Here is a 144179-nt window from a genome sequence, read left to right as displayed (position 1 = left end):
TTGGTGCTGGGGGGGGGTGTGTGTTTTTTAAACAGCAGTTGGTTTGAACGCTTACATCCTGCTTTAAGTCTGAAGTAGCTAGAAACATTCCTTTAAACTCTACCACCGTTTAGACGACAGTTCAGAAAATGATTTTTGTGGGTAGTTTAAATACTTATTTGTTAAGTAGGTGTGATAAAAAAGCTTTAAAAATGGGATTATAAATGAAAACATCAACAAGAGCAGCCTAACAGAAAATTCCTCTCTACCTTTTGAGTTGGCTATCTCTGGGAAGGAACTTTCAGACCACTGATGTAGGAAAGGCTGAACTCTACAGAGGCAGCATGGGGGAGGTGTGCAGTTCCCCTCCCATTGTTGCTGTTTAGCGGCCGATGTACTACATCCTCAGCTTGAGGAAAATGTGCTGTGATAGATTCGCGCTTTTGCCTTGATACGAGTACGTGGCACGAATAATACAGATTTGTATTCCACAGCCCCGTGGGCCAAAGGTACGAATGCTACCTGTTGACATTCAGTGGGATTATAAATTAGAAACTCCACCATCTCCTAAATTACCAATACATCCTGGCAAGAGGGAGCAGAGACTCAAGATTAAAAAAAAAAAAAAAAAACCAAACCAAAACAGTTCAAATTCTGAACAGTACAAAAGTAGCCTGCTACCCAAATAGAAACGTACAGAATTGCAGCCACTGCTTCATAAATATCACTCAAAACAATCGCTTTTACCAAAAAACCCCACTGGTTTACACTTTTTTTCCAATGCAAATATTACCTGTTGAGATTCTGAAAGCAAGAATTGTGGAATGAAACCAATGTAATAGTTTTTCATTAGGCAGACTGGAATAAAGCACTGAAGGAAAACAACTGGGATGAAGAAGAAGTAAATGAGATACCAAATATTCTTCAGGCTTAGTCATTTAAAACATTACCACTTTACTAAACACTTGTTTTATTCACAAATTCTGCAAAATTAGTCTCAAGATAGAGAAACTAGTCTCTCTGCAACACAGTTTCTACTGATTTTGACAGATTTTCAAATGCTTTTCACTTTCCTTGAAACTTACAGCTTTTCCAGATGGGGAGTCTTCCTCTCTAGCTATTTTCATTAACTTCAGGGACAGACACCCTGTGCTGGAATAAAACTGCCTAAAGTGCAGTCAGTAACTGGTAATTTAACTAAAAACAAGACACTCTAATAAAAAATAACTGCTTCATTTCACTCTTTGCCTACCTGTGAAAATGTGAATAACTTTAAACCTTCTGAAAGCAGGAATGAGATTTTTCCATCATTTTACCCTTGTTATTTGGATATTGCTTCCTTACACATACAGGCTCTCTAGCAGAGGCCCTCACATTTCCTCATTTTGGATGCTGCTGAAAAATCAGAATTCTGCATGTTGACTGCACCAATCTCAGAAGCCAGAACAGCTTTATGACTTTTCCTATGATCTGACAACTAGGGGTATTCCCGGATTTTCAAACCTCCACCGTTTTCCTTTCCTTTCCTACAAAATATATAACCTCTCTTGGCTGCAACCCAGAGCTTTCAGGACCAGTGGTGCCCCTCAAAGGAAACAGATTTCAGTTCTACTCTGACCGAATTAGAACTCTGTGTACTTCTAAAAACATGGGAAGGAGAGGTTCTAAGCACTATCTGCATGCAGGACAGAATCTGCTTGTATTTCTTGACTTTGATTTCAGCACTGCTGCATTGCTCCATGTCATGGAACTCTGCAAGAAATGGATATGATAAAAATCTCAGGGCAGATACATAACAGACTAAAATACCAGCCTGGATACTACATCAAACCAAGTTCTTATATTCTTGCCTTTCATCTCAAAGAAAATATATAAACATAACTAAATAATAATGAAAGTTACAGCCACATCCTGAAGATCTGGCTCAAACTGCCACAGCGGCACTGATTCCAGGGAAGTGAGGACATTTTATATCAGCTGCAGCCTTGGCCTGACCCAGGTGAAGGCGCTCAGCAGCACGCCATGTTCAGTGCGTGTGCGTTTAAGCTCATTTTACTCACCGCTGAAACCATCTATGTGTGCTTTAAAATGCAACTTTGAGAAACAGTACAGAGCTGTAACTCTTGCAGAAATGCAGACCCTTAATTTCTCATCCGGCTGAGAAAGCAATACAGAACTCAAATACCCAAACCTGTATTCCTTCAACTTTTGGAGAACTTTCTGCTAACTTCTGAGATCCCTTCATTAGTCAAAATACCATGACTATTTATTTGGCAGACCTGACACCCGTTCCCAACAGCAGAAAATCAGCCATGGCACAGCCTGAAACAACTCAGTTGAATTACCAAATGCAAAAAGTAGTCAGCTTTTATAAAGCAGTATCATTACAGAACTAGGGAAAGACTTTTTCTGTTCGGTGGCTGTAAATTTTTGTAACCTTAAACTTCTTAGGGTAAAAAAAAAAAAAAAAAAAAAAATAATAAGGAGAGGGGAAGCATTGGGATGATGTTTTACTCCTGTTCCTGTAGAAATGGTCTCTGCCACTCAGGGGGGAGTATCTACATTCAAGCAAGTGATGTGATACACGTAAAAAAAAGACCCAAATGTGGAAACTGGCAAATAGTTCATCTCTGGGTTTAAGATGGACCGGAGGAAGCATACCTGCACACACTGTGGTAAAGAGAGGCCTGAGTCTGCAGGGACAGTCTGTATTCATTGTGCTTTCCCATCCATTAGTGTTTGTGTAAGAGCTCCCTGGGAATGGGCAATCCCTCCCATCTGCTCTCCAGGAATTTGATGGGCCAGTTCCTCTACGGTTGCCATGATCTTTAACCACCAGAACTTCCACACAAACACTACTGATGCACCAGTGATGGAGGAGATCTGCAGATCACACCTTTCCCCATCAGCAGCAGTTTGCATTGTTTTAAGCCATATGAATTTTCCCATACTTTCCCACAGCTTTGTAAATTGTTGTGAGATGAGCCCTGGAGCTTAGACACACTTATTTTTGGATCTTACAGATGAACCTAATGTATCTGTGTTAGCCTTCCCATCAGGTATGCTTGGTCTCTCTTGAGAGATCCCTTAACCCGAATAAACCCAGGGAGCCGCGGGTGGTACCTGACAGGAGTGAACCGGCTCTGTGGTAGAGATGAAAGGCACCAAGCGGCTGGGCGTCGGGAGCACTGTCACCTCCCGCGAGGGGCCTGAAGCCGCGCACCCGCCCAGGCCCGTCCTGGCCCAACCCACACCCCGCCCCGAGCAGGCTGGCGTGGCCTGGCCTGGCTTCTCCGCTGCCTGGGGGACTGCCGGGGCGGGCCGCGGAGCAGCGCCTGGGCCGCGCGGGGCCGGGGCCCAGCACGAGGGTGGCATCCCCCACCGCCGGCTCCCCGCCCTGTTTCCGCCCCTCGCCAAAGGGAGGCCCCGGAATCCACCACGCCGGCGGAAGGCAGGGCGTTTTGGATTAGTTGGGGCCTCGGCCTGGCACAGGTGAAGGCGCTGAGCAGCACACCACGTTCAGTGCGTGTGTGTTTAAGCTCATTTTACTCACCGCTGAAGCCGTCTGTGTGTGCTTTAAAATGCACCTTTGAGAAAGAGTACAGAGCTGTAACTCTTGCAGAAATGCAGACCCTTAATTTCTCATCCGGCTGAGAAGGCAATACAAAACTCAGATACCCAAACCTGTATTCCTTCAACTTTTGGGGAATTTTCTGCTAACTTCTGAGATCCCTTCATCAGTCAAGATACCATGACTGTTTGTTTGGGAGACCAGAGGCCCGTTCCCAACAGCAGAGAAAAAGCCATGGCACAGCCTGAAGTAACTGTTAGATATTCAGCTTCTCAGGCCATAAGCTAAGATCCTTATTTCTGGACTAAGAATGATTTGATCCATGGTCACAAGTGGTCAAATCTTTTTTAGGCCTCAAGACAAGGGGAGGAGTCAACACAAGGAGATGTTCCAGATTGTGAAATACGAGCTCACTCCTCTAATGGAGATAACAGGGTTTTATTGGGGGACAGAGTCAATAAAGCAAAAGCAACCGCGCTGGGCACCTTAGCCCGGGGTGCACTGATTAGCATTTGTTACAGGTCTATATACTTTCATTATTGCATTAGCCATGTACATATTCATAATGCCCGCGTATAGGTGGGGAATATTCTAACAAGCTCCAGGAACTTCTTACCATAAGTCCCCTCCCTTTCGGCCCTTGCGCACTGCTCTCCGGTGAGCATGGGCTGGGGTCTTGAGGATGAAGTAAGCAGTCGTCCTCATGCGGGCAGGGGTCTTCAAGATGAAGTAAGCAGTCTTCCTCACGGTGTACTTCTCACCTTTGGCACAGTTGGATGCCCCAGTAATCACAAAACTAGCTGAAACCAGCCATATCTGTAATTTTTCTGACAGCTGGCAAAGATTTAGAACAGTGTGACCTTCGTACAAAATTTATTGCAAGCAAAACAAGGCGGGCAGACAAGGAGTATCCGAAGCTAGCAGATGTTCGGGAGGCACTGTCTTCAAACTAACTGAGAAGTAGAAGGATGGTGTGAAATAATTCACTCATGTTTAGCGGGGCCACTAAATCCTGTTATCTCACCACAGACTTACAACACATTGTTCTTTATCGTCGACCCAAGTTAAGCTAAAATTACTTTAACCCTGTGTTTTCCAGGCACTCGCTTACCTCATATCAAGTCGTGTCCCCCCCCCCTTTTCTTTTACCTTCACAAAATCTTTTGCTATGTGACTCCATTTTGCTCAAGAGTTCTGGCCATTTTCAACTTGTTGTCTAATCTTGTGTCTTTAGAGAGCTTAGTTGCTGTTACTGCGAACTCATACAGTTCTATCCACATAGCAACACCTGTGATTTGCGAAAGCCGATACATTTATGTGTTTATCACACAGATGATCCAGGCAGACATTAGCTAAACCTCTGTATCAGTCCCCCCTTTTCTATAAAGTGAGTAAATTCCTTTACTCTTCAGGCAAGTTCCTTGCGGAAGGTATTTCTTAGCGCCTTACCCTGTGTGTTTAACAGAGAGGTCAAAACCATTATGCATTGTAACATTCGCCAGTTCCAAATAAATAATCCAATAAACAACACAAAACTAATACTAACTAATATTAGAAGAACAACAATGGGGTGACAAAACGTATTTCGAATACCAGTTGCAGTTGGTGACCATCCAAAAAGTACATCCCACCAATGGTGGCTTGTATCTTGTCCTACCCTTAATAAAACTCTGCTTATTTCTTCCGTGTCATGATGAACGGTAACGAAAGTTTTCTTTCCGTTTTCCCGGACTTCTTTTATTATGTTTATCAGGCCAGGATGTTTTATTAATTGTCTCACCAACGTAAGGTCCATTCCAATGGAGGTAGGTGATAGTTCGTGGTACATTGTGTAATTGGATTTTATCAGTTGGTGGGATACAACTGGTGCTGAATACGTGAAGTCACGCCCCACAATCTTAACAAAGTTACAAATGCACAAACTAGAATGGTTCTTAGCAGTAACGATTTCATTATCATTATCTATCCTCACAGAAGCACAAGCAGTTCTTAAGCACAGGCAGTCTTGGCCAATATATACAAATACAGTGCTTTGAGTATTGTCTGGATGGACTTCAAAATGACAGATGCCTTGTTGTGTATCGAGGCATATGTTCTTAGTATTGATTGTGTTACTTCTCGAGCTTTCACGGTTCTAGTTGGAAAGACTTCTGGCCAACCTGAAAAGGTATTCATTAATATCAACAAATATCTATACCCCTCTTTTCTTGGGAGTTCTATAAAGTCGATCTGCCACTGTTGTCCTGGTCCGTTGCCCCTCCCAATTTGACCCATTTTGGGTTCATGATTATTTTTGGGGTTTGTTTGGAGGCAGAGATCACATTGATGGGTTACCTTTTGGACAGTAGCACACAAATTTCTAGCCATAATTTTGCTTATCAAATATTTATGTAAGGCATCTGCCCCCCCAGTGCGTTTCTTGATGTTCGTTCCGTATTAGTGACCGTAACAGAGAGGAGGGGACAATTATTTTTCCCTGTGCTGTGCTGGCCCACCTCTCCTCATTGAATATTTCTTCTTGGTCTGCGATTAATTTTTGGTTTTCCTTGTTGTAATTCGGCTTACCTTCCAGGGAAATTTTCCCATCAGGAATTAAGGCTCCCTCAATTGTTGTCTTACCCCTTGAGGCTTCTCTTGCCTCTCTGTCCGCCAGCTCATTTCCTTTCTCCAGTTCCGTGCACACCTTCTGGTGTGCCTTAATGCGCGTGATTGCTACCTTCTCAGGCAGTTGGTCCGCTTCTAACAGTCTCACTATTTCTTGTGCATGTTTGATGTTTTTCCCTTGCGAGTTCAACAGTCCTCGTTCTTTCCAAATGGTTCCATGTGCATGTACGATCCTGAATGCGTATCTTGAGTCTGTATAGGTGTTTATATTCTTCCCTTTCGCTATTTCTAGGGCTCTAGTCAGAGCAATCAGCTCTGCTGCAAAGGTCCAGAGTCTGTTACCTTTCTGCAGGTGGTAACTGCATATCCAGCGTGTCGTTTTCCACTGACGACATAGCTGCTCCCATCAGTAAACCAGGTTTCTGCGTCGCCTAAAGGGGTATCCTTCAGATCCGGATGACTGGAGTACGTGGCCTCAATGGTTTCCAGGCAGTCATGGTGTACAGGTTCTCCTTTATTTTCACTGAGGAAAGAGAGTGGGTTGATAATGTTAGTTATCACTATCTCTACATCGTCTTGTTTCACCATGACGGCTTGATATTTCAGGAACCTCTGTGGGGAAAGCCAGTGCACACCTTTCACCTCCAGCACTGCGGACACTGTGTGAGACACTAGCACAGTCATTTTCTGACCCAAGGTGAATTTGCATGTTTCTTGAATGTTTTGCCGCGATGACCCTGAGGCAGCTAGGCCATCCTTTGGCTGCAGAGTCCAGTTGCTTAGAGAAATAAGCAACTGCTCACCGGTACGGGCCCAAGTTCTGTGCTAGTATCCCTAAGGCAACCCCTTGTTTCTCATGAGAGAAAAGAAAGAACGGTTTACTCACGTCTGGGAGTCCTAAGGCTGGTGCCGACATCAAAGCGTTTTTTAATTGGTGGAAGGCTCGAGTGCCTTCCTTTGTCCACTGAAGATCTCTGCTGTTATTGGTGATGTCATTGCATATAGAGGTTTAAGAATTAACTCGCAAGTGTAGATCCACAATCTACACCATTCCGTCATGCCTAGAAAGGTCTGCAACCCGTTCACCGTCTGGGGTTTTGGCATTTGACATATTGCCTCTTTTCGGTCTTGTCGCAGTGTTCACTGTCCAGCACTAATCTCATAGCCCAGGTAAATCACTTTCTGTTTCGCCACCTGAGCCCCTTTCTTAGACACCTTATGTCCCTGGAGTCCCAGAAAATTTAAGAAGCTTACCGTTCAGGCCACGTGGGCCTCTTCTGTCTGGGTGGCTAATAGGATGTCATCCGCGTACTGCAGTAGCTTCCCTTCTTCCGGTGGAGCTTCCCAGGACTCTTAAGTCTTTTGAAAGCTGTTCTCCAAAGAGGGTGGGACTGTTCTTAAATCTCTGAGGCAACACCGTCCACGTGAGCTGGGTTTTGCGCCCGCTTTGGGGGTTCTCTCATTCAAATGCAAAAATTTTCTGGCTGCGTTCGTGGGGAGGGAGGCAAAAGAAGGCATCTTTCAGATCTAAACCAGTGAACCAAGTTAACTCCGGTGTCAAGCATGTTAATAGGGTGTATGGATTTGCTGCCACAGACAGGGTAAAGATCCTCAGTTACTTTGTTAACAGCTCATAGGAAATCTTCAATTATTGGGCAAATTCCTTCCCTATCTTCCTTCTTCAGGGGATTAATCCTGACTGGCTGCTTTCCCTCCTTGAGCTTAATCTGTATTGCGGGTGCATTTTTGTCCCTTCCGGGTATGTTTGTGGCCCATACCCCTGGGAATACCTGATCCAATACATCTTCCCTGGCTTCTCCCTTGACGTGGTTAGTGATCAAACTAAGTTTAACATCTCTATATACTGTTGGTCATTTATTTCTAAAGTGATTTTGCCTCCTTTAAAAGTAATAGTCGCTCCCAAATGTTCTAACAAATCACTTTCCAAAAGAGTTTTTGGGGAGTTACGCATATACAAAAACTTACGGATGCCCCACCGTTTTCCAATTGATATTTTAATAGTTTACAACAGTAAGCCTTTTCACTTTGGTCAGTTGCCCTTTTTTTTTTTTTTTACCATAATGTAATCATCTCCTACAGGTATTAGGGCTTGATTTAAAACAGAGTACGTTGCTCCTGTGTCTATTAAAAACTCAGTCTTTTCTTGTTCATTCCCTACCTCCATTATAACCAGTGGATCCACTAGGTTATATTCCCCAGGTTCCTATCAGTCTAGTTCCAATTCAGTCACTGGAGCCACCCCATGGCACTTCCCCCCAGGGCAGTCTCACTTCCAGCGTCCAAACTCCCCACAGCACGCACACCGATCCGTTTCACAGAGGAGATCCCACTCCCCCACGCTCAAACACAGGAGCTGCGCGAGCTCCCCTCCTTTCCCCCTTGGTTTTCTTGCAATAGCGCTTCTGTTTTAACCCCTTCTTAACTCTGAATGTGAATCTGCCGCTTGTTGCCAGCGTCTTAACTTTCCGTTTTTGCCTGTCCTTTTCCAAAGCCAAATTTAAGGGATCTGGCGGAGCTATATTAATTTTGCATTGCTCTGTCACTCTGGGTGGTTTCTTAATGTGAAAAACATATCTGCATACCTTATTTCATCCCATTTTCCTTATCTTACGTCGCCTAACACACTCAGAACAGTACCTTGCCCACTGAAACTGTGAATGACTATAAAAATCGGCTTCACACAGTGGACACAGCCACAATATCTATGCAAAGTGCCACCCGTAATATACTGTTATATTCCCACAGGGCACACACAGCATTCCTTCTGGATATCTAAGGGTCCGTTCTGCGTGTCGCATCAAGAATTCAGGGTGCGCTATTTGGCATAAGGCTAACCACTGTGGGAGAGGTAGCCGTACCCTCCCCCAGTTCTTAAACTTTTTAATGATTATACACAGACAAGGCACACAAGACATAAAACATAAACGCTTCATCCATCTCCGGCCGCTCTCCTCGCGGAGACACGGAACCGCAGATCAGGACTGCACACTTGCTTCGTAGCTACGCTTACGTCTCAGTCACACAAAACAAACACAGGATCCCACACACACACCGTGGTTCCGCTTACCCTTCTCCTGCTTCCACTACAGTCATTAGCAGGTCCGTCCTGGCTCCCAAAACCTGGGATGCAGCGGAAACCTGGAACTCATCTGGTTTGCGGCCGCTCTATCGGCCACCGAGTTCCTGGACTCACCCGATCCACCCTCAGGATCGCTAGCAGCCGCTCTATCGGTCTACGAGTCCCCAGATTGCTTGCAAGCCCTACCTACAAAGGGGAACTATGATGTGCGCCAGACGTCTCTGCGCGCCTTACCAGCAGCCCTGGATCAAGCGTACGTCTTATAGGCCTCTTAGATTCCGACCTATAGGCCCCTCCAAATTACAAACATAAATTCCAAGCATACCATTTTCCGCAGCAGGCACAGGTTGTTGTCTGCCCCTGCAGTGAGCGGACGAGAAGCGGAGCTCCTCCAGGCAAGTGGCCTGGGACACCAAGGATGTCTGCCCCTCAGCCGATCCTGCAGCCGAACAGAGGTCTCCTGCCTGGCTCGCCAAATCAATACGCGGGTAGACTCCACAACTCGCTGAAGTTGCAAAGTAGGTATGCTTTATTCAGCGCTGGGCGCATGAGGGATCGCTCCTCCAAAAGCATGCGCACCTCAGTGTTGTTTCCCTCTACAATTATCCTCTAGAGTTATACATATCAGTAGCTTATGTTCCGGTACTGCATGGTGAGCATGATAGGTATTTGCTGAATGAGTATGAGCAGGCAGGACTTTTGTTAATTCTTTTAACCCCCCTGTACAACCCTCCTGTACATTAGCTAAACGTCTGTATCAAGACACCTTCAGCGTTTCGGTGTTTTTTAAATAGCGAGAGCGGTCAGTGCTAAAAGGTAATATCCTAACAATGTCCATAGAACTCTGCTCCCTGGAGCAGGCTCTGCAGTCCATGAGCAGTCTTCCCAAATGTCACTGTGCCAGCTTTACTTACCCCTAGCTGTGGGAGCTTCATGACTAGTTTTCTGACTTACTGAAGTGAAATAGTGCAGAAAAATGGCTTGTGGGTCCTCCAAGTGATGTGCATTTGGTATTACCTGTGCTGTTTGTAAAGGAGGCAAAGTTAAGGTGAGCAAGAAGGGCTGTCCTTCAGACAAACAGAGAGAAGGTGCAGAAGTATAGCTGGTTGGTTTTGGCAGTTGCTTCTGCAGAAGAGATGGGCTGAGAAAACTGCCTTTCCCGCCATTTCCAGACCAGCACAGCAGACACCAGATGTCTGTAGCTTTCCTTTTAGGGATGTTTGTGGTTTGAAGTTCTTGACAGCACTGAAAAAGATGGCACTGTACTGGCAGACTAAGCAAGGCATTTTAAAACTCAGCTATGAGAGCATGAGGGGTGTCCTGGGTTCAGCAGTAGCAGTCATCTTTTCTCCTTCTTGGTAGCTGGTGCAGTGCTGTGGTTTTGCCTTTCGGCCTGGGAACAGCGCTGATAACACCAATGTTTTTAGTTACTGCTCAAATGTTTAGTCTGACCAAGGACTTTCTGAGTCTCATGCTCTGCCAGGGAGGAAGCAGAGACGGTACACCTGACCCAAACTAGCCAAAGAGGTATTCCATACCACAGCATGTCATGCCCAGGATGTAAACTGAGAGTTACCCGGAAGGGCTAGTTCGCTGCTTGGTTGGGCTGGGTATCAGCAGGTGGTATTGTATTCTCTTTGCTTGTTATTTCCCTTATCGTTGTTATTCTTGGTGGTAGCAGTAGTGGTTTGTGTTATACCTTAGTTACTGGACTGTTCTTATCTCAACCCGCGGGAGTTACATTCTTTCAGTTCTCCTTCCCATCCCTTCGGAAGCGGGGGGAAAAAAGGGCGGGGGGAGTAGAATGCATGGTTCTGATTTATGGCCTGGGCTTAAACCACGACAGGGGGCATCAAATCAGAGAGACAAATGGCTGAGGCAGCAAGAGCTGAAACTGGAGCCTTGGGAGGCAGAGGCAAGATGGGAGAGAGGTGAACTCAAGTTTAAGCCTGGCTGGCAAAGCAGGCTCCCTACAATCTACTTTTCCCACTTGTTCCCTCTGACAGCTCTCCCAGAAATGCAGCATCCAGTGAGTGTGGTAACTGCATTGCATTATCCCCATCTGTGTAGGAAGTACTTTAGGGATTGAAATCCATCATTTTTCCCTTCTATCCTAGAGCACTTTAGCTTTTTCCAGGACTGACCCATGACATCAAAGGCTTTGCTTCAACACCCTGGCCCACTGATCTTCTCAGATTGTTGTCCTGGGCTGTGTTTTGTCACCCGGGATGAAAGGATGACATCCAAGTTCAGAAATGTGAAAACGCCACAAGTCAAACCATGGGTTTTCCACAGTGGATCTACTGCTCAAAGCAACTGCTTTGTGATGCTCCAAAGAGACCATCCCACCTCTGCTGGGAGGATGTGGCCTGCGGTGGGAGTACTGACTCAGACCAAAATCTCGGTGTGGCTGGACTTTGTCGGGCCCCTTGCACTCCTATGCAAGATAGCGTTTAGCCAGCCAGATGTCCTGATCTTCCTTTCGGCCTGAGGCTCTGAAGAGCTAGAGCCAGCCAGCAGGAAGGTCTGCTCACTGGGCCACGGGGGAGATAGAAGTTGCCTAAATGTGGCTGTGGGTTTAGGGCGTAGCTGTGAATGCTGGTCACTGCCTGACAAAGGCTGATCATTATACAACTATCTATGCCTTTTCTGTCCCTGGTAGAAATCATTTACTTGATTACAAAAACACAGCCCAAGAACAAGTCCACCTCCCCATTTTAAGGTTGTTTTACCACTATAAAGCAGCTTTTATCCCAGAAGGAACAGAAATACTGGCATGAATCTATACAGATCAACTGTGTTTAAGCCAGCAGAGGATAAGAACAGAGCTCAGTGAGCCAGATAAGATTAGTTGATTAGACCAGCGCCAAATCCATGAATGTCAGCAGGTAGTATTTTTTATTATGCCATCTACCTAAATTGCAGCTGACAGCTGAATGTGTCTTGGCAAGTAGTGTAGCCTGCAATTTACTGCAGAACTTAAAGTGGTAGAAACACTGGGGGCATTAATGCAGACAGTTCTGCTCTGCAAAAAATACCAAGGATTAGGGGGACTAATACCTGGTATGTTGATGCAGTCACGTAGTGTCTGCTTTTCATTTATTTCCTAGAGGGAGGGGAGAGGTTGTGCTTGATTCATTAAAATTAAAATTAAAAGAAAAAAAAAAAAAAGAAAGTGGCTTTCAGACTGGTTAAACAATAAAAGATGTTACGAGTGATACGTGGGTAGGCTCCACAACTCATGAAAGTTGTAAAGTAGGTATGCTTTATTCAGCGCTGAGACGCATGGGGGATCACTCCTCCAAAGGCATGCGTGCCTCAGCATTGTTCTCCTTCATATGTTTGTTTGTTTCCTGTTTTTAACTCACGTAATGGGCTTCAGAACTGAGGGCAAGGAGGAGCTCAGGCTTGAGCCATCCTCCAGGCTCTGGTGGAGACCCTGTTTGCTGCGCGCAGGGTAGGGACTGCGCCGGCCTGGGGTATGGTACAGCACAGGCACGGAAGGGGTGTCCCCTCTGAGCCTCCTGCAGGTTTAGCACCCACAGCCCAAATGTGAAGGTGCCTTGTGCTGTGTGTAGTCATGCACTTGCTCAGACACCTTGAAAATGAGTTTGCGTTAGCAGAACTTAACAAGGGGAAAGTAAGAATTTGCCAGGCTGATTCATGACGCACAGAGGGCTGCTTTTCCTCCTTCCCCCCTCCTTTTGGTATGGAGTTTTTGCTCTGCTGCGGAGCATGAGAGCTGAAACCCAGGAGCCCCCAGCTGATGGGAATAAACACCCAGCAAGTGCCTACCCCAGTGAGTCTGGTGACAGAGCAGTGGAAGCTAGCAACAGGTTTTACAGAGTCTAAGTAGCAAGCCAGCTGACAAAGCAGCTTGTTCCCAAGAAAGGTTACGGTGACAGACCCTAAAAATGAATATCTGCAATAAGAGTGCTTGTAATCCGATAACTCTGTCTTTGCCCTTGTTTAGGAAAGGACAAGTGGTGGTGTACTCTCAATATGGCAATATGAAATTCCTAGTTCACAGATAGATTGTATTTATCCTGAAGGAAACTGAGTAAGGTTGTATTGTTTTGGTTTGTATCCCTAGGAAAAAAGCAGGAGGCAGCTTAAATTCAGTGTAATCATTCTTCTTGGCTTTGCTGTTGTAACATGAAAGGCAGTTGACAGTTGTCATGAAAGTCGTGGCAAAGGCAACTGCCATAGTTCAGGGACTCGGTGTGACTTTGGCAGTGACTTGAGGAGTCTCCCCTAGTGCTGAAGTGACTTGTGAATGGCAGGTCATCTGTGTGAGAGGTCTGAGGGGAAGAGGGACTGTGCTAAGAGGTAGAATAAGCAGCTGTGCTGGGTAAACTCCAACCCTTAGTATTGTGTGAAGAGGAGGGGAAAAAAACAACCCAACAGAGTAATGGCTGTGAGGCCAGGAGGGGAAAATGCCATGATGGGGACGATGGGGACAATGGGGAAGAGATGCAAACACTCAAAACCATTTTACATTTATTAACTTGCTGTAGAAATCATTCGCTGCACCAGAAGAGAACAATTTCATGAAGAAGCAGTTGTAAAACTTGTGTATAATCTCAGATGCCCAGCTAGCCGCAGCAGAAATCATTAAACTGCAAGCTCAGAAAAGAGCACAAAATATTACAGAGCAGTAGCAGGTTGGTGTGCATGGCTGAAACACTGGGATGGTTTTTGCTTTCCTGCCGTTTACCTTTAGCTCTCAACAAGCTCATTGCACTCTTGCAGCGTGCAACTGGACTATACGGAGCTCATGATAAGCTGCTGCAACTCGATGGGTAACGCAGGTGAGACTGGTTTACATGGACAACCCTTTCTAGCCCCACTGTTGTTGAAACACAGAAGCCACCCTCATAAAAAACTGCACGAATTTAAAGAAGATGCACGCCAGTAATGCTGGCGGTGTTAAAACCAGTCCATGACCTTGTTACTGGATGTGATGTTGAAAATGAAAACAATGCTGAAGGAAGGGTGTAGCTGAAGGGTTACACCTACAGGGCATTCAGCTGAAACGTGGTGTTTCAAGTTCTCAAGGGGGCAAGGAAGATGAGTTGGGGGAGCTGGAAGAAGTTCCAACAGTAAAAGTGATGAAGTTGAACAGAGCAACGGAGATGGTGTGAGGTGTTAAACAAAACCCCCAACCTGACATGCAGTAAGAAAGTCTAAGGTAAGAACATAGATTAACTCCAGGCAAATACCAGTGGAAAAACGTTTAATACTTAGGTATACAGATTGCAGGAAAGCAATTAAAAACACCTTTTTCATATGCAATGTAATGGAAAGTAAACTATGGAAACGCATTATCTTTACCCTCTCAAAAAAGACCTAAACTGGCATTCCTGAACTATGTGGACTAGGAGCTACATGTTGGTACTTGTAAATAGAAGTGGTAAATCTTATCGTAGTGCAAACCTACGCTAACATACACTGTACTAATAATATAAATAAACTATACTAATTGTAGTGTGAAAACATGCTAAGTGTACCCTCTTACGGAATTGTAACATACATTACTAATACTAATGTAACTCTAAGACTTTTCAATAACGGCTGCTTATGATCTATGTCTTGCCTATGGCTTTGAAAAAGAAAATCTCTTTAACTATCCTACCCTATCCTATCCTATCCTACCCTATCCTATCCTATCCTATTGAAACAAAGGGGGCCATAAAATCATAAAATGGAATATATAAACTTTTAGAATTAGTTTTAAGTAATGCTAAGTTTATTGGCTTTGTAACAGTAGCAGTGGAAAATTACTGAGGGGCATGATATGCAGAGGGAAAAATACAGTACAGCTAGAGAAAACACTGAGAATTCTTGTGCAAGATAAGTCGTTATAGTTGACATAGTTTTAAGAAGAATAGTCTAGAATAACGAGACATAGGGATAAGGAGTATCCGGGAATGGCAGGTGTCCAGGATGGGCTACAGTTAAACTAACTGATAAGTAGGAAGCTAGAAGGATTATTAGGTCTTTGGTGTTAACGATCCAATTAAGCTGGTATGAGCATCTACTGCGCATGCGTCAAAGGCAGCCAGAAGTGATGAAGACTGCTGGAAGAAGTAAACGACCCTCACAGACCCCTACCACAATTTTGTATGCATGCGGGGAACTTTCTGGAAAAATTACGTAATCCATACGTAACCTCATGAATATGTATGTATGCCCAACATCTATATAAGGCAGGGTATGGAGCAATAGAGGGAGATACACGCTAGGTGGAGCTATCCCCCGTGTCTCCCGGAGCCGGAATAAAGAATACCTGCTTGTCAACTTTGAAAACTCTGTTGGAGAGTTTATTCTTGGAGTCTTCTCCGAATCACTATCCTATCCTATCCTATCCTATCCTATCCTATCCTATCCTATCCTATCCTATCCTCTCCTCTTCTCTCCTCTCCTATCCATTATAATCTTCAAGTGCAGTATTGGTTGAGGAGTCCTTTTCTTTCGAGATGGTCACAGCTGGGGTGGCAATTCCAGATATTCCCTTCAAGTGAACGCATCCACAGAATAGTCGAACGGAGGATTCAGAGAGCTACACAACAGAAAGAAAGCAACAGAGAAGGAAAGAAAGAAAGAAAAACAATGTCACAAACTGCACATTTGAAATGTCCAAAACTAACTCCATCGCTTAGATTTAAAACAGGAGGGAAATCTGCAGAAAGCAATCTTCTGACGTGAGAATCCCAAAACAAAGTCTGGCATTTCTGAGCGTGGTGCATAAACACAACACTCTTAACCTCCAAGAGGTCATTAAAGTAACAGGGATAAATTTATTATAGATCCTTGTATTACTATCATAGTTGATCTTATTTGTTCTTTGGGTTTCTGGGTTTTGCTTTTTCTTTTTATTCTAAATGACCCATATTAAACTTGCAGACGATGTCCCCGTTTATTGTGGGACGTACTTCAAACGACTCAGAAATTCCTAGACCTCATGTCGAGCAGCCTGCTGAACGCCAGTCACATAGGAGAGGTCTTCTGGATGCAGAAGACTGTGGAACACCGTGGACAGATTTCTCAGCCAGATCTAAAACAAATTCTTGCATACTGGGATGGGCAGGTGGGCACTCTGTGAGATTCTCTGGTCCCAGATCACAACACTGTTAAGCCAAGCCAACAAAGGCTTCCCGCTAGCGTAAAACGACATAGGTTTCAGTTCAGCTCAGAGCAAAGACATGAAAAACAATCTCATTTTCCAGTTGCCTTGGGCTACTGACTTTGGTTTCAGCACTGCTGCGCTGCTCCAAGTCATGGAACTTCACAAGAAACGGATATGAGAAAAATCTCAGGGCACTTAAATAACAGTTTAAAATACCAACCTGGATACTACATCAAACCAAGTTCTTGCCTTTGGTCTCAAAGAAATTATATAAACATTAACTAAATAATAATGAAAGTTACAGCCGCTTCCTGAAGGCCTGGCTCAAACGGCCACAGCGGCACCCACTCCAAAGAAGTGAGGACATTTTATATCAGTTGGGGACTTGGCCTACGAAGGTGAAGGCGCTGACCAGCACGCCACATTGAGCGCAAGTGCGCTTAAGCTTGTTTTACCTACCGCTAAAGCCGTCTGCATGTGCTCTAAAATACAACTTTGAGAAACAGTACAGAGCTGTAACTCTTGCAGAAATGCAGACCCTTAATTTCTCATCCGGCTGAGAAAGCAATACAAAACTCAAATACCAAACCTGTACTCATTCAGATTTTGAGGAACTTTCGGCAAACTTTTGAGACCCCTTCATCACTCAAAATACCATGACTGTTTGTTTGGGAGACCTGAGACAGGTTCCCAACAGCAGAAAATAAACCATGGCACAGCCTGAAATAACTGTTAGATATTCAGCTTCTCAGGCCATAAGCTAAGATCCTTATTTCTGGACTCAGAGTCATCTGATCCATGGCCACAACTGGTGAAATCCTATTTACCCATGAAGAAAAGAGGAGGAGTCAACACAAGGAGAGAGTTATTTCAGATGATCCAGGCAGACAACTTCAGCGTTTTGGTGGTTTTTAAATAGCGAGAGCTGTCAGTGCTAAAAGTTAATAGGCTGACAACGCACGTGACATTCAGCTCCCTGGAGCAGGCTCCCAAGACCATGAACAGCCTTCCAAAGGCCACTGCGCCAGCTGCACTTACCCCTAGCGATGGTGTTTCTTCTTTGGAAGCGTTCTCAATCTGCACACTTCCCAGGCTGACACTTGAAAGAGCGCCTTCTTCACCCTCCTCTGGAATAGTGCTCTGCCAGGAGAAGAGGAAAGAAAGAAAAATAAGAGAAAGGAACATTTCCCCTCTTCGGCTAACCACAGTCTGTCCCAAAGATATTATAGAAACGTAACAATATTGAGAGTTATAGCCACCTCCTGTAGATCTGCCTCAAACTTCCACAGCAGCACTGATCCCGGGGAAGAGACGACAGAAACACCAAACGATCAAGGCTGAAATGACCTGAAAATCATCTAGTTCCAAGACCCCCTGCAACAGGCAGGGATGCCACATGCTAGACCGTATCGTCCAAGGCTCTGTACAGCCTGACCTTGAGCACTGCCAGGGATGGAGCATTTACTCTTCTTTGGGCAACCTCTTCCAGTGCCTCAGCACCCTCACAGTAAAGGACTTCTTCCTTATATCTAACCTGATCTTCCACTGCTCAAGTTTAAAACCATTGCCCCTTGTCCTATCGCTACAGTCGCTGCTGAAATGAGTAGCTTCATATGCAACAAGATTTACCCAAGAATGTTTTTAAAATTTATTCTGCAGTTGATATTTTTCTCTAGGATGAAATTTAAAAAGAAAATGTTTGCAACGACTTGCATTGACTTTCAAGGGATAAAAGTGTAACATTCAGCTACCCAAATCCTCCTAATCTCCATACACACACATCTATGTTGATTTAACTACCTACACTGTCAAAAACTTCATACCCTCACTTCAATTGAAGATTACCTGGTCAGGCTACGAATCAGCATGCTGCGACAGGTAATATTGGTTGGGACAACCGAAAACCACTCTCTGTCTCTGACATTAGGGGCCCTTGCACTTTTTCATGACTGGTATCAATGATACAATGCAGTGCTTCCCTCCCTCCCTGCTCCAAAATGTAGAAAACTTCCAACAACTCAGTTGAATTACCAAATACAAAAATTAGTCAGCTTTTATAAAGCAGTATCATTACAGTGCTAGGGAAAGACTTTTTCTGTTCAGTGGCTGTAATTTTTTCTGACATTAAAATTCTTAGGATAGAAAAAGGAAAATAATAAAGGGCGGGGGAAGAGCTACAACAATGTCTCATTGCTGTTTACTCCTGGAGCAGGCTCCGAAGCCCATAAGCAGCTTTCCAAAATGCCACTCTGCCAGCTGCACTCCACCCCTCACAATGGTGTTTCTTTGTCAGCAGCGTCACGAATCAGCGCTCTTACCAAGGTGAAGAAGGAAAGAGCGCTGTCTTCCTCCTCACTGGTGCTCTGGCAGGAAAAGAGGAAAGAAAGAAAAGTAAGAGAAAGGAACGTTTCCCCTCTTCTGCTAACCACAGTCCATACCAGGTGCTCTACTGCTTCATGCAGAGCTGAGGGCAGAAAATGGCCTGCACAAAGTAAATAGAACAATCAAAGCCATACTTTTAGATTGAGGGAACACTGCAGGTATTCTTGGCAAGCTGTCCTTTCCATACCAAAATCATCATGTCACAAACTGAATGAAAAATGGTGGGAACAGAGATCTCCAGAAGCTTCCGAGGTTGAAGAGCACAATGGCTCCCAAGCAGTTCTCCCAGGACACGGTCAAATGGAGCTGGCCCTGGCATACAGCAAAGCTCCAGGACAAGCTGGTGACTTCAGCCAGACGGAGACTTGGATCCTTGAGGCAGACCCTGCACCAGCACGGCCCGCATCTTGCTCAGCTGGTAGTTTAGCATGAAGTTAGACCTGAACTGCCTACCAGTTGCATGAGGTTACTAGCCTTTCATGATAATTCAAACATATCACAAAAAAAGGAAAGGAAAAAAAACAGCAAAAGAAGAAGAAAAGGTATCTACAATCTCACAAGGCAATGTTATTCAGTAATTTGTTTCTATAAAGATGATACAAAACAGCTAGAACAGGTTAACAAGAAGCAGTGTCCAAAGCACTCAGATACTGCACAGTGCTTGAAACAAAGACTGTGTTAGGGGATAGCGGGGTATTAACAAAGTGAAAGTTGCTTCTCCTGTTCAGTTTGCTCTGTTTGTAAACAATGGGACTGTGTTCCTTTATCTTATGACTTCTTCACAGAGGAATAGGCAAGCGTGCATAGGAAGGAAAAGACAGGGTGATGGAGCTTACCGATTTTTTCAGTGAAGGGACTGATTTTCCCATCTTTTACACACATATACACACTTCCATTTACTATCATCGCTATTGTAACCACCAAGTTTTCTGCTGCAGCTTCTAGACTGCATCAGAAATTAGGTCCAAAAGGCATGAGAAAAAAAGTCTTATGGACATGGTGATGTAAATGGGTCATTTTGTTTGCATCAGCTGAATTAAGGAAAAGAAACCCCTCTTCCTGATTTGCGAATCAAGCGGCTGTCACATAAAAGTGTCACTCAAAAGATTGACTTTTCTTAGTTGCAGACCTTCCTTTTCTTTTTTTCCTGCACCTAAGGAAGGTGTAATCATTAGATTGGTCGTGGCACAAACACATATTGGGTTGATATAGCAAAATTCTTGTTTTGCCTGATTGTTCTCCGTTCCCCATAAACAGGCTGATCCTCCATAAGAAGCTTTTTACTTTCAATACATTTACAAGTTTGTTATTTTTGGTTTGGCTAGTCGCTGCTCAATCCTTCTCCTCATTCCCAAATTCCTTGCCATTGTTCATGTTCTTGTCAAGCAAGCTTCAGGTTCCATAACAAGACAATTAACTACTTGATTAAATAGCTCTCAAAACTTTCCATTTATAACCATAACTTTCTTTTTCCCTTCTGCTCTGTTCCGGTTTGCTTTGGTTACAGATACATTGCACGTCTGCCTTTGCTGGCCCTGCTACAGCATGCTTAAGCAGTATAAATCTCTGTTGACTATGAGGATTTTCATCTCTTTAGTTTTGATTCTAGGCTCTTTTTCAATATTGGTTTGAAAAAGAAATTGGTTTTTTCCTCCCCTAGGAGTCTGTAACACTCGCGTGATCTTTCAGCCAAGCACTCCCCAGAGGACTCTGGCCTCAATAATTATCTCGCCCTGTCTATTGGTTGGGATACTGGGAGTATCCCACTCTACCTGGGGCCTCCTGTTCCTCGGAGCAGAGTTGTGCCAGCTAGCTCTGCATTTGTATCTAAGTAGTTCAAAGCCTAACGACTGTGTCCCTCCCACCCACTGAGTTATAATCAGATGGCATGGCTTAAGTTTGACTCGTTCACTTCATGCATACATAGTTTCCAGACAGAGGAAATGAACTTTCAATTTAAATGCTGTTCCTACAACTAGTCCTAGGAATCACATTTTCACCAGCGTTATGTATCTTCCAGATCACAATTAAAATGTCCAAAACTAACTCCATCGCTTAGATTTAAAACAGGAGGGAAATCTGCAGAAAGCAATCTTCTGACGTGAGAATCCCAAAACAGAGTCTGGCGTTTCTGAGCGTGGTGAATAAACACAACACTCTTAACCTCCAAGTCATGGAACTTCACAAGAAACGGATATGAGAAAAATCTCAGGGCCCTTAAATAACGGTTTAAAATACCAACCTGGATACTACATCAAACCAAGTTCTTGCCTTTGGTCCCAAAGAAATTACATAAACATTAACATCCCAACAGCAGAAAATAAACCATGGCACAGCCTGAAATAACTGTTAGATATTCAGCTTCTCAGACCATAAGCTAAGATCCTTATTTCTGGACTCAGAGTCATCTGATCCATGGCCACAACTGGTGAAATCCTATTTACCCATGAAGAAAAGAGGAGGAGTCAACACAAGGAGAGAGTTATTTCAGATGATCCAGGCAGACAACTTCAGCGTTTTGGTGGTTTTTAAATAGCGAGAGCTGTCAGTGCTAAAAGTTAATAGGCTGACAACGCACGTGACATTCAGCTCCCTGGAGCAGGCTCCCAAGACCATGAACAGCCTTCCAAAGGCCACTGCGCCAGCTGCACTTACCCCTAGCGATGGTGTTTCTTCTTTGGAAGCGTTCTCAATCTGCACACTTCCCAGGCTGACACTTGAAAGAGCGCCTTCTTCACCCTCCTCTGGAATAGTGCTCTGCCAGGAGAAGAGGAAAGAAAGAAAAATAAGAGAAAGGAACATTTCCCCTCTTCGGCTAACCACAGTCTGTCCCAAAGATATTATAGAAACGTAACAATATTGAGAGTTATAGCCACCTCCTGTAGATCTGCCTCAAACTTCCACAGCAGCACTGATCCCGGGGAAGAGACGACAGAAACACCAAACGATCAAGGCTGAAATGACCTGAAAATCATCTAGTTCCAAGACCCCCTGCAACAGGCAGGGATGCCACATGCTAGACCGTATCGTCCAAGGCTCTGTACAGCCTGACCTTGAGCACTGCCAGGGATGGAGCATTTACTCTTCTTTGGGCAACCTCTTCCAGTGCCTCAGCACCCTCACAGTAAAGGACTTCTTCCTTATATCTAACCTGATCTTCCACTGCTCAAGTTTAAAACCATTGCCCCTTGTCCTATCGCTACAGTCGCTGCTGAAATGAGTAGCTTCGTATGCAACAAGATTTACCCAAGAATGTTTTTAAAATTTATTCTGCAGTTGATATTTTTCTCTAGGATGAAATTTAAAAAGAAAATGTTTGCAACGACTTGCATTGACTTTCAAGGGATAAAAGTATAACATTCAGCTACCCAAATCCTCCTAATCTCCATACACACACATCTATGTTGATTTAACTACCTACACTGTCAAAAACTTCATACCCTCACTTCAATTGAAGATTACCTGGTCAGGCTACGAATCAGCATGCTGCGACAGGTAATATTGGTTGGGACAACCGAAAACCACTCTCTGTCTCTGACATTAGGGGCCCTTGCACTTTTTCATGACTGGTATCAATGATACAATGCAGTGCTTCCCTCCCTCCCTGCTCCAAAATGTAGAAAACTTCCAACAACTCAGTTGAATTACCAAATACAAAAATTAGTCAGCTTTTATAAAGCAGTATCATTACAGTGCTAGGGAAAGACTTTTTCTGTTCAGTGGCTGTAATTTTTTCTGACATTAAAATTCTTAGGATAGAAAAAGGAAAATAATAAAGGGCGGGGGAAGAGCTACAACAATGTCTCATTGCTGTTTACTCCTGGAGCAGGCTCCGAAGCCCATAAGCAGCTTTCCAAAATGCCACTCTGCCAGCTGCACTCCACCCCTCACAATGGTGTTTCTTTGTCAGCAGCGTCACGAATCAGCGCTCTTACCAAGGTGAAGAAGGAAAGAGCGCTGTCTTCCTCCTCACTGGTGCTCTGGCAGGAAAAGAGGAAAGAAAGAAAAGTAAGAGAAAGGAACGTTTCCCCTCTTCTGCTAACCACAGTCCATACCAGGTGCTCTACTGCTTCATGCAGAGCTGAGGGCAGAAAATGGCCTGCACAAAGTAAATAGAACAATCAAAGCCATACTTTTAGATTGAGGGAACACTGCAGGTATTCTTGGCAAGCTGTCCTTTCCATACCAAAATCATCATGTCACAAACTGAATGAAAAATGGTGGGAACAGAGATCTCCAGAAGCTTCCGAGGTTGAAGAGCACAATGGCTCCCAAGCAGTTCTCCCAGGACACGGTCAAATGGAGCTGGCCCTGGCATACAGCAAAGCTCCAGGACAAGCTGGTGACTTCAGCCAGACGGAGACTTGGATCCTTGAGGCAGACCCTGCACCAGCACGGCCCGCATCTTGCTCAGCTGGTAGTTTAGCATGAAGTTAGACCTGAACTGCCTACCAGTTGCATGAGGTTACTAGCCTTTCATGATAATTCAAACATATCACAAAAAAAGGAAAGGAAAAAAAACAGCAAAAGAAGAAGAAAAGGTATCTACAATCTCACAAGGCAATGTTATTCAGTAATTTGTTTCTATAAAGATGATACAAAACAGCTAGAACAGGTTAACAAGAAGCAGTGTCCAAAGCACTCAGATACTGCACAGTGCTTGAAACAAAGACTGTGTTAGGGGATAGCGGGGTATTAACAAAGTGAAAGTTGCTTCTCCTGTTCAGTTTGCTCTGTTTGTAAACAATGGGACTGTGTTCCTTTATCTTATGACTTCTTCACAGAGGAATAGGCAAGCGTGCATAGGAAGGAAAAGACAGGGTGATGGAGCTTACCGATTTTTTCAGTGAAGGGACTGATTTTCCCATCTTTTACACACATATACACACTTCCATTTACTATCATCGCTATTGTAACCACCAAGTTTTCTGCTGCAGCTTCTAGACTGCATCAGAAATTAGGTCCAAAAGGCATGAGAAAAAAAGTCTTATGGACATGGTGATGTAAATGGGTCATTTTGTTTGCATCAGCTGAATTAAGGAAAAGAAACCCCTCTTCCTGATTTGCGAATCAAGCGGCTGTCACATAAAAGTGTCACTCAAAAGATTGACTTTTCTTAGTTGCAGACCTTCCTTTTCTTTTTTTCCTGCACCTAAGGAAGGTGTAATCATTAGATTGGTCGTGGCACAAACACATATTGGGTTGATATAGCAAAATTCTTGTTTTGCCTGATTGTTCTCCGTTCCCCATAAACAGGCTGATCCTCCATAAGAAGCTTTTTACTTTCAATACATTTACAAGTTTGTTATTTTTGGTTTGGCTAGTCGCTGCTCAATCCTTCTCCTCATTCCCAAATTCCTTGCCATTGTTCATGTTCTTGTCAAGCAAGCTTCAGGTTCCATAACAAGACAATTAACTACTTGATTAAATAGCTCTCAAAACTTTCCATTTATAACCATAACTTTCTTTTTCCCTTCTGCTCTGTTCCGGTTTGCTTTGGTTACAGATACATTGCACGTCTGCCTTTGCTGGCCCTGCTACAGCATGCTTAAGCAGTATAAATCTCTGTTGACTATGAGGATTTTCATCTCTTTAGTTTTGATTCTAGGCTCTTTTTCAATATTGGTTTGAAAAAGAAATTGGTTTTTTCCTCCCCTAGGAGTCTGTAACACTCGCGTGATCTTTCAGCCAAGCACTCCCCAGAGGACTCTGGCCTCAATAATTATCTCGCCCTGTCTATTGGTTGGGATACTGGGAGTATCCCACTCTACCTGGGGCCTCCTGTTCCTCGGAGCAGAGTTGTGCCAGCTAGCTCTGCATTTGTATCTAAGTAGTTCAAAGCCTAACGACTGTGTCCCTCCCACCCACTGAGTTATAATCAGATGGCATGGCTTAAGTTTGACTCGTTCACTTCATGCATACATAGTTTCCAGACAGAGGAAATGAACTTTCAATTTAAATGCTGTTCCTACAACTAGTCCTAGGAATCACATTTTCACCAGCGTTATGTATCTTCCAGATCACAATTAAAATGTCCAAAACTAACTCCATCGCTTAGATTTAAAACAGGAGGGAAATCTGCAGAAAGCAATCTTCTGACGTGAGAATCCCAAAACAGAGTCTGGCGTTTCTGAGCGTGGTGAATAAACACAACACTCTTAACCTCCAAGTCATGGAACTTCACAAGAAACGGATATGAGAAAAATCTCAGGGCCCTTAAATAACGGTTTAAAATACCAACCTGGATACTACATCAAACCAAGTTCTTGCCTTTGGTCCCAAAGAAATTACATAAACATTAACATCCCAACAGCAGAAAATAAACCATGGCACAGCCTGAAATAACTGTTAGATATTCAGCTTCTCAGACCATAAGCTAAGATCCTTATTTCTGGACTCAGAGTCATCTGATCCATGGCCACAACTGGTGAAATCCTATTTACCCATGAAGAAAAGAGGAGGAGTCAACACAAGGAGAGAGTTATTTCAGATGATCCAGGCAGACAACTTCAGCGTTTTGGTGGTTTTTAAATAGCGAGAGCTGTCAGTGCTAAAAGTTAATAGGCTGACAACGCACGTGACATTCAGCTCCCTGGAGCAGGCTCCCAAGACCATGAACAGCCTTCCAAAGGCCACTGCGCCAGCTGCACTTACCCCTAGCGATGGTGTTTCTTCTTTGGAAGCGTTCTCAATCTGCACACTTCCCAGGCTGACACTTGACAGAGCGCCTTCTTCACCCTCCTCCTGAGTAGTGCTCTGCCAGGAGAAGAGGAAAGAAAGAAAAATAAGAGAAAGGAACATTTCCCCTCTTCGGCTAACCACAGTCTATCTCAAAGGTATTATAGAAACGTAACAATATTGAGAGTTATAGCCACCTCCTGTAGATCGGCCTCAAACTTCCACAGCAGCACTGATTCCGGGGAAGAGACGACAGAAACACCAAACGATCAAGGTTGAAATGACCTGAAGATCATCTGGTTCCAAGCCCCTCTGCCACAGGCAGGGACGCCACATGCTAGACCATATCGTCCAAGGCTCTGTACAGCCTGACCTTGAGCACTGCCAGGGATGGAGCATTTACTCTTCTTTGGGCAACCTCTTCCAGTGCCTCACCACCCTCACAGTAAAGAACTTCTTCCTTATATGTATTCGCTGTGGTTAGAGTTTTATTGCATGTATGCATTTTCCGGCCATGCCACAGTATGCTTAAACAGCAGTAATCTGTGTTCACTATACGGACAGGAGAAGAAAGAACGGAGAGGAAGGAAAGGAAAGGAAGGAAAGAAGAGAGGAAGTGAGGAAGGAAGCAAAGAAAGAGCGGGGGGAGGAGGTAGGGGCGGGAGGGGAGGAAGGAAAGAAAGGAAAAGAAGGAAAGGAAGGAAAAGAAGGAAAGGAAGGAAAAGAAGGAAAGGAAGGAAAGGAAGGAAGGAAGGAGAAACAAATATTTCCTTCTTCTGCTAGCCACCATCTATTCTAGAATCTCAATTTCCAGGTGCCTTGGGCTACTGACTCTACCTTTTTCCCAGTGCTGAAGTAATAGTAAGGCAGATTTGTCTTATTTTTTGTTTGTCCACTTCCTGAGATCTAAAGGGAAATAACTGAAGTGAAGCCGGAATTCAGCTTATCTATGGGCCTCTCGTTTTCTTTAATGCTACATTCTTTCTATCTGATTCCACACAATCCTACAAGGATTTTATTACCCTTTTCTTGCTCTGCTACAGTGGTAGGCACCATTAATTCAGACTCCTACTTCACAGCTTGCTTTTGAGCACTCTTTAGATTTACAAGAATTGTAAAGAAATATCCCTCTGCAACCACGTGATGGGTTTTCATCCTACATATCACTCAAACAATTAAAATGCGGGGGTTTTACTAGTACCACAGCCTTGAACACAGAAATCTCTAATTTAGAAAAGGTATCTTTCAAGTGCAGTGCCATAAAATCCAGGCTTGGGGAGGCTGGGGCTTGGTTTTTTGAATTGCTTTTCTGTTTGTTTTTATCTCTTCCATCACTAAAATATCCCATAGTCAAATACAACAGCCTGTACACCAGTGACTTGCCTTCTGCTGGCATCTCTCTGGTGAGGCGTTACTGTTTCTTCCACAACATCCTTGAAGACACATGCATTTCAAGGTGAAATCCAGGAACTGTTTGAAGAAAACAGAAAGGCAATTTGGAAATGTGGATAGCAATACACTTGTTTTCAATGTCCATTATATTTCTCTCCCTTTTGTGAAACACAACAATTGGATACGATCATTACACAGATAAGGAAGATGCTCAGTGATGTTTGATGGATGCAGTGCCAGCCACTCACAACCAGTGGCATGGTTACATACGCCAAATCTCTCTTCCTAGCTCCCTTAAATTTCTGCTTTCTCTGACATTAGAGGAAGTACTGCTATCGCAGTGGCCTAAACCAGTAAGCTAGAAAGCATATCAACTTCTCCCTCTTGACGGTACTGCATATGTAAGCACAGTGCTAAGACTTCCTCAATCAGCACAGTTCTACATTAAGAAAATGGGTGTTAAACATCTTTCTGGAAATAACCTGTTTTGCTAGGGGAGCCACAAATGCTTTTAGCAGCCTAAGTCATCTCCAGTCTTTTCCCCTTCATGTTTTTATATAACTCTTGTCTTCCACCTACTGCAAAATTTGAGCATTCCAAAGCCCATATTCCTCCACTCCAGACCAGTCCAAGTGCCGCATCTTGATGGACGGACGGGAAGAAGGAAGGAAGAGAAGGGGAGGGCGGGGAGGGAGGGGAGGGGAGGGGAGGGGAGGGAAGGGGAGAGGAGGGAAGAGGAGGGCGGGGAGGGGAGGGGAGGGGAGGGGAGGGCAGGGGAGGGACAGGGTGGGGAGGGAAGGGAAGGGAAGGGAAGGGAAGGGAAGGGAAGGGAAGGGAAGGGAAGGGAAGGGAAGGGAAGGGAAGGGAAGGGAAGGGAAGGGAAGGAAGGCTGGCTTTCTTTCATTCAGGTATTTAATATTCACTTTGAAGATCCCTCAGAACTTCCTCTCCCACCATCTGATTCCTTTATAATAGGTGGAATTATGGACACAAAGATACGTGTGCGTTTGTGTATGTACTTTTCCCCAAGGGCTGTTGCCCTAAAGCAACCTCACAAAGCGATGTAACTTTCTAATAGTAACAAATATCTAACAGGATAATGTGGATAGCACAGGTCTGCACAGCCCGAGCGTAACTTGAAGCAGCAAAATATGTTCCTATCATTTTGAGTGGTGTTTTCACTTTGTGATTCAATATATGTTATTATACTACAGATCATAAAGAATGGATCAACTGAAGTCAAGAACATGTCGCTCCCCACAGGAAACAGGGGTTCCTTCCCACGTAACATCAATCATGAATACACACAATGGTTAATTTTGTAGAAGCCAGTGTTTCTGTTACATTTTTACTCTTTTTGTGGTCACACCTATTATGTATCTGAGTAAAAAAAGAGGGGCTGCTTCCCAGTGTGATTTGAAACACACTTCACTTCAGCAGAGCTAATCCCACTTGGAAACTCAAACATTCTTCTGAGGATCTTACAATGTAAGAGACGTAGAACTGTTCTGGAATCCACTGCTGGCAACCTAGAATCCATCTAGGTGAACAACAAATATGGTGCTCTTTTAGAAAATCTTCCTTAAAATGAGACCTTACTCGTTCTGCCCTTTCTGATAAATCATAGAATCCTAGAATGGTGCGGGTTGGAAGGGACCTTAAATCTTACCTAGTTCCAACCCCCTGCCACAGGCAGAGACACCTTCCACTAGACCAGATTGCTCCAAGCCCCATCCAACCTGGCCTTGAACACTGCCAGGGATGGGGCATCCATAGCTTCTCTGGGCAACCTGTGCTAGTGCCTCACCACTCTCACAGTGAAGAATTTCTTTGTAATATTTCATCTAAATCTGCCATCTTACAGTTTAAAACCACTCCCCCCTTGTCCTATCAGTACATGCCCTTGTCAAAAGCCCCTCTCCAGATTTCTAGGTCTCCTTAGGCACTGGAAGCTGCCATAAGGTCTCCCCTGAGCCTTCTCTTCTCCAGGCTGAACAATCTGAACTCTCTCAGCCTGTTTCCTTAGAAGAGTTGCTCCAGCATCATCTTTGTGGCCTCCTCTGGACTTGCTCAAGCAGGTCCACGTCCCTTTTGTGTTGGGGGCCCCAGAGCTGAATGCACTACTGCAGGTGGGGTATCAGGAGAGCAGAGTAGAGGGAGAGAATCCCCTTCCTTGACCTGCGGGTCATGCTCCTTTTGATATAGCCCAGCACACGGCTGGCTTTCTGGCTGCAGTCTGCAAGCGCACACTGCCGACTCATGTGGAGCTTCTCGGCAACCAACACCCACCCCCCTCCTCCCCCAAGTCCTGCTCCTCGAGCTGCTCTCAATACAGCCTCTGCCCAGCCTGTAGTTGTGCTTGGGAGCCTGTATCTGTTCTTGGGATGGATGTTAAATGTCAACTAACACCATCACAAGAAGCCACCTGTGCTATAAGAGCAGGGTGATTACTGTCTTCTGACCAGAAACATCAAGCCAACGCTATTTGCTTTTTACATCTCATAGCAACCCATCAGCCACGGAGCACACGCTGTGTTGGCCCTGCGTTGTGCCACCCCCGTTTCGTGCCTCCCCGCCGTGGCTGTGCGAGGGTGTCGGGGTCCTATTTGGATCGTACCCGCCTGAAAGCACGACGGCAGTTAGGGAACCTGCTCCTCCGTGACATGTTCCACCGCGGGCCCGCAGGGACCGGAGGCACCTGGACCGCGTCGAAGGGGGACTGAGTCTGTTGACAGCCGCGGCGGTGATACCTGCATCCGTCACCACGGCAACAGAACGCGCCCTCAGGGCAGCCGAACAATGACAGATTGCCTCACACGCCGCCCCGCCCACCGCCTCACGCGTGCCCTCGCGCTGCGGGCAGAAAGCCTCTGCCTCAGCGTGACTGCGCCGGGATCGCGTCCCCGGCTCGCGCCTTGGCCACGGCGAAGCAGACTGTGTCGTCGGTGCGGTTCCGCCGGGTGGATGTGCACGAGCACGACGAGAAGAATCAGAACAGTCAGGGCTGGAAAGGACCTTAGGATCACGTAGTTCCAACCCCCCTGCCATGGGCAGGGACACCTCACACTAAACCATGTCACCCACAGCTCTGTCCAACCGGCCCTCGAACACCGCCAGCGATGGAGCATTCACAACTTCCCTGAGCAACCCACTCCAGTGCCTCACCATCCTCACAGTAAAGAACTTCCTCCTTATAGCTAATCTAACCTTCCCGTTGAAGTTTTAACCCATCACCCCTTGTCCCACCAGTACAGTCCCTAATGAAGAGTCCCTCCCCAGCACCCTTATAGACCCCCTTCAGATACTGGAAGGCTGCTATGAGGTCTCCACGCAGCCTTCTCTTCTCCAGGCTGAACAACCCCAACTTCCTCAGCCTGTCTTCATACGGCAGGTGCTCCAGCCCCCTGATCATCCTCATAGCCCTCCTCTGGACTTGGTCCAACAGTTCCATGTCCTTTTTATGTTCAGGACACCAGAACTCTACACAACACTCCAAGTGAGGGCACATGAGAGCAGAGTAGAGGGGCAGGATCACCTCCTTCCACCTGCTGGTCACGCTCCTTTTGATGCAGCCCAGGATACGGTTGGCTTTCTGGGCTGCGAGCACACACTGCAGCCAGCTCATGCTCAGTTTCTCATCGACCAACACCCCCGACTCCTTCTCCGCAGGGCTGCTCTGAATCTCTTCTCTGCCCAACCTGTAGGTGTGCCTGAGATTGCACCGACCCAGGTGTAGGACCTTGCACTTGGCTTGGCTGAACTTCGTAAGGTTGGCATCAGCCCACCTCACAAGCATGTCAAGGTCCCTCTGGATGGCATTCCTTCCCTCCAGCACATCAACCGAACCACACAGCTTGGTGTCATCGGCAAACTCGCCATTGATTTCATCAGGTCCCATGCACTTGTGCATGTTCAGGGTCTTAAGATGGTCTTGAACCTGATCCTCTTCTACAGTGGGCCTAAGGTCTTCATTCTCACAGTCCCTGCATCTGCCTTCCAAGACTTGGGTAGTGTGGCCAGAGCATCTGGAAGTGAAGACTGAGGGAAAGAAGTCATTAAGAACCTCAGCCTTCTCCAAATCCAGGGTAGCCAGTTCTCCCGATAGCTTCCGGAGAGGGCCCACGTTGTCCCTCGTCCGTCTTTTATTTGCTACGTACCTATAGAATCCCTTCCGGTTATCTTTCACATCCCTTGCCAAATTTAATTCTAACTGGGCCTTAGCTTTCCTCACCTGGTCCCTAGCTTCCCGGACAACATCCCTGTATGCTTCCCAGGCTGCCTGTCCTTGCTTCCGCCTTTTACAAGCCTCTTTTTCCCCTCAAAGTTTCCTCAGCAGCTCCTTATCCATCCAAGGAGGTCTCCTGGCCCTCCTGCCGCACTTCCTTCTAGTCGGGACGCAACACTCCTGAGCTTGTAGCAGGTGATCCTTGAATATCAACCAACAGCCTTGGGCCCCCCTGCCCTCTAGGGCTACACCCCGGGGAACCGTACTAAACAAGTTCCTGAAGAGGCCAAATTCTGCTCTGCTGAAGTCCAGGGCAGTGAGCACGCTGCGTGCCCTTTCTCACTGTCCCGATGATCTCAAACTCGACCACCTCATGATCGCTACAGCCAAGGCAAACCTGGCGCATCGCATTCCCAACCAGCCCCTCCCTGTTGCTGAGCACGAGGTCAAGCATGGCACCTCTCCTTGTCGGCTCCTCTGTTACTTGCAGGAGGAAGTTGTCTTCCACACAAGAGAGGAACCTCCTGGATTGCTTGTGCTGGGCTGTACTGTCCCTCCAAAAGATATCAGGATGGTTGAAATCCCCCATGAGGTCAAGGGCCTGCGAGCGTGAGGCTGTTCCTATCTGTCTATAGAGCGTTTCATCCACAGAGTCCTCTTGATCAGGAGGTCTGTAACAGATCCCCACAGTGATGTCCCCCGTTGCTGTTCTCCCTTTGACCGTGACCCACAAACTCTCTGTTGACTGATCACCTGTCCCCAGACAGAATTCCACACTCTCCAGCCTATCACTGACATAAATAGCAACTGACACAAATAGCAACTCGCCTGCCCGTCTGCCGGGCCTGTCTTTTCTAAAGAGCCTGTAACCTTCCATTCCAACACTCCAGCCATAGGAGCCATGCCACCATGTTTCTGTGATACCAATTATAACATGTCCCCGTCAATGTGCACACATGCATGGCAGGGCTTTTTTAAGCTCACAAACCTTTCGGGGGTGTTCTGAGCCTACTCATAACTCTAAGGTCCAAACTGTGTGCATTTGTAAAGTTACAAAATTACAGTTCCTTGCTTTAAGCTGTGTACTACTGAATGCAGTTTTAAAGAAAAGGACAATAACAATAAAAAGCCCAAAAGACATTTTAGATTATATGTAATTAAACCTGATCCCTGATGAAAAATACCTTTCTTTTTTTGACCACCCCGGAGGCCCAAAACTGACAGGAATGATCCATAAGTGAACAGAAGAAAATCACCTTGGCAGACCGGATCCTTTGACGGCATAATGCCGAACACAGCTGAAATGATCTCGGGTCAGTAACAACTATTATGTCACTGCAACAAGTGGGAGAAGTAACTGCTGGCTTGGACCCCAAATTCGGAAACATCAGGCCAGGTTTATAGCTCCCACGAGTCTCTCAAATGAGACTGTGCCATAAGTGTCCTCAAGCCCTAGTGTAGGACTTGCTACGTGAGCTACATGAGCACAAGGTGGAACACTGATTAATGAAGAAAGGAAAAAAAATCCAAACCAAAACCTTACATCAGGCATTTTCCTTTTCGAAATAACAACAATCTTGGAAAAATAATCAGCTGTGCTGACGCTATTAATGAAATCTACATCAGATAGACTCATCAGACATGGTGCTACCACAGGAATAAGACCACATCCTCCTCTAATATTGAATCCTGACTACAGCTCGCAGGGCAAAACTACACTTAGGTGTGGACAACTGCTTCCCTTTCACAGGAACTCCCACTGTCAAGTTGTTCAAGGGTTTGAGTATCCAGGCATCCGTATCTGAAAAAACAGACAGTAGAGGGTCTTCACGGTGGGGTCTGTTGCAAAAAAGTCCTAGGCATGTTTGGACAGTGAGTTTTAAAATGAAGTCGCATTCCTGGGTGGGACATTTGTTTGCATTACTGAGGTAATTGCAAATTACTGAGGTACCTCAGTAAGAGAGAAATAAGAATGGAAACTACTAAAAGTCAAAACTATGTTGGCCATGTTAGGGAATGCACATAAATATGCTTTCTGGGAATCTGAAGTGGAGATGTGAATGTACTTTAAGACAGAATTAGTTGTCTTAAGACTACTTGTTGTATACCATCCTGTTCAAAGCCACCTTTGACTGACTGATTCACATTCCTTGAGCTCTTTGCAAGTTCTCACTGATTACAGGAAGAAAATTTCCCCAGGTACATGTCAATTAACACGTAAGAACCACAAATGAGCAGTCTGGCAACCCACCAATACAGAGCAAGAAAAACTGCACTGTTAGGGGAATGATATTTAAAATAGCCGTTTGGGACAAAGCACCCTTGCAAAGGATGCAAATTTTAGTAATTCAAAATTTTTCATTTAAAAACGTATTTTAATGAAAGTAAATAAAAGAAATCATACATGAAAGATTACTGGCTGAAAGTCACAATGCATATGCATACAGCTCTTGGATTCTCTTTGGCAATCAACATGCTTAGGCAGCAAGAGATCTCACGACACACTGTCACTTGGCAAGTCAGCTCCTCTCTAAAGTTATTAGAATCCACACAAACTTGATGTCCTTTCCTATTTTATTCTTCAAAGATACGTATGCCAAAAATATAGAATCAAAGCTGAAGGCATAGAAAGAATTACCCACTCAAAAGAAGGAATTCCTCAGCATTTTTATATTCTTTCATATATGCAATTTTCATTGCTCCTCATGTTCTGCATCTGAATTGGTATGGACTGAGAGGTAAAGCTGACAGTAGGAAACCTCACTGCACAGTCTGCTCACCAGGATGGCTGCTCTTTCCTCATCTGACTTCTTCCCTGACCGTGAAGTTGCTACACTTGAGCAACCACAGCTATTACTACAATCGCAGCAGGCCTGGCAGCCTGCTATAGCAGCTATAGCAACACTGCTATGAACTGAGCCACAAAACATTCATTTATCCTGCTTTTCAGATACAAAAGAAGAGCACAGATAACTTATCTACGCCTTGGTTCCTTATCTGCCTAGTGGGGAAAGCCAGACTTAAAACCTATGAGTTCTTATGCTGCTCTTCTGTACTAATGAACATTAAGCAGTTCCTTGTGCCGTCTTCAAAAAATTATGATCGCATGTTCATGTGAAGTAATAGGAGGGTACAGTGAAATCTTGCTTATGGCTGTACAATCCTTGTTTCAAATCAGCACCCCCCAAAAAGCAGAATTAGGTCTGGAAGTACAGTATCCAGAAAAACATAAGCATCTTTTCTAGATTCTTATGGGCTTCGCAGCCCATGCATTCTGGGCTTTTTGGGGGGGAACAATGTTAATTGTCTTGTGTCAGTCCCAGTTTGGTTTCTTAACAACCAGACACAGCACACTTTCTTTGACTATGCTTTAATGAGACTTGGGATGTGGGCAGCATACCTTCACACGTTTCATGATTACGTGGAAATTGCGGATTTTGCAGTATTATTGACATCTGCCCATCGGGTTATTAAGTTCATGTGCACTAAACCTAATGGAAGGAATTCCTGACAACATCCCCCTATCATGTAAACAACGGCTTAGTTTTCATTACACTGGCTCTTACCTGTCAAGGAGAAGCTCCAGTACTTCCTCAGGGGAAGCAAAAGCCCTGTATCTTGATAGAAACGTATCGATGGAAGTAAAATCATTATCCTCAAAAGATGCTAGAAGGTTTTCTACGAGCTTCTCAAGCGTTCCAGTTGTTATCTTCCTGGTGTTGCTGACAGTATGTTCTTTTATCCGGTCTTCTTCAACCTACAAAGTTGAAAGAAACACAAAGCAAAACAATCAGATGCAAGTCAGATCCCTGACAAGGCTTTCACAATGAAACACAGATTAAATTCCATCTTTTCACAGGAATAGCACATCTTTAATTACTACATTATTTTGGCTCTCCAAACACCAAATCCTCTATCAAATAACGGAGGCTTTTGGGAAGTTTAAGATACTTCTCTGACATGCTCCACATAAGATTTTATAGCCTGACTGCTATCAAGTTATCTTACAATCCTATCGTATATTAGTATCTAAAAGAATATCCATTATCCCACAAAGAATAACACTACTGGAGGGAACAACAGTGGTAATCCGGTGTCTCACTTAACTTCTGAAGAAACATGAAAACTGATCACAACTTCAGCATCAGCACTTGTGATTCCCTTGCTGAAAATACCAACTTTGGCTCACCACACAGAACGTAAGGTCATGAACACATCTGGATCCAAAACATTTCATGATACTTTTGCAAGGAGTTTGTCAAAGTCATCTTGCAAATGTGCCATTATAACATTTCAATGTTCTCTTACAGTTTCCAGAAGGTAGAATATTTGCCAACAAATCTAGGGTTTGGTGCTGGGGGGGGGGGTGTGTGTTTTTTAAACAGCAGTTGGTTTGAACGCTTACATCCTGCTTTAAGTCTGAAGTAGCTAGAAACATTCCTTTAAACTCTACCACCGTTTAGACGACAGTTCAGAAAATGATTTTTGTGGGTAGTTTAAATACTTATTTGTTAAGTAGGTGTGATAAAAAAGCTTTAAAAATGGGATTATAAATGAAAACATCAACAAGAGCAGCCTAACAGAAAATTCCTCTCTACCTTTTGAGTTGGCTATCTCTGGGAAGGAACTTTCAGACCACTGATGTAGGAAAGGCTGAACTCTACAGAGGCAGCACGGGGGAGGTGTGCAGTTCCCCTCCCATTGTTGCTGTTTAGCGGCCGATGTACTACATCCTCAGCTTGAGGAAAATGTGCTGTGATAGATTCGCGCTTTTGCCTTGATACGAGTACGTGGCACGAATAATACAGATTTGTATTCCACAGCCCCGTGGGCCAAAGGTACGAATGCTACCTGTTGACATTCAGTGGGATTATAAATTAGAAACTCCACCATCTCCTAAATTACCAATACATCCTGGCAAGAGGGAGCAGAGACTCAAGATTAAAAAAAAAAAAAAAAAACCAAACCAAAACAGTTCAAATTCTGAACAGTACAAAAGTAGCCTGCTACCCAAATAGAAACGTACAGAATTGCAGCCACTGCTTCATAAATATCACTCAAAACAATCGCTTTTACCAAAAAACCCCACTGGTTTACACTTTTTTTCCAATGCAAATATTACCTGTTGAGATTCTGAAAGCAAGAATTGTGGAATGAAACCAATGTAATAGTTTTTCGTTAGGCAGACTGGAATAAAGCACTGAAGGAAAACAACTGGGATGAAGAAGAAGTAAATGAGATACCAAATATTCTTCAGGCTTAGTCATTTAAAACATTACCACTTTACTAAACACTTGTTTTATTCACAAATTCTGCAAAATTAGTCTCAAGATAGAGAAACTAGTCTCTCTGCAACACAGTTTCTACTGATTTTGACAGATTTTCAAATGCTTTTCACTTTCCTTGAAACTTACAGCTTTTCCAGATGGGGAGTCTTCCTCTCTAGCTATTTTCATTAACTTCAGGGACAGACACCCTGTGCTGGAATAAAACTGCCTAGAGTGCAGTCAGTAACTGGTAATTTAACTAAAAACAAGACACTCTAATAAAAAATAACTGCTTCATTTCACTCTTTGCCTACCTGTGAAAATGTGAATAACTTTAAACCTTCTGAAAGCAGGAATGAGATTTTTCCATCATTTTACCCTTGTTATTTGGATATTGCTTCCTTACACATACAGGCTCTCTAGCAGAGGCCCTCACATTTCCTCATTTTGGATGCTGCTGAAAAATCAGAATTCTGCATGTTGACTGCACCAATCTCAGAAGCCAGAACAGCTTTATGACTTTTCCTATGATCTGACAACTAGGGGTATTCCCGGATTTTCAAACCTCCACCGTTTTCCTTTCCTTTCCTACAAAATATATAACCTCTCTTGGCTGCAACCCAGAGCTTTCAGGACCAGTGGTGCCCCTCAAAGGAAACAGATTTCAGTTCTACTCTGACCGAATTAGAACTCTGTGTACTTCTAAAAACATGGGAAGGAGAGGTTCTAAGCACTATCTGCATGCAGGACAGAATCTGCTTGTATTTCTTGACTTTGATTTCAGCACTGCTGCATTGCTCCATGTCATGGAACTCTGCAAGAAATGGATATGATAAAAATCTCAGGGCAGATACATAACAGACTAAAATACCAGCCTGGATACTACATCAAACCAAGTTCTTATATTCTTGCCTTTCATCTCAAAGAAAATATATAAACATAACTAAATAATAATGAAAGTTACAGCCACATCCTGAAGATCTGGCTCAAACTGCCACAGCGGCACTGATTCCAGGGAAGTGAGGACATTTTATATCAGCTGCAGCCTTGGCCTGACCCAGGTGAAGGCGCTCAGCAGCACGCCATGTTCAGTGCGTGTGCGTTTAAGCTCATTTTACTCACCGCTGAAACCATCTATGTGTGCTTTAAAATGCAACTTTGAGAAACAGTACAGAGCTGTAACTCTTGCAGAAATGCAGACCCTTAATTTCTCATCCGGCTGAGAAAGCAATACAGAACTCAAATACCCAAACCTGTATTCCTTCAACTTTTGGAGAACTTTCTGCTAACTTCTGAGATCCCTTCATTAGTCAAAATACCATGACTATTTATTTGGCAGACCTGACACCCGTTCCCAACAGCAGAAAATCAGCCATGGCACAGCCTGAAACAACTCAGTTGAATTACCAAATGCAAAAAGTAGTCAGCTTTTATAAAGCAGTATCATTACAGAACTAGGGAAAGACTTTTTCTGTTCGGTGGCTGTAAATTTTTGTAACCTTAAACTTCTTAGGGTAAAAAAAAAAAAAAAAAAAAAAATAATAAGGAGAGGGGAAGCATTGGGATGATGTTTTACTCCTGTTCCTGTAGAAATGGTCTCTGCCACTCAGGGGGGAGTATCTACATTCAAGCAAGTGATGTGATACACGTAAAAAAAAGACCCAAATGTGGAAACTGGCAAATAGTTCATCTCTGGGTTTAAGATGGACCGGAGGAAGCATACCTGCACACACTGTGGTAAAGAGAGGCCTGAGTCTGCAGGGACAGTCTGTATTCATTGTGCTTTCCCATCCATTAGTGTTTGTGTAAGAGCTCCCTGGGAATGGGCAATCCCTCCCATCTGCTCTCCAGGAATTTGATGGGCCAGTTCCTCTACGGTTGCCATGATCTTTAACCACCAGAACTTCCACACAAACACTACTGATGCACCAGTGATGGAGGAGATCTGCAGATCACACCTTTCCCCATCAGCAGCAGTTTGCATTGTTTTAAGCCATATGAATTTTCCCATACTTTCCCACAGCTTTGTAAATTGTTGTGAGATGAGCCCTGGAGCTTAGACACACTTATTTTTGGATCTTACAGATGAACCTAATGTATCTGTGTTAGCCTTCCCATCAGGTATGCTTGGTCTCTCTTGAGAGATCCCTTAACCCGAATAAACCCAGGGAGCCGCGGGTGGTACCTGAGAGGAGTGAACCGGCTCTGTGGTAGAGATGAAAGGCACCAAGCGGCTGGGGGTCGGGAGCACTGTCACCTCCCGCGAGGGGCCTGAAGCCGCGCACCCGCCCAGGCCCGTCCTGGCCCAACCCACACCCCGCCCCGAGCAGGCTGGCGTGGCCTGGCCTGGCTTCTCCGCTGCCTGGGGGACTGCCGGGGCGGGCCGCGGAGCAGCGCCTGGGCCGCGCGGGGCCGGGGCCCAGCACGAGGGTGGCATCCCCCACCGCCGGCTCCCCGCCCTGTTTCCGCCCCTCGCCAAAGGGAGGCCCCGGAATCCACCACGCCGGCGGAAGGCAGGGCGTTTTGGATTAGTTGGGGCCTCGGCCTGGCACAGGTGAAGGCGCTGAGCAGCACACCACGTTCAGTGCGTGTGTGTTTAAGCTCATTTTACTCACCGCTGAAGCCGTCTGTGTGTGCTTTAAAATGCACCTTTGAGAAAGAGTACAGAGCTGTAACTCTTGCAGAAATGCAGACCCTTAATTTCTCATCCGGCTGAGAAGGCAATACAAAACTCAGATACCCAAACCTGTATTCCTTCAACTTTTGGGGAATTTTCTGCTAACTTCTGAGATCCCTTCATCAGTCAAGATACCATGACTGTTTGTTTGGGAGACCAGAGGCCCGTTCCCAACAGCAGAGAAAAAGCCATGGCACAGCCTGAAGTAACTGTTAGATATTCAGCTTCTCAGGCCATAAGCTAAGATCCTTATTTCTGGACTAAGAATGATTTGATCCATGGTCACAAGTGGTCAAATCTTTTTTAGGCCTCAAGACAAGGGGAGGAGTCAACACAAGGAGATGTTCCAGATTGTGAAATACGAGCTCACTCCTCTAATGGAGATAACAGGGTTTTATTGGGGGACAGAGTCAATAAAGCAAAAGCAACCGCGCTGGGCACCTTAGCCCGGGGTGCACTGATTAGCATTTGTTACAGGTCTATATACTTTCATTATTGCATTAGCCATGTACATATTCATAATGCCCGCGTATAGGTGGGGAATATTCTAACAAGCTCCAGGAACTTCTTACCATAAGTCCCCTCCCTTTCGGCCCTTGCGCACTGCTCTCCGGTGAGCATGGGCTGGGGTCTTGAGGATGAAGTAAGCAGTCGTCCTCATGCGGGCAGGGGTCTTCAAGATGAAGTAAGCAGTCTTCCTCACGGTGTACTTCTCACCTTTGGCACAGTTGGATGCCCCAGTAATCACAAAACTAGCTGAAACCAGCCATATCTGTAATTTTTCTGACAGCTGGCAAAGATTTAGAACAGTGTGACCTTCGTACAAAATTTATTGCAAGCAAAACAAGGCGGGCAGACAAGGAGTATCCGAAGCTAGCAGATGTTCGGGAGGCACTGTCTTCAAACTAACTGAGAAGTAGAAGGATGGTGTGAAATAATTCACTCATGTTTAGCGGGGCCACTAAATCCTGTTATCTCACCACAGACTTACAACACATTGTTCTTTATCGTCGACCCAAGTTAAGCTAAAATTACTTTAACCCTGTGTTTTCCAGGCACTCGCTTACCTCATATCAAGTCGTGTCCCCCCCCCCTTTTCTTTTACCTTCACAAAATCTTTTGCTATGTGACTCCATTTTGCTCAAGAGTTCTGGCCATTTTCAACTTGTTGTCTAATCTTGTGTCTTTAGAGAGCTTAGTTGCTGTTACTGCGAACTCATACAGTTCTATCCACATAGCAACACCTGTGATTTGCGAAAGCCGATACATTTATGTGTTTATCACACAGATGATCCAGGCAGACATTAGCTAAACCTCTGTATCAGTCCCCCCTTTTCTATAAAGTGAGTAAATTCCTTTACTCTTCAGGCAAGTTCCTTGCGGAAGGTATTTCTTAGCGCCTTACCCTGTGTGTTTAACAGAGAGGTCAAAACCATTATGCATTGTAACATTTGCCAGTTCCAAATAAATAATCCAATAAACAACACAAAACTAATACTAACTAATATTAGAAGAACAACAATGGGGTGACAAAACGTATTTCGAATACCAGTTGCAGTTGGTGACCATCCAAAAAGTACATCCCACCAATGGTGGCTTGTATCTTGTCCTACCCTTAATAAAACTCTGCTTATTTCTTCCGTGTCATGATGAACGGTAACGAAAGTTTTCTTTCCGTTTTCCCGGACTTCTTTTATTATGTTTATCAGGCCAGGATGTTTTATTAATTGTCTCACCAACGTAAGGTCCATTCCAATGGAGGTAGGTGATAGTTCGTGGTACATTGTGTAATTGGATTTTATCAGTTGGTGGGATACAACTGGTGCTGAATACGTGAAGTCACGCCCCACAATCTTAACAAAGTTACAAATGCACAAACTAGAATGGTTCTTAGCAGTAACGATTTCATTATCATTATCTATCCTCACAGAAGCACAAGCAGTTCTTAAGCACAGGCAGTCTTGGCCAATATATACAAATACAGTGCTTTGAGTATTGTCTGGATGGACTTCAAAATGACAGATGCCTTGTTGTGTATCGAGGCATATGTTCTTAGTATTGATTGTGTTACTTCTCGAGGTTTCACGGTTCTAGTTGGAAAGACTTCTGGCCAACCTGAAAAGGTATTCATTAATATCAACAAATATCTATACCCCTCTTTTCTTGGGAGTTCTATAAAGTCGATCTGCCACTGTTGTCCTGGTCCGTTGCCCCTCCCAATTTGACCCATTTTGGGTTCATGATTATTTTTGGGGTTTGTTTGGAGGCAGAGATCACATTGATGGGTTACCTTTTGGACAGTAGCACACAAATTTCTAGCCATAATTTTGCTTATCAAATATTTATGTAAGGCATCTGCCCCCCCAGTGCGTTTCTTGATGTTCGTTCCGTATTAGTGACCGTAACAGAGAGGAGGGGACAATTATTTTTCCCTGTGCTGTGCTGGCCCACCTCTCCTCATTGAATATTTCTTCTTGGTCTGCGATTAATTTTTGGTTTTCCTTGTTGTAATTTGGCTTACCTTCCAGGGAAATTTTCCCATCAGGAGTTAAGGCTCCCTCAATTGTTGTCTTACCCCTTGAGGCTTCTCTTGCCTCTCTGTCCGCCAGCTCATTTCCTTTCTCCAGTTCCGTGCACACCTTCTGGTGTGCCTTAATGCGCGTGATTGCTACCTTCTCAGGCAGTTGGTCCGCTTCTAACAGTCTCACTATTTCTTGTGCATGTTTGATGTTTTTCCCTTGCGAGTTCAACAGTCCTCGTTCTTTCCAAATGGTTCCATGTGCATGTACGATCCTGAATGCGTATCTTGAGTCTGTATAGGTGTTTATATTCTTCCCTTTCGCTATTTCTAGGGCTCTAGTCAGAGCAATCAGCTCTGCTGCAAAGGTCCAGAGTCTGTTACCTTTCTGCAGGTGGTAACTGCATATCCAGCGTGTCGTTTTCCACTGACGACATAGCTGCTCCCATCAGTAAACCAGGTTTCTGCGTCGCCTAAAGGGGTATCCTTCAGATCCGGATGACTGGAGTACGTGGCCTCAATGGTTTCCAGGCAGTCATGGTGTACAGGTTCTCCTTTATTTTCACTGAGGAAAGAGAGTGGGTTGATAATGTTAGTTATCACTATCTCTACATCGTCTTGTTTCACCATGACGGCTTGATATTTCAGGAACCTCTGTGGGGAAAGCCAGTGCACACCTTTCACCTCCAGCACTGCGGACACTGTGTGAGACACTAGCACAGTCATTTTCTGACCCAAGGTGAATTTGCATGTTTCTTGAATGTTTTGCCGCGATGACCCTGAGGCAGCTAGGCCATCCTTTGGCTGCAGAGTCCAGTTGCTTAGAGAAATAAGCAACTGCTCACCGGTACGGGCCCAAGTTCTGTGCTAGTATCCCTAAGGCAACCCCTTGTTTCTCATGAGAGAAAAGAAAGAACGGTTTACTCACGTCTGGGAGTCCTAAGGCTGGTGCCGACATCAAAGCGTTTTTTAATTGGTGGAAGGCTCGAGTGCCTTCCTTTGTCCACTGAAGATCTCTGCTGTTATTGGTGATGTCATTGCATATAGAGGTTTAAGAATTAACTCGCAAGTGTAGATCCACAATCTACACCATTCCGTCATGCCTAGAAAGGTCTGCAACCCGTTCACCGTCTGGGGTTTTGGCATTTGACATATTGCCTCTTTTCGGTCTTGTCGCAGTGTTCACTGTCCAGCACTAATCTCATAGCCCAGGTAAATCACTTTCTGTTTCGCCACCTGAGCCCCTTTCTTAGACACCTTATGTCCCTGGAGTCCCAGAAAATTTAAGAAGCTTACCGTTCAGGCCACGTGGGCCTCTTCTGTCTGGGTGGCTAATAGGATGTCATCCGCGTACTGCAGTAGCTTCCCTTCTTCCGGTGGAGCTTCCCAGGACTCTTAAGTCTTTTGAAAGCTGTTCTCCAAAGAGGGTGGGACTGTTCTTAAATCTCTGAGGCAACACCGTCCACGTGAGCTGGGTTTTGCGCCCGCTTTGGGGGTTCTCTCATTCAAATGCAAAAATTTTCTGGCTGCGTTCGTGGGGAGGGAGGCAAAAGAAGGCATCTTTCAGATCTAAACCAGTGAACCAAGTTAACTCCGGTGTCAAGCATGTTAATAGGGTGTATGGATTTGCTGCCACAGACAGGGTAAAGATCCTCAGTTACTTTGTTAACAGCTCATAGGAAATCTTCAATTATTGGGCAAATTCCTTCCCTATCTTCCTTCTTCAGGGGATTAATCCTGACTGGCTGCTTTCCCTCCTTGAGCTTAATCTGTATTGCGGGTGCATTTTTGTCCCTTCCGGGTATGTTTGTGGCCCATACCCCTGGGAATACCTGATCCAATACATCTTCCCTGGCTTCTCCCTTGACGTGGTTAGTGATCAAACTAAGTTTAACATCTCTATATACTGTTGGTCATTTATTTCTAAAGTGATTTTGCCTCCTTTAAAAGTAATAGTCGCTCCCAAATGTTCTAACAAATCACTTTCCAAAAGAGTTTTTGGGGAGTTACGCATATACAAAAACTTACGGATGCCCCACCGTTTTCCAATTGATATTTTAATAGTTTACAACAGTAAGCCTTTTCACTTTGGTCAGTTGCCCTTTTTTTTTTTTTTTACCATAATGTAATCATCTCCTACAGGTATTAGGGCTTGATTTAAAACAGAGTACGTTGCTCCTGTGTCTATTAAAAACTCAGTCTTTTCTTGTTCATTCCCTACCTCCATTATAACCAGTGGATCCACTAGGTTATATTCCCCAGGTTCCTATCAGTCTAGTTCCAATTCAGTCACTGGAGCCACCCCATGGCACTTCCCCCCAGGGCAGTCTCACTTCCAGCGTCCAAACTCCCCACAGCACGCACACCGATCCGTTTCACAGAGGAGATCCCACTCCCCCACGCTCAAACACAGGAGCTGCGCGAGCTCCCCTCCTTTCCCCCTTGGTTTTCTTGCAATAGCGCTTCTGTTTTAACCCCTTCTTAACTCTGAATGTGAATCTGCCGCTTGTTGCCAGCGTCTTAACTTTCCGTTTTTGCCTGTCCTTTTCCAAAGCCAAATTTAAGGGATCTGGCGGAGCTATATTAATTTTGCATTGCTCTGTCACTCTGGGTGGTTTCTTAATGTGAAAAACATATCTGCATACCTTATTTCATCCCATTTTCCTTATCTTACGTCGCCTAACACACTCAGAACAGTACCTTGCCCACTGAAACTGTGAATGACTATAAAAATCGGCTTCACACAGTGGACACAGCCACAATATCTATGCAAAGTGCCACCCGTAATATACTGTTATATTCCCACAGGGCACACACAGCATTCCTTCTGGATATCTAAGGGTCCGTTCTGCGTGTCGCATCAAGAATTCAGGGTGCGCTATTTGGCATAAGGCTAACCACTGTGGGAGAGGTAGCCGTACCCTCCCCCAGTTCTTAAACTTTTTAATGATTATACACAGACAAGGCACACAAGACATAAAACATAAACGCTTCATCCATCTCCGGCCGCTCTCCTCGCGGAGACACGGAACCGCAGATCAGGACTGCACACTTGCTTCGTAGCTACGCTTACGTCTCAGTCACACAAAACAAACACAGGATCCCACACACACACCGTGGTTCCGCTTACCCTTCTCCTGCTTCCACTACAGTCATTAGCAGGTCCGTCCTGGCTCCCAAAACCTGGGATGCAGCGGAAACCTGGAACTCATCTGGTTTGCGGCCGCTCTATCGGCCACCGAGTTCCTGGACTCACCCGATCCACCCTCAGGATCGCTAGCAGCCGCTCTATCGGTCTACGAGTCCCCAGATTGCTTGCAAGCCCTACCTACAAAGGGGAACTATGATGTGCGCCAGACGTCTCTGCGCGCCTTACCAGCAGCCCTGGATCAAGCGTACGTCTTATAGGCCTCTTAGATTCCGACCTATAGGCCCCTCCAAATTACAAACATAAATTCCAAGCATACCATTTTCCGCAGCAGGCACAGGTTGTTGTCTGCCCCTGCAGTGAGCGGACGAGAAGCGGAGCTCCTCCAGGCAAGTGGCCTGGGACACCAAGGATGTCTGCCCCTCAGCCGATCCTGCAGCCGAACAGAGGTCTCCTGCCTGGCTCGCCAAATCAATACGCGGGTAGACTCCACAACTCGCTGAAGTTGCAAAGTAGGTATGCTTTATTCAGCGCTGGGCGCATGAGGGATCGCTCCTCCAAAAGCATGCGCACCTCAGTGTTGTTTCCCTCTACAATTATCCTCTAGAGTTATACATATCAGTAGCTTATGTTCCGGTACTGCATGGTGAGCATGATAGGTATTTGCTGAACGAGTATGAGCAGGCAGGACTTTTGTTAATTCTTTTAACCCCCCTGTACAACCCTCCTGTACATTAGCTAAACGTCTGTATCAAGACACCTTCAGCGTTTCGGTGTTTTTTAAATAGCGAGAGCGGTCAGTGCTAAAAGGTAATATCCTAACAATGTCCATAGAACTCTGCTCCCTGGAGCAGGCTCTGCAGTCCATGAGCAGTCTTCCCAAATGTCACTGTGCCAGCTTTACTTACCCCTAGCTGTGGGAGCTTCATGACTAGTTTTCTGACTTACTGAAGTGAAATAGTGCAGAAAAATGGCTTGTGGGTCCTCCAAGTGATGTGCATTTGGTATTACCTGTGCTGTTTGTAAAGGAGGCAAAGTTAAGGTGAGCAAGAAGGGCTGTCCTTCAGACAAACAGAGAGAAGGTGCAGAAGTATAGCTGGTTGGTTTTGGCAGTTGCTTCTGCAGAAGAGATGGGCTGAGAAAACTGCCTTTCCCGCCATTTCCAGACCAGCACAGCAGACACCAGATGTCTGTAGCTTTCCTTTTAGGGATGTTTGTGGTTTGAAGTTCTTGACAGCACTGAAAAAGATGGCACTGTACTGGCAGACTAAGCAAGGCATTTTAAAACTCAGCTATGAGAGCATGAGGGGTGTCCTGGGTTCAGCAGTAGCAGTCGTCTTTTCTCCTTCTTGGTAGCTGGTGCAGTGCTGTGGTTTTGCCTTTCGGCCTGGGAACAGCGCTGATAACACCAATGTTTTTAGTTACTGCTCAAATGTTTAGTCTGACCAAGGACTTTCTGAGTCTCATGCTCTGCCAGGGAGGAAGCAGAGACGGTACACCTGACCCAAACTAGCCAAAGAGGTATTCCATACCACAGCATGTCATGCCCAGGATGTAAACTGAGAGTTACCCGGAAGGGCTAGTTCGCTGCTTGGTTGGGCTGGGTATCAGCAGGTGGTATTGTATTCTCTTTGCTTGTTATTTCCCTTATCGTTGTTATTCTTGGTGGTAGCAGTAGTGGTTTGTGTTATACCTTAGTTACTGGACTGTTCTTATCTCAACCCGCGGGAGTTACATTCTTTCAGTTCTCCTTCCCATCCCTTCGGAAGCGGGGGGAAAAAAGGGCGGGGGGAGTAGAATGCATGGTTCTGATTTATGGCCTGGGCTTAAACCACGACAGGGGGCATCAAATCAGAGAGACAAATGGCTGAGGCAGCAAGAGCTGAAACTGGAGCCTTGGGAGGCAGAGGCAAGATGGGAGAGAGGTGAACTCAAGTTTAAGCCTGGCTGGCAAAGCAGGCTCCCTACAATCTACTTTTCCCACTTGTTCCCTCTGACAGCTCTCCCAGAAATGCAGCATCCAGTGAGTGTGGTAACTGCATTGCATTATCCCCATCTGTGTAGGAAGTACTTTAGGGATTGAAATCCATCATTTTTCCCTTCTATCCTAGAGCACTTTAGCTTTTTCCAGGACTGACCCATGACATCAAAGGCTTTGCTTCAACACCCTGGCCCACTGATCTTCTCAGATTGTTGTCCTGGGCTGTGTTTTGTCACCCGGGATGAAAGGATGACATCCAAGTTCAGAAATGTGAAAACGCCACAAGTCAAACCATGGGTTTTCCACAGTGGATCTACTGCTCAAAGCAACTGCTTTGTGATGCTCCAAAGAGACCATCCCACCTCTGCTGGGAGGATGTGGCCTGCGGTGGGAGTACTGACTCAGACCAAAATCTCGGTGTGGCTGGACTTTGTCGGGCCCCTTGCACTCCTATGCAAGATAGCGTTTAGCCAGCCAGATGTCCTGATCTTCCTTTCGGCCTGAGGCTCTGAAGAGCTAGAGCCAGCCAGCAGGAAGGTCTGCTCACTGGGCCACGGGGGAGATAGAAGTTGCCTAAATGTGGCTGTGGGTTTAGGGCGTAGCTGTGAATGCTGGTCACTGCCTGACAAAGGCTGATCATTATACAACTATCTATGCCTTTTCTGTCCCTGGTAGAAATCATTTACTTGATTACAAAAACACAGCCCAAGAACAAGTCCACCTCCCCATTTTAAGGTTGTTTTACCACTATAAAGCAGCTTTTATCCCAGAAGGAACAGAAATACTGGCATGAATCTATACAGATCAACTGTGTTTAAGCCAGCAGAGGATAAGAACAGAGCTCAGTGAGCCAGATAAGATTAGTTGATTAGACCAGCGCCAAATCCATGAATGTCAGCAGGTAGTATTTTTTATTATGCCATCTACCTAAATTGCAGCTGACAGCTGAATGTGTCTTGGCAAGTAGTGTAGCCTGCAATTTACTGCAGAACTTAAAGTGGTAGAAACACTGGGGGCATTAATGCAGACAGTTCTGCTCTGCTAAAAATACCAAGGATTAGGGAGACTAATACCTGGTATGTTGATGCAGTCACGTAGTGTCTGCTTTTCATTTATTTCCTAGAGGGAGGGGAGAGGTTGTGCTTGATTCATTAAAATTAAAATTAAAATTAAAAGAAAAAAAAAAAAAAGAAAGTGGCTTTCAGACTGGTTAAACAATAAAAGATGTTACGAGTGATACGTGGGTAGACTCCACAACTCATGAAAGTTGTAAAGTAGGTATGCTTTATTCAGCGCTGAGACGCATGGGGGATCACTCCTCCAAAGGCATGCGTGCCTCAGCATTGTTCTCCTTCATATATATACATGTTCATGAGGTTACAGAACACTTATACGTATTCATGACCTATCCCCTCTCCTATTATGATAAGGTAAAAGGTCCTTGCTTGCGTAGTGTCTCCTGGTGGTCATGGGCAAGGGTCTGAAGATGAAGTAAAGAATCTTCCTTGAACTTTTCACCTCTAGTCGTCTCACATGTTCCCTGGTGATGTAGTCACTGTCCAAACCACAAAGCTGATTTCAGCCAGTTTAGGGGTCCAGAGAACAGGATCCGAGTTACTGTTCCTTCCTCATATCAATAGCTTTGGTCCTCCCACCCTGTTCCGGTAAGCACGATGAGTGTTGAGCACACATTTGTTGAATAGGCATGAGTAAGCAGTAACATGTTAAGCGAGCGGCTTAACCCTAACCTCCCCCCCATACATCGGTTAACCCTTCACATCACGAGAGTTCAGTGAAAAACAACGAAATATTTTCCCTTGGCTTCTCTGGATGTAGGTTTTGAGTGTGCTGCCTGATATGACATCAGGCCCAGTGATGCTACAGTTATAGCTGATCATGAGCAAACCCTCTGTCAGTGCAGGGGGAACAGTGTTTTGCTGACCACAGGTTCCTGGGACATTGCCAGTGAACAAGCTCAGCAGTGGGTGGGTCTCTCTTGCAAAGGTGTCTGCTCCGAAGAAAGACTTTCCATCTTCTCTCTGTTTTCTCACCTTCAGATTCAGCTCCTTGAACAAGCAGCTGCTAAAGCTTTTGAGTGGAAGGATGTTATATTATGACCTCTTTTTGAAAGCATCTTTTCTCCTTGCTGGTGTCTTTCTTTGGGATTATCCTGTAATGTTCAGGGCACAGTACAAACTAGTCCTGGGAAGGAAAGGGCGGTGTTTGGTGGCAGCTTGGTGCTTCCAAGATGGCCATCATATATATTCCTCAAAGTCTTTTGCCAGCACAGGTGAAAACATATTGTCTTATTTTGTAGCCAAAGCAAACAGAAGCAGGAAGATGTTTGACTGCAAAACTCGGCCTAATATCCCTTGCTAGGCTAGGAACAGATGCTGCAGCTATCCTGATGCCTTGGGCCTTGCAACTCCATCCCATGTGGTCCCAGGGGAGCTGAGTGCCTGGGCCTGCATTTGACCTACTGTGCGCTGTTGGAGCTGGGCATCAGACTTGGCTTCTCCACCCTGGAAGAGTCATTCCATACTTACTGCAACCTGACTGAGACAAGGAGGCACAAAAGCACAAAATGTAACCAGTTCTAAGTAATGTTAAGTTTGGTGGCTTTGTAATGGAAAAGAACTGCGGTGCTTGAAGGTAGTTGACACAGTTTTAGGTCCTTAGGACCTTAGTACAAAAAGTGTAAGAAAAGCAGAATAGAAGAACAAGACCTGGGAATGGGGAGTATCTGGGACTAGCAGATGTCCAGGCTGGGAGCAGTTAAACTAGCTGATAAGTAGATGGACAGGATGTTTGCTATGTCTGTAATGTGAATTAAGCTGGTGCTTCAAAGACTGCCAGAAGTGATGAAGATTGTTGGAAGAAGTAAACGACCATCAAAGACCACCATCACATTTTTGTATGCATGCGGGAAACTTTCTGGAAAATGATGTAATTCATGTGTAGCCTCATGAATATGTAGGTGTGCCCAGTGACTGTATAAGGATGGCCTGAGTAGCAATACGGTGACACACGTTAGGAGGAGCTATCCCCCATGTCTCCCAGCGCCGCGATAAAGAATACCTGCTTGTCAACTTGAAAACTTTGCTGGCAAGTTTGTTCCTGGAGTTTTCTCCGAATCATGACAGAGACCCCTTGCAAAGTGCAGACAAAAGCTTCCATCACTCCTGGGCACACTGGGTTTGTTTGAACTTTTCCCTCTCTAAGCTGCCTGCTCTGCTAGACCTCCACCCCTCTGTGCCCAGGTGCAAGGCAGGGCCTCCTCTTCCACAGGAGGACTCCTTCCCTTTCATCTGAACCACCTCACCCTTTGTAGGTGTGTAACAAATGCAGCCTTCCTTTGCTCAGGGGGGAGTCCTGCCTGCTCACTCGAGTAAAAATGCCTCCACCCTTCACTGTGAACGTTGAAACCTGTGTTTTTCCCCTACGTTTGAGCCCCATTTATCGAATCATAGACTGATTTGTGTTGTAAGGGACCTTAAAGATCCATTTGGTTGCAACCCCCTTGGCACGGGCAGGGACACCTGCCGCTACATCAGGTTGCTCAAAGCCCCGTCCAGCCTGGCCTTAAACAGTGCCAGGGATGGGGTAGCCACAGCTTCTCTGGGCAACCAGAGTATCTCACCACCCTTATAGTGAAGAACTTCTTCCTAATGCCTAAATCTCCTTTCTTCCATGTTAATGCTATTCCCACTTGTCCTGGCACATTCCGCCCCCCATCCCCTGTTTGGAGGCCATTGCCGAGCCCTGGGTGTGTGCAGGGAGAGAGGCTCCGTGTCCTAGGATTGCTGCTGCATCTCCTTCATCACAGCTGCAGGTGGAAGCCCATTGCATCACTTGAGGCTGGCTTACTCAGAGGCTGAAAACCTGTTGCTGCTTTTGGCTCTGGGTTTATGAAGGGATTGTCAGGTGAAGTGCCACGTCTGAGCAGAGCAGGTGGGGTTTTGGGGATGGGGGTTCCTGTGGTACTCCCCAGGTACCCGCAGGAGTCCTGCTGTATGTGTATGTGTATCAGACACTGCTTCTGCTGAAGGGCAGTTATGCCTCTGCTGTATGCTTGGTTTTGTAGTGTGAAGTTAAAGGCTGAAAAAGACCCTTTATCTGTTCTAAGAGGAGGGTTTCCAGTCTCTCCTAGAGGGAAACTGATTGCAGGGTAAAAGTACCTGCTGTTAGGGAGCAAGTAAAAATTGATTTCATAGGAGAGGTCACTTGCTGCTGGCCGAATAAGCTGGAAAAATGGCACTGTGGTGGTTTCTGATTGATTGGTTATGAAGCAGACCTTCTTGGGACTGAGGTCCTGGCATAAAGCTGGATTGTGGCGATGTAGGAACAAAGCAGTGAAATCTGCTGGTAAAGGTCTGATTCTAATGTCCTTTTTTGTGTGATCCCCAGGAATACAGATGTTCATCTGCAACCGTGAGCACTATGGTTTCCTTCCCATGCCCCCGAAATCACAGCAGACACTGCAAGAAGAAACTGAGAGCTTTGTGCACATGCTAATTGAGGCTATGAGTAAGTTGCTGTGCCCTGCCATGATGGGCACCCCAGACGCCAGCCCTCACTCCCAGTAGCCCCAGTTAATGTTTGTGGAGCTCTCTTGCCAGCAGCCCAGCTTTCTTCCGCTTGGGAACCTGCATCCTGATCTAATTGTTCTCATGCGGTTTTGAGATACGGTTTTCCATTGTCTCTCCAGGGATGTAATTCCTTCACAGTCAGGTGAACTTCATTCACAAAATCCCTCAACTTTCCCAGATCAAAAGCAAAGATGCATCTTTCAGGTGGAGCAGATGCTGCAGAACTCAGTTTTTTGTCATGATGTCTGTCTGGCACATGGCTGCTGGCTTCTGCTTTGCACCGTGGATGCTTTCTGCTGTACCCACCCCTTGCCTGACTGCACATGCCGGCTCCTTGGGGCTTTCAGCCCAGTGATGAAAACACGTGGTGATACCTTGTAGTGATGCAACATGTGACTCTGCTGACTGGCTTTTTTGAGTTGGCATGTCATGAAGATGCTTAATAGTAGGCACCTCTGTTACCTGAGCTAAGAGATCTTGTTTGGGTGGTAAATGCTTCCGTCTGTCCCTGGTCACCTGGGGAGTGACGCTTGAGAGGATCTGGGCTGTGCTGGCTGTAGATGCTGCAGTTACCCAGGCCGACATCAGCGGGAGGGATTATTCCATGTATGGTGTGGCGGAGACAGGGAGAAAGACTTGGTACTGAAAGAAGACTGGGCAATGGCAGTGGTTACTCAGATGAAGACAGCCCTCTGCCCTGGGAGGTGTTAGTTGCAGCACTTCTCAGCAGGGCAGGGCACTGCTCCAAAGAGCCTAGAGCCAGAAGGAGTGACTTCAGTGCTGAGAAGTCGGGCAACGCAGCAATCAGATGATAATGTGGGAACCCACATACAGGATGTCTTTGTGCATGTGTTCTTCAAGTTGTCATGGCCAGACTCTGGATATGCTAGATTGTCTGCCTTCACAGACTTCACAAACACTTTCTTCTAAAAAGGAGTGTTTTCTGAACAAGCAGCTTTAGCATCAAAGGCTGCTGCATGTTCCTTTGAGGAGGTGGTTGCTTTGCTCATATGAGATGGCAGCTCTTGGCTTCTAGGTGGTGCGACTTCAGATGGGGATGTGCCACTGTGATTGCTTCTGAACCTTTTGTTTTCCGGTGGTGAACAGAGAACTGGAGAAGACGCTTATTATTGAGGATGATGTGTGCTTTGAGCACCAGTTTAAGAGGAAGCTCATGAAGCTGTGACATTCAACATGAAGGTGAACGTTCAGCAAGCCCAGCTAGGCTGGGAGCTTATGTAAGTAAGTGTCCTGCAGCCACCTGGGAACTTCTGGGCACACAGGGGAGGTCCGCAGCTCCTGCTGTGTCATGGTGGAGGTGCAGGTTAATGCTATAGTGCAGGGGAAAGTGGCAGAGACTTCTCAGCTGCAGGAAAAAATGAGAATTATTTACGACATGAGCACAAAAATATGAAAAGGAAGGAAAAGATACCTTTTGTTGTAACTGATCTGCATCTTTGGCCATCTAAAAAATGTGAAGAATCTGACCCTTCTGAACCTTTGAAAATTTTGCTCCAGATTTTGCTTAAGTTCCCCAGTCCGGGTTCCTCACCACTGCTCTGCCCGAAGTGGAAGGCCACTGTGGCTCAAAGAGCTATTATGCTCTTTATCATGCCCAGTACAGAAAAGATGGAGCTGCTGTAAATTCACCACTGTCGCGGAATGGACTCAGTTAGAGATCAATGTGATCAGACAAAGCCATTTATTATAGAAAACTAACTCTTTATATACTATTTCTTAAAGTTGTTTGCACTAACTTGGCCCATTGTGATTGGATACATATCTTTGAGGCCCTTAACAACTAACATATAATTGGTTAAGCACAGGGGTGAGAACCTGACCTTCAGAGTTTTCCAACAGTCCTCAATTTAGCAACTCAGTAAATTCCAGCTCCTTCTTATCTTGCTGGGATTCTCACTCCCAGTGCCTTGCTCCCATCCTCCTTCACCTTTTGTTGTTCCTTGGTTCATGTCGAACTCCACGTAGGCACTTGCTGATCTGGGTACATGGCCGTTCTTTGCCAGAAAGTCATCCACATACCACTGAAGGTCCACAATGATTAAGGGATGGCAGCATCTCTTACATGAGGGTAGGCTGAGAGAGCTGGGACTGTTCACCCCAAAGAAGAGAAGGCTCAGGGGGAATCTCATCAATGCATACCAGTATCTGAAGGGAGGGTGTAAATAAAAGGGATCTCTTCACTGATGCCTAGTGACAGGCCAAAAGGCAGTAGGCACAGGAGGTTGAAACACAGGAGGTTCTACCTGAGCAGAAGGGAAACGTCCTGTTTTGTTTGTTTTTTACTGTGCAGATGACTGAGGTTGGGGGGTCTGGACTCTTGGAGATACTCAAAAGTTGTCTGAACACAGATACACTGCAATGTTATAAGATTATTAATTCCTGTTGGAGTTCTGGAGAAGTTTCATTAACAGCAAAGTGTACGTATGTTTAAAGTAACTGCAATGGTCTGTCTGCATTTCCCCTAGAAACAGGAAAAGTTACTTACCTGTTAATTTTCATGTAACATTGGTTTTTCTTCAAAGGAAAGACAAAAGCATGCAGGAAGAGCAACAACTGGAAAATAGGTGCCTTTCACTATACTACACACACATGGGTCTGATGGTTCAAACTGTTATAGATTGGATGCCACAAGAAAAAGTGACAAAGGTAAACCACCAACAACTATTAAGTGCACTCCTTTTCACCTTGTTACATTCCATTATGGCCATGCACCTCTTTTCTTATACAATTCTCTATACAAAAGCGTTAAATTCAGCCTGTGCTCCTCCATTTATATAATGTATACTTGTTTGTTCTTTTTAAGTCACTCAGCACCACACCGACTTTCTTCAAAACGTGATGTTAAAGATCATTCCTTTATTCAGAGGTTGTGCAGTAGGGAGTGACAGCAGGGGGAGTGCTTGGCTGAACAACACAGGAAAGAGCATGAAGTATCCCTATACCCACTTTTCTACCCTCCTTAAAAACCTACAGATGTTTACAGGTAACTGTGAAGCACTGGCTGAAGAAGAGAGAACAGAAACGAGGAATTAAATACCAGTTCCCATAACTCTCTAAGCATAAAGAGAACTCTGACTAGAGGATAGCAATGCTTCATATTCACCCGTACCACCATTGTTAGGGACACCCTTCCACACAGCAGCGTTGATTGTGATCAGACATCCAGAAACGGCAAACATTTGATATCTGGGGCAATCTGAGGAACTGCAGCCACTAACAGAATCTGGCCTGTCTGTATCTGTCTCAGTTTTTTCAAGAAGTGTGACTATACAGATGAGCATATTTCCTGGCACCTAACTTAACTCATTTAATGCGGGGAATTAACCTCCAGATCTACTTGAAACTTCCAGCAGAATGCTTATTAGTTGACCAGCAACCAAAAGTCCACAAAATCAGTGCCTTTTTGCTGCTCTCAAGAAAAAGTTAAGCTAGAAGTCTGGAAAACAGCTGCAATATCCATTAATATCTGGGATCTCAATGTTTCTTTGAGCCCAACAAGTGAGAAATCCACCTAAATTCACATGTCCTCCAATTCATGGCTGCATCTCAAAACCTCTTCAACAGTCAAAGGGGACCTTTCTGCACAAGGAAATCAAATCAGAACACTTCGATGGTCTGTCTTCAGAAGAAGATGCAAGGTTAAATGCTGTTCCTAGCACAGACTTTTGAAGACACCAAGACTGGCATGTGCAGAAGCTGTAAAAGGTCCAAAGTTTCTAAATAACTCGCTTGAAACACCAATGATACGCCCATGGTTAACATTCTCTGCATTTCAGCATCATTTCTGCAAATGGTCACCAAACAGCAACGAAGGACCAACAGATAACCCTCTGAAGAGCTATAGCTGGCTTTTGCTGATAGCTCAACAGCTCTTTGGAGTATTTAGTATTTACACTAGACAAGCGATCCAGTTCACACCATTTATAACAAAGCGAGCTCACCTTTCAGATTCTCTCTTCCTGTTTGCCCTCCAGCACACAAACATGTCCGACAATTATCAGAGCTAGTCTCTTAGAAAGAAAATGTTTCCAGAAGTTACACATTCTAATGTGGCATATGTAATATTTCAGTATTCGCAAAATGTTTATCTGCTCCTTCTCAGACTAGTAACCAAAATACGTATTAAGTGCAGAAGTTACTAATGCAACAAGCAACTTCACAATACACACTCATTACTGCAAAGAGCTAAGGAAGTCAGAATAAATGTAACACACAAGTTACAAAGGCCCCAAAATTTTATTTAAAAAAACATTCTCAAATGCAGCATTGAAAACAGAGAGAGTGGAATGTGCCAATAGTCAGAGAACTTACGCTGAGTTGTTTTCTTTGATAAACTAGCACCATTGCATCACAAGTCACAGACTAAATTATTTCTAGAGGCATAAAAAACTTCCACCATTATAAAATTTCTATGAGTTCTATTAAAAATTGGTTCTCAATTTACCACTCCTAAACAGATGAAAGCAGTTGGAAGTACAAGTTTTCGTATCTACTCATTGTTCAAGTTACCCATGAAAGACAGTTTATTCTTAAGTCTAAACATCCTGATCAAGGGGAAAAAATGTCTAAAGTGAGCTTCACAATTCTTTACAAACTAAACAAGTAAGAAAAACCTACTGTGTTATAAATATACACAGTACAATACATACAAGTCTAATCTTGCAAAATAAGAACTTCCTAGTCCATAGAAATACTAAATCAACTACAAAATTTTCTTAAGTGTTTAGTCAAGCTGTCTCAAGCAGTCACTACATCAAATTCCAAAACCACTGATCTGTTCCATAGCAGAGCAGCTTGAACATGTTCACAACAGGAAACAGCCCATAACTTCACCATAAAACTGATTTCTAACCCTAATTTCCCACTCAGGTTTAGTGGCAAGGTTAGTGTTTGCTGTCTATTTTAATGTCACAAGACCTTTACATATTTCTAGACTGTGTTTGAACTATTCAAAGTGCTGAAAATGTGATCAAAGAATAGAGTTTTGTATCTATTCTCCAGTACATTCTCCTCTGGCACTGGCAACAACAGCCAAATATTTAGAGGTCTATGAGGTCAGAAAGGCACATGCTCCTTTGTACATGCTCAGGTAAGTATGCACAGATACACACATGCACTTTGCTTAAAAGACCTGCCCCTAAACATTACAAGACTTCTTTCTGTTTAGTAGGGAGGTTCAAGAATTCATTACAAATGATTGCAGTTATTACAGAATACATTACAGATGCCTGGAATTCATAAAGACTGTGATACAAACTGCTTAAAATGTCTGAGATTGTGGTTTTGGTTTTAACATTAAGGTATCCAAGTATTGCTCTGGAGTACAGAGAAACAAAGTCTATGCTTTCTCACTCTTTCTCAAGTGACATTCAGGTTACAGTAGCAATGTGATTTATCATCACAGTTCACACAGCATATGTGAGCATACACATACATGTAACACCCCTTCAGTACTTGTTCTTCTGTTGGAGACTACCTGCAGTCTGAATGAAAATAAAACTATCTGAAGAATGTTTCAAGCAATATCCTTTTGTACTTACACATACAAGTACAAGAAATAACAGAACTGAACTGTGCCTCAACCAGAATACAGACTTCCACTCATACACAAGTTAATATTGCTTCCTTTCCACTCTCCTTCCCTACAGTGGTCTTCTATGACATGCGTCGTAATAACTAGTGCTGTTAAAAATTAAGAACACATCCCTCTTGACAAAATTGATGAATTTTTCTAGGGGGCACATTGGCTTTGTGGACTGTTTATAATAATCCTTACAAAATGAGGTCTGGAATGTGACATCAGCGCCATTATACAGGATGCGGATAAAGTGATCTTTGGGTCTCTTCCCATCCTGCCACAGCTCAAAAACTAATCTGGCAGCAAATCTAGGAAATCTGGCATCTGTAATGCCCAAGGCACTAAGAACAGGTGACAATGTGACATCATGTGCAGAGTAAAGAACAAATACTTCTTCTTTCTTGCCTTCTATAATACGCTGCAGCCGATTAACAGTCTGGTTGAGGAGAGGATGAGTAGCCAATAGTGCATACAAGAAATAAAGTTTCTTTTCCTGTCTTTCTCTCTCATCCTCCAACTGATGTCTTTTGATCACTTTGAAGTGTTCCATATCAATGCAGCCAGTTTTGGTACATGGAAAACTGACATTGTGGCAAAAATAGCACAAGAGAGAATCTATTGGGTTAGAAGCTCTCAACTGCCTGGTGGGAATGCCCACAATCTTTGCCATATCCACATATATTTTCTCTAAGTCATTGTTTTTCACCCGCAAACTGTACTGTCTGCGCTGTTCCTCTTCCAGATAGTGGTTTCGCATAGGACAGTTGCAGCTTCCAGAGCAAAAAATGGTGCTCCACTGATGTCTGATGTTAATTTTCTTCCAGTCAAAATCTGGCAAAAAGGTGTAGAGCAGTGCCAAAGCACTCTGCAGGGTTCGACTTTTTCCTGTTGTCTCCAAGTAAAGCTGTTTTGCTGTCCAGTCACTCACAAGCAGTTTATGTTTGTTTATATAAATATCTCGCAATAGTTGTCCATTTTTCAAGTGTTGCACAACTCCTGAAAGAGAATTTTAAAAGAAGTTACAACACATGATTAGAATCTTGAGGGTTTTTTGGAGGGGAAAAAAAAAAAAAGCACAGCTAGCAGTCCTGGTGATAGATGAACAATTAGTTTAAAGGTCAAAAAAGTTCAAACCTGAACTTCACCTATGCTTAACTATTAGGAAAATTGCATGTAATGTGAGATACCTGCTATTCTTCAGTATGTCTTAGATTCTAGGAGCTAAACTGAGATGTAGATAAATAAAGCTGGTTCCTTAAGATTTGTTTCAAACCTTAGTGTTTTTCTGGACTAGAGACAGAGACGGAATAGGTCTGCCATAACTGAAAGACAGTTATGAAGATGGATCCAAACTGCACCTGAGTCAGGTTTTCAGGCAGGCAGTGAATGCTGTGCTCCCTGCAAATTTATGGCAGCTGGTAAAACTACCAGCAGCCAGGAAATGAATACACAGAATGTTAAACTAGTGTGTAAACTCACAAAACAGAGTGGTGAGGTGTGTCAACTGCATCAGACTTCCTTCTCCAACTTTCTTCAGGGAAGTGCTACAATTGCTCAATAAATACTAATGCTCTGCCTTGATCCAGCTGGAAAGGAAGAGGGTGCGTATCCTTCTCACACGCCAAAACCTTTATTCCAGAATCCACCTTGCTTGTGTTATCCTCCCACAGCAGCAAAGCAGCAGGCATGAACCCTTTATGAACTAGACCATCTGTATAGCTTACTACAGGCAATACAAGGCCCAGATACTTTCTCAGTTACAAGTTGTGGGCAGTGTTGAGTCCAGTTTCACACACAACCTGCTGTGTTAGGAGGAATTCCTTGGTAACCTGACTAGGTTTCTCCTGACATCACTTTGCAAGACTTGACACTTGCTTAACACAATCATTTCTTCTGGTGGGATCCCAGAACTTATGAGAATATGACAGGCAAGTTTTGGACTGAAGAATACAAAAGAGTCCTGGAAAGACAGTTGGCAAGTGGAAAATGCCACTAACTCCCCAGATCTTCAACACTCTTTAGTTCTCCATAGGCAGTTTCCAAACCTACTGACTACCCAGATCCACTGTGATATGCTCTTTCAGTCATTGGTGTTTTAAGATAAAAAGAGCAACATAGTAAAAAGCAAGGTGTGGGAATAAAAGGGAATGGATCAATGTTAAAATTAGGAAAGATACAGGAGAACAAGAAGTGTCACTAATGTGGATTGTCTGTTAAATTCATGAATATTGAAGAGAGAAATCCACATGTGAATAACCCTTTTCACAATCACATATCTGCCCACTAGTGCAATAGCTTGTTTTCACATGTTTTTGGGAAGGCATTTCTATATGTTTGGTTCTGAGACACTGATATGGATATAAGCAGAAAAATAAGCACAGCAAACAAACACATGGACTTCAGCCCATACCAGTTCATCTGGCTATTCTGCGTGGAGAACACGAAAAATTCCAAGAGCTGTGGAATCTGTTTCATACAAAGTGACAACTTGTTTCTATACTTCTGCCTTCTTACCTTTTGTTCCCCTCATATTTTCTATTGCCTGCTGACAGCAGCCACAGGTCTTTTGCAAATGGCCCTTTTATCACGGCTCTGATCCAGCACTACCATTTTCCCTCTCCAATCCCGAACCCTTTATCTCTTTCTAACATTCCCAATGCCCTCAGCACCACATTACTCCCAACTCTCCACATACTTCTTCTACATAGACAAATCCCTCACTGCAACACTTCCGGTTACATCCCATCTCCCCCACCCCTTTGGTACAGATAAACTAAACTAAACAATATGTTCACTAGCAGATCTCAGCAGTCTTCTTGTCAGAAGTAATACTGATAAAGTCTCAAAACTTCAACTTTAAAAAATAGTTCCTTGGAACTTAATTGCTAATATTTCCACCTTTCCTCCCAATAAATAGTTCAGCAGACCTGATAGATGGAATAAGAAAATAACTAATTTTCCTGTGGAAAAAAAATACAAAAATAAATATGCCAAAACCCACAACCTTGGGATTTCACTACAAAGCTTGGGGCAGGGGAGGAGAGAAGGAAAAAGCACCATGTGTAAAAAGTTTTCTATTTCTATAATACAAGCATCAAATTTATCTATTACTTCTGAATCCCTTGCAGGGGACACAGTAGTTACATCATAGGTAAAAACTGGCAACTAAGTTCTTTAGTTCCATGGCCATGCTGAATTACAAACCCTTACAGACCTTCCTCAGGAGGGACTGAGCAATGCCATTTTTTACAAGGGTGACCAAGCAATTTTGTGGTGTGAGTGCTCTGACTTGTTACAAATAACATTATTAAGAGATGGCAAGCATGATGGATCTGTAACAGAACTGGCAAGCTATAGGATAAAGCACAGTTTCTAGAACTGTTACCACTTTTACTGTAGAGACTCTAATACTATATTCATATCTCAGCAGAAGCTAGGCTATGACCAACATTATAAATTTCCCATAAAAAAAAGCATTTATTTCAATATAAAGAAAAATAGGAGATCCCTTTTCAAGCAGACTGTATTTAACAGAACAGAGGAAAAGACAGAGCTCTATTGGAACTTACCTGTCTGTGTTAGCTCTCCCATTTCGCACAAAGCATGGCTAGGGTAGCGAGGCAGGCTGCTTAGGGAACCACCCATCTGGGCTGCAGACCCTTTAGACATATGTTTAATGAAAGCTTCAAGCTGAGGATGAGAAGGTTTCCTACAGGTAAACCAAAATGTGAAAACTTCCAAAAGTATATGGGAAAACAGCTCAAGAGAGTCAAGTGTTCTAACTGTATCAGCTCAGACATTTCATGGTGTGAGGTTATTTCCCACTGAGACAACATGTGGTCTCACTGAAGACTTTTGCAAGTATGCAAAATAAACCTAAGTACTTACTAACTACCAAAGGCCTACAGGGAAACTTGTCATGTTAAAACTATGATATCTTTTGGTAATTAATTTTGAAAGATATTTTTTTTAAACGCAGTCACTGTTGTGAATTAAAAAAGAAAAATCCTTACCAAAAAATACTCTGTCCAGTTTCTGAAGTACTATTGCACTTTAACCCTATGGCCAAAGGCACTAACAATCTAAAAGGGTTCAAATAACCAGTATTTTAAGTAGATGATCTTGAAGGTATTCTCAAGTTTTGTAACATACTATGCTGATTACAATATCAGCCTTTCTTCTATTTTTATTTCAACTAGATGATCTTCAGGTCCTTTCCAACCCTAACTATTCTGATCACTTCAAGCTTCAAATCAAATAGCACATATAGCCTCAGTTAAGTGGTACCTGGAAAGTAGTATCTGCTATCCCCATTAAAATTGGAAATCATTGGTTTGGGTATTGTACCATTACCCAGGAAGAAAGAGACTAACACTGCTGGACACATAAAAAGATGAGATACTCCTGCAATGCACATAATGAATGCAACTGGAAAAGAGATATAGACAAAAATGTCTTAAGTTAACTCACTGAATTCAAGTCAGTGAAAGAATGCTTAGATCTCCTAAACTGTTCTGCAAATTTCAGATACACTACAGGCTCTGTCCACTGTTGTACTACTGTGTGGAAAACTACATACATAAAAAAACTCCACAATGATTTAAACCTTTTAAAAACTAAATCTACAATCACACTTCTGCAACAGAAATACACTACATAAGTAGGGATTTTCTTTGTTAAATGTCAGCATTCAACAAAAGTCACACAGTCACCTCTCTACTTCGGTGCAGAACTAAATCAAAAACTGGCAACCCAACTCCGCCCCAGACAGCCCTCATTTTAATAGGGCTTTCAGCCCGAATACAGTAGCTGTTTTTTATGTTACTAACAACAACAACAAAAGTATATAAAAATAAAGATAAATTGGATCAGATAACTTTTACAGAAGTCTGGTTTTAGTGTTTATTGTTCATATTTACACTTTGCTAAAATGATCAACTATTGTGATACAAAAACTTCAGGTCTGGAAAAAAAACCTTCCAGAGTTGCAGGAACCACAAGAGGGAGCAATAACACTATTAAAGTAGGAGGAAATGTCTAATCAAAGTTTACTAGGACAGAGACATTCATGCTTATACATAAAAGAGACAAATAAGATACTCCCAAGTGCAAAAGCACCTCTTGCAGAGCAATGCTCACAGCATGCATGTACAGGAGGTCTCATAAGAATCAATACCTCTGTCGACAGAGAGGTAGCTCACTGTCATACCATTTTATAAAACTTGAATTTTCTAGTATTTAATTTACCTTCAGAAAAAAAAAAAAAAAAGAGTGAGTAAAATAGCACAATAAATTCTGGTGCAACTACCAGTAAGAAAAAATGTAAAATGAGACAAAAAGCAAGGTGAAATAAAAATATCAAAAGAATTTTTTTCATTTTTACTTCCAATTAAAAAGAAAACCAGCCAATTTATGGCATTCTAAATCCACAGCTTCTTCTGTATATTATAATTTTGACAATTCAACTGAAGATTAGTATTTGAGAAGTAGAGCTACATAAAAAAGGTATTGGTCCTTTCCAAAGCAGTAGAGCTTTCCCTTGCAGTAAGCATACATTAGAAAGCTTAATCCAGCTCCAGAGGCGAATTAACTTTTTGTACATTTCACTGTTTTTACAGCCCAGCAGTGCAATCTAAAAATGGAAGAATCAGGTTGAGAAAAATTAAATTAAACTCATTAGTAAATGGCTTTTTAAGCTTGTTACAGATGTAGCAGGCTGAACTCCCAATGTTCTAAACTTTGCCCTTTAAAAAGCTATAAACACAAATAAACTGTCAGTCATAATTTTCCTTAAACCCTGTTTACTTAATTAGCAATTTCTGCAAGTACATGTGCACGAAAACGAAAAGAACTGCATTAACCATTCTGCTTCTTTTGCTGCTTTGCTTACAAAAATCTGAATACTCATGGAATCAAACCCACACTGATAAAACTGTCTCAGCAATCACTTGTGGGAAGGAATAAAGGAAAAGAAGAAAAACAAGTACTTATCAGCGCTTTGCAAAAAGATTTACCTAAAAAGTGGCAGGCAAGATAAACTAACATCCAACATAATAACATATATGGTAATTTATAAAATCATATTCCACTATATTAATATAGCTTTTCATATACCCATGTAGATGCAAGTTACTTGACTTTGGATTACATTCTTTTTAAAGTTAGCTCAGGTTAAGCACATGCTTGCAGAACTGAATTATGAAATATGACTGTTAAATGTATTTCTGAATATAAATTCAAAGCTTACTACTTGCTAAATACATTCCAGGGGAAGAAGAAAAAAACCCAAAAAACCCAACAGAAGTAAGAACCATTTTGCCTGACAGGGACAGGCATCTCAGGCTACAATATACTTTTACCCTGAATGTAATCCTCATGTATATAACAAGATTCTGAACAAACTGGCAATTCTCCTGATTAACCCGGTGTAACTGAGCAAATAAAAACTTATTTTTCTCAAACGCAAAATTCACTGCACCACTAAGGCCACCTGGTAACAAAAGACTCGCCCTCCCTGCCCCAAGATTTCTCTTTTATTTAGAATATGAATCCTCCTGTTGAATTGGCCAATTTACAGATGCTGCAAGAGATGGAGTATCTAGGCAACACAACTAAGACTGCTGTGACTGTTTGAGCGGGAAGCAAAGAAAATTACTCAGTTGTATAGTTGAAAAGACTGAAATATCCTTAAAATTTAATTTCCATAAAAGTAACCAGAAAACATAAATGGGCTAAAGAGATATCATTCTGTATGTTGCTGGGCATTATGATGATAAGTTACCACATTTGGGAAATGTATTTATACAATAAATATTTCAAATTGTGTCAGAACATGGAATGGCTTTTCACCTAACACCACTAGTAATAAACATACTTTTTCTTAATTTTGAATATTTATTTCCATCTTTAATGTCTGTTAATTTTCCTTTTAATTATCTTATTTTTGTAAAATAAAATAAATTTTATCTGTGACAAAGCTGAGGACACTTATTTTCCCCTCAAACAATGAATTCAGCTTATCTTTTTGTTATTTACAAACTTAAACACTGGGATAATCGGTCCCAGATTTAATAGTGCAGTTTTCATGCACTAGCACTAAAACGGACCAACATTTAAATCCTTATTCAACATTTAAATATCTTATTAGTAAAGGTCTTAAGAAGCTTAATACCAAAATGTCACCTTTTTATTGCTACACTGTAACCAGTGTACACTGAAAGAAACCATACTGTGCAACCATTTGAACTATGGTTCAAATGCCAGCAACTGAGCTGACATCCTTTCACCCTTTAATAACAATTTCCTTTCTCCTTGAGGAGCTGAGATACAAAAAAAATAGAAATGGAGTGGTTGTTTTTTTGGATTGATTGACTGATTTGTTTATTTATGTATCTATCTTATTTATTTATTTACGCGAAGCGAACGCTAACTTGCTGGTTGTTCTGAATTAGCACAGCAAAGTGGGAAATACAGTACCAGAGTGAGCATATGTACATGATACCTCAGAAAATCTGCTGATAGATTTTGGATGGTTACGCTATAATGGCACAAAACACTGTGTCAGAAACATGCACAAAAATACACCTATTGCATCTATTATAGTCATGCAAAGGTATGAAACCTTATTCATGCAGTTCCACATTAAGTTTAAAGATATTATACAGCAAACCTTCAAACCTTGCATAGCAGCACAACAACTTTGTTACAGGACATTCTTGCACCCCACCCCATGAGACTAACTGAATTCAAGACTTCAAGGTCAATATTTATGAACCAGTTTGGGAGACAATGGGGCTTTCTGCCCATGGGTAAAGCGATGCTCAGACTGAGTGCATGGAAGCCTCTTTTGGTAAAAAGTTAGTTCTTTGAGCTGGTTGTCTTTGTTTAAATATTATCATCAGCAGCACAGCATGAAGATCATTGTTAGATTTCATAGTTAATTCACAGAGCAAAAACAAAATCATCCTTGCTTCTCAGGGCTACTTGTCTCAGGATCATTCAGGAAAATACTGGTATTGATTGATATTGTCTGCTTGTGAAATACTTGCTTTCCTTCTGATCCTTGTTAGCGGAAATTGGTTTTATTAAAGAATTAAAACATAAATAGAAATTGGATCTAGTTTTGCTCCTCCTTTAGACCTAAACTGCAAAACAGACCCAACCAGGTCAATTTGGGTAAAAATTCCCCACCCGTTAATCCTTACGTTTATTAATTTTAGGATTACTTTGATCAAAATTAATTCCTCAGTAGGAACAGGCTGAGATTCCTTTAACATTCTTCCCTATTAAGGCTACTAGACCACTGAACTACTGCCTTATTTCTATTGTGTATACTGTAAAATGAAGTACAGTGTAAGCCTTGTTTCTTCAACAAACCTGATGGTCAACAAACCACAGCATTCACTCTGTCTTCCAACTCATTAAATTGAATGCTCTTTTGAACCATGTACAAATTTGAGACCATATATCTCTAAAAATTGCCAAGTTACAGAATTTAAGGAACAGATGTGGAAAGACATCATCTTGACAAGACTAGAGGCAACTACAGTTTATTTAATAATTTACATGTTCATAAAAATTCAGGAGTGGCAGAAATAACGTGCTTTTGCCACCATGCAAAATGCTACAGGCCAAAAAAATATGTTGGTCAAGGTTATGATTAAAAAGAAACTGTCAGAAAAAAAAACGTAATTATTGAGATTAATTACTGTGTCATTTAATTAAAAGCAGAATTAAGGAGAGGTAAACTTTTTATTCATCTTACCTCTGTAACTGCACAGTGCTATCTTTTACATCGCTATAGAATTCTGAGGTCTACATGCTACAAGAAAGAACTTGTGGAGGTGGACATTTACAAAAATGAGATATAACTTTTTCCTTCCCAAATAGCATTTATCTATGCAAATGTCAATTTTGTTAATAAATGCAGAATTTGCAGAGGACCAAACATCTCACAGGGAGCTGCAGAACCCTCAGTGTGTCACTTGGTGAGTAAACATGGCCATGCCTGGCACACGCAAAGCTTCAGACAGAGGAACGTTACCTTTCTGTAATCATATAATAGATATACCAGATTCTGTCTGGTAACTGAACCAAAGGGCAGTCCCTTTTCTCTTTACTTAAAATGAAAAAAATTATAACTTCAAGCAAAAATCACATGTGTTTTTTGTGATGTTTAAGTAGACAAAAAAAGCATTAGATCAAAGGACTGTACTGTTTCCTTTTAGAAGGCAAATGAATGAAAGAGCCACTAAAACCAACAACAGATTATTGCAGTCTACAAAACAGATAGTTACAACAGCATTAGTACTGTTGAGGCATATTTATTCATAAAGGTCTTAGAACCTTTACATTTTTATAACACTCTATTAGTGATCCAGTCTACTTCATTGCTCTTCTGAGTTTCTAGAGAAGTCAGAAGAGGCCTCAGGAGACCTTTCTTCACCTAATTCTGGCCTGCATCATGCTTTGACCTCCCTCCAAGTTAAATCCACACCTCCTTTAGCTTACAATACGATACTTGCCTCTCCCACTTTTTGCTCTCATTTTTCTGGCAGTCTCAAGACATGTGCATATTGAACCTAAAATTCAAATGTTTGTTACTACGCTTCTTATGATTAACATCAACACCTTTCAAAATGCCTCAAAGCATATGCTAATTAAGCCAGCAAACTATGAAATGATAGCATCTTTCAAAAAGCATTTCTTCACTGTCTTGCATACAAACTCAATGAAGAAACACTGCATATTTTTATATGCGGTATAGTACATTTATAGTTTTGACACTGTAAGATACAAAGGGAAAAAGTGGAAGATTAATTTATTCCTCCCATAAGCAAACACTACAAGGAAAGGATTTTTATAACATCATTCCATTAATTTTCTTGAGGAAAAAAAGTATGTATTATTCAGCTCTCTTTGGAATTTGTTTCCAGAACAATAAAAATAGTATTAATTGAAGTTTTAGATGGAAGAAATCTCCAAAGCATTTAATCCATTTTCTTATATTAATTTCACACTTACATGTCACAATCCATAATTCACAAAACTGACGTGTGACCTCAAAGCTATTTTGCATACTCATTAGAAGTCCGTGGGCCTGTAGCATAATTTACTTAATTAATGAATTCCATCAGCTGAATGCCAAGTCAAATAAAGAACAGACTGAATATGAGCAGCATACTTATCTGAAACTGAAGTCAAGAAAGCTTAAATAAGGCAGACTTTCAGACATCTTAGCCATACAGCATCACAAAACCTTCAGTTCAAAGGTAGCAATTATATACCTTGTAATACTCTTAACTTAAATATGTTTACAACTGAGCACCAAATTTACATAATGAAAGAATATAGGCCTGACAACCAAATGCAGCAAATAGCTTCCTGATGTTAAAGTAATAAATGTTCCATTCAAAACAATGGCAGAAACTAACAATTCTAGCTTTATTCAGGTCAGCTTTAACACATCTGGACAGAATGGTACAGAGTCAATTCCTTTAATCTTTCTGCTGCCCTTTCAAAGTCAGCCAGGAGGCTCTATTTTACATAAACTTTGCTTCAAGGAGACGAAGTCTTTTTGGTTCTCCACTCATTTTCAGCAGCTGTGAATGGTAAGGGAGGTATCATTGATACACTGATGTTCTAATGCTTCATAAATTAGTAACAGCCAAGAGCATCTACACTGATGGCCTCATCACATCCTGACACTGTGCCCTCCTATCTGCTTGACTTGGTGATTTTGTTGGCAATGTTAAAAGCTGCACTACTTCTCTGCCTTTCATGGATATTTTTCCTGAGTTCAGGGCCTTCATGTTGTGTTCCTTGCCTGAAACTGAAGTGAAAACAGCTATAAAAACTTCTCTGACAAATACAAAACCGAGGTCTCGCGTGGCACTGTAATACTGAGAAATACAGCTTCTCATACAATATTGTCACTTGCAGTTAACATCTTTGCAATAAAGTGTTCTCACATACATTCTAATGTGACAGATACTGAGCAAGATCAGAAGATCACAGCCTATAAGAACTCCAGAAGGAATCTGGCTCATATTTCTTTACTTTGTGTTTCATGCTGAGAATAATCTCAGCCCTTGTAGGCAGGTCATTAAAAATGTCATCATAGCTATTAGCAGATGATTCATTTTTCATCTTGATAAAGAAATTAATTGGTCGGTTAAATCTACTGCAGAGATAATTGATGTTTGGTCTCCTGTCTGCAATCTCAGAGCTGCAGATCTAATTTCAGAAAGCCAGTCAGCTCACAGCAGGCATAGAACACTGTTGGGATTGGACACCTCTCAAAGAAGTCAAACTTCTCTTGGGAGGATGTTAGATAGGATCACCAAATGCCACTTTCACAAAACAAGGATTTTGTGGTGGAAGTTGAAGTATCAATACAGAAAAGCAGCAACCAATATGGTACCAGAGGAAACTTTAAGTCTGTTTAGATCCTAATGCAAAATGTAGGCAGGTAGATACAGTAGCGTGAATATAACTTGGGAGCTCCTAAGTACCTATTACCTATGAACAGGTAGACACACATACGGTTGAAAACTGGTGATGGTTTCACACTTTTGTAGGGTTGTTCTTGATTCAGCAGTAATGGTTACTTTTCAATTACTCATGCCAAATAGCATTACAACACTGACCACAAATGAAGACAGCATTGCAAGCCTTGCAGATTTCAGGACACCTACTAATAACAAGCACAATTTTTTTTATGCAGCCAGGTATCTAAAAAGAAAAGCAACATATTTCAGCTTTCTTCAGAGAAAGATCCAATTTTCTTATAATTTTCTGCCAGCCTTTGTGTCCCCTACTGTACGTATCTACTAGATACTAGGCAAGCCTCTTTAATCAAGCTTCCATCAGCTTTATGAGATGAAGCTATACATAATTAGATTCAAGTATTCTTTCATGTCACTTCAGTATATTTAAGCAACATTCCTACTGTGCAATATCACAACAGTGTTTGGGTTTTAATATACTTGAGCCAGAAACTGACACAGGACCAGTTATGAAAACTGGTTCATGTTTTCAAACAGAACTGCTGTAGACCAGAAGTGTAAAAGTGTACCATAATCCATAAAAGTGTACCATAATCCATCTTCTCCTTCAGAGAGATTCATTTGTTAAAAGCCCATTAAGGAAAAGCTGCAAGGACAGACTATTTCAGGTATAAAAGATAAAAATCATAAATGCTATTGATGACAGGAAGCTACTAGAATTTCAAGGAACACAGTCCATGAATCTATCAAAACAAGAAATACTCATTTCATATATCTAAGTCAGAAATGTACTTTCAGTGTTCCATTAACACTTTCAGCATGAGAGAGTAAAGCCAGTTCTGAATAACTGAAAAGCAAGAACATTATTTCTTTAAAGATAGGAGAGTCCATGCTGTTCTCGAAAAAAATATTTATGGTATATCTGCATTGCTTTGTATACCAGCATGTCTATGCCTCTTTTCCTGAGTAATGTGTGCAAGCGCACAAAGCAGATGCAGCGCCCAGTCACTGAAATCTTCACACCTGACACTGCTGAGTGGGCAGCAGCATAAATGTGTAGATTTGCTTAGAGGTTTTGCTAACACATCTGATAGTTAAAAGAAAAATACCAAGAAAAACTGTAAGTATTCAGTAGGTTCACAGGTAAGTCCTCAGTTTTTGTTTGGAAAAAAAAAAACCCAAACAATACCACAGATCCTACTTAAAAGGAAAAAAATCTCATGTAATCAAGCAAGCTAAGACAAAGGTTGGTGATTTACATCATCACTGTTTATTTCTCCTGCTCTAACACTGTAATTCCTCTTTATCAACGAGATAAACAAGAAAGAAAGGTTCTTCCACAAGGAAGAGAAGCAATTCAGTTCATAGCTACAGCTCACAATGGTTCATATATGAAGAGAAGCATCAGAAATCTACAAAGACATGATATTAAACAGAAGCACACTATACTGAAATAGAGAGGTAAATGTTTATGTTTTAATGACAGTTAGACACAAATAAAGTGCAACAGTTTTAAACAGTGAATGGTAACTAAAGGAAAAGTGTAGTTTTCAAGTAGCAAATAATGTACTTTTTGTTTAACTTTTATGTTAATAGTGAAGTGTACAACCTCCATATGTTTTCCTGAACACTGACTTAACTAATGACTTTGATCATTAATTTGAAGGAACCATGATAACCTACATTTCTGAAAAGTAAAAGAAGAAGATAATAACAAACCACAAATACTCATTTTCCTATGGTCGTGATGAACTAAGGCCTGTTTGTATTCACAAGAAAGGAAGTATGCTTAGCTGAAATGGAAGAGACATTCTCAAAATACTGCACATGCATTTCGACAACATCTAGAAGCTTATCTAAGAGGAATGGTAACCTAAATATTCAATTAAATAGGTTTTGCTTTTTAAAGAAATACCAAGAATTTCTTCCGATCTGAACTGGTAACAGGTAATAAATAGTTCCTGTTTCCAAGGAAATTGTACTGATGCAGGGTTTGGTTTTTTTTATAATCCATGACAATGCACAAGAAGTCACAATGTACTTCAGGCAGCACAAATTGTTTCCTGAAGAGGAACAAAATAATTATCAAGCAAAACACACACTTAGCAATGATGAAAACCAAGCATTTTACCTGTTAGGCTGCAGCATACAGTCAATGTCAGGTCTCTTTGTCTTGGGAATGGCATATAGAGGATACCTATCGCCATGTCGAATCAACACTTGAACTGACACTAGCTTAAAATAATGAGGTGCATGCCCTAAAGTGAAGACAGAAAAGGGTGGGGGGAAAACAAACCCAAAAAAAGGAGTGAAAGAGAAATCTTTCCTTTGCATGTATTTTCTTTAATAAAATAGAGCAGGTATAATTAGATTAATAGCTTTGGCAATGCAATGAAAGAAAACCCCCGTAAGAAATGACAGCTCACCATCTCAATAAGGATTTCCACTTTAAACTGCAAGACAACTTAGGCAAGACTCAGGTTCTTAGTACATTTTCAACAATACATCTAAAGTCCAGCAACCATACAAGACATTACTCAAGCACTGAACTCCACCAATATGGTAACGCTGATCCACTTTTATAATGCCTCTCTTCCAGACCACAAGCATAATGATGGATTTTGCAGCATTTCTAATGTGGAACTTTTTTATATACCAGCTTGTAATTTATTTTACATGTATTGGTGAGATATTCTAATGAAGAACTCATTCAGAACTTGCTGCTGTCTCGCTAGGGCAAGAATGCAAATGTACCTTCTAGCTGACTACTGATTTGGAGTTCTAAAATTAATTACTTCTGTGTTTTGGAGGTTAGGGTATTTTTTAGAATTCCAGGTCAACTGTTTACAATGCAGCTCACTTGTAATAAGAATTACAGTTCAAGTATTAAATACCTGTATCTCTCCCACATCTTTCAGTTTTAGGCCTCCAGTTGACCACTGACTGGAAACAAAACCACTTCCAAAAATCAACACAACAGAGAGGATACAAAGGGAAGAAAAGAAGAACAGTATATTTTGAATGATTTAACAGAATTCAGCAACCAGCTGGCATTTGCTGTTCCTTTTCCATGCACCAAAGAACTGAAAATTCACCAAGTTATCATTTCCAATGACATCACGTAGAAACAAGAAAATAAGCTGTCATTCATTTGCCTTCACAAAGCTTACCTTCCGTGCTGCGTTCTGCAATGGTGGGAATGTTGCAGTAAACATGAGCTTCATAAACAGGATCTATTGCAGGAGGCTCAGTCAGCAAACCAGCCATTATTCTCTTTCGGCTCTTAGTGCTCAACCCATCTTCCCTGACAGAGTTCACTGGGATTAAATGCACTGAAAAATACAAAACATACACCATACACCTTTAAAAGTGTTTAAGGACATATAGGATTTTTTTTTTTTTCTAAAAAGTAATTATGCACAAAGATTATGGTTTCATTATGACATGAAAAGATGTCACTGTATTGTATAGATCTTCGCTGAGATTTTTTCATGATATACATAGTAAGGCAAGCCCAGAGAGCTCTTTAGCAAAGTCAATGCTTGACTAAGACTGCAGAAATACCTCTAGATGTAGAACAACTTTCCTTTTTGCACTCTTCTTGAAGCTGCTCTGTCAGCTTCTCACAAAGCTCTAAGAGTATGAGCAGGAAGAAAAGGGCCGTAACAGGCCCAGCTGTCTCTCATAATTTTAATTTAAAAACTGAGATTGAAGGACATCAGCAAAAGACACAGCACGGTTATGACAATGGTGCTACAAACCATTGGGAAAACAAAGTAGTTGAGATTGAAGGGGCTGGATTGTTCATAATTTCTTACTAATTTCTGCCCTTCCATTGCTACCCTTGCCAGCCTTAAATAGCCTGACTTATCTAAAGAAAATGCACACAAATCATATTAGTTGAAATGCAACCGAGACCATCACAAAAATGTTAAACACAGAGAAATGCAGTTAACACACACAGCAAGGGAATTAACATAAATACCATCACTAAGTCTTCTGACACGTAGAAGCATGCTGAAGCATATCTGAATTCAAGGCCAGAGTTGTATTGGCCTTGTTGTTTACCTTGTCTTGATGTGAAAGCACTTGTTAATTTTCGAGCCTTACAAGCCTACTTGTAACAACAAATGGCCACTTTCTTTTTCTATTATTATTTTCTGATATTTGAATCTCTAGAAGATTTGAAGGTTAAAATGAAGAGGGAAAGTGTTAATATTTTTACCCTTATTAGTCTTCTGTGGTGAGAGGAAAAAAATAAAAAGAAAGAGAACACACTTCAATGAAGAATTTTACTAATCCTTCTGGGTCAGTTCCTCAGTTGCATCTTGACTCCCAGTTCAAATTTAAGAGGTGAATTTGTTCCACAGCAGAGTTGTGCAGACAAAGAAAACCAATGAAAACAGCAAAGTGAAGTGAAACATACAAAGATTTTTAAGAGCATGTAGCCCTTAATATAACACAGACGTCATTCTTCAGTACATTTTAAATATTTTATGCGGTTTCTCTTTCCCTGCCAAAACCAGAATTGAAGCATTTTCCATATCGTTCCTAGTGCTGTTGACACAGCTAATACTTGCAAAGCGCAAAGACTTCCAACTTTTCCTTAAGCTGTTTCAGATTTTGCATATAACTGCCCACAGGACTGTAGCTGGTGAGAGTTAAACTGTAGTTTTGATTTTGGCCACTTAAACTGCAGAGCTCAGCTGCCTTTCCAGCATTTATCTATCAGATTCAGTCTTTAGCTCTTTCCACATAAAGATTCACGTTACTGTGAGTCATTGCAAACCACTGACCAAGAAACTCTAGTGGTTACACAGAGTCGTGGCAACATCTATCAGAGGTTGGTAACTGGCTTGAAGCGGAGCTTGCAGCAAATTTGTATTTGAGGTATAAATCCCAAAAGCTAAGAGTGTGCTACAACAGTTGCTGGACTCTGCAAGTAAACAACAGTAGTTGGTTAAAAAGTAGAAATGGGAAATTCCAGCAGTTGTGTTATACTGGTTGAGTTTCCTAGCCAGAAAAGGTTAGGAGCAGCAACTCCCAGCTTTCTGTTAACAATTTTTTCTCCAGAGCAACTCAAAACATTGCTGCTGATCGCTTAGTGTCACAAAACCATACGGAGTTGGCTTTAGCACTCACGGAAGTGTTTCAGAAGACAGGGGAAACCATACCTCAACAGCAGCAGCTATTAACTCTGGTGCTAAAATTTGTTTGGGAGATTTAAAAGCAAAAGAAGGAACCTAATTTTTTATCTCAGGCAGTTTTAACTATAAAAAACCTGAACAGATCACATTTGTGCACTGAGACTATTAACTACAGCAGTCAACAGATGCATACATTATCTTATCAAGATCAAGTGCCTGTGATTCATGGAGCCAAGTATTTCATTAGAAATGAGACTTGCTATGTGCAAATAAAACTAGTTGAATAAATATTTTAACAGTGCCAGACAAATTTAAGAACAAGGAAAAGCACTAAATCTTAAAGAGAAAAGTCTACTCTATTTAAAATTAAAATTGCATATTAAAAATAGCACCTACAGGATTATCAGATTACATGTTTGAAGTTTAAAAAGACACTGACAGAACATCCTTAAAGGATCAACACAACAGTTCTGGGTGCAACGCAAGACGGTTTTGTGGACTGAAGAGATTAGGAATAACAACTGTTCATGTCATTAATTTTAAAAAAGTTTGTTAAAAATTATCCTACTCTAAATGCTGCTGATAACTACATTTATTAATTACTTAATAACAGCTAGTAAATACTGCCCTTACTGTACAGTGAATAAGCCTGGTTTATACCAGGGAAGGAAGGACATAGTACAAGCCTAGTAAACTACTTTCCCCACTAATCTACTACCACCATGTCCAAGTATCTCAGACCGGGACAGGGCTAAAGGAGCTTCTAACTTTGAACTTGCCTGGAGCATAACCATGTTGTCTGGATTTCTGAACATATCTGAGCAACCTGATCTACTGAAAAATGTCCCTGACCATGGCAGGGGAATTGGATTAGATGATTGTGAAAAGGTCCCTTCTGACACAAACTATTCTATGACTTGACTCAAATGATTCAAACTGTTTGTATGTTTGACAGAGAAAAATATCAAGAAGGTAAAAGATCTCCAGTCACCTAAATAAGCACTTTTGTAGCAAACAGTATTTACTTTTGGCACACTTGAAATGACATGTATTGGGGGAGAAATATTAAATAGAAAAATAAAAAAAATAATTGTATGACCCAGGTACCAGTCTAGGCAGTCTACTGGAAATTTCTACCAAATGTATACACATAAGAGTAGAGTATTCCCAAAGAAAGGGGAAGGAACAAGACCAAGGAGAGATGAATTCCAGTTGGAAAGCTGCTTTCTGTTTGCTCAGCCTTATCAGCACAGTGACCCTGAAAAGCCCACCCAGCAAGGCTGGTCTTTCCCCTTGTTAAAGCTCCTCACAGGCTGTAACAATCCTGCAGGTTCAGTACTTTGGATCAGGACTCAAGACTTCTGATGGTCCAAACAACAACACATTTTTCCATACTGAACCCAGGATATATACCAACAACTAAAGTCTCAGTGGTCTCTCAATTGTTTTCTCATCTTCTGTAATTCCCTGGACATTGCTAGTGCCTCGTGTATTTATGACGTTTCCTCCTTTCTCCCTCCCTTTTCATTTCAACTACCTGGGCTTCATGTTCTCTTGCTGTCTTCATTTATCCCACTTCCTAGCTGTTGAGTCCTTCTTTGCACACTTCATCCTCTCCAGCTCTCTACCACACAGAAGGCTCCATTAATTCCTCCATTTTGGTACCCACTTCACAGCACAGTGCAGCTATTTAAAGCTCTTTGGAGAGCCAACTGTCTCTCTGTATCCAAGAATTTAATTACTGAAAGTCCTCCCCTGAAGTGTCAATCCCACCTCTGTTTCCCAAGTGGGTTTTCTGGTCCATATGTAACTAGCCAACCTACAACAGTATTGGACTGACACAGCTCAGAGCGGGGGGAAATAGTCCAAAAAGGTCCTTCGTATGGGGCTGGAATTCATCTTTCTCCCAAACTCTGTTGTGCTCTTTCAGCTGTAAATCATAAGATCAGAATTCTGTTATCTAGGTTTCACACAATTTTTTATAGCTTAGCACTGTTTTATGACTTGCTCTATTAGTTCACAGTAACAAGCACTTGCCCAAAACAGAAGTCTGTCAATGTGTATATAGTCATACTTAAAATCTCTGATTAAGGGAGTTTTTGAACAGGATTTTTACACTGCTGTGCCTTTCAAAGCTCATGTTTTACTATGACAGGAATACAACACTGTAAAACAGAAATGAAACAGATGATTTTAATGTTCATTCCCCACAGCCAGGGCAGTTAAGAAAACATATCTGAAACCTATTTGGTGATCTAACTGGAAACTTTGCCAATGCTGAAGCTATGAAGAATATGTTATATTATTATAGAACTAGTCTGACAACAAAAAGGGAAAGAAAATATGTATCTCCCACTATTCATAAACTGATTTTTAAAACTACAGAAACTGCATAAAAACTACTTTGAAACATTAATTTTGAAAAAGTTGTATCTAGAAAAAAAGCAAAAGATTTACAGAAACAATAAAATGAAAGAGACCTCAATGCAACTCTGCTTGGTGTCCCAACAAGCTCAAGCTACTTGAAACATGAAGTAGAACTAAAAACATGGGCTGCTATCAGATAAAAGCAAGACTTGATAGAACAGTCAAACAGCAAACGCTATCCTGTGAGAGACAGAGGGGCACTAGTCACATGGTAGGATAACTAAACACTGCTGGAGAATCACTCCTGCCTTCAAGGGTTTTGCAGGTCCAAACTGAGCTTTTTTTAAGCTGACAAAATTCAGAGGAAATAAAATCCAAACTCTAATACTACATTTAATGAAATAAAAAACCTCCAGTAATTTTTATTTTAAATAAAACCACAGAACCCGGAGACTGAATTTTAGTCAACTGGTTTGTCTTTATGAACAAAACCAGTGGCATCTTAAATATTATGACATATGGTTTTATTCTTAGTGTGCACTAAATATTACCTTAAATAGGTCATAAGACCAAGAAGCTAATTCAACTGATTTCCATCTCCCCCCTTCACGTGTCCCACCCACCCACCCACCCCCCCCCAAGACCTGAATGGCACAAAAATATATCGAAAAAAGACAACTATGAGATAAGTAGTTTCTAAGCAGGAGAGACAATCATTCATAAGTGCTTTCAGAATAACGATTGTATCAATCCCTACACAGCAACTAATTCCTTCTGGAACAATGTCAAGTTTATCAAATCAGCTATTGCACTCAGAAGCCCAAGCAGAAGCCAGCCTGATATGAACTAGGGCTACAAAACTGACATAAATTTGACAGACTTCAGTACAGCAGAAAAACAAATACAAAGCAAAGTGCAGTTCATATAGTAGAAACATCAAATTAAATGCTTAATCACCCCATTACCCATTTCTTTCCCTCTTGCAGTCCTAGTTTGTTTCGGAAAACAAAAAGTATCACCCCTGACCACCAAGAAAAACATTTATCCATTAAAAAAAAATCCACTAGCATTTACCTAAACCCAGATAGATAGACAGTAAAACCATTTTCCATTTCTGTTTTCTTTTGTAGCTCCAACCAGCCTGAGAAGCAGCAGCACAAGTAGCCATGTTAGTCTCAATATTCTCACTAAACAGAGACCTGAAGTTTTCACCTTTTACAAAATAGAAGGTTCTTTCAGCCCCACGCAAACATACTATTTAAAACAGTCACATGGAAATGAAGCCACACAGCAAAAATGCGAGGAAAAAAAATTAAATAAAAAGTAATGTAACTAAAAAAAAATTCCATCAACCCCACTGAAAGTAACCTAATGCTAAAAGGTAAAAAAAAGCAAATATGCACAGCAGAGAACACAATAAGTTATTTATCCCTCCTCCACCTTCCCCCCGCCCCTTCTGCTCCTAGCAGGGCACTAACAAGGGTGCCTAGCACAGAGGAGAGCACTCAGGCTTGTGAAATTCTGATGATGAAATATAGGCTTCTCTTCTAGCTGCTCTTCCTCTGAAAAAGAGTGGCAGCTAGAAAAGGAGAAGTGTGGGGAAGAACCTCCAGAAAGAGGTAGGAATGCTTCAAAAACCTGAGACGGGGGGAAAAGGTGAAGATGCATGCAGCAAGAAAACAATCTGGAAAAAGTAGATAAAGCGCACATGGGCTGGAGAGCATGTAGGGCAACACCAAAGGTACATGCTGCCAGTTTGGCAGCAAGGAAGTCTGGGCACAAGGCTGCAATAACTCCAGTACCCAGCCACCCTGGGCTTGAGCCCTGCCACACTGCATGTGGCTTTAGAGCTCTACTTCGGATTTCAAATGCATATTTGGACGCCAATGAAGTTCAGATACGCCTGTGCAACACACAATCTACCCTTCTCATTTTATTCTTTTGTACAGCTGAATAAAGGCTTTGCAAGCCTCAAAAGGTGAGATCTATATTAACAGAGAAGGCCTTCATCCATAATGCAGACTTTGCAGGGGCCACAAGCATCCACCATATCGCATACAGAAAAGGAGGACGGCATTAGTCCAGGAAGCTGGGAGCTAGTAACAAAGAGAAAAAAAAAAAGGCCCACAAAAAAAGCCTAAACCAAACCCAACCAAAAAAAAAAAACCCCAAACCCAACCCCAAACCAAAAAACCAAAACCCCACAAATCACACCACCAAAGAAAATAAAATTAAAAAAACCCATAAAAATAAAAACCCACAACCAAAAAAAAGGTACAATTAAAAGCAGAGGTCTTCCTCCTCCAAAATCTGACAACCCCACCCAGAACAGTTTCATAGTTCTGCAGAGGGCTAACGAGGAAACGCACACAGCACCAAATGAACATCATGCTGATGCACCAGTAAATAGGGCCACTACTGGTACATGTCTGGGCCTGGAGCAAGCAGCCCAGCTCGCCCTCAGCTTCCCTGACACCTTTCAGGTACTGACAGTGTCCCGCAGCTCAGACCCTGCTGCAGGAGGACCTCCACCAGGTCAGCCCCGCCCACTGTGCACCGTCGCCTGCACCCCGAGCTCTGCGCTGCATTCTCCCCGCTCATCGGCTCTGTCTGGTGCCGACGCTGCCACTCCCGGACCAGGCAGAGCAGAGCTCCCAGGGCGGGCCCCAACCCTGAAAGGAGCGCTACCCATCCCGCCCGCTGCCCCTTCCCGGCGCCAACTGCCGCGCCGAGCCCTGTTCCCGCGCTCCCCGGGACGGGTTTTCTCCGCTCAGCGGGGGGCCGTCCCGCCTGGCATCGCCCCTGTGAGCCCCCGCTCGTCTCAGCGGAGCTGCCAGCTCCTGGGCAAGGCCTGGCCAGCGCTCGGGGCTCTCGCCGCTCAGATCTGAGGCTCCAGGATGCGGTGCTTCCCCTCACTCCGATTTAAAGCGTCCTTTCTGGAGATACCTCGGCAAATGACGACACAAAAGTTATAGTGGCGTTTCCTTCCCAAATTACTCGTGATTTAATAAAGAGGTGGATTTCCCTTTTCTTTTGCTTTTGCAGACCCAGTCAGCACAGAGCCTGAATTACCAGTTCCCTCACTATCCTCCCTCCACCTGGAGGATTAAGCCACAGTCAGTCATGGTGGGAATAGGAGCAGGGCAGGCCACATGAGGAACCAACCATTCTCTTCTAACTGGAAAGCATAAGGGAAATTTGAATTAAGATTTAGGATAAACAGATCTTGTTTTTCACAGCCAAAGAGAACTTCAGCATTGCCTGAACAGTTCTTCAGCAGAAAGGCAGAGAAGCTCAGCCCACTGTGACACATGCTGCATATCACAGTTTTCATAAATGTCATATATGGGTACACATTTTGTCTATGAGAGAAGCAGTGCCATTCAAGTTAAGGTACATAGATAATGACTGTTCCTCAAAACTTCACCTGAAGCCTTGCTTCATATAATAATTACCCAAGACAGAAGCAGCAGTCGATCCATCAGAGACCACACTTGGGCAGAGCCTCACTAACGAAGCACAGTACATGCCCCAGGACTGGCAAAACCTAGATGACAGTTTGCGCATTGCTCACTGGAGCAAGTGCATTATTACTGTGCTAACGTGACTCAACTTCAGCATTAAGTTATCATCACCAGGCTGACCACTAGAAAACATCAGCCAGATTTCCTGTTAACAAATACTTGAAAGTAAAGGTGTTTCAGCTGTGTTTTAAAGATTGTCAAAGACGTCATTAGAGGAAAAAAGTGCAGGAGAAAGTGTAACTAACAAGACCATCAGCTACAGCAACTCACTATTATGCATCTCACAGTGAAAATAAACCAAACACTCTTTTTGGTTTGCCGGATTCATTTGCATTTGTAACCTGAGGCAAATCAACGTGTCAAGGCTGAGATGGACATATCTACTGGAAATAAGAAATTTTAATAAATGCTACCTGAAGTTTTCTGTTTTCCATTCCTTTTTCTAGTTCCTTAAGCTTTGATTTTTTTTTTTTTTCACTGCTGGTAAAAGTACATGAGTTTAAAGCTTTAAACAACTTATGCCAGTATTTCTGAGAACAAGTTTCTTATTTCCAGCTGCATTAGCTTTATGCTTCGCTGATTCTTTTACAGGGTCCCACTCTGACTTACACAAGGAAAAGAAATACGTTAAGAAAATCTTTTTTAACCAAAGCACAACATGGCAGGCCTTGTAGTGTTGTGGTTTTGGGACTGAATTTAATCAGGTACATTGAATTATACAATGGGTGCTTGTACTTATAAAGTCCAGATGTGGCTCTGAAGGAGCTTTATAGTTTTAGGGTTCCCCACCCCCAATTGTTTTTCAGTTGACAATTCAGAAGGGCATATGGCACTGCTTAAATAGCTTCCAGGATTTTCAGCTTGACAGCAACAATATAACAATACTGACTGCAAATCCAAGCCTTTTCAAGTTCTGAAGAAGACAGTAATTTTCCACTTCTCCTCCCAAAGTGAAAAATCACTCTCTATTCTGTTTTCCTGCTACACTGAAACACTGTGTTGTTTAACATGGAAAAGATTTATATTTCTATCAATTAAATGTATTCCTCTCTTTAAAATAAATACGTCTGCATAATAAAGCTTTTCCTTACCAGCTTCTCACTAATTACTTCACTGCTTGGCTCTCCAGTCGATTTGAAGGGGATGGGAGAGGTTCCTACTAGACATCTAGACAGGCGGACAGATTTCCTGCTCTACAAACACATTACTCAAGTCAGATATTGCTCATGCTCCAGGTTATTTAGTGACAGGATGCAAAAAAAGCCCCATCAATGCTTACGATGAAGCAGTTACGTTGGTCCCTTGCCTATCCTTGTCTCATTAGGATTCACAAATGAGAAGTGTTACATAAACTGCACCATGATGCTATAAATGAAGTCATTCCTATTGATGTATCTGCATAGCTGTCATGTCTTATTAGGCTGTGAGATGACTTCAACTGTACCAAATCAGTGTCTTGAAGGGTACCCCACAAGGCTTAAGTATACAAAGTAGAGGGGTTTTATGGCCTGGAAACATGATTTTTATAAATACAGTAGAGCCAGACATTATCTAACAACTTATCTAATAAAATTCATGAGCACTACTATAAGATTCTAAAGCTCCATCCTGTGTCTTATCTACAGAACTCAGCAACTAGTAAATGAACTAATCCAGCTGAGCTGTCCTAGAAGAGATTTTCAAAACAGCTTTTATCAGCTGTGTTCAGAAACGGCTGGCAAATCTTCCCATTTCCATAATATTGTCTCAAAATAAAGGTCAACATGAAAAGGTAGCTGCAGGACACAATACACTGAATGCTACTGCCATAATTTGCCTGTGGGTGGTGACCTTTGTTATTTTTTTTGTCCTGTGTATTTTTTGGATCTCGCAAATACTGGAGTGGGAAGCTGTGCAGCAATGATTACATCATGACTGAAAAAAAAAACACTTGGCAGATTTCACATGTGAACTGAACACAAACATAGAGGCCAACCATGAGTGTTCAACATTGCAGAAGGAAACATGGCAAAAAGTATTTTCTCAGGAACATGGACTGCAAATCCTCCGGCTTCAGTGATCATTTCATTGACAGCAGCTGAGAATGATACAAAAATACGCCCTGTGCAGTAGAGTACAAGATAGTTCAGCAGCTGCTCCTGTTCTCTTCCCTAGCAATCTGTTGCTAACACTAAACATCTTTGACAATGGCTCTCCACTGCTGAAACATGCATGCTCCCCTGCATTTATTCTTTAACGAATTCATTAACTCTTGCTACTAATGTCTTACTCTTCAAAGAGAAAGTCTGCACAATTGTTTTTTATCATCCTAGATAAAATATTTTTTACCCATTTAAAAGATAGCATATAGTTATCTACAGCTTCAGGTGCATGTCATTGCCTCTTTTTCTTAGGGCTCTTCTTAGACAGGATTAAAATCACAAAATACATGGATAAAAGCAAACAGATTAAAGGATTTAAAAATACATCTTTGCTCTGCCCGTCTTTACAAGCATTGCTCCCATGGTTTCAGAACACCAAGTCAGCAGCTTTTTGGGCTGTAACAAATTCTGTACATCTGCTCACTTGTAAAAGCATCTTTCTGTCACCACCCAACAGAGCTGCTTTCTGCACTTCCCAGCAGTGTCTCTATGTCTGCACACCTGGGTCAGATAGAGTAATCTCTCTCAAGGGCACAAAAGGCAGGAAACCCCACCATGTCTACAGATCAGCCATAGCCTCTGCAAAGGCACAGGATGAAAACCGTTTAATATGTTAATGTCATCCGTCAAACACAATCCACAGACATCTGCCACTTCTCTACATAACTGTCCTTCCAAGATAAAAAGCCTTACAAATTCAAATCAATATTTTCACTACTGCATTAAATTAGCAGCTTTCTGTTTCATATCTAATCCCAACTGTTTTCTGTCCACAACCTGACCTGCTCAGGGAAGTGATCTTAACACCATATGCCACTGCTTACCCAAGCCAAGCCAGCTCACTTGTTTGCCCTTGTCAGCACCAGGGCACAGAAAGCTGCCATGGGGGTTTGCTAGCAGTAAAGCCCAGAACAACATATTTAATACTGTAGATCCTGATGGATTTTTGTGCTGGATAAGGCTGTCCAGGCATAGTCATTAACCTTAGAAATTCAGAGCAGCATTCTCTGCATCACAGCATTATTGATATCTTTAGGACACTTGCCATAAACCAGTTTAGAGTAAGATGGTGAATCCTATTTCTTGTCTCCATCAGTATTAATGTGCGCAGTTGGTAAACCCAAAATTACACCACATACATAGGGTTTCCAGCTCTTTTAATCCAACCATCTCACAAAAATCATACAGGGAGATCACTTCCATTTTCCAAGACTTTACTGCAGTACGTCCACAAAAGCCTCAGTCTTTTAAATACAAACTGCTTAGACCCAACATCATTAAGAAATAAACCACAATGCCATTTAGTATGTGCAAGCACTGCTTTTCTCTTGGTGAGCAAGCTTTGAAAATTTAAAAGGGAAGTAACTTCGGAAACAGAGATTACAATTTAAAAAAAAAAAAAAAATTGCCTGCAGTCACTAAAATCTTCAAAATCAGTACAGCCTAAGAAACCTCATTAATCACAGAAGACAAACAAGCCCAAGAACACACAATAAATTTTCCAAAAATCTTCAGAGTTAAATGATGAGACACTTTGCATTAATTTTTATTTTTTTTAATTAATTTAATTATTACATTAAATGCACTGTATTGTTCCAGCAATGAAAGCCCAGCAAAAGCACAGATAAAAGAACAGAACTGCCTGGAAGATAAATCACAAGAGAAAAATTAAGAGGACTAAGAAGAAACATGCAGAAAAACTATCTGAAGAATATGAAACAGATACATACAGGAGAACTAGCACATCCACAAAACCGATGGTTTTCAACTAAAATTGCAGCAGCACAGTGGGGATTAAGGCAGGCACAAAGCCCAGCTCTGAACAACAAACCTATCATTGTATCTAATGTTTAAGCAGTCATCCATGATTTCCTGAAGACTGCACGTAGCCCATAAACGGAGGAATACAACTGCATTATAACCACTGATGTTACGATAGTTTCTTGGTATTCTCACATTGAGACTCGGTGCCTGAACTCTGAACAAAGAGGGAAGAGAGAGTTAGGTCAGAACATTCCTCTGATGAAGATGCAGAACACAAATCTCAAACAAAGGAGAACAAACAATTTATGTACGAGGAATCCATTTGCAATTAATAGACAGCATTGTCCTAAAAGGTCTAATTAAAGAGGGATAAAGCTAATGGAGTATAAATTGACTGTGAATTCTCAGAAAGCTGGTCTAACAGAGTGGTCAGCAAAAGATTAATAAAGGGCTTGTACTAAAACAAAGCAGGGTAATGAGGCTGTCTTTACCTTCTTAGCTTAAGACATTCAGGTTTTGTTTCAATGCAATAATCTAGGAAACATGACAAAACAAAGGTATAAAGGAAAGCAGCCTATAGCAAGGGGATGAACAGCTGAGAAACTGCACATGGAGAAGAAGAAACCTTCAGAGATGACAATCACTTCCCACTGCCCAACCAGCCAGAACAGGGAAGCTCAGCAGAGAGGGTAAAAGAGATGGGCAGAATCAGACTGGCGTTCTCTATGCCTTTGCCTGTTCACCCACAGGTAAGCGAAGACCAAAGCTGCCCAAAGCACATCTATCTTCCTGGCAGCCCGCAGCTGTGGGGACTGGATCCATATAACTGCCTCTACAACACTGAAATCTGTTATCCTGGAAAACCCAAACAGGAGCTAGAATGAAAACCGTGTTCAGAGGGGCTGCATTCTTGTGAGCATTGAGGGCTTATACTGTGCAGATTTCACCTGCTTGAACCAAACCTGAATCCCAAACATTTTATGATTATAAAGAATGTAACAGCTTCACATTAGAAATATAACTATCTCTCTTTAGTATTTGTACAAACAAGGTGAATTTCAGAATGTAAAAACAACATTACAGGTGCTGAAACACAGTTCAGTTCAGTATACAACTAACCTATAGAAAAATCCTAGAACAGGTTTTTTTTTTTTTTTTTGGCTTTAAAAGACAGACCTGCCAATCCAAAACACATCTGCCTTTACCTGTAAGGCTGCTTGACTCAGCATTAGAAAAGGAACAGCAGAGAACTGCATTACTATGCTTTTGTTGAGTTGATAAGGGTGATACTCCTGAAATTTTAAAAAATGAAAAAGGAATTTGCTCATAAATAAATAGATAATCACCTGGTCGATTGTCTACTGCTACAGAATAAACTAACCATTTAGATTGGAAGAGACCTCTGCAGGTCAGCTGTTCCAACACAGCACTCAAAGCAGAGCTAACTCCAATCAGGTTGCTCAACGCACTGTGCAGACAACTGTATAGAGTTTAAAAGTTACAGACGTTGGCTAAAACCACCTACAACATAGAACATTAATAGCCATACTAAAGCTTGGTATGACCAAGCAACTGTTAAAACAAAAAGCCTAAATTTCTTCACTATCATGTCTTAACCGAAATTGCCCATCATCAAGTTTATACACGTTAAAGTACAAACTAAACTTTTCTAAGAAGACATTCAATTGCCATAAAAAGGCAAGTAACTACTGGCTCATAGAAGGAAAAAAGGAAGGAAGAAAAAGTGGTAGAGGAATAAGAGGTATACTCCATGTTAAAAAACCCCCACAATAACAACAAACAAAACCCAAACAAAACCCAGAGCATTTATTAAAGCTTTACAGAAAAACTGAGGTACTTATTCTATGTACTGTATCTCAAATTGTCTGGAACTGCAATGCCAGACAGTCCCAAGTAATGGTTCCAAAAAACCCCTACTGAGTTCATAATAGACTAATACAACATAAGTTCACAGGACTGTAAAATGACTGCAATATCTGAAGAGGTAGGAAAAAACCTACAATAAATCATGAGTCATAAGAAGAAAACACTATATAATCATCTTCTATTAGCTCACCCAAAAGCCAACTGCATTTTCACAGACTTTCATGCAAGACTAGCTATGCACATGGTTGTAAGAGTTCAACTGCAATATAGCTTCTAGCAGTTACACTGGAACCTCACTGATTTGCAAAAAATCTTAGTCCAGGTCACCAAGGAGTACACTCACTTCTTGGGGAGCCTCTTGGCCTCCACAAGGCCCCTCAAGAGGAGGGCCCTTGGCTGAAGACTGCTTTAGGAGGAGCAAAGGCCAGTCTCACATCTTCACACAACACACCTATAGGTGTGTGTCACATAATCACAATGAAAAAAATTTAGATCCTTCCTCATTTCATGTTTTACTCTCATTTACTTTTACAGCCCCATTCTGGTGATAAAATTCAAGTATCTTGAGACAGCCGGACCATGGTGTGTAGAAAGATAAAGGTACCCACATCACTGAAAGAAACATAGATCAGATTTGTTTAAATAAAATACAACTACATATAACATACGAGTCATCTTCTGGTGGAACCTCTTTGTGGCATTATTTGCAATTAGAGCAAGAGCCCAGTTTGACAGGATGCAGGAACAGGAAGGATTTAACTACAGCACAGGTATTCTAACAAAGATAGCTTAACTATTAGTAACAAAACAGAGTTCACTCCAAAGTTAAATATAAAGAGAGAGAATTAAGATCAATGCATTAGTCTAGGTAAAGGCTGACAAAAATATTAATTACTGTAAGCACAACAATTTTTTCCTCCTGGGAATATTGATTTTCCTTTGTTTACGATCTATTCAAGACTCAGAAAAATTAATGATAGGCACATACCTATAAGACTGTCCCTAAAAAAGTCATTGACCCTTTCACATGTTTAAAATAATTGCAAGATGTATCACTATAATTATTAAAAGACTGAAGCAAAAATTTCAACACTTTTAAACTTTCTTGCAGATATTACGACCAAGACTTGAGCTGGATTTTAACAGAAATAGCATTAAAATGCTTATTATTTTCCAGTCTTGTCTCCTTCTCTCCATAATATAACCTAACACTGTAGTAAGGGTTTGCAGAAGCCTAACTAGTAGCTTGCTGTTAGATTTGTGCAAAATATTAGGTTTCACTTAAAATATCTTTCAAACATACATTTTAACAGCTCGGATTAATATCTGCTTAAATACATTTCAAATAATCATCACGAATGAAGCCAAAATATGTATTTAAAGAAGATCTATGGATTTCTGTAACCTGCCAGGTAATTTCTATAGGTCAAATCCTGTCTGAAGCAACCTAACCTGACCTATAATTAAAGAAGATATTTAAAAATGATTGATTTATTTTTGTGGGAGAAAATAAGACTGTCCCACAGTGTCATTGTTAGGTATTCATTGTGTCTCCTCCCCCTTCAAGGCTTAATTTCTGCCTTCTGTAGTATGTAATATCACCACTTTTGAGAATCACAAAAAAAAGTTACTTAAGTATCTCCAGTTACAACATAAAAAGCATCTTTAACAAATATCTGTATATTTACAGTTAGTTTTCTTCACTACTAAAATGTACACAGCCTTGTATATATTATTTGTGGCTTATTTTTCCCTTTACTCTTAAATTCAGGTTAAATCAATACTTTCAAAAAACCCAGAGAGACTTCTCATTAGTGGAAAATCTGCAATGCTTATGAGCTTGAAGGCAAATTCAGGGAGTGATGTATCTGGTCTCATTTTAATTTTGTATGCTGGTAACACATGACAAAAACGACTTCCCTGCATCAAGAATTCTGAAGTTGTGGCTTTTGAAATATAGTTAGCTGAATAAATCAGGAAAAAGCAATACTCTTAATTTTTTTTCTTCCACTGAAGAAATTATATTCTTAAAATAAGAAACATGAGTAGCTACTGCTTGTTGGTAAGGAACACTAAGAGATCGTAGAATCACAGAATGGCTTGGGTGGGAATGGACCTTAAAGCTCTTCTAGTTCCAGTCCCCTGTCACAGGCAGGGACACCTTCCACTGGACCAGATTGCTCAAAGCCCTGTCCAGCGTGGCCTTGAACACTGCCAGCTTCTGTGGGCAACCTGTACCAGTGTCTCACCACCCTCACAGGGAAGAACTTCTTCCTAACATCTAAATCTCTCCTCTTTCAGTTTAAAAACATTCCCCCTTGTCCTGTCACTACATGCCCCTGTAAAAAGTCCCTCTTCAGATTCCTTGTAGGCCCCTTTAGGTACCTGAAGACTGCTCTAAAGTCTCCCCAGAGCCTTCTCTTCTCCAGGTGGAACAACGCTAAAATGGTAAGGAATTCACCTTAGAGAGATGGTAAGGATATGTATTCTATCCAGAAACAGCTAGAAGCTTATATTATCTTTTTACTGAATACCTTGGAGTCTTTCCATCCTTCTTTTTCAGAAATTAAGTTCTGGAAAAACACAACTCACGCATTTTTTTCTCACAGACTTCACATATCCCAGCTCCTCTTGGCATCCCACGGCAGTCTCTGGTTATGAGGCAGTGGGTGCAGCTCACATTCCCATTCTGGTTCGGGGTGGGGGAAAAGTGGCAGCTCTGCAGTGCCACAGTTACAGCTTCACAACTTGAGGAAGCACATCCTGCTTTGCAAAGGGAAAGTCCGAACAGGAATGCTTCACCCCCTTAGCTTCCACCTCTATTCCCACCTGCAAGTCCCCGCTGAGCGTTTGGCCCTGGCACATACTCACCTGGAGCCTCCTCCCCCCCCACCAGCCAGCACCTACTGCGCTACGGCTTCTATTGTGGTAGAAGCTGCAGCAAGCAGTGGTGAGGATACCAAGCTGCAGTGTTGCTCCTGTACAGCTGTACTGAGCCACCAAACAGGGTGCAAACAGGCTTCCAAGAGGAACCAGCTGCCTCCTACAGGCAAAATCCTGGTGGGATTGTATTGTGCCCACATGGTCCTCATAGAGTAAGAGCTGGCTGCATCACTCAGGCTGACAAAATAAAACTCTACTGCTTTTCCTTGTGGAGAATCCTGATTTCTGTTTCCCATGACTCATCTGTAAAATCAAAACCTCCAGTGCAAAACCAGATGACAAAGTTGAGGGAAATTATTACTGGCAAAGCAAAATGTCACCTCTAGACGTGCTGAAACACCAACACTCAAGCCTGAAGCATCAAGGCAGAAAAAGTTATTTAAAAGAAAAAAAAAAAAAAAAGAATAAAATCAAAAAACCTCCCACCACACCACTTTACATGGGAACCAGCACACTGCCAAGGTAGTAGCTGACGTCTTAAAAAGCAGTTGCAGGTACCAGAATTCTTTTTATCAAAGACAGGCCTGAGGCACAGAGCGAGGTATTAAAGTATTTAAGGAAAAAAACTTCAAGCCAGAAGAGAAGCTCCACATGCAGGATCTGCCTGAAAGCCAGGAACTTCATGATTCTGAAGTGCCTGAAGCAGGCAGGCTCAAAACGAAGGTCTGTAGTTTATGCCTGCCACAGGGTTATACAGCAAGTAAAGAGATGCTTTCCCACTATAGTTTTAGCCCTCTGTTGGCTGTTACTTTCTTTAGGCTTCCAGTAAATATAAACAAAAATAAAAAACAAAGTAAAATAAAGGTATGTGCCTCATTGGGAAAAAAAGAATAAATTAGCTGCATTCAATTAAAAAATAAAAGTCTGCGGTTATTGTCAAGTAAGCTTTAGAGAGCTAACTTTTAAATTTTTTTTTCAGTTTGGTTTATTCAAGATAATTCAAAGATAAATAGTTGAAGCATCCTGAGGAGACCCACCTTAAGGCTTCTGCAGTCAGTCACAGATGTTCTAATACAGTGGAAGGTCTGTGCTCACCCAGTAATTGCGTTCTCATGTACTACACCAATTGTAAGAGAAAAATAGAAAGCAGCTCTTCAGGCATACTTGCAACCTCCTGTTCCTGAGCTGACCTAAGGGCTAACCAGTGTAATTAACATTGACAGGGTCCTAAATTATGCCTAAATTATGCAGCCTCAGTGTGAGGCTGCAGGACCACAGCCCTTATAGCACACTTGAATCTAGCTGCACTGCTCCATCTCTATTGTATAGCAGCTCCCCCAACCACTGCATTTACAATCCCTTTGCACTGGTCTGGGCATTTTACACAGCACAGAGTATAAAGGAAAAGGTTGCAATGGTTGAGGTATTCCTCTAGCACACAAGAATAAAGTATCCCAACTTGCATTCGCTCTGTTTGCACAGAAGTTAACTGCCCAGTTTTAGTCAGCAGCATTACAGATAGTATTTACAGAGACAAAAATACAGCCCACAATCCAGCACAGGTCATTTTTCCATTCTGCAGTTTTTCTGACAAAGCAAACACTGAAGTCTTTTAAGAGAAAAACATTATTCCATTTTAGAACTAACCGAAAAGTCTATCAAAGCCAGTTCTTTTGTCTCTAGTACTGAAGTTTTAAATCACTTTAGAACTATGACCATTTACATGACAGAAAAAGAGGGGAAAAGTAAAAACGTGTGGAATAATACTGTAAGGAAAATACTTCTCCAGTCTTTTGCATAGATCTGGCCGCAAACATAAAACAGGAGGGAAACAATGACATTTCCCAATAAAACTTTAAGCTGTCAGTCATACCTAGTTTGGAAGCCAACCAGCCACCCTTTTCAGTGGGTTTCCCAAACAAACTCTCATCACTGTAATTATCCGACAGAGATGACATAGTGTACTTTCAACCAGCAGTGGAACATATTGGGAGTTTTTAACTTCTAACACTGCATTTTTCTAATCTATTTAAAAATTAAAACGTATAAAATTCAGAAGTATTTGCCATTCAAGAGAGTTTTCCTCTATTGCTGATCTGGCCCAGATTTCACAATGCACAACAGCTAAACTGAATGTGAGAACACATCTGGCTCCCAGCCTTTTGCTTCAAAGTCCAGGCCACACAATTATATAAAAGATGCCTAGAACCATTAAGATTTGTAAGTTTTTATCAAGTATAAATGCCTTTTTAAGGGTTGTTGTGGTTTAAGCCCAGGCCGTAAATTAGAACCATGCAGTCTACTTCCCCCGCCCCAACACCTTTCTTCCTCTGCTCCTGGAGGGATGGGGAGGAGAATCAAAAGAATGCAACTCCCACGGGTTGAGATAAAAACAGTCCAGTAACTAAGGTATAACACAAATCACTACTGCTACCACCAATAATAATAATGATAAAGGAAATAACAAGCAAGAGAATACAACCGCTCACCGACCGGTACCTCACCCCCCACCCTGCAGTGATCCAGCCCTTCCGGGGAACTTTCCGTTCTACATCCTGGGCATGACGTGCTATGGTATGGAATACCTCTTTGGCTAGTTTGGGTCAGGTGTCCTGTCCCTGCTTCCTCCCAGCTTCTCCTCCTCCCTGGCAGAGCATGAGACTCACAAAGTCCTCGGTCAGGGTAAACATTCTGACCAGCAACTGAAAACATCGGCTTTATCAGTATTATTCCCAGGCCGAAAGTCAAAACCACAGCGCTGCACCGGCTACTAAGAAGGAGAAAAAATGACTGCTACTGCTAAACCAGGACAAGGGTCTTCTATGTGCCTACTAGAAATGGTAAACAACTCTGGCAAAACTATGAAGTTTTCAAACATGCCTCAAGTCTCATTTTCATATCATCCACCACATACATTCAGAAACAAAACCTGAGGCATTATTTATGTAAATAGCTTGAAAAAAAAAGTAGGACTTTTTCAAGAAAGTTGTCTTATTCTACTGCTCCAAGTGAAATACCCAGGAGCCAGCTGGCAGCACCTCAGGCAGGCAAGCCTAGCACTTCATGCAGTGGGAGCCAGCATACAAAGAGACCGTACTCAAACCCTCTGCCTTTTGCTCCTGTACAAGGGTATAAAGAGCACAACTGGTCAAGTCCCCTATTGTCCAAAACCTACTTGGCAGAGGACTCTGGCAGAAGGAAGGAAGATACCTTATGGGATACACAGCAACTATACCACCTTGAAGAATTACTATTACAGTTAAAAATAAAAGTCCTTTCTGCGACTGTCTGTCAAAATGCAGTGTGCTTACGTGTCTCCCTCTTCACAGGATAAGGAAATGAGGCAGATTTAGCTGGTATTTGATCCAGCAAGCCAATCCAGCACACAACATTCGACAAATGTGAACTGACTGCTCAGCAGAGCTGCCTTCTGTACCACTGGTACCACAACAGTGCAGATATAACACAGAGGGTAGCTTCTGCTCTGGTAAGAGTGATCCTTGCCAAATGGTCCATGTTCATCCACTGCAATTGCTGGTGGGACAGAATACTTTAAACATTCAAAGCTGTTTGCTGTTGAGAGAGATTTTGGGGGAAACTTTCTCTATTATTTACCCTGGAAGTTAAAGTGTTAGTATCCATGTAAAGCACCAGTCCTGGGGGAAAAAACAACATAAGAAAGCAAACTAGTTTAGATTGGAACTCAGAAACTAAGACAGAAGAGAAAGGGACCACAAACAAACATCAAACAGGACATAGAGTCTTCCATGGATCCTGGATCCATCCCCCGCCTACCACAGCTGAAGACTCTGAGGTCCAATCCTAGTTATTTTCCTCAAAATTTCTCTCCTCATGTCTAAACCTGAGATGTGACAACTGTTAGCTCAGAAAAAATTGCCTTGGGAGTTTGTTTTACAAGGAACGACAGACTTACATTAGGACTGCCAACACAACACCTATCACCTCCACTTCAATATGGCTGCAGGAATCACTGCCCACTAAGCAATTTCAGACCCTTTACAGCATAGCCTATTAAAGTAAACCAGCATTGATTTCTGCCTGCCTGGTGGCAAACTGCTGCAAGCAATTCCTGAACTCTCACAGCTCAAGCATGGGACAGACTGTAATCTTGTCAGCCATCCCAGTGGGGGCTGTTCATAATATTGAGTCAGAACCTAAGGAAAACCAGCTAAACATGGCCTCACCACTCACCACTCCCTTTACTTCAGAGTCAGCTACATCTCACAAGTTTGGCTTCAAATTACCACAGTTCCACATGTGGACAAGACGGGATACAATATCAAGCATTTACAGGAGTGATGCTCTGCCCTAAAGCAGAAGTTTAAAAATGAAAGATATGTACCATTTGTATAATTATGCCTCTACCGTTACTGATTCACATTTGTAAACAAATTTAGTGCCGAAAGGAAGAAATATTTTCAACATTCACTGCTTAGAAAAGCAGTAGTATGTTTTAAAATGACCAGCCCTCCTCCAGAAAGCTGTGCACTGCTTGCTAACAGAGAATCACAATCTACAACAGCATAAAACATCAATTTCCACTCCAAATGTTTCAGGAGGTAGCTCCCTTCAAACAAAGCAAAACAAACAAAAATCAGTGCCTTGGGCATTTTCCTAAGCCTAAAAGTATAAACTCCCATTTTCATTCCATGATTTGCCACAGATTATAGAATCATTTAGGTTGGAAAGGACCTTTAAGATCATGGAGTCCAACCAGTAGCTGAGCACTGCCAAGTTGATCAATGAACCATGTCCCTAAGTGCCTCATCTACACATCTTTTAAATGCCTCCAGGGATGGTGACAGAACCATTTCCTTGGGCAGACTGTTCCAGTGCTTGACAACCCTTTCAGTGAAGAAAGGTTTCCTAATATCCAGTCTAAAACCTCCCGTGGTGCACCCTGCAGCCATTTCCTCTCATCCTATTGCTTACTTGTGAGAACCCTAACCATTCTGTGATTGTATATGCATACCTCCTTATCTCTAAATAAAGGTCACGTCTGTTAACAATTTGCTTTCATATTTCTGTTGAAGTTCCTCTAGGATGTTCAAACTATACACAATTTCCTAACCAACCGGGTAACGTCAAGGCCAGAGCCATAGAGAGCCCAACACACAGAACAAGCTGCAATCAGACCCACTACCATGCACCCACAGGAGGTTGAAAAAGCAATTTGGTGACATAAGTCCCCGTATTACATGCAGATGGGTTTAAACACACAAAAAAAACCCAACATAAACCGACAACGTTTCTTCCCCTGCCCACCCCCAACCTCCCCTTTTTTTTTCAAGTTGTCCATCATATGCAAAAGACACATTCTAAATCTTAAGTAATCCTCTGGGTCTGGGTTTGTTTGGAGGTTTTTCACAATATGCAAAAAAAAGCACAGAGCAGTAGGACCACACTCTTACATTAAAACACGGTGTGACAACAACAAATAATAATATTATCCTATACTACGGATAAGCATTTTCCTTGCCTTCTAAGAACAACTAATTACATCAACATGTATTAGTACATATCAGATTATACAAAACATGGCTTTACCTAGCAAATGTTATCATTCATGAACTAGGTGATAGCAGTCACCTGGCACATTTATTAACAGACATTAACCTGCATCCAGCACCACCTTCCTGCCTAGTCATCAGTAAGTGACAGCCCTCTGGACTGATCCCTGATCAATCAATCCAAAGCACAACATAATGAATGTTTCATCTATATTTTTCCTAACATTTCTTTAAACTGGCCACTTCTGATAAGCCAATTCCACTTTTCAAAGTTTGTGTGAGGGTACAAGTAAGGAAAAGTTACAACACTCAATCCCCTCACAGGAGTTTTCTCAATCTCTTCTGGTCTGATGCAATATAGAATAGGAATTGCAGCAGTTTTTACTCAAATGTGTTTTGTGTCTTTCATGGGAGCATTCAATCGCATTCAATTATTTAACTGCACTACAAAATTAAGATTATTTTTTTCTGATAGCCTGATTTGAAAAGTCTCTAGATTGTATAAATTTCTAGATAGCACATAAAACTATCTTTATTCTTACATTTATTTTCTTACTTGGGAAAAAAAACACAACCACACAACAACCAAATATTTAAATACAAAAAGAATGTTTAAATAACATGTAAGCATGGCTATTTTTAAACACACCCACAGATGACCATACACAGGAAACAAAAGGGGAGGACACTTACAGAATTGTAGACTGAGGCTCAAAAAGGCTAATAAGGCTGCCAAAGCCAGCAAGAACAGAAAACGGTTTCGGAAAAGCATTATTATTCGTTCTGCTTTCTCTTCATGGTTTCATCTTCATATATCGGAGGTTCCTGCAAGCAAAAAAAAATTGGCAAACATATTTCAGATGTGGAAGCATCATCTATAATAAAGAAAATTTAAATACCCTTTTGACAGTGTCAGTTTATTTCTTTAAAGCAAGCACATGAGGCAATTCAAATTGGAAACAACATTATCAGTAAAGTTTGTAAGTTGTCTTCACTCTAGTTATGAGATTAACTATATTTCCACGAGACAGAACTTTCAAGTAAATAAAAATAATGTTATTTCCCATAAAATCAAGTTTTCTTCTGCTAACACAGGATTAATGCTTATGTCATAACTTTATCAACAGTTCTTTATCAGGAGTCTCTTGCCCCTGTGCAAAGCAAATCATCACAAAAATATTATTATTATTATTACTGGCTGGATGGCCGCATGTGAAGAGCTGTGGTCAATGGCTCAATGTCTGGCTGGAGACCAGTAACAAGTGGTATCCCTCAGGGATCGGTGTTGGGACTGATCTTGTTCAACATCTTTGTCGGTGACATGGACAGTGGGATTGAGTGCGCCCTCAGCAAGTTTGCCGATGACACCAAGCTGTGTGGTTTGGATGATACGCCAGAGGGAAGGGATTCCATCCAGAGGGACCTCGACATGCTTGTAAGGTGGACTGATGCCAACCTTATGAAGTTCAGCCAAGCCAAGTGCAAGGTCCTACACCTGGGTGGGAGCAATCCCAGGCACAGCTACAGGTTGGGCAGAGAAGAGATTCAGAGCAGCCCTGCGGAGAAGGACCTGGGGGGGGGTTGGTCGATGAGAAACTGAACATGAGCCGGCTGCAGTGTGCGCTCGCAGCCCAGAAAGCCAACCATGTCCTGGGCTGCATCAAAAGAAGCGTGACCAGCAGGTCGAAGGAGATGATCCTGTCCCTCTACTCTGCTCTTGTGAGGCCTCACTTGGAGTGTTGTGTAGAGTTCTGGTGTCCTCAACATAAAAAGGACATGGAACTGTTGGACCAAGTCCAGAGGAGGGCCATGAGGATGATCAGGGGACTGGAGCACCTCCCATATGAAGATAGGCTGAGAAAGTTGGGGCTGTTATGCCTGGAGAAGAGAAGGCTGCATGGAGACCTCATAGCAGCCTTCCAGTATCTGAAGGGGGTCTGCAAGGATGCTGGAGAGGGACTCTTCATCAGGGACTGTAGTGACAGGACAAGGGGTAATGGGTTCAAACTTAAACAGGGGAAGTTTAGATTGGATATAAGGAAGAAGTTCTTTACTGAGAGGGTGGTGAGGCACTGGAATGGGTTGCCCAGGGAGGTTGTGAATGCTCCTTCTCTGGCGGTGTTCAAGGCCAGGTTGGATGAGGCCTTGGGTGGCATGGTTTAGTGTGAGGTGTCCCTGCCCATGGTAGGGGGGTTGGAACTAGATGATCTTAAGGTCCTTTCCAACCCTAACTATTCTATGATTCTAAGAGCTCTCAAGAGCAATTTGGTAAATCAACCCTAGAAACAAAACAATCCTACAACATGTTAAAAAGGTATACACACGCTCTCTTAAATATAAGTTTAAAATGGCTACCTGGTAGCCTAACTTTAAAATGGCTTTCTAACTGGTAGCCTAACATTTTACTGGTTCACAATTCTTATTTAAGAAAATGAGGAGTAAGAAAAATTACAAATGCCACTACACAGAAAATGGAAAAGTACATTGACTTAAGATTAACACCTGGAATACACCTGCATAACAACATTTTTAAACAACAGTTTTGACAACGATCAGAAAAATATATTTCAAATCAACTGTATTTAATAAAACTTCAAAACTCAAATAACTCATTGCAAAAGTTAAAAAAACAAAACAAAACCCCCATAAAACCCAATGAAAAAAACAAAAGAACCCCAAAACAAAACAAAAACTGAACAAAACAAACAAAGCAGCAAACAAATAAACACAACAAAAACCAACAAACAAACAAACAAAAACCACCAAAAAAAACAACAACAAAAAAAAAAAACAAAAAACAAACAAACAAAAAAAAAACCACCAACCAGGACAAAAGACCCCCAACGCTCTCCTGAAAATACCCAAACAAGATGCACTGTTAGTAAAAACAACAATTTTCCTTGCAAAATGCCATCCCAAAGTGCACAGAATTTGCTGAAGTGCCCTGTTTTCACAGATATCCATTTTCCACTGAAAATGGCTCTACATAAGAGATGGGGTGTTTGTCCTCCCTTTTTTTTTTTCTTTTCTAAACAACCAGCTGCTCTTATGTGCAAGAGGTGCCTCTCCCTAGCACCAACAGCCTGTTGCAGGAAATTGCTTAGTCTTGAAAGCAATATTCTGAGATTGCCAGTTCCTTTGAACTGAGCTCTGTTCATGACAACACATTCAAACATGTTGACAGAAAATAACTTTTTTTCTCTCCATGACTGGATTTTTTTGCTCTGGCACTTATTTGCTCACAGAAAAAGATCTCTCCTGCTTCCTTCCTGCTTTTGAGAATGAAAAGGCTTACATATACAAGTAATTAATACATATTTGTTTATAAAAACTCTTCTGCTCTCCAGAAACTAACCATCTTACCAAGATTTTAATTTCTATCTCTGAGTGCTGATAACTTATGGAAAATCACAATCTCAAAATTCAGATCCACCTCCCCCCCAAATTTCCTCATTAGTACTTGAAAATGACTCATGTCTCACTGAACTTATTTTATCTATTGTAGTTAGTCTTAAGAAGAGTTGTGGGATCTACAAGTTGGCCCAAGGTGACTTCCATAGTGAGAAACAATGGGACCCAAAGCATAAGTGGTGATCTTCCAGAAATGAAGGTGGTGGGGCTTGCAGCATGTGAAATGTATTATGCATGTACATTTTGCAGGATTGAGGTCTTTTCATCTCATTTTACTTGGAGAACTATCTTTACAGCTTTTGGAAACTGTGGAAAAATGGAAAGAACTGGAGATTCTGAGAAGCAAGAAACCAGAGCTATTACAGTATTTTTCCAAAATGCCAATAGCACTATAACTGGCATCTGCAAACAGTAATAAAAATAAAGTGGTGGTTTTTTTTAAAAAAAAAAAGAGACAGACGGAAAAATTTTAACAGTCTCAGTTTCATAAAATCACAGCTCATCCTGGAACATCTTAGTGAAAGGTATGCTGAAACTAAACTGAACTAACCTACTGAAACTAAACAAAGCTGCAAAGAGTAGAAGCTATAAGGATTAGTGTATACAAAACACCAGGAGAGAATAAAGCAGTCAAACCAAACAGATGGAAGAACAGAAGGGGAACCACAGGAAAAAGCAAAAATTAGACTGAGCAGGGAGGAGAAGGTAAAATCTATTAAAAAGCTCTTAGGAACAAGAGGTCTTGTGCACTGTCAATGCTCATTAATACTGCTGCTGCATAAAAAAAGCTGCTATAAAAAAGGAAAAATTACAAGACTGGAAAAAAGGAGATCATACACACCTCATATTAGCAAGATGTTTTAGAGGAAAAAAATAATTAGCTTTAAACTTAATTGCAAGATCAGAAGCTGTTTTAAAACATATTGGTTTAAACACAGTATTCAAGAAATTATAAACAAAAATGGAAAGATTTAAATATACTTGGGCCCACTAACAAATTAAAAGTTGCTGTGCTACAACTTAGGAGGAACAGGAACAGCTCCTGTTCAGTAGCTATTAAATAAGAGCCTGCCAATAAAATTTGTTATCAGCTCCTACTTGATATCGAGTTGCCAGGCATCACATGGATGTATGTAAGACCAAATACTGAAGCCTCTGCTTCAGTGTCCTGGGTGTACCTTGCTGGCACACAATGTACTCCCAGGGACAAGCAGCACTTAGCCAGCACATATTAAGTCAAGGCAGAACAATAAGTATTGTGAGTACTCACCGAAGTGAGCATTTGTAAGCTAAAAGTGGTAACACTGAGCCTGGGGGTGGGTGTGTGCGTGGAATAAAAAGCTAACCAACCTTATCTCCCCGCAAAACTATTTTTATATGCAGATGGATCAAAAAACCAACCACAGAGCAAAACACATTGTGGGTCTTCAGAATATACTACCACATAGCAAGAGGCTGCAGCATTGCTGAGCATCTGCTGCTAACATGACATTTAGAGAATACTGATCTTTAACTATTTACTCTGCACACAGGCCAGAGTGCAGGTCATGCCCCAGCCTCACCATCGCTGTGCTGTAAGCTCTCAGTACTCAAAGGTCAATTCTATCTACAGCTGACAACACCGCCTTACTATTCTCCAGGCATTGGTTCTTGGTTTTGGAGATAAGTAAGTGTTACTGCTTTTAAAGGTAAGCACCATACTGCTGCAGAAGAGGCAGAACTCAGCACTGGGAGCTAAGCTCATGAGAGGCAGCATTCTGATGTGTGCCAGAAAAGCAGTGATTTATGCTCATCCCGTAAAACAGGTCTTTTGCTCAAGACCAAAACAGCCTCAAGTTGCATCAAGGGACTGGATGCAACTGGATATTTAGACTGGATATTAGGAAAAATTTCTTCACTGAAAGTGTTGTCAAGCACTGGAGCAGGTTGTCCAGTGAAGTGGTTCAGTCACCATCCCTGGAGGTATTTAAAAGAGGTGTAAATGTAGTGCTTTAGGACATGGTTTAGGGGTGGACTTGGCAGTGTTAGATTAATGGCTGGACTCCATGATCTTAAAGGTCCTTTCCAACTTAAATGATTCTATGATTCTACATTTTCTATGAATGCAGGACTTGATAAAAATTGCTTACAGACTCCCAGACTTTCTTCAGGAACACTAATTATAAGCATGACACACATAAGCAGTCTAGATATTCTGAAAAACAGTTGTTAATAAAGTATCCTGTATCAAAATGCGGATATATAAAAGGCTACTTCTTAGCCACCTTTTGCAGCATACAGACCTACCCACAGAATTTATCTGTTAAACATGATCCAACTCATCAAAACATGCCAGAATGACTCACAGCATTTAGAGCACCCTCAGCATGGGCATAGTTTAGTGAACACCCATGCAGTTCCAAAGCTCGAGATTCCGAGAGGGTCCTCCGGATGGTTGTTGTCTGTGGTGTTCACTATGTGACCCCATCTTTTGCACATACTCAGTTGGCTTATACAAGTCTGGTGAGCGTGTTCTAAAGTCCTGTGGAAGATTATCAGCCTTGAACAAGGAGATCAGAACAGTCCCACATACAGGGTATCGAAAACCAACATCCTTGTTCTTTGCACCGTTCACGGTCATCCTTGGAAAGCTTTCCATGACTGAATGCAAGCAGTGTTTGGGACAAACTCAATTTCTTGTTCTGACTCTACACAAAAGGGCCAACATTTGCTAATGGAAGGTGCTAAGCTATTACATGCTCACACAAGGGTAAAAACAGTTTTACCACTGACAGCAAGGCCAGACAGCTAGCCAAGCCTCTGGGGGGCTCTTGGAAAAAACCTGACCAAATCACATTCTCCATTTTAGGCCATTTCACTGGAAAAGGTGGTACCTACCTAGAAAGGCTGTGACAGCAGCATGTCTGCTAAGAGCCCGGGCTCCCAGTAGACCAGCTGGCACGACTAACCTACTTTTTGTTCAGCACTAGCTGGGTATTGCTAGCTAGTGCTCCACATGGAACCTCCAACCCAGCAACCCCTCCTCCTGTGCAAAATACAAAGACATTTTCTGCAAGGTTGACTAGCTAAGCTATTTCTTTTGATTATTTTAAGTCTGGCCCTGAAAATAACTTGACATCAATGCTTTCAATGCACTTGCGAGGTTAGACCCGACACTAAGCCACCAGGGCCAAACTTCTGTGCTAACTAAATGATACTGTTACATCCTCTAAATCACCTGTATCTATCTAGAATACAAACCTATCTAGCACAAAGCGTAAGCACATTATTACACTGACTCACCATGACAGCTTAAATGAATTTACTTGATTAAAATAGCATGTCTCCATAAATAATCAATAGTACTCTTCTAAATCTGCCTCAGTAAAATTAGTGTATTTGTCTGATGTGGTACACCAAAGTGACATTGTCCACTGAAATACAAACAAGTAAAACTGGCTGTAGTGAAACAGCAAAGAGAAATGGTGGCTTTGTCTAAAAAGGAAGGTAGCATGAAGTCTCTAACTATATTCCATAGTCAGATAGAGGTATATTTTGTAGCAAGGCTCTGTAGCCTAGGAGGGAGAGCAAAAAGCCGACAGACAACATAAGGTCGATCTGGAGTAACATTCATATATGGTTTTAGAAAAAGTCATAGTAGAACACAGGGACCCACTTACTAATGTGATGTCTCTACAATGCAGAGGAGAGTTTTTAACTGTAATTGGTTTTTGATGCATCTTTTATCTTTCATCTACATCTGCAGGCTTATTTTCTGACAAAATCTGTTTTGAAGACATCCAAAATGAAGGTGACAGCCCCTTATACAATTATAATGAAGAATTCTGCCTTTACTTTCACTCTAACTCGTGATGCTCCATCAGTTATTCCCCAGCCATTTGGCAGCAGACTACCAGGCAGTATAGTTTTCATCTACTAAAACCCACAAGTCCAGCATCCAGACATTCTCCGACAGCTGGAGAATTTCATACTCTTGAACTGGAAATTGGGAGAAAATAGTTGTGTCAGCAAGTGGCATGAGCCAAACCTTTTCTTTGGTGCTTCAAGGGATTTGCTCTTTTTCCTGCAGGAATGAAAAATAGTGGCTGGGATCGTGTGGTCATGACCAAATTGACCAGTGCTACAAAGATCTATAGCAAGCACCAGAGCAGAGAGGAAACTGGAACACTCAGCAGCACCAATTCTCTGGTCCACACGACCTGCTTAGTTGCTCATGCTTGTAATCATCACATTGAGGAAACCCTCATAAAACCCCTGCAGCAATTTAAACTGGACATATGATTCCTGCAACACTGAAACTGTGTTTTGCATAGCATCATGAAGTAACAAAGCTAGCATCTGCGATATTGTTGCTAGTAATTCATTTCCCCATCAGAACCAAACAAATATTCATTTTTTTTAAAAAAGCATTTATGAAAAATAGGTCACATCACTTGGTGTAAAAAAACCGCATTTCTAAGAAATGTAGAACTAGCATTGAAAAAATCAGTCTGCTCAGTAACATTACTTGTGTAAGCCTACTCCATGACTTAAGCTAGAAGGTTGTAACCACATGAAACACAGAACTTGACTAGAAGTACAAAAAGGTCAGGAGCCTCATTAAAAAAAAAAATAAAAAAAGAAGAAAAAAAAAGGTGATATAAAAAGGGTAAAAAAGGCAACATGTACTACTCCATGGTAGTCATGCATGGAAACAGCAAGAAGCAGCACCTACCCACTACAGCATAGCTACATGTCGATATGTAAAAACTAATAGCCACTTATAACTTTATTTTCAAATTATTTAAAATTTTTGCAGCAAGCATCCGATATATATATAAAAGAACAAGTAAGTTGCTAAAGTTTAATATATTTTACTATTTAGAACATTAAAATACCTATATCTAATTTTCTCTTTTCTCTAATTCCAAGTTTGTTCCTTATCTAGTCAGTTCTAAACTCCTCATACTGGCACAGCTGGTCTTGAGATGTACAAAAGCTTTTGAACGTGAGACAGCATTATTGCCCAGTCTGTCAAAGCAACCAACACAAGCTTTCACTTCATTATAGCCAAGAGATCAAATAGAGCTCGTACTCAAAAAAAAATTGCCCTCTCTACAGCACTCGTTTTTTAAAGTATGCAGCAAATTTACTGCTGGATTTAACAAGTAAAGGTGAGGAGTTGCTTAGCATTCAGAAGTGATGAAGGGACCATTAGCCATACTGAGATTTGACCATACCATGAAGATAATCCGCTGTTCTGAAAAGGTCCACTCGATACTGAGATCTCAGCTTTTAAATCTCAAGGTGCACAGGCAGATAACATGGTGAATATCTTAAACATCTCTTTCTCCTAACCAGCTTTCAGGTTTGAGCAGGACTGTCATACAGTTTTATACTGGAAAATCTGAGAAAGCAGTCTTCAGCTTATAACCTTCAAAGGACAGTTTTCTGCTTTTCAATCACCATTATGAGTTTCCTTCTTTCAAGGATCAGCAACTGAGAGAGGCAAGCAGAACAAGTTTTTACATAGTTTAGGTTTGCATTTGATTTTTGTCAGCCCACATCCTTTAATATATGTTTCTTATATTAAAATTAGAACCTACAAGTCTGTGGATCTCTTAAAATTGAGTAATAAACAGTCATGCAGAGACATCTATATTCAACTTATGTTTAGTGCATTAATGTTTAGCTAATGCAATGTAATGTTGCAACATTATAACTACTCTTTATGGGTTTCCTGGCACTGGAAGTTGATTTATTTTGCAGCCAGAGATGTGTTTTCTTGAACTGAGATTGGAGTGAGGAAGGGAAAAGAAATGTGGGAACTGTTAAGAAGCATGAAAAGATCATTACAGTGTTTGATTCTTTTATCTTTTTCACACTTCCACAGAATATAAAGTAGGTGTATCAGCTTATCTCTCCTGTACTCCAACCACTAATCACCTTGCAAGGAACCCCTTCTAAAACCAAATACTTCTGACAATTCAAACAATAGTTTTAGGAAGAAATGCTATAATTAAATACTATAATTGTGACTTTTACTCAGTAACATTTCAAAGTCACACTTTAAAAGACCTGAATTCCCCTAAAAGTATTTTTTTTTCAATCAAGCATAGTCATTTTTGACATGTAATCGCTAAAGGGTATCACTACTGCAGTTATTTCTACAAAATCGGTAGTTCCCAGAACTATTAAGAAAAAAATAAGAACATACATAAACTAACCTAGATATTAAGGAAACTATATTGCCAAAATAGAAGGTACTGTAAACACATAAATCCTTTGGGATGATGCCATTCCCCTGGACCACCCTTTTCCTTCTCCAGTCCCTCTTCTATTCCTAAAATTATCAGTATATGTGAGAGAAGTTCTGAACAGCTGCAATTCAAATACAATTTATATGTTGTGCACATCCTTCCCTTAAAAAGAAAGAAATAAAAACATTTTAAATTTAGTCTCCTTTCTGTCTTTTCCCAGAACACTTACCCTTTAGAGGTTCAAGTTGGAGACAGTTTGCTGCCTTCAAGCCCAGGCTCTGGCAGCATCCTGAGAGGCATTTTTGCTCCTACCAGCTTCACTAGTCTATTTATAAAGAACATAAGTGTTCCCATCAGCTGGAACACAAAGATGACATGCCCCTGCTGGGAGGAATTTACAAGAGTCTAAATTAGCTCTAACTGTAAACAAAGAGCAAAAGCAGGATTACACATAGAAACAATTATGGAACATTTACTGCGGCCTGTCTGTAGTCTCCTTTATGTTCTACTTTGTGCCAGATTTAGACACCTCTTTAGATCAGACCACAAAGTGATGGTCAGCATCAAAATTCATGCTTGCCAGCTCATGTATTCTCTCTCTTTTGATTTGTACTTTTAGTCATACTTGTTAGTCCGTGATGCTCTGCCACGTCACTTCACTGAAGGGCTCAGAGCCAAGACAAGAACCTCTCCTGCTGAATTCTGCTCCACATTATGGGAAACACACAGGTAAAGCTCCACTCTGCACCCACAGACACCTGCAAACTGCAGTCCTTCAGTAGACATGCATGTTGGCAATGACTGTATGAGTACTACCTTCTCCCATTATGAACATCTGCCCTTCTACAAGGCCTCTGGGTTCCAAATTACAGGTGTCCTGCTGATCCTGCTTTCCATCAGCTGCAGGGAAGTGTTCTTTTAATAGTTGCCACACAGTTCTTCCCTTCATTGCTGTTCTCCAGAGGAAAACAGGATGACTTACTCTGTCATCTACCACTGCAAACCATCTCCACCATTTCATCTGGTCCCTTTTACAGGTCTGTCCCTCTACATATTTTCAAGTCCCACCTACCCAACTGATTACTTTTTTTCACCCTTCTTAGAAGATTTTGGATGATCTTAATTCTGTCAGTACCTGCATATTAAATAAACAAAAAACTACCCAAACAAAGAAAAACAGACCCAAAACAAAACACCCCCCCCCCAAAAAAAGAAACCAAATCCAAAACACACACAGAAAAAACAAACAAACAAACAAAAAAAACCCCAAAAAATCCAAAACTCACAAAGCCTACATAATCATAAATGCAACAAGTCCCTATACCAAAGGTATATATACCATACACAGTATTTTTCTTCCCTTGGTTTTTCATCAAAATTGACACAGATGCCCAAGTTGGAAACAAGCCTTAATCTCTTTTGGTCAGCAAAATGTTTATACTTAAGTCTGTATTTATGTCACTGCTTGCAAGCACTAAAAATGACCCAGGTTTTAATTTTGCTATTATTGGTTGCATCCAGCACAGGATCCATAAGATTGCATTTGTAAGATGCATCCAGAGAAGGAATGGCGACAGATGCTGTGATGCAACATAATGTATCTGGGTTATCTTGCTGGGCTTGTTTCTAAACCAGTTTGCTGCCAAACAAGCCACCAAAACATGGAACGAAAAAACAAATGAAAACACATTAGAGCAGATTTCCATTGAGTTTTCCTGCTTCAGCGTTTGCAGAGATCGGATACTAAGCCCAAATACAACCTCACTGCAGCTCATTACAATCAGTTTACACCACTGCTGCTATTTTTTAAGTTGCAATGGATGTATAATCAATTTCTACAAACATGAGAGCAAAACCTGGGCCTTCATATACCTCTGGGTTTCACACCCATGCTCTTTAACAGAAACAAAAATCTAAACTCAATACGCAGTACCTTTTATTTTTTCTAATTTCAGTAAGAAAGATTTGCTATACTCTTATTAAGTAAAAGAAGAGAAAGCCCACCAAATGACAGTAAAAAGCATCATTGCAAGCTGACTGACAGCAACCCTTTCTGTAGCAAGGAAAAATAATATTTGCAAACAAACTGGAGTATTTTGAACAAAAATTTTGTTTTCTGTCTGACAATATAGAGAATCTGCATGTAAATATAAAACTTTTCTAGGCTACACACTAGCCTGCCTTTGATGACTGCTTTGAGGACAGGGTTTACACAGAAACATATTGCTGCAGATTGATTCTCTGTTATATATGAAAGGTTTTAGAATGCGTCCTTGCACCTCACTGAGAAAAAAACCCAATGAAAATTCCACTATCAATAGCATTGAAGTCAAGCACATGCTGCTGCCATGTGCATTTTTGTGACATTTCAAAGAAAGTTTCTCTTGCAGTTCCCTTCCCAAAATTCTCTTCCCTCATCTCAGCCTATCAGGATTACTATCAGGACTACTCATTTCATAAGTACGCCTCCAATAAGCCTGCTCAAATGAATCAAAAAGCTAAAATAGAGTCCCCAGCTCTAATGAACCGACCCCTTTTAGATTACCAAAATGAAGACTGAGAATGACCATTTCATTCACAGGAAGAAACCCACCAATCTACGACTGCTCTAAGGTCTCTCAGAGAGCAGCAGATACTCTGAAGATGGATGTGGTTTTGAATTTGAAGCTGCATTTTGAACAAGACATGATATAGCACAGACTACTTCCTTTCAAACCACAGAGCAGACTTAACACAACAGTGAAGCTATCAATAAAATCCAGTCTATAATGCAATCTGTCAAATTACAAAGCTTTAAATGGTTTCTAAATAACTTTGGATCACAAACCATTCCACTTTTTAAAAAGTCATACTTCATGGCATAACCAAAACATAGATACTGAAAAGACAGACCACTGCATTTCTTTTGCTACCTTACTATCACTTCTCTCATTTTCATACTCCCTTTAGGAATTGTTGAAAGCCCATGCTTTGGGCTTTTGTTTTCCAACTATAATGATTTTATAGGTCTCACTCAGTTTATTTGTTTGAACAGCAAATGTATGAGAGCATGAAATACTCCAAGGAGTAGATGTCCTTAACTTCCATTTCTTTTGGTCCATTTAAATACTTAGTTCAAGAGATCCTTACATGCAGACAAAATTCTTAGTAAGTGCTGTGATCTGGCCTTGACTACCTCTTTTTGGTTGGAAATAAGGTCAGTATTCTACAGCTATATATGGTAACTCTGTAGAAATGTGAAAAAGTTGAAGTCAGCCACAACCTACCAGTGCAGCACATAAATTAGGAAGCCCTGTGGAAACAAAATTTTATATCTAGGAAAATCTGTCACAAGCCCAACTCTTAGTCATCCACTTCAGGAATGTCAAAAGAAATGTTCCCACTCCTTTTCCTACACAGTGATAGGCCATGTACGTCTGTGAACTGCAGGGAAAGTAAAAACAAAAACAGAGGAAGTGCTTTTACTTCCTTAAAGGAAATCAAGTGACTTTTTTAAACATTATTATGAAACTTGAAAGAAACCTTATGATTTTGATGGCTACAGGCCAGAACTGAATCTTAATTGGCAGCAAAACCATTCTAGAACATACAGACAATCATTCTTGAAAAATGGCACCAGAATGTAATTATTTTAAACTTACGATTTTTTAAATGGTATCCCATATGTTCAGAATTGTATGAGCATAAATCCTAATCACACAAAGATCACAGCCAGTGGCTGATCAGATAACATCACAGCTCCAAAAAGCACGCAAAGGCAAAGCAGTTAACACACTTGAACTGATATACTTTCCTTTTTTAGTTAAGCTTTTACTTTTTACAGTTTTAACTGTTTGAACAACTTCCTCTCTTACTGTAACACTCCCCTCTATATGTGTTTCCAATATAGACTTTTGAACATGCCTTTGAACAGGAACCTGCCTCCCTCTGCTCCAGCGTCAGGGGTTGTTGCATTCTGCTGCAAATACTTTCTTCTGGCACTAACTTTGAAAGCAAACATTCCAGGGATGCACTAGTTGCAATCAACCAGTGAAGTTAATTTGAGTAAACAAATCAGTGAAGAAATCTCATAAATGTAGGAAAATGCTTATTTTCCCACACCAGCTCAAATTTACCCTATTCAGCATCTGAGATGATGTCAGCATGCTCCCCTCCATGTCTGCACTTCTGCTCAGGTTAGATGGATTTGAGAGTAGGACCTGAGTTCCCAGATCTGCCCTTATTCTTTCAATTACAGATGTTTTTACTCTGGGTCTGTTTATAACCTGCCTGCACACATATATATTCTAATGCTGAAAGGTTACATGCCCACAGTTCTCAGGAGTTCACACAGGCTGATTTGCTCACAGTATTCCAATTGAATGGATTTGGAGAGAGACTAAACTGTAAAAGCTCACTGACTTACTTACTCCCAGCTCTTCAGCCTACTCATCATCCCATTTTGTATCCCCCTTCAGCTGATCCATTACCCATCACCCTCTGGAAAACTGCTGGAATCTGAATCCACTAATTTCCCCTGGCAACTTACCCACAACTCCGCCTGTAACCATTAGTTAGCCATGTATGTCTTCATCTTACCCTAAAAAATAGCATTTTACAGCTGGAGATTTGGCCATTACTGACAGCTTTCCATTAAGTAAAACACAGTTTAACTAAATTATCTAAATTATACTGTGAAAAACAACAGTGAAACAACCTGTTGTTAGAAGTGTATGTGCAAGAGGGATAGAAGGGCTGACATATATTTCAGTACTGATTCTATTTCTACTCTATCCTCATGCTTAAGCTGTATTCTAACCTTAATTCCAAAATACTTTTTCTCCTGACTATGGCTCTGCTATGGGCTCTGTTCCATCCTACCATCCATCTCTACATAATCACAAGGACAAATTCAAAATTACAGGGTAGATATACACTTCTGTTTCCTGTCTTCCACATGGAAAACTTTCATTCATGTCCACAGGCTATACTATTGCCTGTTGCAGCACCAACAGCTGGCAGCTCATACTGGAAAAGGCAAAAAAAAAAAGGGGAAAAAAATAAATTAGGCTAAATAGGCTTTATTCAGCAATTTTGTCATGTTCCTGCAATCTAACCCCAGAATGGTGATTACACAGATGCATTAGCAGACAGTCAGCATTTTCTGCTGCCCTTTCTTCCCCACAACACTTCGTACAACTGCCAACTTGCCTGCCTGCTGGATAGCTGGATGGGGAATAACACAGGCCACATTCTGGGAAAACTGCTGTGCTGCTGGCAAAAGGATGTGCCTTGTTTTATCCTTGATTATTGCGGCAGCAGCACAAGCTAACTTCCACAACAATGCCCTCTTACAGTTAAGAGACAACCTGAACACAAAGGTGCAAGCAGGAGAGTTATTTTTTTTCAAAAGGAAAAATAAAAATAGGCTTAGGTAAACAGCTCTGGGATTAAACACGATGTCCTAGCATTTCATCTGAAAGGCCCACCGCCCACATTTTTCTTTTTAAGTTCCACAAAGTTGTTTTCACGTTTATTGGCCCAACAGAAGCTCTTCATCAAGGCATCCAAAAGCCTTCACAGACAATCTGGGTTCAGACTTCTGCTTCAGGGGCAATCAGTAAACCAGCATCATAACACGATGTGACGAAGATGAACAAAGCATGAAAAATATGGCAAAGTTCAAGGTCCAGCATTAGCATTGCTCTGTCCTATTAAAATAATTATTAACAGAGGGTATCAGGTATCAGGCCTCCCTTTTTATCACCAGAGATGGTGATAAAAGGTCAGTGTTAGGTAAACCTAGAATGTTGTCTTCCACTACATAAGTAACTGTGAAATTCACCATAGCAGACATTGAGACAAAGTTATGGTGTTTATTTTTTCATTTTCACAAGGGAAGCCATGAATCATGTGACAGTTTTCTGGAGGAAACTGACTTCATTCTTTGTCCATGAAAAGGTTTAAGGTGGCTGTAGAAACCATGGATGAAACAGCTGGAAAAGTCACTGACTAGTATTTCCAAACAGCATTTCTGAACAATGTCTTTTCCATGTGGCACAAACAAACAAGCCCAATTATTTCACCTTCTAAAAATCAGTTATTTTAATGAAATATGCCAGCTGTCTAGCTGTTCAATACCCAGTTCACCTCTTTAATCAATACAAAACAGTCTTCAGTCTTGCTATGAATCCTTTGCCTGTCATCAGAATCACTTAGTGCTTAATCACACGCTTACCATCCACCTTTATAGCCCTCCTGGCAAGTGTTCTTACCATCTTGCACAATGAAAAAATGCTATTTGCTGCTGCTTAGAATAAACCATTACATTTATGATTCAGGCATTATCTGAACACAATAAAATGACATTATCTGATTTTTTTTAGAAGAATCATAAACACTGATTGTCAGAGTACACCTTCCCACTCTATTTCTTCACTGAGCAAAAGAGTGTCTCACCCAGCTGTAATCAGAGACCATCTAATACTTTCAATACAAACAAGAACATCAATTTTGTATTCTAACCTATATCTGATGCCACAAAGTAAGCCATATGGGCTATGCTCACATGCTCCTATGTAGACATAAGATTCATGTATCCCCTGTTAAAATTTTTAGCCAATAACATTTCTAATATTTTCTGCCCTAAATGGTTTTCAAAGTCAAATGCTTGCTTAAGGGGACTTCATTTGGATTTCACCAAATTGCAGCCCGATTTTAACAGGACATGAAGTGTGGTCGTGGTTCATACAACATCTCTAGTGTCTTTCTGGAAAGCTGCAACATAAACCTTCAGTCATGATCATCATCCTATGTGTAGCTTTATGATCAACTGCTTCAAATTCTATTTCTATGTAATTTATACCATACACTGACCTGAATTCTGGAAAGCATTTGAAAGAAGAATACATACACGTATTTTAAAGCATTATCTTTTTATCAGTAGTGCGATATTTTAGTTCCATTTCAGTAAAACTTCCACAACACCAAAATCCACGCAAGTAGAAATTTTGCAGGAAATCTGAATTTAAAGTCTCCTCCCAGGCATTTGGCATTTCTTCCCTTTTTGCTGTACAATTTAAGTTTTCATTTCTATATATAATTTACCACCCAAGCTATTTTTAAATACAACCTCCTGAATGTGAATCAATGCATAAGTTGCTTACCGACTCCCTCTCCCAGCAAGTCAAGATTAAAGGCTATGTTCAAACACTTTCCAAATGCAAGACGCCACTTGAACAGTTTTGTCACAAACCACACTGTCTGTCCAACATTTGGACCATTGAGGTTCTTTTTAAGGAAGACTTTCCTCACCTTTGAGGCTGCTGTCTAGCAGCATTTGCATCTGCTAGTCAAGTCCTTACCAGCACAGTGAGCTGCTGTGCTGTCTTTTTGTGTATCTGATCAGTAACTGTCTTGCATATCTGTTGGTGACTCTCAAAACCTTCTTGTATTACCAATAAAAACCTCCATCTTCTTTAGTCCTCTCATACTTCCTTCACCATTGATTCCTATAACACCTGAAGCAATAGCTGCATGTCTTGTGTGTGCTTCCCAATACTCCTTGAGAGGGCACTTCTATCATCTCAGTAGAGGCAGAGTTGAGCACTCTGCCCTCTTGAACAATTAAGGTACCACCACCTCTCTTGTAGCATCCATCATAAACCATAAATCTAATCATATCTAAATCATAAAGCATATATTAGTAGTTGGCATAGCATTACATTCCTACACTTATTTGATGTGAGCAACATACATCTCAACATGTTTCTTTACATACTAAGTGCCAGTATTTTTTTGTTAGTTAAAAGAGAATAAAAACCTTGGAGAGAGTAAAAGAATATGCAACTAGAACTGACTATAAATCCAGATAGAAGGCACACTTAGGACCACATGAATTCATCACTTATGTTTCAGGAGGTAACATGAAGATACACTTCACATACAAGCCTTTTGTAATAAAAAAAAAAAAAATAAAAAAATCTGCAACTTCAGCAGAAATGCATCCAGAAAAAATCAACCAAAGTCTAGTTTCAAAGGTCTCCTATGACATAATGAAAATGAACAAAGACCTACATATGAAACCACACAGGACACGCAAGGTTTCTTTCATCTAAGGAGCTCATGAGGGAAGGTAAGTATGTAAAAATATACACCCCATTGTAAAACCACCGGAGAAAGCAGACTTCACTAGGGACAGTAATTCCGCACACCCTGAAGCATTGCTTTTTGTGTGTGTTCATGCTAAGATGACTGCTTTTTCAACTAAAAGAAGCCCAACAGACAAATGAAGGCTGTCAGGGAAAAGCAAGTTCAAAATTATGAAAATGAAACAATATAAGTAAATGGCTGAAGTCTAACCAGAGCTACACCTCTGTGTAGGTACACAGGTATAGATGCACAGGTTTAGTTAACACCAATGCAGTTTTACAGCTCTGTTGTTGTCAGACCTTCACACGTACCCTGCAACTCCTCAGTACTTCCTTTCTTGCAGAACAGGGATCTCGTTTAGTACATATTGAATCTGACAAAAATCAATGTTTCAGCACTACTGATTTTACATAAAATATTTAAAAGACTACAATTAAAAGCCATTAGAGAGAGGAGCATATGTGTTTTAATCATATGCACTACTTTTAGTTACCTTTTTGAGAAGATTAAAATTAAGCAGCTTTTGCTTTTCATCCCACTCACACCCTCCCACTATAAATACTGTCTGAGCTAATCCTCCTTCTACAGACGTCAAAACAGGGCACACGTATTACAGCTACTTACTGCCAAAATGTGTTGGTTTAATATCCCATTACTATTGTAATACTGGCACAATAACTTATTATATGTGACAGCTTTTGCAGTTAGTCAAGGATAGAGCCACTTACCCTGTAGTTTTTTCAGCCACATGAAACTGCACTTGTAAAACCTGTAGAAAAGAAAATTTAAGGTCTGAAGTGGATGCTCACCTCAGACTGTAATGCCAGACAAATAAAAGGCTTAATAGGCCATTCCCACCCTGGCTTCCCACCCTGTCATTTCCATTGTCCCAGCCTTTATGCAAAGTGATCTGTTCAGAAATTCAGGTTATGGTATTTACAAATACATTGTTTAACTCCTTATTCCCTAGCATTTTAAAGAATACTTTCACTGATTTTTTTTTTTTTTTTTTTATGTATTTATTTTTAAGTGCAACATTTCACATGAAAGCCAAGGGGATCTCCATGTCAGAACATATTTCCGATGAAAAGACCACACTTGTCAAAAGGCTCAGGGTTATTCCTCAGGAACCTGCAGTGCAGAAATACGCTAAAATTTTCGAGAGTTCGAGGCTCTACAAATATTTAGGTTAAAGCGCATACAATGACAGGGGCTGCTACCAGATACACTGAAGACAACAGGCATCAAAAAGAAGATAAAATTCAAGCCAGCTGTTCCACTTCAGACACAGTGTATCGCCAGCAACTGATGACAAAGTGTCAGCCCGCCCGAGAGGCTCGGCTCTCTGCTGCACTCGCTGGCCAAAGCTGGTGAACCCGAAACCCGTCACCACCGAGGCTCCCCTCCGCGGGACCCACGGGCCCGCCCCGTCGCGGGCTCCGGCCCCGCACGCTGTGTGCACGCCCGTGCGGCCCGGCGCCGTTGAGCCGGGACAACGCACGGACTCCTAGCACGCACCGAATCACGCCGGGGAACGTCGGGATGCGGTTGCCTGCCGCGGGCACCGTCCTGCCGGCAAAGTTTACCCGCCCAGGCCCCTCGGGGGGCGGCTGGCCGCCGGCCAGTCCCCCGCCCACCGGGCCGCTTCAGCCAGCCCAGCCGAGCCCGCAGCGCTTCTGCTACCCCGGGTTTCCCCTCTACGCCGAGCAGCAGCAGACCCTTCCCGGCCCTCGGAGCAGGACGCGGGGTGGCCGCTCCCGCCGCGTCCAGTACGCCCGGGCCGCAGTCCCCGCTCTGTCCCTGGGCGTCGGCAGCGACCGCCCGCCGGAGCCGCCGAGTATTTACCGGGAGAGGGGAGCAAGGCGCACACAGCCGGGTCGTACCGGAGCACCAGCCCGAGCGCTCCCCAGCAGCTCACCCAAGGAACCATTCCGCCTGCCCGGCCGGGGGAACACCCCGCTCGCAGCGCGCCTGTACCTGCCCTGCCTGCCTCGCTCAGCGCCTCCTGCCGGGGCCGCTGCCCGCCGCCACGCCACGGCACCGGCTCGCCTGCCCGCCGAGCGCCCGGCTCCTGCCAGCGCCGCCCCCCAGCGGCCACACCGCCCGCCACCGCCCCGGAGAGCGAGGCCCCGCCCCGGTTGAGCGAGAGAGTGGGTGGCTGCCGCGGGACGGACCGGACCCTGACCAGCCCCGCAGCGGGACGGGGCCGCGGTCAGCGCGGCGGGGACACCCAGTCCGCGGTTCCGACAGCCCGGCGTGGCGAGATGGTGCCCGTTGCTGCCCTCGGCGCATGCGGGCCCCCCGCCAAGAGGCCGCGCGGTTTCAGCCCTCTGAGGACTTCTTTCGTCGTCACCCTTGTGGGAGACCAGACAACGGCTCCCGGACCAACAGCGGGCAGCTAGGCCGAGTTCCCCAACATCAGAGCGCTGGATTTACTTCCTGCTGCTCTCAGCGTCGAGAGGTGACCATCGGGTCCCTGGAGAACAACACAAACGTCTCAGGCAGCGAAGCATAATGGTTACTGCTGGGGACTGCTGGCAAATTCTTTTCATACTTACCGGGAAGTGCAGCTGCAAGCTGTAGTGCCCTTTTGTAAGAAATGCTAATTTCTAGGCCTTGTCAAAGAAGAATTCCATGAATTTCAATAAAAAGATAAACCATATTTTCTTGTATACCTGATACAAATGAAGTAATTTCATAACTTGTATTTGTCAAGACCTGTTGCCAACTAAGAAGCTCCCAGTTAACCAGCCCTTCTAGGACCTGCTCCTGCTGTGCCAGCAGGAGAGCTGGTGCAATCTTACAAGCTGATCATTTCTGAAATACACTGGTTTTTCCTCAGTGTAGCCCTAAACCGGACTCTAAAATTAGTTCTGCAGATTTGGAGAATGCCTTAATTCCCTTTACACACCTGCTTTGACGTGTCTGCACAGAACCCATGCAAATACAGAGTGATCAAAGCAGACATGCTGATACTAATAAACATTTGGCACCGGTGTTTATGGCAAATGGCTGCAGGGTTTTGATTGCAGCCAGGAGTCACCTCAATGAGTGTATATGGGTCACATACTCCCAAGGTTCCACTTGCTGCCCTGGATCCTTCTGCCAGTTTCCAACTCCATTGTCATACTGCTTTGCCAGCTGACCTACTTATCTGCATGGCCTCTACTCTTGGGTCATGGTGACCAGGGGTCACTGCCCTGCAAAAACCAGTGTGGAGCCAAATTTTCTTTCTTTGATATCGCACATCCATAGAGTCAACATGCTTAGCAAAAGACTGGGCTTGTTTTTCTTGCTAGACTAGTACCTGACTGGTATGATTTCTTGCTAGACTAGTACCTGACTGTTTTTTCTTGCTAGACTAGTACCTGACTGGTATGATTTCATCTGGAAACGTGCTGAGGTTCTCCATCTCCCCATTCGGGATAAGAAGTAGGAATTAATCTTGTTGTAACACACTGCACAGTGGTGTGGGAAGTGGTTGTCCAGCTGCTGATCAAAAAAACAGAGCCTTTACCAACTGCTGGTCTTTAAAAACCATCCCCAGAGATGCCCAGAGTACCGACTACTGCACATAGAGTACACAGGCACTGCTGTTCTTCCCACTACAGCATCACATTAGATTACAGCTAATCAGTCACAATAATTTTCCTGGTTTTTTAGAGAAACAGTACTGACCAGCTGAAAAAGAATGATTTGCCGAAGAGTAGAAGACAAACTATGGGACTCTAAATGTGGAACAGTGAAACTTCTGACTGCCCTTCACTAGATCACCCTAGGGCATGTTAGGATTACATAATGACCCACATCAACACAAAGAAATTTGTCGTTTCCCTACCCAGAAAGCAGAATACATACACTACAGAAAAATCCATCCCCAAACATTAATTTTCCTTGATAGCAGATGCTAGCAAGGGCAGTTACATTTCCACCTCCATCAAGAATGAAGTGGAATTCACAAAGGATTTGGGATTCAGAAACTGTCAATCTATTCTCCATATAATAAAAGGATTTCATTTTCTTCACAGGATGTTTTTACTTTGGAAACTAAAATACAGTTGTTTATACACACAAAAGAAATCAACTTTGTTAGAGATAACCATTAAGATGTTTGTAACGTGGATGACTATGTACTCCAAAGTTGTTAATACCCTGAAAATTTATTTGCAGAAACCCCATACATATGGACTTTAAAGATAAAATTAAAGAAGGCAAACTGAATACTCACAGGGCAGAGCAACTGCAACCACTGTCCTTGGAGCAGTCTTGGAGTTATGCACAGGCTCACCATATCACCTCACTGATACGCTTTGGCAAATGGATCTACTTTCTCCTATACGTACTATTATGCATCCAACAGCCTTCTCACAGTGCAAATACTACTTCGCATGATCAGAATTTGCTCTTTGGCAAGTATTGTAAGAATGTCCTTATAGTAGAGAGAATTAGCTATGAACTAACAAAAATTGTGTTGCATTAACTGAACAGTAGCCATGAACATGTGTGTGCACTGAAACCATAAGCTCAGTCACTAAAATCCATCAACCACTATCAGGACAATCCATGACTGTATGTGGTCAAAACACTGTAGTATTCCTCTGTCTGACCTCAATCCCAAGAGGTAAACTGACAACCTGAATTACAGAGGATAGGTGGTGAAATGCAGCCCCATCATCCAGGGAGGACAGTTCTTGTTTTATGGTTTACTTAGATTTCCAAGCTCCTGGTCCTAATTCTACTTTTTTTTTTTTTTTCTTTTCTTTTCTTTTCTTTTCTTTTCTTTTCTTTTCTTTTCTTTTCTTTTCTTTTCTTTTCTTTTCTTTTCTTTTCTTTTCTTTTCTTTTCTTTTCTTTTCTTTTTCTTCTTTTTTTGAATAATTACATATGTTCTGTTAGGTGTGAGGTTCTTCTCCCTCTACTTCATTTTTAGTCACCAAGTTAGAACAATTACACATCCTTCTATTTGCCAGAGCTTTTGAATACGAGATTCTTTGGAGAAGGTATGGCTTGGTTCAGGGACGTCCTGCAGACAAATCCTAACACACGTAGTACACAATCAGTTACTTTTCACCATATAAAATATTTCAATTTTCTGTTTAATCCAAGAGCTAATACTTCTGCAAGAAATGAGAATCAGGAAGTAAGGCCAAGGACTTTACCCACAGTACCAGCAAGATCCCAGCTGTTGCTCCCAAAAGCCATGACAGCAGCGGGGTGGAATACAGCACTTAAGCACAAGTGAGTAGGAGGAGAGAGAGGCAAGTCAATCCTCTGCAGATGAGTCTGCAGTCAGTTTTGCTCATAAAAGAGGATTTCAGGCACTTCTAAGCTGTTGTACCTTTGAACTGTGTGAGAGTATTTTAAATTAAGGTATATTTGCATTTCAGTTCTAGGGTTACTTCACTCTAACAGTTTTAGACCCTACATGTTTGTGGGGTTTTTTTCCCCCTTCTTGTAAGAAAACAAGAGTTTCAGTGGTTTGAATCATTGATTCTGTTCCATTGTTTGACCTTGGCTGGATTTCTCAGCTACATGCCTGAATGCTTTAGAGAGTCCTTACTCTCCATCTAGCTAAAGGTCGCTTCCGGCAATACCCCATTCTTAGCAAGCGCTGGTTTTAGTTTGCTGATTACTGACTACAGTGCTTTGTGTCTCTGTCCTACTCTTTAAAGTATTTAGATAAACCTCTGGCAGTTCTGGAAGGAAACTCCTTTGAAAACAGTTATTTACGCCTGCTTTTTGCCCCCACGTACCTGAACTCTGATGTCACCTCTTTCAGTTGATTTGCATATGTTCCTGCAACATTCCAGTGTCATATCTATCCAATGCTTGACAAAGTTAGGCTTGGTTTTATAGCTTAGAGTGCCTTGGTGACTCATGTATATTTCAACATCATATTCCTCCAACTTCCTGCGATGCCAATATTGTTACCCATTAAGTTTTCTCACTCTGAGCCTCACTGGATCTTTTGGAAACTTTGGTTTCCATAACCATAGGTCTGGATAAGGTGCCACAGCCATTCACCCAAGATTTCTGTAACTCTGATTTCATTATAGCAGCTTCTGTTTTCTTCAGATGCTGCCTATTATCTTATTCGTCAGCACTTCTACATATATGGCTTTACAGCATTTGAATTATCTCTGCAGGGAGTCACTCAATTCAACCCTCAAATATGCTATTTTGCAGTATATCATGTTTGTGTTAAATGTTACATTTTCATCTCTTGCTCTCAGGCTTAGCTTCCTGATAATATCACACTCAGCCTCATCAGTTTCAGCAGTAATCAAGCAATCAGTAATTAAAGTACATACTAGGAATATTACCACATATTTTGTTATTTTCCTCTACTCTTTCACAGGTTGATTAACTCCTGAATAATAATTACGAATTCTACATTGTTTCTAGGTGGAAACAGACATAGCAAAAGATGCCTTATCTTGCTGTACTTGCCAATATTCCCCTTTATTCTGGATAGCATCAGAAGAAAGCCTGTTTATTTTTCAGAGAAAAGCCTGTTTATTTTTCAGAGTGAACAGAAGACTGCTCTTTACACATGACTCTATGTCCTGGTGTATAAGTGGGCTTATAATTTTACTTCATTTGGAAAATCATCTGATTTAATTGCAGGATTTTCAAAAATAAAGTAGGACCTCTGAACAAATATAACTTGAATAGCTAGTTTGGCCCATTACTTCCTCCTCCTCTTTTCCCGAGCCCTGCTGTCATGCAGCTGGATGCATACTAACCCTGGGATTAAAACCCAGGCACCTCATCCCAGCAGGTCCATATTTTATCCCAGCAGGGCCCTGCACTGTCACAAGAGAACTGTGAGTGCACGTCAGAATAACAAAGACCAGTCAATCAAGTCATTCAACAGAAATGCAGTCAGCTACCTACAAAGGCAGTTTTAGTATTAGTGGGATAGGTATCATCAAATGGCAATACTGCACATTACCTTCCAATTGTGATTTTTCTAAATGTGCCAAGAGGGTGCTGTATTTTGAAGAAAAGAGCTTGTTGTCACTTCTTTATGGAGAAATTACTGCAAGCAGCAGAAACCACAAACTAAATTTGGGGCTGAAGTTTTTGAAAGAGGAAGTCTGCATGGGACCACACTCATAGAGGAATGTGTGCAATACAAACACACTTTGTAAGCCTGCTAAGAAAATGCCCATATTGTGCATTGCTGATTTCTCCCCAACAAAAAACAAGCACCTGTTTCTACTTTGCAGAGGTTCAGCAGTAGTCTTTGTAGCCAAATTTCTTCAGCATGAACATGCTAGCGTAAGATACAGTATGGGAAATATAGCTCTCATTTCATTCAGTGCCATGGGAAAGGAAGCTTAAGTGACTTCCTTATTTTGGCATAATGCTTTATGACACATTATACATCAGTTCTGATCAAAGGTGTACTGTTCATAATTCACACTTCAAAGCCGTTTTAAATGATATTTTACACTTATTTAAGAGCATAAACAAGTAACTCAAACTCTAGCTTTTGTTACCATCTAAGATCTCTTTTAATAAGTATTGGCTACATCAATAATCAGTTATTCTATTAAAAGATTTTTATCCAGGTGTTATTCTGAACATCTATTGAAGTTTGAATAGCACATACAATGAGACAGGGCAGACAGCTTCATGAACAGCCTTAAACCGAAATTAAATGTTGAGGAACTTTCCTCCTAAATCACCTCACTTTGCCCCTAAAAATAGTAGCCAGCAGTGTAGGGCTATGAGATGGAAACTAACTTGTAGACAACAACCACCTCTGTCATGCTAATAGGTGCACTATTTCTCTAGCTTATTGTTTCACCTATTTGAAGCCTGCTCGATAATTTTCCACTAGATTAGCTTCTGAAAAGAAACTCCACAAAGGGTTTAGCGTAGTCCTCCGAAACACAGGTCTCAGATTGTCTGAATATGTATCATTGTTTTTATTTGCATTTCAAACAACTCAGATGAAAGTACAAATGCCCTAAAAGGCAGCAGGTGCTTAGAAAAAGCCTAAAAAAACCCCCTTAAAGTAACTGCATACATACACAACTACTCTTCAGTGTCACTTGTGATCCCAAACAGCTCCTTCTGTCTCCTCTGAATAAGGCAGGCCATTCTTACAGCACTTAATTGGTTCTAGGGGTAACCAAGTCCAGCTGCTCTGTCTAGCAAAGCAGCACAGCTGCCTTCTCTCAGTCCAGAGGAGCTGAGGAGAGTAAAAAAATGGGAAGTACCCACCACTTTAACAGCTCCATTCCCAGGGTCTCACAAACATGACTAGAATCTGGATCTGAATTTTAAGCAGATCCTTTAGGAGCAGCAATCAGCTTCCTAGGCAACCAGGGTGGAAGCATAGCTGTGCTGCTTACATGGAGATAGGAGGAAAGGGAGGGGGTGTGGAAATATATATATAATTGCCCTTATACACTCACAGGAGGGTTTCCTAGTTCATAAATATTCTTGCTGCAAGCTGTGATTTTAGTTAAATTCAGATGCGCCTTGCCAAAGTAGTAGGCAGTAAAGTTATTCAGAGTGACAGCTTTTAGCCCTTCTGGTGAGTTGGGACCAGACGGTTAGATGCCAGCAAAACTTGCTTTAGAGTATCTGACTGTTTTGCGGTGCCTGAGGAATGCCCAGCTACCTTGCTGGGGAAGATTTCTGACCCTTCTGGTGGGTGGGACTTAAGAGTTGTCCATGAAGCTAGGTGAATTTTAAGCACATTATAAGATTTCCCTGTTTCATTTAGTTCTCAGGGAAGCTGACAACTTTTAAAGTCTATTTAGAAAAACCTACCTAGAAAAAAGGCCCTTGGCACAGACGTTATCACTGCCAGCTTCCTTATTACCCCTTTCTCTGATATGCTTCAAACCTGCTTATGAAGGACCCCAGCCAGACATGAAAAGGACTGGCTGCTCCTCCTTACTCGGTTTCCTTCTATTAAAACCAACACCAAGGGCACCCACATAGCAAATGTATGTCCCACATTGCTGTCCAAAATGTGAAGATGGAAAAAGCCTTGGAATACTTAATGCAGCACACACAGAATATCATGTTGACATAAAAATATTATTTGTACTGTACCCTTTGTCACCAGAAAGGAAAAAAAATCATATGGAACAGGACATGTCAGTCTCCTTAACCTATAGTCAGTAACACGGGTTTGCATTAAAGCCAGCAGGTACAGCTGCATTCAGCATAGTAACCTGATGTTCCATCAGGAAAGAATGTATATATGGATACAGATAACATGGGTAGGTGTAGCAGAAACAACATTCAAATAGGAATATTAAGTCATTGATACTTGAAATATAAATAACACCAAACAATTTAAGTATCTGAGTACCCTAGCTTCCTATTTTTGTGAACAAATCTATTGGCTGAGAATGCAGGACATGTTTAGTGTGGAGCCATGTCCTAGTTTAAGTGAAGATAAATAGGACTGCAAGACCCAGCTTCCCGAACTTTTAATCCTTACTGCTTAAAATTAACACTGACTGACAGATTGTGAAGGCTTCTTCTACACACGTACATGCACATACTGCTGCATTACATGAACTTCCAGTATCATAGAATCATAGAATCATAGATCGGTTTGGGTTGGAAGCAACCTTAAAGATCATCCAGTTCCAGCCCCCATGCTATGGGCAGGGACACCTTCCACTAGACCAGGTTGCTTAAAGCCCCGTCCAACCTGGCCTTGAACACTGCCAAGGATGGGACAACCACAGCTTCTGTGGGCAACATGTGTCAGCGCCTCAGCACCCTCACAGAGAAGAATTCCTTCCTAATACCGAATCTAAGGCAGAAATAGTAATGTACTGAGCAGATACAAAGCCAGACACTTCAATATAATTTCTTTCGAACTGTATTCAATACTTATGTCTGGAATACAGTTCATTTTTAGGTCTCGATGCTTCTGCATTAACATACAGAAGGCATTTTGCCAGTGTTGTAGGAGTAAATAAGGAAGCGGGTAGAATGTAGACAGTGAATGAGTTGTGTTTTCTTGGTGTAACAGAGGAAAAGCAGTAAATGTGGCTAAGCCAGACTTCTCTGTTTCCACACCCACAGAGGGTGGGTATTTCAAATATTCATTTCCTCCTTATTACTTTAAGGTTTGTCAGATCAACAAAGCCAGTAACCTCAAGAGTAGCTGCAGCCCTAGGAGAACTTGCTTTCAGATAAGGAATAGAAAAAGTAATATTTTAATATTTGATTCAGTTTGGATGAGCCCACTGTGAACACCAATGATGAGCAGGCAAGAGGCAGTATTCTGAGGAGAATTAGATAAGGAAACTGCAATCATAGCACTGTCTGATTCCTTTCAGGCCATTTAAACTTCTCCTATTCTTACAGATCTTTGCCTAGTACATTCTGGGGACAAAAAAAAATTCTCTATTTTAATCTATACTTATGAACTCTTTAGCCAGTTAATTCCTAATTCTTCCCTTGCCTTTAAAGGATTTGAATACTTTGCTTTTCCACTTACAGTTTTCAGATACTGCACAGCTGAATCTTCAGGGATCAAAACCAGAGCTTCATCAGAATTAGGTTTTGACAATACAACTGAAATATAACAGACACTGGGAAATAAATAGCAGCTGAAAATTAACACACAGAGTCAGATGCATGGACTTTTAGGAAAGAATTTCTAGATCAGAATAAATTTACGTGAATCCTGAAGTGATGGGCCAGAGTGTTTTGCACTGCTTAAGCAGTTCAGAACAGCTGAGAAACAATCAAAAGCATTACTCTCCCACATGTAAATCTGTAAGCCCATTTCTAGCATTATTTTTTCTAGCAGAAAAGGAAAAAAACATTATCAGGTCCAGTCCTGGTTAGTAAAGCCCTAGACAGATCTTTACCATTTTCTAGAACACAAAGCAGAATTGGCAGATCCAAGAATCATTATTTGGCAAGGCATTTACAGTTTCTTGCCATTCAAGTTTTGTTAATGAATTAATAATACATTAGTACAGCCTCAGAGGTCTTAAGTGTCCTTACTTTCCTGAACTCTAGGGCTATTTCTTGAAGTTGTCTCCATACTCCCTTTTTCAGTCTCCCCATCTTTCCTCTGAAAATACAATTTCTTGGCACTTCTTACACAGGGAGATAGTTTCACTGCCTTCAATACTGTTACTGCTGGTTTAAAACTGTATAAATGATATCAGAAAAATACCTACTTAACTCAGGCATTTGAAATCCTAGAGTCAGTACGTTAGATCTTTGATACACCACATTCACACAGCTTCTGAGCTGCAGTTGCATCCTGAGGGAATTGAAAGGGTGAACTGTTCCCTGTGGGGCACCAGCCTTGCCACCCAGGGCCAGCCCCACAGCACCCAAGCAATGGGAGCAGGGCAGACCCTGAGGTGAGAGCCAAGTTCAAACTAGAGCCCAGATCCTCAGGTGAGTTCATGGTGAGGAAGCAGGTCCCAGGACAAGCCAGAAAGTAAATCCACAGGTAAGAATCAGACCAAGTGATTGACAGGCAGATCCACAGGACAAGACATGCCCAAGGTCATGCCAGGGTCCAGATCAATGTGGTCCATGGCAAGGCAGAGCTATAGCTGAACTAGAGACCAACACCCCAATAGCATAGTTCACACCAGGACTGAAGGTCCCAGATTAAGCTTAAATGGGTTCCTCTGCCCACAGGCAGGGGTTTGGATGGGGACACTGGGTGAGGCTGGTCAGGACCATTAAGGCCTTTAAGTGCCCTCAGGGCCATAAGATATATTTCCTTCTTTTACAAGCCTCTTGCAACATCTGTTTTTTACAGACATGCCCAGTGACACCCTCCTTAGTGAATTATGTTGTGTATTAGTCAGTTCTTTTATTATTCTACAAATAGCATCACTGTCTCTCAAAAATCAGCTCTTACAAGATTTTTGTGTGCCAAACACAGACAAAAAAGGCAAAGGGCCAGGATACTAAGCTGATATGTGAGAGTAGGTCAGGAGAATGACACCTTTTCACAGCTGAAGATCCAGTACATGCAATGGGATGGCAACAAAATCTACTTCAGTCTGTATAACAATTGCTTGGGGAAAAACAACCACACAAAAAACTTTTGAAGTGCCCTGTAAAATGATAGATGCTAAAAAGGCTACTTGGAGGTTACCCTTTACTGCATATGTCATACAGGGAAATGTAGTACTTTTATTTTCAGTATGTTAAAGACAACCTTTCTTTAGGTTAGAGAAACAAATAAGCTGTAAAGGTCACCCTGATATATACATACAGACTGTCATCATTCAGTGTCTATAAGGAGTGCCTGCCAGTGCTAGTATAAATCATTTGTTATTGTCACTCTGAGAACTTATGGGTGGGTTGTGGGGGTTTTTTGTTTTTGGCTTGGCTTGTTGTTTGTTTGGTTTGTTGGTTTGTTTTTTTCCCCCAGGAAAGCTGTGACTTCTTTGTTTTGTTAGTTTTTGCATACAGCTAAACTATCATGTTTCAAGGGCAGGACAAGATCAAGAAAAGATAGGAGGGTATTGAGTCAGAAATGTGAGAGAGAGACAAATGAGTTGTGAGCTGTATGATGACAAAAAAGACCATTTGATAATAGTAACTGCAGAGAATAGCTAAATAATACAAATCGTTTGATGAGCATCATTTTCCCTGTAATGAAAAGAACCAACCAAGCAATGACCTGAATGCTTATTAGCTCAAATATATGTCTGAAACCAAACATATTCCTATGAATGGAGCTGTCAGTAAGAAAATGATTAATCCAATGATCCCAAATGAAAAGTGAGCCAGCCGCAGCAGTCTTAAGAGCTTCACTTTCAGATATAGGAAACAGAGGAAGAACTTTACTACTGCTACCCAGAAAAAGTCGCAGGCTCCCTTAAATATGAATTAGGGACCATACCTGAGGGATCTCAGGTCATATTTAGGGATCAAGGCCAGAGGGATCTATCAAGCTGCCTATTTATGTATAGCGTGGTAAGGAATACATGCCTTGGACCTTTACCAATTGGACAGACAGGCAGGACATGAATACTCTCAGTCTGTCACTTGTTCGAAGGTCTACAAACATCTCCCAGTTTGGAACCTCCTCTCCACATCTATGCTATGGGAGAACTAGGGTTTGAATCTTCATCCCAGCACCAAACATCTGTGCACATTGTAAGCTGCAGATCAGGCGCAGAGAAAATAGAGCCACTTGCCTCTCTCTCGCTGATTGTCATTAAAGTGAGCTCTGGTTGCATTTGCAGCTGCAGGAAACCAGGGGACTATTTTCCCAACAGCCTTCAAGTGAAAAGAGTTTTTGGAGAGTTTCATTATCCTTCCCCACTTCCAATAGTTCGATATTCCTTTCCAGAAGCTTGAAAGTAGTATTAGCCACTGAAATTTGGGTTTTTTTCTTTTCTTTTTTTTCCTCAAAACCTGGTGTTCTAAAATTGAATTTGAAACAGCATTTAAGTGATTCCCCCTCCCCCAATCCTGTATTCAATGGCAGTCTTAGTAGATTCTTAGAGCTTTTAAAGTAGCCTACATTGGTTGTGCTTATTTTGTAGGCTGATTTCAGATACACAAAAGGACTCTGCAATCTCCCCAGTGACCTCAATGGGGTTATTTCAGATTTACATCAGTATGACTAAGTGGAGGAGAATTAGCCCTTTTAAAAAGTCAGATACCAATGAATGCCTCTTGCCCACGGTCAAGTGCAAGTTCTGAAAGAGGAAAGCATTCTTACATTTAATACATATTTGAGTTCCACTGAATTGCTGCTAATATTAGGTATGTGCTTAAAGACTATTAAAAAAGCAAAACAAAACAAACCCAAACAAATTTGACACTGTCCCACACGACATCCTTGTCTCTAAATTGGAAAGACATCAATGTGATGGGTGGACCACTCAGTGGATAAAGAACTGGCTGGATGGCCGCACACAGAGAGTTGTGGTCAATGGCTCGATGTCCGGCTGGAGACCAGTAACGAGCGGTGTCCCTCAGGGATCAGTGTTGGGACCGATCTTGTTCAACATCTTTGTTGGTGACATGGACAGTGGGATTGAGTGCACCCTCAGCAAGTTTGCTGATGACACCAAGCTGTGTGGTTCAGTTGATACGCTGGAGAGAAAGGATGCCATCCAGAGGGACCTTGACACGCTTGTGAGGTGGGCTGATGCCAACCTGATGAAGTTTAACCATGCCAAGTGCAAGGTCCTACACCTGGGTCGGAACAATCCCAGGCACAGCTACGAGTTGGGCAAAGAAGAGATTCAGAGCAGTCCTGCGGAGAAGGACTTGGGGGTGCTGGTCAATGAGAAACTGAACATGAGCCGGCTGCAGTGTGCGCTCGCAGCCCAGAAAGCCAACCGTATCCTGGGCTGCATCAAAAGGAGTGTGACCAGCAGGTCCAAGGAGGTGATCCTCTGCTTTCGTGAGACCTCACTTGGAGTATTGTGTGCAGTTCTGGTGTCCTCAACATAAAAAGGACATGGAACTGTCGGAACAAGTCCAGAGGAGGGCCATGAGGATGATCAGGGGGCTGGAGCACCTCCCGTATGAAGACAGGCTGAGAAAGTTGGGGCTGTTCAGCCTGGAGAAGAGAAGGCTGCGTGGAGACCTCATAGCAGCCTTCCAGTATCTGAAGGGGGCCTACAACGATGCTGGGGATGGACTCTTCATCAGGGACTGTAGTGACAGGACAAGGGGTAATGGGTTCAAACTTAAACAGGGGAAGTTTAGGTTGGATATAAGGAAGAAATTCTTTACTGTGAGGATGATAATGCACTGGAATGGGTTGCCCAGGGAGGTTGTGAATGCTCCATCTCTGGCAGTGTTCAAGGTGAGGTTGGACAGAGCCTTGGGTGGCATGTTTTAGTGTGAGGTGGCCCTGCCCATGGCAGGGGGTTTGGAACTAGATGATCTTAAGGTCCTTTCCAACCCTAACTGTTCTATGATTCTATGAAATTTCCTTTAAAGTGGCACAGACACAAAGCAAGCTGACTCTTACATTCTGCTCTTAGCTACAGTGGTGTTGGATTTACTTCACCTTCCTTTATGAGAAGTAAAACCAAGTCAGATGGGAATTACAGAGATGAACTGAGGTGTCTCAAAGGAACCATCAAAACCAGACAGCAAACTATGCCAGGTAATTCAGGTAAATCCATTTAAGGCTTTGTGCCCTTTTAGGAGGGACCATATGCAATTGGGAAAAAGGATAACTAAAACCAGATCTACACAGGGTGTGCTATGAAACTTAAATGTTCCTTTTTTCTGGCTGATCATAATTAAAAAAGTAAAACCACTGTATAAGTCTCAGAATTATGGGTAAACCTGTGAGTGAAGTGAAATTGTACTGTCTGTATGTGTTTGTTTATTTGATATCTTGCACAAGAGTGAATGCTTGTTTCTTAGCAGACTATACAGCAACCTATGTTTCTGTAAGAGTGCTATCTAATGTTTAGAGGCCCCTGTTTACAATGCTCTGAACGTATGTTTTCTTCTGTATTTTTTTGTGTTCTGGTAGATTAGAAATCCCCTGCAGAAGGCAAAAATTTTAACTATAGACCTAGTAAGCATTCAAACTCTTACACTGAATAATCTATTGAATAAATGTAGTAGCCTTCAGCCTTTTAACAGCTTTCTCATTGAAAATGGCAAATAGGCAGCAGAATTCATAAAAGGTATCTTTAAAAAAATATTTAGCTCCAGTAGTCTTGGGCATATTTGTTCCCCTCTCTCATATATGTAATTGCTTACTCCTATAACAAATGTGCAGTTCACAGTCCAGTCAGTACAAGGTTCGATAAACTTCAGGCCCTTGTGATACTGGTTCTCATTATATGGTCTTTAAGATCTAATTCATCACAGCATTTGTCACAGTAGGTAGTACTGTGTTAAATTCTGTTTTGTTCTCAGCCAGTAGATGGGTGGCATATTAAATCGCATATAGATGAGAAAGCTAATTTAACAACCTGGATGCTTAAACAAAGAAGCTTACTAAAAGAGACAATGATTTTGTGTGTCTTTGCTATTCCTGATAAATAAAAAATGACAGTTTTCCTCTCTGGTTTTAAAGCTAAATATTTTAGTTTTGAAGAAAGGAGATGCGTAAAAAAGTGGCTTTGAGGACAGGAGGAAAATATTGTTTGAATGCCTTAAAGCGTGAAAGCAGAATACTCTGCACTGTATCTATGATACTGCTCTCTCCCTAGGGCACAAAGGGATGGCACATGGGCTCACACAACTTTGGCTGCAGCAAAGTAGCAGGGATCCCAGTGGTGTTCCCATGGAGCTTTCATTAGAAATGGAGTCTCATGGTGTGTTTAAGCTCATCTCCTGAAAGACTTTGCTATGTGTCATTTGGCAGCAGCACACGAAGATTAGAATAGCAGTCTGGCAAAACGTGTTTCAAGTTGCACAATTTAGTTAGTGTAAGCCAGCACACCACATCCCTTAAAAAAGATCTGAAGAGAAACTGAAGATGGATCAGGCTTATAAAATATAAAGAATCTGAATTATGATACCTCTGGCTTTTCTCAGCATATCATTGTTCTTACAGGACAAACTCCTGTTGCAGTTGCAGCCCGTATGTCACATGTGATTATGTCCTGTTCTCCCCCTCAAAGTCAACAGAATGTGGGCACAAAGGCATTCATTACAGAGCACCCTGATAAAACACAGATGAAACTTCAGACTCGAATGAGCTGAAAGAGTAGTTGTATATTGAGGAATTTCTTGCCTTTAGGGACAACTTCATTGTCTGCGTGCTCTGAAAATCTGAAAAAGATCAGGTCAGACAGATCTGCCCACAGGGTTACTGTTTTATCTCATGTGATCCCAGGTAGTGCCTCCCAAACATTGTTCTACAAATTTTCTCTCCAAAAAGGTAGCAAAAGGTAACAAAAGACTGTACTTAGTATCTCAGCCTTGCCTCTAATTGTTTCAGTTTCCCTCTGTATGTTTCTTTCTTCTGACACAGTTACAGGTATAGCAGACTGCTCCAGTGTGGGTCCCCTGCGGGGCCACCAGTCCTGTAGCAAACCAGCTCCAGCGTGGGCTCCTCTACATTAGTCCACAGTGTGGGCTTCCTGCAGGGTCACAGTGTCCTTTGGGCACCCACCTGCTCCAGCGTAGGGTCCTCCCTGGGCTGCAGATGGATATCTGCTCCATTGTGGAGCTCCCTGGGCTGCAGCCTGCCTTATCATGGTCTGCACCATGGGCTGCAGGGGAATTTCTGCTCCGGTAACTGGAGCACCTCCTGCCCTCCTTCTGCCCTGGCTGAGGTGCCTGTAGAGTTGTTTCTCTCGCATGGTCTCACTCCTTTTACACAGTAAAAATTACACAGTAATTACATAGTAATTACACAGTAAATTTCCCCTTGTCCTGGTTTTAGCTGGCATAGAATTAATTTTCTTCCTAGTAGCTGGTGCAGGGCTGTGTTTTGTCTTTAGTCTGAGAACAATCCTGACAACACACTGATGTTTTAGTTGTTGCTCAGTAGTGCTTACCCTGATCAAGGACTTTTCAGTATCTCATGCTCTGTCAGTGAGTAGGGGCACGAGGGAGCAGGGACAGGACACCTGACCCAAACTAGCCAAACGGGTATTCCATACCACAGCACATCATGTTCGGCATAGAAATTGGAAAGGACCGGTCGCTCCTTGAGTTGGGCTGGTCATCAGTCAGCAGGTGGTGAGCAACTATATTGAATTGCATTGTGCATCACTGTTTAAGTTTTTTTCCCTTCATACTTTCATCTCTCTCTCTCTCTTGTTGTTATTTCCATTATTAGTAGTAGTATCATATTGTACTTTGTTTTAGTTATTGAACTGTTCTTATCTCAACCTGTGGGTTTTACATTCTTTTGATTCTCCTCCCCATACTGCCAGGAGAAGGGGGGAGGGCTTGGAAGGGAAGAGTGAGTGATCAGCTGTGTGGTACTTAGTTCCCAGGTGGGTTTAAACTACAACACCCTTTTCTTGAATATGTTATCCCACGGGCACTACCATCATAGCTGATGGGCTCAGCCTCAGCCAGTGGTGGGTTCACCTTGGAGCCAGCATTGGCTTTATTGGACATGGGGGAAGCATCTAGCAGCTTCTCACAGGAGCCACCGCTGCAGCCCCCCCGCTACGAAATCCTTGCCATGCAAACCCAATACACAGTCTTCATCCGTTATGAATATGATAGGTATTAAAGGAAATTGTTAACTCGATCAGCAGCTGCCAGGTTTCAACAGCCATTGTGTTTACTATTTTACTTCTGGGAAAAATAGAAGAAAATGCTGTCCTACTTCCCCAAAGTGGCAAAAGACAAGGTAAAACTCCTCAGTATCAGGCACATGTAGGCTGGCTGCCATTGAACAGTTTAATAGCAACAGACAGAAACAGACAAGATGTGTCTATACAGCAAAACAGGGATATCGTTACATCGGCACTTACCTCTGCTAATGCTTGATGTGGAGATGTGGCAGCCAGCTCTGACAATAGCAAGCTCTAATATGGCTGCTATTCTGTGCTCAAGAGCATACCACCAAATTTCTGCTGCAGTCTTACAGCTGCTAGCTAAATTAAAGTTATCATGGATATAGCAATCATGCTGTGACCACTGTAATATATTTTATTGCACTCTGAAAGTACGTGCAGAGAAAATAACCCAGTACAAACAGCCCCTATTCACAGAATACTGCCCTAGACTTGATCTGCCAAAACCCCAAATTAAGTGCTTTGAATATTATCTGAAAAAACCCCCCATGTATATTGCCTGAGCTTTCAGTAATGTCTATAATAAAGGACACAGAGCGAAAGGTAGATCTGATTAGAAGTCCTCTCTGGTAACTGCCAGTTTACACTTTTGTGGTGGAATCAAAACTTAAATTGCTAAAAGCACGTACCCAGGACAAATGCTTCAATAATACCTACTTATGTAAAGTCTACCTGGCAGTCAGCAACTACTGGTATCTGTCAGTGATCAGTACTGTCTAATGTCTTCATTCATGATTTGGATTATGGGACAGAGTGCATTCTCAGCAAATTTGCAGACAACACAAAACTGGGAGGACTGGTCAACACACTGGATGGCAGGTCTGCTCATCAGCCTGAACAGGCTAGAGAAATGGGCTGACAGGACCTCTGGGGAGTAAGCCAGAAGCAAATGCAAATTCCTCTATCTGGGGTGGAATGACCCCCTGCAACCCAGACAGGCTGGGGCCACCTGTCTGGGAAGCAATGCTGCAGAAAAAGATCTGAAGGTCCAGGCAGACAAATTCACATGAATCAGCAGTGTACCCTTGGATCAAAGAAGGCCAGCTTCAACCTGGGCTGTATTAGTGTAGCCAGTGGGTCAAGGGAAGGATCGTTCCCTCTATTGGGCACTTGTGAGACCTCTCTGGCATATAATGTCCCGTATTGGGCTCTCCAGTACAAGAAAGACATTGACATACTTGATTGAGTCCAGTGGTTGGCCACCAAGATGGTTGGGGGCTGGAGAACATGATGTAAGAGGAGAGGCAGAGAGAATCCTGTTCAATCCTGTTCAGCCTAGAAAACACTTGCAGAGAGTCTACAGCTACCTGATTGGAGGTAAAGACGAGATGAAGCCAGATTCTCCATGGAGGTACCCAATGGTAGGATGATAGGCAGCAAACCTAAGTTGCTGTCGTGGTTTAAGCCCAGGCCGTAAATTAGAACCACGCAGTCTACTTCCCCCCCCACCCCCCCAGAGGGATGGGGAGGAGAATCGAAAGAATGTAACTCCCACGGGTTGAGATAAGAACAGTCCAGTAACTAAGGTATAACACAAATCACTACTGCTGCCACCAATAATAATAATGATAAAGGAAATAACAAGGGAAGAGAATACGATACCGCCTACCGGAAATGAGCCCGACCGAAAAGAGGACGTGCCCTTCCGGGTAGCTCCCAGCTACATCCCCCGGCATGACGTGCTGTGGTATGGAATACCTCTTTGGCTAGTTCGGGTCAGGTGTCCTGTCCCTGCTTCCTCCCGGCTTCTCCTCCTCCCTGGCAGAGCATGAGACTCACAAAGTCCTTGGTCAGGGTAAACATTCTGACCAGTAACTGAAAACATCGGCTTTATCAGTATTATTCCCAGGCCGAAAGTCAAAACCACAGCACTGCACCACCTACCAAGAAGGAGAAAAACTGACTGCTGCTGCTGAACCCAGGACAGTTGCAACATGGGAAAATGATTACATATAAAGAAAATATTTTTACCATTAAAGTAGTCAAATGCTGGGAGGTTGTGGAATCTCCCTGCATCCTTAGAGATGTTTAAAACTCAACTAGACATTTGCTGCCACAACCTTACCTCATTAGATGTGCTTTGTGCTTGGAGTTAGACTAGATGACCTCTGGAGGTCTTATCCAACCCAAATTACTTTATGATGATATGATTCTTAGATACAGAAAGAAATGCTACAGGGAGCTGTTGACAGATAAACTGCACACGGCTGGAGAATAACAATCAGAAAAGCAAACTAAGCAACTGTGAGCCTGTTAGTCTATCTTCAACAGGCTTTGAGACTTTAGGATACATTTTAAAGAAAAGAAATACTGGAGCCAATGTGATGAATGGACACAGAGATAATATCCTATATCAGATTACCAGCAGCACATCATTCAGATCATCTCAGTATCTTCTTTGATAGGGAATTCCAGGTAGCTTAGACCTGCTGTGTTTAAATATCACTTTAAGTTTTTGAGTCTGAGGAAAATGTTTAGTGCGATAAGTATAAACCAACAGGGATCTGACTAAACTAAAGAACTGATAACTTTTGCCAAAAAGAGAGGGCTGAAAATATGTTCCTAACTGATCTTTTCATGATTTGAAATTGGGACTGCCTCTCCCTTTAACGATTAATTTTGCCATTGCCATTAAAAAGATGCAGGAGGTATTATTTGTTAAAGAAGAGCCATGTTATATGCCATGTTATCAATATCAAAGAGGGCTGAAATAACCTACAGGATGAAATAAAAGATCTTTGAGGTGACAGAATAGGAACTGGATGATATTTAATTGCACAGCATGCAAAGGCATGTATTTAAGGAATTCCAGCCAGCTGGAAATGACTAAGAAAAAAGATCTGGACACCTTGGCAAATCACTCACACTCTGTGTGGTGAGTCAAAGGGGTATGATGCAGCTGCACAAAAAAGTACAAATCGACAAAAGGCTGTAATTTTTACTGCTTCTACATTTCCTACCAAAGACTGACCTTGAATATTGTACATTTTTTCAGAACCAAATTCTGAATTTTAGAAACCTTTTGGTTTCACATACAGAGAACAGCAAGTGAAAAGTATGTGTGTTTGCACAGAAGGGGAGTGAAAAAGAGGAAAAACAGGGGAACCACTGAAGCAAAAATATAATTTTTAAGGATTGTGATTTTCTGTTTTAATAAACAAGCAGTAATTCCACAAATGTGTCTGAAGTCTGCTTTTGAAAACTTTTGGCAACATGAGTTCTGTTAAGTAAAGGATTAGTATAGTAAGTGATTTTAGAGGGTATGAATGTGGGGATAGCAGGTGATGTCTTACCAGCTTCTCTTTTGGCAGTGGGGACAGCAGGTGATGTCTTACCAGCTTCTCTTTTGGCAAAGTTATTTCCATGCTAGCAAAGATTCTATATGCTTGAAGTATTCAATGTTGTTCATAGGCTGTGAAAGCCAGAAGTAACAACTTTCTTAAATTGAATCATATTAATAAGTTCTCTTTTTCTGCTCTGATAGTTTCTTATTTTATTATTATATACATTATTAACTATGCCAGCAGCAGGGCATAACAAATGCAAACTACTTGTTCAAGAACACTACTGTTTTCAGCAGGGAATAATTAAGAATGCATGTCAATAACATTTAGGATTCTAATGAATAAAATATAACTCATGCAGGCAACTCAGACACTTGTATAATTTTCTCAAAGTAGGCTAAAATGCATGATGAGTGCCTAATTCACAAGGAAGCACTTTTGGGTCATATATTTCAATAGCAGACAAGATGTGCTCAAGGTTCAGGTAACATAAAGGTTTGAAATGTCATCTTTCCTGCAGGAAGTGTTCAGAAGGATGTCATAACTCTTCAGTGTAATTCACCTGAAAAGCAGAAAATACCTCAGAGAGGTAGAATTTTAGAGGTTCAGTGTTTTGCAAAGAGGATGTGTATCAAAACTAGAAACTTTACCTCTTATCGATGGAAGCACTGATTGCATTTTCCCAGCTGGATCTGAGCTGGTAAACAAGCACTAAGCACAACTGTACTCCCATCTCTGTAATAGCAACAGAATGAAAGCAGTAAAGAATATGACCATCAAACTGGCTTTCTTTTAGACCCTTCACCATTCCTCTAATTCTTCTAATTGTCAGAGGCAGCTATTTAGTTTTGAATCAATCCCACAATTGCCTTGATTTTACTTTTTCTAAAAAAATAACAAAGGACACAATCTGTTTATGTGGCTCAGTTCATTCAGACTGCCTGTCTAATTTGGTTTAAACTTTGCTGTCTACAGCAAGTGTAGGCTGTAGCAGCATTGTCTTAATCTTCTTGGATTCCACACCACAATACTGTAACAGCCTGATTAGAAATGATTCCTACCTCTTTATAGCTTTTCATTTCAACTGGCATTTGGTATGCGTTCCAGGGGCAGGGGGTGAGAGGAGGATTACAAAGAAAGCAAGTGCAAGCGCTATGATTATATAGAGCACAGGCTTTAGATAACCAGCATTGAAAAGACATTTTGTACACAGATCCCCACACAGTGCTGCCCTTAAAATAGCAGATCTGAAAATTATCAGAAATTTGTAACAAAGAAAGCACAACAAGATTAGTTGGTTGGTTTGTGAATATTAGATGCCTGTCTCTCAGTCCCATCACCTGATAAAAGCAAAAGATGAAGTTCAGTTGCTGTCTTTGTACTCCACTGACACAGCCTCCTCCCTTATGCAGCTCCAGCTGAACAGTTTTTTTCTCCACTTTCAAAAATTTCTTTTAAAGCTTGAACCAAATCAAAAGAATATAATTATTTTTTTTTTGGACAGGTTACTATCTCCCATCCCTACCAAGCGAGCAGACAGTAGTTAGAACTCCCTGCAAGGCACTCTGGGGTTTTTGGACTAATATTAGCATCTGGCCAGACTGATGCTGTTCAGATCTGGTGTGAGGCACACAGAAGAAGTAAGAGGCTTTGTTTATAGGCCCATTCTATTGCCTATAGAAGGAGAACAAGGATTTTTCTGCCACTTCTTGTCAGTGCTGTTCAAAATGCTTTTTGACTCATAAATCTGCTTGCTGGCAACCTGCTTTGTCTGTATACATGCAAAGATTGCAACTAACTAGTTTCATTCCTATTCTAGTTGGGTTAAGCTACAACAGAACTCGATTTAAGGTGGCTTCATCCTTCTACCTCTGTGCTGTTGCCAGGACTACAGGAGAGAGACTGGATTTTGGCTAGGTTGGTTTTTATGATGGATGGGCACAAGAAAACTCTTCCCCTGGGTGCTTCTTTCCCCTTCAGCATAGCTCCTTTCCTAAAGCAAGGCTTTCCCTTAGCCCATTACCATAAATAGTTTGTTTTCCTTTGTTTTATTCTTGCCATTCCATTTCTTTCTCTTTCAACCAAATTTCTTCTTCCTGTTATGAAGCAGACTAAATTTCTGCATTGATTCTGCAAGCTGTATTTTTCTAAATGATGATGACTATTTCATCCTTGGGCAGTGATGTGAATTTAAACTGCTGATCTCCTGGTTCCAGAGGCCTCCAGATTTCTAGGGCTAGGTGATGCATTTCTATACTTCTCAAGCTTTCATCGATTTAGAGCAAAAGTTGGAAACATTATCAGAGCAAATTCTAGACCTAAAAGCCAGAAAGCAAGCCAAAATGGATGTACAAGGATTAGTTCTAAACCCTAAAGTGACACGTTTGTTGAAAGTCAGTATTCTAGGTGCTGCTTGGCCACAAGAGATGTAATTAGAATGGTGTTCGTGACAAGGAAAACAAAACTATCGTGGTTGTTCTCCCTTACCCATGGCCACTAATTGCAATGATTTAGCCCAAGGAATATGTGGTGATGCTTTTACATCAGAGGTTTTGAGGGTATTTTTTAAAGAGCAGGCATGTAGTAGAGGCATATCAGGCAATTCAACATTGTAATAGTGTCTGATCTCCACCAGCCTGATCTCTGCGAGCAGCGGTGGGAAATGGAGCATCAGCTGGCAGCTTCAAGTTCATAATCAAAAGGCTGAGGTGCATCATGCAAGCCATCTGTGGCCTGGTCTCCAGAGGACAGAAGACACACAGGAGTGCTTTGAATTTTAATGTGTGCATTGACTTCTCAGTGCCCTCTGTACTGAAAACCTATTTCCCTTCGCACTCAATGTCATTTTCTTCATACTTGCAAATACAGCTAAGGATCTAGGCTAAGTCATCACAGTTCAGCTGAGGTGCAGTGCTTTGTAATATCCTGACCAGATCTGTCCCTTTTCCCCATATTCTCCAAGCAAAAAAAATATTCTCCAACAAAACTCTTTTTGCTTGGAAAAGAGATATAAATATAAATATATATTAATATAAATATAATATATTTATATATAATATATATTATATATAAAAGATATAATAATATATATTAATAATAATATTAATAAAAATATAATATATATATAAAAATATATAAATATAAATCTTGGAAAAGAGATAAAATATGCTTGGAAATAAGATTCTGGAGGAAAGAGCCTCTTTGTTAAAAATGGAGTTAAGTAGGCACCAGATAGTTTCTGAGAAATGTTATACAGCACAGACCTTGAGACATTGGATACCAGAGGCCAAGCAATAACTTACTTGATGTATCTGTCTTTTCATTGACCAATGTAGGAAAATCATGTAAGATTTGCCACTAACTGACCATTCCCTGGAGATGGTTTCATGGGAAATTATTACTAGTCCTGACATATATTCTGCAAATCCCAATTAGGGAGAGGATGAGAGAAGGGTTCTCTACAAGCAGAATAATTACATTAGACTTAGCATGGTTCAAATGAAGTCAGTATTTGGCCCTAAGCCTCTGTTTTAAGGATGTGAGTCTAAATGTCTTTCTGAAAACAGCAGCTACAGTATTTTCCAGAAAATTAGGCAACATTCCAGGGGTATACTTGGGTTTACTGGAAATGATCCTTTAATTCCTGATAAATGAAGGACTAAAAATTATGATCAGGTCAAGAGACAGAAGGTCTGAGGTGCACTTTAGAATGTAGATCAATAATCAGAAAAATTCAAAATAGACTCCCAGCTAAGTGTCAGTGCGGATTTTCTGCATGAAATGAGTAAAGTGCTGCCTTATTTGCAACCTTATTATTCACTACTTAGCAGAGGCAGTAATGACTTTAGGCAAATGTGAATATTGAACCTGAAAGGTCCTAGTACCATAACCAGGAAATGAGCATAAATGACAGTTGTGTTATGTCGTGGCCCCTCAGAGGGCCAACAGAGCAGAAAACAGGAACTCAGAACTTGAGTAAATTGTTCTTCTAAAGCTGAGCTGCTCTGAGAGTAGGGTGATGGAAAGTGAAGCAGAAAAAACACCTGTGAAATTTCTTTCCTTGTTTACTGTGTCTTTCTTTGAGAGAGTAGGGGCACTGTGATGTGCACGGGTGAATGGATCACATAGACTCCTACTTCCCTATTACACCACTGATGGGGAAAAAAACATGAACTGTAGCTTCCTCCATAGGAATGCCAAACTAAGCAAGGATTATAGCATAGGAAGCACACACAGGAGGTCTGTATGTATGTTCCAACCTAGTTGATTCTATGAACACTCTCCACCTTCACAGTGAAGAATTTCTTCCTAACATGTAATCTAAATCTCCTCTCTTTAAGCTTAAAGCCATTCCCCCTAGTCCTGTCCTTACATGCCCTTGTAAAAAGTCCCTCTCCAGATTTCTTGTAGACCACCTTTAGGTATTGGAAAACCGTTATAATGTCTCCCCCGAGCCTTCTCCAGGCTGAACAAGCCCAGCTCTCTCAGCGTGTCTTCATAGGAGAGGTAAATAGGCTGAGCAAGAGACCCCTTTAGCTTAACTGTGAGCTTCTGAGTCTACTCAAAACCAAAAGCGAAGTGCACCAGAGATGGAAAAATAGAGGAATACCCATTTTGAACTACAAGGGCATTACCAGGGCTTGCAGAGGTGAAGTTAGAAAAGCAAAAGCTCAGCTCAAATTGAAATTGACCAGAGATGTAAAAAACCATAAGAAAGGGTTCTTCAGGTACGTAAACAAGGAGAAACAGAAAGAAAATATCAGCCCACTATTAAGCAAGAGAGGGGAATTATTTACCAACAATGCTGAAAAGGCAGAGGTTCTCAACACTTTCTTCGCCTCTGTCTTTACCAGCACAGTTAAGCCTCAGGCCTTGGGAACAAAAATCCAGGTGTTACGGTCTACAGGTGGTCAGTGTGGTAAGTGGGGAACTGGCTGACTGGTTGCACCTAGAGGGTGGTGGTGAATTGTTCCTTTTCCAACTCATCACTAATGGGATCCCCCAGGGATCAATATGGGGTCCAATACTGTTAAATATTTCAATAAGTGATCTGGAAGATGGGAACTTGGATGAAGTTTGCTGATGACATCAAAGTGAGTGAGGAAGTGGACACTTCAGAAGGGAGAGCCACCCTGCAGAAAGACCTGGAGAGGCTGGAGGAGTGGGCTAATGAGAACTGGATGAAGTTCAACAAGGGCAAGTGTAAGGTCTTGCACCAGGGTAAAAACAGTCAAAGAAAGCAGCACAGGCTGGGGTCTACTTGGCTGGAGAACAGCTGTGTAGGAAGGGACCTGAGTGTCCTGCTGGACAACAAGCGCAAGATGAGTGAACAGTGTGCTGCTGGAGCAAAGAAAGCCAACAGGATGCTGTGTTATATCAGCAACAGCATCACCAGCAGAGAGAAAGATGTCATTGTCCCACTCTACTCAGCTCTTGTCAGCTGGAACACTGTGCTCAGTTTTGGTCCCCTCTACGCAAGAAAGATGTGGACAGGTTGGAGAGAATCCAGAGAAAAGCCACAAATGTGATCAAAGGGCTGGAAAGCTGCCATGTGAGGAAAGGCTGAGAACTGGATTTGTTCAACTTAGAGAAAAGGAGGCTGGTAAAAATTTTAAATGCCTTTTGAAGGTCAGGGCATGGAAATTACTAAATAGGGATGCTTATGTGGTCTCCTAAAATCCACAGTGTACATCACCGTTGTTTCATCTGTGTCATTTCCTTTGCACACCAGCTACTGTTCAGCTATGCTTTAAAAAAATCAAGCTACCCCACCCCACCTCTCACTGTTTCAGTGGACATCTGACCACTTGTTTATATCCTTTTTCTGTGTCTTTCTTACGTGCACAAGCAGAATATGCCATTAATGGGGACAGAGGCAGCCTTTTGCATTTTTAATATGTGTAAAGTCCAGAAATACCTGACATTTTGAAGAATTTCCCCAATAACTCAGGATTGCCTGCCCTGCCTCCCTGTGGTTAGTGCCCTCTATCGCACATCACAGAGCTGAAAAACACAGCGTGAACTGAGATTCCCTCCAGATTCAAAGCAAAACGTCTCTCGCAAGGGTTGCCCGACAAGCTCTTTTCAAAGGCTGCAGTTTTATCTGCTCTGCTGTGTGCAGATGGCCCATGATTTCTTTGTGGATTCTCTTTAGGGAGGGCTGGCTTAGCGGGATTCAGCACGGCACTGAACTAACAGCCTGTACACTTCTTGAAAAGGCAGACACCGAGTGCAGCAAACAAGCTGCCAGGCCTGTAAATGGAAATCACTTATGTGACCGCTTATGTGGTCCCTTGCAATCACTTCATGCATCGGCAATGCTCCATCTGTGCCCTTTCCTTTACACACTAGTTAGTGCTCAGCTGTGCATAAAAGAACCACCCCTACCCCTCCACCCTGCAATTCGCAAAGAGCTCTCTAGACACAGCTCCTGTCTCTATGCTGGCATGGCCCTACTGTGGGGATGAATAGTACACAGCTTTCCAGCAGCTCAGCAATTCATTTCTCTGACTTGGTTAAGCCTGAAAACATTTTGGAATAACCAAAAGGGAATTCTGTGTGCTGTGGAAGCCAAAAACTTCATCAGTGGCAGACTAGTATGTCAGTAATCTTGGAGTTTCTCTAATGCCTCTCTAATTATGAAGAGATATTAAAAAATACCAAGTAAAGTAAGACACTTTCTAGTGTAAGCTAGCTGAACTCTGAGCTACACTAACTGAATTAAAATTGTTCTAAATCAAGATATTAATCTCACAGTGTGAGGCTTTTCAAAGGAAGCTTTTATAAATTTATTGGCTAGAATTTGGTTAAAGTTCTTTTTTTCCAGTCTAAAGCCTGATTATAACACTGGTGTAGAATACATGTTTGCTTTCTGGAATAGGCTAATCTGCACCTTGACACACTTGTGAGGTGGGCTGATGCCAACCTGATGAAGTTTAACCATACCAAGTGCAAGGTCCTACACCTGGGTCGGAACAATCCCAGGAACAGCTACAGGTTGGGCAGAGAAGAGATTCAGAGCAGCCCTGCGGAGAAGGACTTGGGGGTGTTGGTCGATGAGAAAATGAACATGAGCCGGCTGCAGTGTGCGCTCGCAGCCCAGAAAGCCAACCGTATCCTGGGCTGCATCAAAAGGAGTGTGACCAGCAGGTCCAAGGAGGTGATCCTCTGCTCTCGTGAGACCTCACTTGGAGTATTGTGTGCAGTTCTGGTGTCCTCAACATAAAAAGGACATGGAACTGTCGGAACAAGTCCAGAGGAGGGCCATGAGGATGATCAGGGGGCTGGAGCACCTCCCGTATGAAGATAGGCTGAGAAAGTTGGGGCTGTTCAGCCTGGAGAAGAGAAAGCTGCGTGGAGACCTCATAGCAGCCTTCCAGTATCTGAAGGGGGCCTACAACGATGCTGGGGATGGACTCTTCATCAGGGACTGTAGTGACAGGACAAGGGGTAATGGGTTAAAACTTAAACAGGGGAAGTTTAGATTGGATATAAGGAAGAAGTTCTTTACTGTGAGGATGGTGAGGCACTGGAATGGGTTGTCCAGGGAGGCTGTGAATGCTCCATCCCTGGCAGTGTTCAAGGCCAGGCTGGATGAGGCCCTGGGTGGCATGTTTTAGTGTGAGATGTCCCTGCCCATGTCAGGGGGGTTGAAACTAAATGATCTTAAGGTCCTTTCCAACCCTAACTATTCTATGATTCTATTCTATGATTTGTTATTACCAGCCTTTCCCTTTGCTTTACAACAAAGAACACTTTGGTGAAATTACTGTGAATATTGAAACATTTTACTTGGATACTTTAGAATAATTTTCATTATTTGCACAAAATAATCACTTGTATTTAGAAGATTTTCAAATTCATTAATTCTGTTGGCTCACTGACCTTTAAGCACAGCTCAGAAAGTGTGATGATTTATGCAGCTGATTTTTCAGTGTTTAAATACTGCAGATTGCTTTGAATGGTTCCAACAGCTCTTGCAGGGTCTCAGCCTAGTCTTACTTCTCTCCACCACTAGAGGGAAGCATGTTCTCATATAACAGCTTGACAGAAGACTAATAAAACATGTACAAGACGTTAATCTACTATTAATTCCCAGAATTAATCATACATACAGTTCCTGAGGAAAAGTGTTATCTCTGCTTTCGTAGCATTCTAGATAAATACTAGATGGCACTCAAAATTACTGTAAAAAGTAACAAGTGGCAGAAACTTTAAAACCAAAGATACATTAGCTCTCACAATACATCCTTATATATAATAAGTATATAATAAGGATATAAGTAATATCCTTTCTGAACCACTCTTCAACAATTTAATGGGAAATGAATGAAACATGGTATCTTTACTACATTACTAGTACTACATTACTTCCAACACTGACTAGCTTTGAGCTTGTTTTCAAGTAAAAAACATAGAATCATAGAATAGTTAGGGTTGGAAAGGACCTTAAGATCATAGAATGACAAGATTTCTTTTTCTAGGACTTTATAATAATTTCCTAGAAATGGACTGTCAGACAACGACAGGGCTTAGTCATCATAACAAGTCTGAGAGCTGCAATGGAAAGGTGAGATCCGAGACATTTAACAACACTGGCAAGTTGTTGTGGTGAATCTACATTCTAGCTAAAGTAGATTTAGCTTAATCTAAAAGCAAACCAGTTTTCTATCAGAAAACATTAATGAAGTGATGCATAAGCACCTGAAGATGTATTTTCAAATAACATGATTTAAAACAAATGTGAACAGTTAGACATGCCACCCTCAAACAGTTAATAATCTGAGTCTCTCTAGTAAACAAGTAAGATCAAATAGAAACAGAATAGCAGAAGCTGTTCTCACAGTATACCCCAAAAGGCCACAAAAAGCATGTGAAAAGAGGGCTGAAGTAATGTAGCTCACCATGAGGCACTGAACCTCTGAGGAACTCACTTCTTGCCCTTAATTCTGGGGGAGTGAATTCACACCACTCCAAACCAGTGCTGCAAATATTGTCATTGAAGAAGCCAGATGGAGTAAAAAGAAGTGTGATTTGGAAAATAGAATACAGGCAGATTGAGAGTACAGGTTTCTAAAATTTGTTTATGCAACCTAAACATAACTTGCTTTCTAGTCTGGGTTTATTTCTGGCTGTGGTTTACTATGGCCTTGGTTTAACTTGTCATGCTTCAGTTCACCAGTCTGTAAAGCAGGTTCTTACATCACAGCATCTGTTCATAATCAGCTGGAACAGAGTCTAAAGCAGTCCCCATTCTCCCCTAAACTCAGGTGATACAGAGTCCAGATTGCTCAGTGTTGCTGCAGAAACTGTCCTTAGTGGAGCTGCAGTGCATCTCTTTGACCTCATCAGCACTCAGACGCAAACCATCAAGTATCATGAAGTGCCCTTGGCATTTCATGCACCATTACCAAGCATTTGTTTTGTGATTAAAACCTCATTGGTACACTGTTGCACAGTTTTCATTGAGGATTCTTTTCATTCATTCTTTGATATTTGACACAGATCTGACAGGATACGGCATCTGACAGATGCCATTTTCCTTTTCCACAGGTGGATACTGAAGCGAATAAATTTGTAGGGGAAAAAAAGAAAGAAAATCTAAGCCATGTGAATAGCATGAATGGGTTTTCTTTTCTGCTTTCCAGCTGCACAAATCCAGACAGATTTGGCTTTCCCAAGAGTCCCAAAGAGGGGCTTCCCCCCTGCCAAATTGTATTTTTTTTTTTTGGTCTGTTTGTTTGTTTCTTTCTTTGTTTTTTTCCGCTCCCCTATTCCAGACCCAGAATGTGAGGCTTTGAGGTATTTTTATGCTGCAATAGGTGAAGTCCTTGTTTGGGGGAACTGGCCCCAAATTGCAGGGGGAAGAGAAAGGAATGGAGCAGCTTTTGAAAGCACTTTTTATATCTTCAATAGACAGATATTGGGGTGGGCTTGGTAGGTGTTGAGTTTTAAAAGCCATTCTTAGGTATCTATTTACACATACATATATTTAGGGAATATATGTGTTTTTTATACATTATCTATTTTTATCTGGAGACAGAGCTGGGAGCCTCCGGATGCACGGCTGGTCCCTTATGCAAGTACGCTAATGACCAGCAGGCAAACCTGAGCTGGGGGGTATTGAACATCATGAGATGCTTACACCATCACATCTAAAACCAAACGTCTTAAAAGAGTGAAAAGTCTTGTTGCTCATGACTTCTGCTCCTAACTACATTGTCTCTGAAGAACCACTCTGATGGGTGTCATGGAAGAATCAAGCACTAGGCTCACAAAAGAGAAGTAACAATGTACCTCATGAAATAAATGCAATGGTAATTGTGACAGTGGTTTAGTATGATCGACCGATGGCAAAGCTCACTTGATTATTTACTACACGGAGGACAGGGTTAGATAGAACTGCCAGGGTGACCCTTCCGTTGAATCATGAGGTTCAGAAAGGACCCTTTTGCTTTTTAAACTCCTTCTCAGAGGGGAATTTAGCTGCGGCTGGATCCACTCTTAGTCCCAGACTACAAGCCCCAAAGGAATTTATTCTAATCAAAACCAATTTAATACTCCGACAACAGTAGTAGATTACAGGGTCTAGAGACCAAGTGGAATCAAATACTACACGACAGGGAGTTGCCCCAGGCAGCATCACAACTGAAGGGGAGAGGCCTCCACTGAAGACCTACTGCTCCAAGGCGGGTACAGCTAGGGCAGCAACAACCACATCTGCAGCAAGGCCTCTGGGAGAGGGAAAGAAACAGCAGCAACCGTTATTACTGTAAGCCATCCCTGGGTGGAGACCCTCCTTCCGCACAGGCTTCTGGAGATGTCACTTTCTCCCTGCAAATGGCACACGTGATAAGGGAGAATCAAGTGTATTTGAGGACCAGCTTGCCGCCTGCAACACAGGGCTTCGAGGTGACTTGGGGCTACGGGACAGGCTTTCAGGGGAGGTGCTGGGTCTGCTGCACGGGGAGAGTGGGGCCAGCGGGGACTGAGGGGCACCTCTGGCGAGCCGGGGAGGTGCATGGTGTCTGCATCTGGGGGTCTGTCCGTCCCCTTCCCCTCTTCCCTTCCGTCAGCTCCCGGGGAATGACCTGGAGCTGTCCCTACCGGGCTCCCTCCCCAGCAGACCGGGCGGCTTGAGGCTTCCCGTCCCGCCACCCCCGGGAGCCAACGGGCAAGACTTGCATCTTCACTCCCACCCCGTTGTCCCCAGCCCTCGTTCGCCGCCACGCCGCTCCCGGGACTGCGCATGCGCTGGAGAGGCCCTAGCCAGAGCTGCAGCCCCACCCTTCGGCCACAAGGC

The 144179-nt window shown here is 42.1% G+C and overlaps 1 protein-coding gene across 2 annotated transcripts; it reads right to left on the bottom strand.

Annotated features, from left to right (window-relative positions):
- Nucleotides 1-56903: 56903 nt before the first annotated feature.
- On the bottom strand, nt 56904-94362 carry PXYLP1 (2-phosphoxylose phosphatase 1; the record flags this gene model as incomplete). Of its 2 annotated transcripts, none has more annotated exons than XM_080623292.1 (5): nt 56904-57835; nt 60409-60548; nt 70478-70604; nt 71517-71678; nt 94284-94362. In XM_080623292.1, the coding sequence occupies 5 exons, from the start codon at nt 94360-94362 to the stop codon at nt 56904-56906; spliced, it is 1440 nt and encodes a 479-aa protein (XP_080479418.1). The 2 variants fall into 2 exon arrangements, with proteins under 2 accessions (XP_080479418.1, XP_080479417.1); XM_080623291.1 differs by lacking the exon at nt 94284-94362 and adding an exon at nt 76935-78678.
- Nucleotides 94363-144179: the final 49817 nt, after the last annotated feature.

The sequence above is a fragment of the Psittacula echo genome, assembly GCF_963264785.1.
Source record: "Psittacula echo genome assembly, chromosome: 7".
NCBI classification, from domain to species: Eukaryota; Metazoa; Chordata; class Aves; order Psittaciformes; family Psittacidae; genus Psittacula; species Psittacula echo.
The sequence above is the reverse complement of the archived record's forward strand: the minus strand, read 5'-3'. Positions and strand labels throughout refer to the sequence as shown.